Source organism: Brachionichthys hirsutus, unplaced genomic scaffold (assembly GCF_040956055.1).
Source record: "Brachionichthys hirsutus isolate HB-005 unplaced genomic scaffold, CSIRO-AGI_Bhir_v1 contig_1089, whole genome shotgun sequence".
In the NCBI taxonomy this organism is placed as follows: Eukaryota; Metazoa; Chordata; class Actinopteri; order Lophiiformes; family Brachionichthyidae; genus Brachionichthys; species Brachionichthys hirsutus.
This window is the reverse complement of record NW_027180365.1, coordinates 67,882-212,060: the sequence shown is the minus strand read 5'-3', so window position 1 is coordinate 212,060 and position 144,179 is coordinate 67,882. Positions and strand designations below refer to the sequence as shown.

At 39.5% G+C, this 144,179-nt stretch overlaps 1 protein-coding gene across 1 annotated transcript; it reads left to right on the top strand.

Annotated features, from left to right (window-relative positions):
• Positions 1–29,561: 29,561 nt before the first annotated feature.
• Positions 29,562–132,322, top strand: LOC137914107 (receptor tyrosine-protein kinase erbB-4-like). Its single transcript, XM_068757724.1, has 28 exons — positions 29,562–29,589; positions 29,893–30,044; positions 47,069–47,255; positions 64,694–64,825; positions 67,588–67,653; positions 72,166–72,284; positions 73,536–73,677; positions 74,460–74,573; positions 75,033–75,159; positions 75,430–75,503; positions 77,641–77,731; positions 78,083–78,282; positions 82,116–82,248; positions 85,693–85,786; positions 89,702–89,856; positions 92,090–92,134; positions 94,871–95,003; positions 97,277–97,399; positions 99,074–99,172; positions 102,041–102,226; positions 121,635–121,790; positions 122,811–122,886; positions 124,535–124,681; positions 126,080–126,177; positions 126,578–126,748; positions 130,286–130,541; positions 131,057–131,185; positions 131,664–132,322. Exons 1-28 carry the CDS (start codon positions 29,562–29,564, stop codon positions 132,320–132,322), a joined length of 4,092 nt encoding a protein of 1,363 aa, XP_068613825.1.
• The last annotated feature ends 11,857 nt before the right edge of the window (positions 132,323–144,179 follow it).

Sequence of the window (144,179 nt, the reverse complement as noted above, 5' to 3'; positions counted from 1 at the left end):
ACCAGATTGAAGCACAACTTCTTGTGGCTTGCCTGCCCTCCTTATTTGGGGGTGGCTTGACTTCCCGCACACAGACATGCTACCAAATGTGGCTGGCTGACTGATATTTTCAGCAAGCATCAAAATGCACCATAGCATGCAGAGCTTTGCTGTGTCTCTATGATGTCATGCGGCAGTAGGCTTGCTTTTTTTTTTTTTTTTTTTACATGCGTCTGCATTCATAAAAAGACAGTGTGAACACACTGATCTGAATGTTTGGGCACATTCATACACAGCACAGACTATGCATTGCATGTGTGAGTGTGTGCGCAGAACCCCGTGATTGATATTGCAGAGGCCAAGGTTGTTAATCGCCATGTTTTGCATTGCCACGAATACTCGCCTGCAGCCATCAAACATGATGTATGTTGATATAATACAGAAGAGAGATAACCCCCCCAATAGGGAGGTAGACAAGTGCAGTGACACTAATTTATTCATTTGTCCAACTTCCCTCTAATAACACGGCTTGGGGGTGAAGCTGTATTGTCTGCCCAAGATTTTCATACGCTACGGCACATTGAGATTACACATAGTATTAGAGAATAGAATAGAATAGACTTTGTTGTCATTGACAGCACAGTACAAGTACAGTATGGCAATGGAATTACGTTTGATGAGCGAACATCGGGCCGCCACAAGAATGGGAAATTTTATAGGCATTGACAAAAAAGCTTTCTAATACAGTTAAGGGCAGAGTAAACTGATGTTTACTGAAGGGACACTTAAAAGGCATGAGTGAAAAGAGAAAATGTGCGTTGTTTAAAAGAAGCTGCAGGCCCTTAGTCATTTCAACAGCTCTACAGAGAGCTGAATGCTGGAAATGAGCAGCTTTTTTGATGTGTGAGAATAAATGGATTGAGTACATGAATAAGTTTGTTTCTTCACACACCTGTCGGTTGTCTGAAAAGGAATGTGAAGTCCCCTTCTTTCTCTCTCTCTCTGTCATTCTGATGAACTCATTACCTTAATTAAAACAATCGTCCCAAATTGCAGTCCTCAGATTTGAGTATAAGTGGCTCCTGATTTGATGGGGGCCTGTTGCGGTTTGCCTTGGTGTGTTTTTGAATGCATTTATTAGTAGATTTAGTATTTTTTACAGTGTCCGAAAGTGGATGCTTGAAGATGTTTAAATCACAGGCAAATTAACATTTAAGTTTACAACATCTGATGACTGATTTGTGCCTTGTTTTAACTTTTTTTTAAAATTACCACCAGTGATCCAAAGCCTAGAAACATTTACTACCTTGTAAAATATGTAAATATCATTTATGATGGTTATTACACCTAATATATGCAAAGACTTTGGGTTGTGTCACATGTAGAGGGAGACTTGATGATTCTGTTATGCATCTGTGTGACTGAAGGCCAAGAGGTTACATAAAGCCAGACAAAGAGAGGGGCACCATGCTTAATCTGTGAACAGAGGGATTGAAATGAAAGCATTAGTATTCTTGTCAATTCATTTTCAAATGCATTAAACATAATTTATAATCTCTCTGTAATCCTATCTCTCTTCTGATCAGAAAGAGCAAACAAAGCTTAGCAAACTTCAGAACAATTCAGAATTCGGCTTTGCTCTGTTTTTGTGGATCAAGATGGCGTGCTGAATTACAGCAGTCTGAACATAAAATCCTGTTTTATTCAAGGTTGCTGAATGCAGCACTAAAGTTTCATCTTGTAGGTCAAGTGAGTGATCTGGAGATGGTGGGAGTTTGAAGATTTGAGATAAAACAATTCCCCTGTGTTGTCTGCCCTCATTTTCTTTTTTGCATCTCCATATTGATTTATTACTGATTGATGAAAGCTCTTCTGTCTCTTTCCTTATGAGGAAGGATTATATTGAGCACCATTGTCAATTTTCGTGGACTATTGATGTAGGAAAGTGTGAATCACAAATGCATAAGCTCACGCATTTATGGCTACATCACGTGCTTGCTAAAGGGTCTGCATCTGCATTGTCATGTGTTTTGTCATGCGTGGTTCTTTACTCATATTTATTTGCTACACTTTAAGTGTGGCGTTCATGCATTTCCCAGGTTTCCTAGTGCAGGGAGTGGTTGTGGATGCATGACTGTATTTCCAATGTGAAATGATGCTGACCTGCTAGATGGGAACAAGTTTGTGCAACACATAAGATAACATCCATACCTGAAGTGATAATTGAACTCTTGAGCCCTTTGGACACTGGGCTCAACTAAAAACATATGTCAGTTATTCTTCAGAAGATATTATAAGATGAGATATTACTCTACATGCATAATGTGTGTGTGTGTGTGTGTGTCCTCCTTTCCTGATTGAGCTGTTTTTCCACTTCAGCAAGTCCATGCATGCACCAACCAAAGATGTGTGTCTAAATGAGAGATGGGTTTTTACAAACTGTTTTGCCCCAAGCTGACAGTGCAGTTAAGTTTGAGAGAGAGAGAGAGAGAGAGATGTTGTGTTTACGTGTTATAATCACACTTGGCACCAGGCCAACGACTTTAATCTGTTCTCAGGACCTCATTCTTTCATCCGTCTGACTGCAAGTATATGTGTGTGTGAGGTGAAGTGAAAAACACTCCGGAATCTTAGCACATATAGACAGCCTTTGAATTAATCGATTAAATAAAAAGTTCTTCAGCAATTTTCCCTATCGGGTCCATCAATACATGTTACTGATATTTGTTTGGTGATGTAAGGAGAAAGGAAGGAACAGCACTTAGCTGAGGTGTACACAAAGAGGGAGGTGTTGGACTTTTTCAGAATAGTGCAGCACAGATGCTCCCAAACTCATGCGATTATTTTCAAATGAATTGACAATATTGGCATGCAAACACTTTTAAAAATAAAAATCTTGTTGGCCTGTTGCAGCTGCTACATTTCATGCAAATCCAGAGGCTTTCCAGCACCTCTAACATTGAGTGTCACATTTCCAGTCCCACAAGCAGAGCTGACCAGATAAGCAGACTGAAAGAGTCGTCAGTTCATTAAAAACATGTGGAATAACCACCTTCCTCTCTCTGATATTTCTCCAAACCGCCCTTGCTCCCTCTCCCTCTCTCACCCTGAGCCCCCACAAACATATTATCATCTACTGCTTTACTTTATAAATACTTTTTGCTGAAAACTGTCAAGTTGACTAGAATATCTGCTACCTAAGATAAATCGAAGATATATGATTTTTTTTTATCTTCAGTGTGTGTGTGTGTTTTTTTTTCCCTCCCACTTTCAAAAACATGCAACTTGGGTGAATTAGTTACTCCAAATTGTCCGTGGATATGCGTGTGAGTGGGTGTCTGTCTTTTTTGTGTGGCCTTGCAATGAACTGGCGACTTGTCCAGGGTGTACCCTGCCTTTCACCCGTAGTCAGCTAGGATAGGCTGCAGCATAACTCGTAACTGTTTGACTCATTGTGGTGAGTGAATAACAAAGGCTTCTACTCCACAAACTGTTTGACTCCTGCCCTCAAAACATGCACCTCTTTGGCCTCATTCAAAACGGCCCTAAAAATTCACCTTTCAGGGGCACAGAGATGGAGATAGTCATCACGACTCTCTCCGGATCAATTACCCCCCCCCCCCCCCCTCTTTTGTCCACCTACGACCTACGTTGTGCATACTATGTGTCTTTTTAATTTATTGTTATTTTATATCTGTGGTGTAATTTATTTTTATTTTATTGTTATTTTGCATCAATTGAGTAATTTAATATTGGTTTTATTGGTATTGTTACATGTAGATGATGTATGTACTAAGTACTTTCAACGGAAACAAGACCGCAATGGCTTTTTTGAAATGCTCCTCTTAAACAGGATGTTTGACTGTACTTGTACTCCAAAATTCTATCTAATAAATATATTCATCATTCAACTCTGGGCTGAAGACAAGGCAATCATAGTCATCTTGTCTTCATGAACGTGACGACGATGAAAACTTTACAGGATGCCACTCTTACCAAAATGAATTAAGATAGCTTAAATTTTATTTTGCTAATAACAGGTTACAGCTGGGAAACATTTGAAAACATCTCCAGCATTTGTGAACACCACACACCAGCACAGTCATGGAAAGGTCTTAATTTGTTGACAGTGTAGCACCTATTCACTGCCATCCAGACCCAAATGTACATACCTGGGCGATATTAGCAAGGGTGGAATGAGCTTGTTTATTGCTGTGCGTTTAGAGCACATAAATAGTGTTGGCAAGCCAATTCATTTGCTTATGAGTTTATGCGCTGCAGCCGTCTGACCTCAGAGTCAGAAAGAGTTAGAGTGCATTTAGAAAGCTGATGGCCTCCGAATTAGAATTAGTTTGCATCTATAAAAATGAATAGAGAGGGGAGTAAGTAGGACTCAGATGGACAACAGGAACAATTGTATTTGTGACCGGCTGCAAAGTCCCATCCCACAATACGCACATTTTAAATTAAAACACAGCTAGTATACCTCCAATTATCTCTACCTCAGAAGAGCTTTCAAACGAATATTTAATTGTGATACAAGTAAGATAATGGAGACATTGATTATCAAGCTGTTTTGTTGAGGATACATAAAACCCATTTAATCTTGATGCACTCGTGCATATATAAAATCACATAATATGAATATTAATATTACTGTCTCGCGCCAAACATTATTTGTCTTGGCACCAGGAGCTAGATTGGTGTGCTCACCAAACTGGTTTAAAATATAACTGGACAAGAGACAGCTGTGAGGAACCAAGCTAATTCTTAACGTGCTGGATCGGACAGATTTATCAAAAAAATAAACAACATTGTGAGAGGGCAACAGCTTTTTTGAATACTTAGAGCGTCACTGTCAATTCTGTGACGGTTCATAATTGTTGACAATGTTTCTACGGGCGTGTGATGGATTACCTGATTAGGATCCTTGGCAGCAGTATGATTCACAGATGGCAGATTCCCCCAATCCACGTCCTTCCATCTCAACTCACTGCTCAACCTCAGCTGAGCACACTCCAATAACCTCTCCAGGACCAAGACTGACCTCGTCCCCACTGCCTTCTCTGTCCGGTATACCTGCATTGGTTTTCGAATGTACATGCATTTCATCTGAGTCATGCTTTTTCAAGTTTTGACTGACTTTATTGCTTCATAGGCACCTAATTTGTTCATTCGCAAACTTATAATATTGAATGTGGGATTTTGCCAAGCGGTGATCCGTTCATATATTGACAACCAAAGCGCTAATAATGTCCCTTGACCTGTTTGCATTTGTTTTTCTGCTCGTCTGACACCCTGTTCCATCTTACTCCACACTCGTCATACTATAAACTGTATTTATGCCGTCCAGAAGTTAAAAGGGACATATTATGAAAAACGCATATACAAACTCATAATATTGTCCGTATTCATTCTGAAACGTCTATGCTACAGTGTGGATCATACAGTTTCTTCTCCCACATAAAATTAAACATTATACGAAATTGCTTTATTACTAATTAACCTGTTTTATGAAATAATTGACTGATTGATATTATTTAAGTTGTATTGTCCCATTGGAAGTTTGTTTTTGTGACATATATCATATTATATCACAGTCTCAGTGATGGTGTTTGCTTAAGATAACAAAAAACTTACAAAGCAAACCTATGGGATTTTTTTTTTTACATGATTCTTGTACACAAAAGGTTGGACACACTGTAATAGACATGTGAGGGCAGTAGTGGGCAGTTTAACAACCTCACAGAATAAGATCAAAATAGTAGTGCTGCAAATCTACATTAAGGGAACCTCTGCATCACGGATAAAACAGTCCAATGTTATTTGCTGTAGTTCTTTGTTCTGCTTGTATATGGAAATATACTGGGAATGTAATATCTATGCGCAAAGTGGAACTTTGAGGTCATTGTCTTCAGAAATGGTGCACTGCGAAATCTTTTTGCAAAATGCTGCTGTGTAAAGTAATGGCAAAACTGCAAGAAAATTGTGTGTGTGTGTGTGTGTGTGTGCAATCCGTGTATGACATTCTGTCTTTGTGGATTACTCTCTTTTTTTTCCAGCAGAGGGAGTTGGGAGTTGTAACCACATCCAGTCCATCATTAATACTGTCTCCTGCAAATGTACCATCATTCTTGACAAATCAGCAGGGCCCACCACATGGGACATTACAATCCCCGCCACACACCAGAGGTACACATGTACCATGAAGGAGAACACAAGTTTTCTCTCAGTGCAACGGTGGAGGCTTCGGTAGAGAAAGGCTCTGGGGTATTGGTGTGGGCTAAGTACTTGAAGAAAGAAAGTAGGACTGCTTTCTAATGCACAGCTAATCAACCTTTGATGTGTTCTCTCAACGTACCAACCCCAGTCTTCAGCCTGGAAATGCCTTGTTTGCTCATCCAATTAACTATGTCTTCGTTTTATCTCGCTTGAGAAATTGTGTGTTTCTATTTTTTTTTGTAATATAAAATGCAGCACTCTAGCTAGCAAGTGGCCTTCTCTCTTGTAAGAGAGGACATGGATAACAAAGAAACAGTTGCAGAGTCAATGCACTAATGGTTTTTACCTGTGTGTTTGTGTGTGTGTGTGTGTGCGTGTAAGTATTGCTGCCTCAACGCAAAAGAGTCTCGTCGCTCCAGTGGTTTGGAAAGTGCCTGTTATATTCAGTCCACAGAGCAATCGTGGGATGCAGATGGATTCGGCGCTTGTCATGTCTAAGACCCCCCCCCCCCCCCGCAAGTGCCCTTTGCAAATGGCACAGACAATGATGGGTAGAAGTGAAGTGCGGTTCCATCTCCATCTGCAAGCCTGACCAACCCAGGAACAAGTGTGTCAAGTGTTAAACTTATGGTGAAATGAGCTTTATAATCCAATGATATCTTGTCAGCTCAAATCTGCTTCTCTGGACATGCAGTGAAGTTTCTTTCACCAACGCCAGAGTAATAGTTAGAGGAAATATTGGGGTAGATATGCTCTGGTTCACAGAGCGGGAAATAAAGGGTTAATGCGTCAGGAGTAATAAATAAATGTACAGCACAAGATCTTATACATAAAACATCACAAAAAAATTCAAACACTTTCAAATGGGTTAGAAACAAATCACCCACTGAAGACTTAAATTTAGTCGCTCAAATACAATGTGTTTCATACACACTGCAACAATAAAGAACACAACCGCAGTAGTGCGTACTACGAAGAACAAACAGACCTACAGAGTGCGTCTGTTTCTTTATGCCCATAACGTTAACGTTCATACACTTCACACAAACATACAAACAAGCATATGCATACACAATTGCATGGCCTGGAAGGAGCTACACTCTCCATCTGCCATCATCGGCTTTTGAGTGGGTAGTCCGTGCATTTGTGTGTCTCATCTTCCTCCATTCCTCTTCTCTTACAAATCCTCCTGTGCATTCACACCCACTCACAACTCACTCTTTTCCACACTGGAGTTCCACCACTCCACCATTTTTGAAGGATGCAGTCTTTTTTTCTTCTTCTTAATATACTCACCTCCCCATGCCCCTCTCCCCTGTTCATATTTGCGTTGCCAGGATCGATCGCCAGGTTAATCCTAATATTGGTTGAGAGATGCTGACACTGTGGGCAAGCAACCAGTCCATTGATAACAGAAACATTTTCAATAACACACACACACACACACACAAATGCACATTAGAGTAGTGCTGCAGTTTGGAGACTGTGCCAAAAGCCTGCTTGTAAATGGGCCGTTTGGGATATTAATCATCCGGTGGTAGGTTTGTGTGTGAATCTTCTCACAGTTGAAGTTTCTTCATATTTTAGATTGCTGTGTTTTTGTTGTCTCTCTTTCTCTCTCTCGCTCTCTCTCTCTATATATATATATATATAAATTTAATCAGGCAAAAGCTGGGAGCCTTCATGGCTTTCTCAAAGCTAGCAATTCGTCAAAACCTCACTCACACAACTTGTTTTTTTACTATAGCAATATTCAAAATCACCCTGTGCCGTAGGTAGTACTAAGTCATTCCTTAAGACAGTATCCACTTGCCAATGCTTCATACATTATAGCTTATCTGTAGTCCTTTGTTCAGATTTTGTGTGCATGACAAAGACAAGAAAATAACCATGGGATATTTTTATTTCTGGCCTGGTGAAAACTTTATACATCTTCTGTCCTTCTCTGCTCTTTTTCCTTCTTTATTTCATCTGTTGGCTCCATAGAATTTATTTCTAGCAACCTGTCTAGTGCCTTTGTGAGCAACACGCAGGCTGAGGATAGGGAAAAAGCGAGAGGTGGAAGGCCCCATTTTTCCTTCAAGGAGGGTTTCACACTCTTCCCTCGAAGGAGACTTTTTGTGCTCACCCCTTTCAGGTATTGGACAAGAACAGAGAGAATATGTGGGCACAACTATATCAAGTTTGGTTTTGCTGGAGGATGTTGAGGAAATGGCTTGCCTTCAACCCACAGAACCAGTTTGCCAGCTGAAAACTTCAGTCAACTAAATGAAAACACACCTTGAAAAGCTTGGCCCCTGACACAAGAGAAGAATAACTGAGAGAGAATTGTCATGGTACATATAAAGGGATTTTTGTTCAGCTTCAGCTCAAAGTAGGCTTTATCGTCCTCTTTGAGCAAGCACTACCTTTAGGGGCACTGGTGTTTTTCCTCTGTCTAATACTCTTCTAACAAAATCATTTATCAGCTCCTATTTTCTTCTCTGAAATTTCGTGTTGACAACATCTTATAAACAGGATTTATGAATTTGTATAAAACAAGGCCATTAACTGACTACAAATGACTGTAGTTGTTAAATCATCTTTAGTACTATTTACCCAGATTTCAACTGGATCTGTTTCCTCAGGTATGAAAGCTAGAACTAGTGAATACGGGACGACACCTAGAACGAGAGAGCCTGAAAATACTGAGGAAACAGAGAAGATATTGTGGCAGAGAACTGTCCAGAGAGGCAGGAGTTAATTAGCTGAGATCTGTAACAGGTGCATCTCGTTCAGTTCAACAATGTCTCCGCAGCTGTGCAGGGGCAGAAATCAACCTGCGGCAAGAGTCACCACAGAAACCTTCGCAAATGTGGTTTTCAATGTTAAAATAAAAGAAAAAATGTCCTGACCTCATTCTGGATCAGACCCAGAAGACATTTTGCATGACAGAATATATCTTGTTAACAGACAGATAAACAAACCAATGAAGGTGAAAACATAACCTCCTCGGCGGACATAATAACATGAATGATGAAGATCTGTCAGAGAAAAGAGAGATTGAAAGGATGAAAGAGAGAGCACCAGGAAATGTGAGAAAAGTGTCCTTATATAATTTTGGAGGGCTCACAAATAATGAACGGCTATCATCGCATGATTTCTAAATTAACCTACAGTATATGGAATCCTGGAGACAGGCTTCTGGTCAGGTCATCTAGTCTAGAGAAAAGGAATGACATATATCATAACAATTAGTCCAAAACTGTGAATGAAGGTTGTGACATAGCTTGTCAGTTGGCAACTAATTATGTTTAGGAAGGAAGATACTTTCTTGATTTAATGTTCCAAAGTTATAATGGATGGTCTGAAGACCACATGATGTGAAGCACAACAATTTATATGAATGACCCTTTGATAAAAAAAAATATATATTAGAGATGGTCATTTTTTATTTAATTTGACAATTATAATGAATGTGCACAAGGCCAACTTTATACATACATTTTAATTTTGTTTCCAGTTTGTCATTGAGGAAGTTGACTGGTACAGAGAACTCAACTCCACACCAGCCTTGTGATTTGAACAGAGCCAGATGTTAGTCGGGTCTGATCTTGCTGATATGTCGCTCGTATAACACATCAAACGAGAAAAGTACTGAGAGCCCAGACCTTCACCGAGCAGCTCATTTCCCTCCTAATTGGATTTACACTATCCACATGGTGATCTGGATCATCACCAAATGGTTCTAAACTTTTCTTGGTATCTTTATACACCAACCATGAAAAGTAAAATTGAATCGCCGCTGATATCATCTGTGTGATATTTGTTACAATAATTACCTTGGGATTCAAATGTGTTCAAAAAAACTGACGGACATTTTTGTGTTAGTCAAAGATTTGTTGGCACGTAATTGTTTTTAAACATTTCCCTCAGTGTGTAGGTTAATAAACTCACTTAATAAAATTAAGGAAAGCTTCCTGCACTATTTCATTTCGGACAGTGCCAAGCTCCAATTAATTCACTTATTATTACGTTTGGTTTGACTTTGGTAACTGACTTCTTGGACCCTGCAGTGATGTTGGAAAGAGTCTGGTGATTATTTTAAAGTCACTGTGCTGAATTTTGGAATGGCGAAAGCTGCGATTGCCTCCATGTGTCACCTTCTGCTTTGGTTCAATGCCAGCATTGTGGTTTGACTTCCAATCGACTTCAGCCCCAGATGTTACCAGCTACATGCCTGGCATGTTTGTGAGTGCATGCAGCGTGGAACTGGATTTTGGCTGTGAATGTGGATGGAACATATGCATATGGGGAGATACTGGATATAAGCTCTCATGGAGCCTTTTTTTTTTTTTTTACATTTTACATGCTCTGCTTTTTTTTTGCCCTGAAAAAATGTAAAGTACTACAAAGGCGTATGATGGCACAATGTGAAATGAAATATCAGTGATCAGTCTTGAAAGGAAAAATAAATCACCTTGAAAGAGAATTATATTTCTTATGATCAGTGACAGTTTTAACAAACTAAATGTTGCGCACTTGGACACAATAACTGAATGTCCAGGCGGGCATGGGTGAATTTTATATACCTTTAATCCGATTATTTGTAAATATAAACTACGGTGTGGAGCTCGACGTGGCTGCGTCATGCAGCGGCTCTTCGTCTCATTCTCCCGTACACATCTCTACACATTGACACCCGCGTAACCTAAGGACCCCTAAAGCTGCCCTCATAACGCCTGCATGAGCCCTACTCATTTAACCATTGACAACGCACCAACAATATTATATATGCGTATGCATCGGAATATTTCACATTATACAACTGAACAATATTTCATACTGCAAAATAACTAAAACTTAAATATGAGAATTGGGGGGGGGGGGGGTCCGTTTCCATTACATACTAAACATCATGGGTCCCACATAAAGCACATCATGATAGCATATACTTTTCATTTGCACCCATGATCCAAATCTCACCATTCCACAAAATCTCAATTTTAAATAGCCATTCTATATGTGTATTTTATTTAAGATTTAGGATACTTTACTGGGGATATTGATGGCCAGTGGGGAAATTATTTTAATAATATGAATGAGAAAAGCATCCAGAGAGAGCAGACCTTCTCCAAGCAGCCCATTCCGCTCATAATTTGATGTACACCATCCACATGGTGATCTCGATCATTATTAAAATGTTCTAAATTGTTCTTGGTGTCTTTATACACCAACTATGAAAAGTAAAATTTAATTGGAGTTGATGTGTATTTTTAACTGATTTTTGAATCTGTAAATTGAGTTTTTAATGTTGAAATGTAATTATTTTTTTGAATTCAGTATATTCAGACAGTGTGTTGGAAATTGAAGAAACTCTTCATCAAATGCGATATGCGCATTTAACACAACCCAGCTGCATCCTACTAAACAATATAATTTACAAAAACAATACAATTTAGATGTACAATACAATTGTTTTGTCCAGAAGCAAAATAAGACCGCATGACCTTTGCCAGGATCTGCACACAGTTCTGTGCTCAGAATTTGTTGTGCTGTTGGTTAATGTAAATGGAAGGTGGCACATCTGTCAATAAAACAAACAAGTAATAAAGAAAAACCAATATGTCACCAGAACAAGTCATTACTTTTGAATTCTGCCAATTTTTTTACAGGATTACAAAGGGAATAAACAAACCAATTAATTAGAACTAATGGCAGACGCAAAATAAAATCTGTTGGAGAGTTTACTTTAGGACCTTCAAGGGTTACTGCGTAACAGTTTAAGTTGGATCCAGAAGCTGTCTCTATGTGTGTGTGTGTGGGTGGGTGTTTGAGGTTGTGATAAATAAACTAATAGAGGCGATCGGAGAGAGACCAGTTCCAGAAGGAAGAGTTGGTCTTGAGGAGATGGAGGCATTTGTCTTTAACAATCTTTCCTTTACAGGTTTACTCAAGCCATGCATGCAGTAATGTATTTTTGACTCCCATTGACTCTCCGCTGCATTTCATTCAGCACCCTACAATCCACCTTCATATCTTACTCGCTCTTTCTTTTTATTGCATCTCATCAGCCATGGGGAAACAGCCCAGCTGCTGCTGTGATGGCACTTACGTCCAATGCGGCCTGACAGATTCCAATTAAGTTGGAAAATGTAACGTATGAATATTAGAAAGTACTCTGACACAAACATCATCCCCGTCCTTTGTTGCATTATGCAGCTTGTCGTCGGGAGTCTCCGCTAGTCCTCCATTTCCATAATGTTTCTTTCTCTGCTCCCGTCTCTACCAATCTGCTATCTCTCTGGTGCCCCCCTCTCTCTCCCTTCTTAAGCTATTTGTTAAATGGTTGAAAATAGACTCTTATTTTGACCCCAGAATATAACTGTGTCAATCAATGCATCTCTATTTGGCTTCCCATTTACATCCCAGAACACGTGTGGATGGAGGAGTAAAGTGAATGCAGACATAGAGAATGCATAAATAAATGTAAACTATGTGTGATATCTCATCACACAGGGATGAATAGCGAGACATTGTAATTTCTTTTTTCATACAAAGATATTGTATTGTATGTCAGGGACTGAATTGGCAACCCCAACAACTGCCTGCACTGTGGTAGTTACATCAACACAGGGCCCTGAGGAGCAGCTTAGTTCTGACAGACTTCCGCTACCTCAGCAGTGAATTAGAACCTTCCTTTATGCTGCCACTTCCTGCAAGAATGTGTGTATGCATGTGAATATGTGTCCCGCTGTTAGCCATGAGCTGGCCTGCAGACAGTGTGTGTGACTTCATCCCAACTTGGCATCCCACTTTTCCTCAGATGGCATAGAGCGAAATTGCCAATTTTACAAGCGGTCTGTCTTCTCTGTAAATTGCTTTTTAAACATGGCTACCATTACTATAATGCTGGTAGTCACGAAAGCTGACATGGCACGCTTACATATTATTCTTTTTTATTTTAAAGTCGAAAGATCCAGTTCCTGTTATGCCATAAAACATCAAACCGTCTGTAAGTCCCATACGGAGCATCTTGTATCATATATGAGGAGAATGTCCAATGACAACTTTGTAGAGCCGCATGTGTAAACCTTCATGGGTGTGAAGTTGTTTCACATAGCAGTGCCACATTTGAATGCTATTTTTGTACAGGTGTATACAGTATATTCACTATAACGTGTCAAAAGTCTCTAGAGAAGCCATTTAGGGCTTAATGATATTGGTGAATCAAGACTTTGAAAAGGAAAATGGGTATTGCCGATATTACAGGCTAATAAGATGGCACATATGTATGTGATGTTAATGTAAAACAATAGCCAAAAACCTTTGTTGATGGAACATTAAATATGCGGATTTGCAATCAAAATAAAATTAGATTTTTTTCTTTCTTTTTTTTACTCCATTACAGGTGAGATTCTTTTTTCGTCAGCATCTGATGGCAACTATTATAGTCACTATTGCTCTATGTCTGAATTGCCTGTAGTTTCCATGGCCACTATCCTTGGCTTTCCCTCATAAAAGCAATAGGGGATGAAGTCAAGATGCAGTGACTGGGGCTGCAGGACAAGTTGGACAGCTTGGTTGCTAGTTGGAGAGCCAGTGACAGTGCCTCAAGTCAGAGCCTTGGCCAAGGACAGCCTTCCACACATCTCACATGCAGTGATAGCGTGTCTAACCGGGCCAGAAAAATCTGTGAGATAGTCAAAGTGGTGCAGACGCAAATCGCAAAATAGCAGTTTGTCATCTTCAAAAGCATTCCACACAGATATGGAGGAGAGGAGAGCTGAGCAGTTGGAGGAGAATTCTTTGTTGGCAACACATCCTCCCCTTCTGGCTAAAAGAACAATAGATTAGAGTGTGAATGTGTGTGTGCGTGTGTGTGTGTAAGCCTGTATACAGGGTTCATGCACTGTCCGTCACATCACTGCTTTTCAAGCAGCTTAAATGCACTTTTCTTAAATGATTCTCAAGTACTCTGAAACCATAGCACAAAATACATTTTAATGCTTCCGAATACTACAAGTAAAGAGATCTTCCTCCTCACAGCAGTGATATAAAGCTGCATTCAACTGTAATCTTTCCAAACCCAGCGTTATGTAAAGACCATCAAGCGCCAGACAGTGGAGACTGTTTTTTTTAAAGAGCCAAGTCGAGAGTTGCTGAACGAGTGTGATTACTGTACAGATCATTGTTTGTGCCTTTGTCTTGATTACCATAGGCAGTTCAATGGCATCCTGCTGCTTTCAGCTTTGGCTTTCCCAGGATACATTTATAATTCAAAGGCATTATGAACAGCTAATTTGTTTCATTTTCCTCTCATTCTATCACTGATTCTGACTCGGTTTGCTCTTTGTCTCTGTCGGACAGTCAATCATTTTCCCTTTACACGTGGTTCCGTTATTGTTCTGTCTCGCTCGCTTGAACATCAGTCAAAAGAAGGCTGGTCTGTACAGCGCAAGCAAGATGAATTAGCATTAACATATACAGGGGTTATACTGGATGGATGAGCTTCAGAATGAATATGCGTTCCTCTTCATAATGTTAGCTTCAACCAAAAGTTAACCTAAATCACATATTAACCTTTGCAATACATAAATATCCATGCCCGATACATAGTGTGTCTTTCAGTACTGTATAAACATCAATGCACAAGAAGCATCACTTCAAATCACACAGAGCCAGTTGAAATTCATTCATTAAAATGCATTAATTCATTTCCCTGCAATTTATCTAATTCTAACAATCCAGATGTTGACCAGTAACAAATGATTACAGATTGTTCACATGTATCCAAATGACACTCTGCAGTCATATCAGTACTGATTGGCTAACAAATGTCAATCGGCCATTATATAATGTTTTTAGTCATCTAATGCTGCTCGAATTTCACCATGAACAAATCACAAGGAACATCCTTTTTCAGCTATGGCTGTTACTAAACATGATGCACAGTACATAGTTGTAATAAAATGATTTATTGATATTTATAGATTACCGTTTTACATATTGCGGCCCTTTAAATGGTCAAGGAATGAATGGAAAAAAAATAAAAGGATGGTAAAATCGCGTATATTAGGAAGGGCATTGTCAGTTTATGGGAGCAATGGGGCTTTGCATTAACCCTTCTGAAGTAATACATTTTTGAAGATCTTAGTAGACCAGTCTTTATTTTTTAAGTTGGCTTCATCTTTTGCTTGAAAAATACATCAGTCAGAAAGATGAAGGAGAAGACCATCAGAGACATCAAAAAAATAGAGATTCATTGACCGATTTGCCTTTTTACACCCAGTTTTTACACAAACCCTCCAATGAGCCCACTTGTAATATAAACAAAGTGTTTCTTTCATTGATATGTTTCCTCTGAACACTCAAACAACCTGCTTCCCGACCCCATGACAGTTTACACTGTAATATAGTCAGCTTCATTTCGAAATAAGTTAAAATAAATTCCTTTTTGGTGGGTTTAAATCCCATTTGTGAATTAAGCTGTGGTCCATGAGATCAAGCTTCACTGCTAGGCAAAGGAAAATCAAAGCATGGCAGGAACAGTGAGGTTACACACAAATCTAATTAGCTGGAGACACAGGCAGTGCTAGGAGAGAGAGAGCTAACTTATCCATCAAGCTTTTATTTTGTTCTTTTTTTTATGACTGACTCCTCAGGCATTTTTTTGATTCCCTTAAACATGTTCCAAGATTATTGCATGTGGATAGTAAAAAACAAGCAAGAAAATTAAAACCAATTAGAGACCGATAAAGTTTTGTATGACAGAAGGTGGCGAGACAGGCGGTGTTAAACCAACCCAGCACTCATTCTACATGCAGCGTTGCCTGTCTGACCCCAGGCGGTTGCTCCTGATAGTTGAAGGCAAAGAAAGCTTTCAAGTGATCGGCCAAAAATAACAGTGGACACTTTCATTTTTGAACAAAATACAATGACAGATCATGCTTCATCATCCTTTATCATTTATAGTTTTGGTAAAATAACAAGTTTTACAGTAACAGGAATGTTATTTTCACTAAAAGCACTCTAAATTGGGATTGCTTTGAGACGACCAGCTCACCTGCTATGATGCAAAGCATGTAAGCAGTTGTGCAGGGATTTTTTCGAGTATCATTTTGTATTAGCCTGTAGGGTTCTGCTGCAGATAACAAACTCAACAATTTGCTTGTGAAATCTTGGAAGCTTTTTGGTTTGAAATTATATCTGTGGCAGTCTGTAAAATAAGGACAACAACAAAAAAAAAAAAAGTCTCATCCTCCTTGCAAAGGATATGCCACAGTTTTTTAATATCTTCTGCCCTGATGCCCAGGGGTATTGCAGAGGGGCGGAGGACCGGGGAAGTGTGTGTGTCGGGGGTGTTGTCGGTGCCGGGTGATGGGGCATTACTCTCGCGCCATTGACTTCATTACAGCCCCTCTCACATTTCCATCCCTCACCCTCTCTAAATGCCCTTGCCAGCCTCTAATTCACTTAATTCCTTGATTGTCAATTGTGACGGCATTCGGGCAGAAAGGTCAATACTTTTTTGTGGAGTTCACTTGAACTTTATAACACTGACTCACAAATGAGGTGGCTTCATCAAAGGCGAGGCCCGAAAAGATAAGAACACGATGCATTGCAATCAAACGCAAGCAGTTGGAGCCATTAAATTTTCAGCGTTCACACACTCACAGGCAGATTGTAAGAGAACACATAAAAGCGGTATGCCTCAGCACACGCAAGGATATGGAAAAACACCACAAATGCAGTCAGACACTTGATCCACACACCCGACTCTGTATCTTCCCTTCCCCTTTGATGAAATCGAGGTTGCCACGCCGTGACTGTAGACTGCAGATGCACGAACAAGTGTTTCCCCCTTGGGAGATGCGATCTAAATGGGAAAGCAACACGGCAGCTTTCCTTGGAACGGCCACATAATCAAGCACCGCACCAACAGTGACACACTACGACTTCTGTTCAGAAGGCTTTCCACTCTCTGTAACGCATGTATATTTTTTTAGATTTTCAGTTCAGTTTCTTGCCCTTTTTTTTAAGTGTTTTTTTTTTGTTTCCCTTTGTCGTGGTAACATAAAGCATTTTATGTTTCACCATATTTAGAAATGAAAAACATTTATTGAGCAAACCTTTTGAAGCCTATGAGGCTCAGGTGCAAAGTGTATATCAATGACACAAAAGTCTAGCATTTCACATAATCCGTTGCACGCCCTTGAGTCAATTCAATCTCTGCTGACTGCTTTGACCACAGGCGCTTTATTGAAGCATATCAACACAATCTGCTGGACTTTTATTGACTTATGTTAGATCTGGGGTTGTGGTGATGTGAGCTTCTCTTTCTGCTGTCCTATACATTTCCTATAAATTATGGACACAAAAAACTGTTGTATTTATTAATATTGATTAAAGGAGCTTCTGAATATACATGGCCATGTAATCACATTCTGGACCCATTTGGCATTCCACAGCACCCAGATAAAAAGCTTTTGTCAGCTGGTAAATTGGGTCTTGCTGTGTCATCTGTATATAAATCTGCAAACTGCTGTCTATAATGCAAGGATTTGATTTCCTCTATATTCAGAAAAGCTGTCACTTTGGCCGAATGCATGCACCACTTGAGCATCTTGTTGAGTTTGCAATGCAATATGTGTGTGTGGGCAGTGGTTGTGTGACAGACACAAAACAGACAAATGTGCATATCTGTTTGTCAGTAAGAGCAAGATGGAGAGTCAGAGACTGTATGCCGTGTGGTTGGTGTGCTTTTGTGTGTTTATATCTCTGTGTATGTGTGCTGAATATCTGTACTGTATTGACTCAGAAATGTGTGGCATCGGAGCTGCCAGTATTAGCTGTCATTTGGACAGATCATCCTAACTCAACACACACACACACACACATACACACACACACACGCACACACTACCGAGCCCCTGACAGTTTGGCTGGGCTGACTTGGCTGATTCATCTGACTGGTTTGGCTTCCCTTCACCCTCTTGTTTCTTCTCTCTCTTTTTTGTTCATCAATCTCATTTAATGAGTGAGCTCAACATGAGGGTTCTCCCCACCTGAGTTGAAAATCTATGCAATTGCGTTTATTTTTTACTTTAAATTTGCTGCAGTCTATTAGTTTGTCGATCAAATTTCTTATAGATGAGACCAGTTCGGCATTTCACAGCACAGAGACAATTGTCTCATCTACAGCCGCTTTTCCACTTTGCAGGTCACGGATCCACTGGAGCTATCCCAGCTCACTATGGGGGTGAGGTGGGGTACACCTCAGACGTGTCACCAGCCTTACTTATTAATGACAGTGTTTACAGCTAAATGCTATCATCAGTGTGTTCACAATAACAGAATTTTACACGGGAGTTTCAGTCGATGGTATTGTTGTCTGGGGCTTGTTTCCAATAAGTGTAGCTCTTGTTTTCATTCAAAAAATGACATTGTTCTATCTAAATATTGAAAAGATGTTTCAATTGATGGCGTTGCTAACTGAAACATCAGGTCATTAAGCTCAAGCCATTGTAATTCATTGACAGTCGACTCCTATTATATCCAACAAAGTTTAAGATTTAATGAAGTTCTCAGTCAAACCATAATTGCTTCTCTTGAGACAAAATGCTTTAAATGCAAAACACATTGCAGCTGTTCTTATGTATTATCTGTATAGATGCATTGGTTTTGGAGAGAAGGCTGTGAGCTCATTTCAGAATTAAGGCAGGCCTCCTCCTCTCCCAGCCCAGGTGCTATGTACCCGCTACTTCATTAGCCTGGTTCTGCAAACGGACGCGGATGGAAATAGGGTTCTTGAGCTTCATTCATTGTGACTTGTTGTTAATTAAAATCAAATTATGTGTCAGGAAGCATGACTTGTTCGTGCTGTAGTGCAGGTATTGCTCAACAAGCACGTTGTCTTGCATCAGTGCGTGTCTGAGTTTGTCCTACACAGTCTGCCAGGGCAGTTGTTCTCGTTGCGAGCATTCTGTGCACCTGATGGCTAAATTTTTCACAAAGTTTTCACGGAGATGCTGGTTTTTAGTCTCAGAACACTTTTCTCATTGACTGGTGTTTGTGATCACTTTGGTGGTTAGATTCAACAGATCGTGCCGGTAGATATTGCCGAATAAAATTCATTTTAACAATGACCCAATTTATGGGGATAATCTCAAAGTGCAGGCTTAAAAAAGAAATTGCAGTCCAATCCTTTGCTTTCTTGTGTTAACCTATTTATTTGTTTTAGTAGACAGTAATTAATTGGATATCGGCCTATTAGAATGACAAACAATATGCATTGAACACTATATCTTTGTCATCAATTACACTAAGATTCTATAAATAAAGGCAAAGGGTTGCACTTATCAATCCCATGTCAGCTATTGTCAGTCATCTATTTTTCATGTATTCCCTGCACTCCCATCTGTCCTTTCTTTTGTGTTTGTCTACCAATATTTATTGTCAGTTTATCATGGCTTAGCACGTAGTTAATGACTTTTACAAGAGACTGTCAATACTTAAACAACGTGCCTTTGTGATATTAGCACAATGATGATGATGCCAGATGACAATTTACAACAGGTCACAACTTAACACAAAGTAGAAACAAATCTGTTTTGTTCAAGCACATGCACACAGAGATATGTGTGTGCATGCTCACACACACTGTACCTTGAAATATCTTCTGGATTTTTTAAAAGCATTTGCCTTTGTCAAAGCATGAAAAACACACACACACAGACACTTTATCTAATCAATCACTTAGTTTGTTATTGTCACATTAACTGTCTTCAGCTGCACTTAAAGCTGCACATAAATGTTAATGCCTAAACTTCCAGCTGCCATTATTGAATAAGCAACCAGTGGCTTGTTAGAATCAATACTAATGTTATCACATTGCCCCAGGTGAGCAAGCTATAAAGACAAAATCAGGTGTGACAACATCTCCTTGATCATCAATAGAGTTGCCTCTCTTTCTTTCCACCGACTATTGACTGTTTCTGTGGGAGTGCACCGATATCTCTTGCTTGTTCTCTCTGAGTTGGATTGAATGTGCCCAGTGAGCAAAAGGCGATCAGAGGAAGTACATGAAAGATAGAGGATACAAAACTGGGAACTGGGAGAGGTATAAGTGAATTAAGTAGTCCAAAGGGTAGTAGATCTTAATAAGAGAAGAGTCTGAAGATCTGATAAAAGTATTAACAGCTTAAAGATCCAATCATAGACAAGTTCCACCGACGCAGACACCAAAAACCTTTGCGTAATCATTTTGCAGTGTAATGTGTGTTCGAACCTAAAACCATTCCCATGCTTGTAGACGAGTCATTGGAAACAATGGCGAAATAAAAAGAGTTGCAGTTTCACACTGCTGATGTTAAACAATGTAAGAGCAGCTGTCCTTTTTTATGATCATTACACTCAGATGGAGCTGTTGCTTCATGACACTTGTGCTGTAGATGAATCATTGCAGTCATAATCGGCAGTCACCATTATCATCTCACAGTGCTTTTCGTGTTTCAAAGTATGACAACGAATAATATAGAATAAGTTCAGGAAAAGCATTTGATGAAAAATTTTAAAAGGACAATAAAACACGTGGAAATATTTATCTGTGCACAGTCTTTTGTTGTTTTTTACAGATTTCACGCTGAATAGTGAATATTGTTTTGTCTTAATAATTGTTTAGTTAATACAAACCATGAATATGTGAGGTTTTCTGCAAACAGTTTAACGCCACATGTTTTTCATGCATTTCTCATTATTCCACAACCCAGTAATGTCTAACAGCAGAATCTGGCTTTGAAAAAAGGATAATTACAAATTAGACTTGCTTTGTTATTTTAAATAATAAAATATAGAAATAAATAACAACCACAGTATTTATATATTTATTCATATTTAACTCAAAATAAATGGAAATGTCCCCTCTTCTTTGTCACCTTTTATAACAATAGCTATCAGCCTTTGAAAGAGGGATATATTTATACTTTAAGTGGATCTGTGATGAGTTTTAAAATATTCATAAAGTTATGAAGGTCTTCTTACAACTGGGGGTATCTCCTGATAGCTTACAAACATGTTTATATATAATTATATATTGAGTGTTGGGGCAAATTACCTGTGAAATTCATAGCTGAGAGATGCAAAAGCATTTTAAAATCAATCAGCGCTCTAAATGCGTTGTAGTGTACATCTGCATCTTCTCCAGATGACACATTTATTTCCTCATCTGTCCTTGTACCTTGATATTCATGTCATGCCTTCAGAAAAGCCCTAACAGGAAATAATTGGGTCTTGTCAGCCAGCAGGAAAGTTAGACCATCAAAGATAATTGCATGCTAATGTTCAATAAGCCTTGTAAGTCGCTGCAGATAAGTGTGGCTGCCAAACAGCTTTGCCAAGGGAAAGCGCATCTAATCCCTTGGCTGTGGCCGGGGGGGAATGAATAGTAAGCTCCTTTGGCCATCAGCTTCCTGTGCGGTTCTAGAAACAATTACAACAACAACCCACAAGAGCAGAAGTAATGGACAACTGCGGAGAAACCCAGATGTCCAGTACAGTACATGCATTCTAACAAAGATGCATTTAGCTATACAAATGATTAAAAGTCATAGAGAAGGATGGGATTAGTTATACAAGTTCACTGGATGATTACGTTTCTGCAAAGGGAGCTCCTTGTTTCAGGTCTGCAATGATTCATCATGTTCACGAACCCACTCTGCTCTATCCTCTGTTTAGATGGTAGGATTGCATCTGTGTAATGGCTAATTAGAATATGACACAAAATAGACCAGGCTCGAAAAGCTGTAAAAATATAGCTCTTTGAAATTTTTACACAAGCAAGGTTCTGTCTATGGCCTGTTCCTCCCCGAGAATGGCTTTGATCCGGATCTGGATCCAAATTCTAGAATTTTTTAAAGGATTCTTTAACATTGCGAGATATGGCACTTTTTGACATTTTTCTTAATTTCTTCAAAACATATGGCGGTATGGATCTGAAAATCACACATAAGTACTCCTTAAAGGTCTATGACCATGACTAATTTCGTCCGGATCTGGATCACAATCCGGATCTGAGAGCTAATTTTCATTCTAAAATCTGCATTTTTCAGGAGTCCATCCTGACCTCAATTTTGGAGTTAGAGACTTCAAATTTGGTGTGCACACTCACAGTTCATTCTAGTTTCATATATGTTACTGTTGTAGTTGTATCTTTTCCCGTTCCGGAGCAGCAAGCTAGCGCAGGTTTGGCCCCTCTGATCCGCAAGCCCTGTTTACTGTCTCACAAGATCGAATAGTCTTTTGGAGGCGAGGGTCTGCGATCTCTGATTGTCTCGTGTTATTGACTTGCATTTCAGTCACCTCTTTGCTAAGAAAGTGACTATCAAGAAGCATCATTTATGTGAGTATTGAAGGAGTTCACACTTTCACAGAACTGTTTATCATTAACCGCTGTCATGAAGATGCTAAACAGTCATATCAGAGGGATATTAGAAATAAAGAGGTGATACGTATGTTGTCAAAGAAATATGTTTAATTATAAACCACAGCTGTGCATCTTGAGAAGTAAAGTGGTTTGACACTTTCTGATTAGATTGAATTTTCACTTCAAATAATGGCAAAAACAAAATGATACATTTAAATGTGATAATGCAAATGATTAATGCAATAATTCTTAAATTGAGGACCCAATTATCTCAGATGGATATGCATACTGTTGATACACACTGCTGGCTTGCTACTTTTTGCTTGACTGCTCTGTTCTAATAATATTATAATTGTTATACTTATTATATCTCATAATTAATACCATAAATATTATTAGTAGAAAAATAAACAAGGCATTAAATCTGTCAAACTGGAGTATTTTATTTTCACTGTCAGTATAGGTGAGTACAACAACAAATGTTCTACTAGTTAATAGATCATTTTAACCTATTCTTGATCATTATCTGATTGCGTATTTATTCTGTTTAATTCTAAAGAGTGATATCCAGTATATATCCAGTTTATTGAATACAGTTTAAACAGACAAAATGGCATTTTTATCCATAAAATAATATAAAGGTAACATATTGTTAAATCAGACACACAAATTATTTTAAGTAAACTATATTAAAAACCATAGAATCAAATATAATATGTGTATATTCAACCATTCAAAGCATTCCAACCCAGATACCTCTGGGTACTCTTTAAAATGGTCTGCTGAGGATTACTGGGTGTGTGACATGTTGGATTTCTGTGTTTCCCTAAGCTTTGCCTGCAAGTGATGCATCCTGGTACCTGGATTTGCTTCAAATAAATCACACAGAGAAGTTCAAATAGTCCAGGACATAAAGTGAGAAATGTGTGATGTTTTGACACACTGTGCAGAATTATGCATCTACTTTTAGTCCATATATATATATATATATATATATATATATACACAATATATGGCATGCCGTTCAGGAACTTATTATATATATATATCAAATGTGCTGGAATATATATATGAAAAGTCTGAGAATATGGACCGGACTCTGGAATATATATATGAAAAGTCTGAAAATATGGACCGAACTCTGGAATATATATTTTGATATATATATTCGGATATTTTCAAATATATATTCAGACGTTTTCATATATATATTCAGACATTTTCATATATATATTCAGACTTTTTTCGGTGCACGGGAATATATATACGAAAGCCGCGGTGTAGTGGTTAGGGTTCCGCACTCGCACCCCCGTTGCGCCTGTTCGGCTCCCGGTCGGGTAGCCAGATTGATCTTGTGTCATAAATGGAGTCAGCTCGAAATCTAGTGCAGGCAATCCTCAATGCGGAGGTAATGAACGCCCTGAAACAAACCCGCAAGGGCTTTTTTGAAACGCTCCTCTTAGACAGGATGTTTGACTGTATTTGTAATGTAATGCATGCTGTGGGTGTCTGTCTGACGCGCGACAAGTCACGTGATGGCTGGCGTGCCAACAGCTGTTCGTCACGCCCCCTCGCTGGCCAAACTGTTCTGACCTGATACGGCACTTGACAGGTCACGTGATGGGGTCGAAGCTGCCTGCCCCGGAACATGCATAGCGCCGTACAAAGCCAGAACGGCGCTATGAACGGGGTCGAAGCTGCCTGCCCCGGAACATGCATAGCGCCGTATAAAGCCAGAACGGCGCTATGAACGGGGTCGAAGCTGCCTGCCCCGGAACATGCATAGCGCCGTATAAAGCCAGAACGGCAGGCAGCTTCAACCCCGTTCATAGCGCCGTTCTGGCTTTATACGGCGCTATGCATGTTCCGGGGCAAGCAGCTTCGACCCCGTCACGTGACCTGTCAAGTGCCGTATCAGGCCAGAACAGTTTGGCCAGCGAGAGGCGTGACAACCTGCATTATAAATTTCATTATTGACTGTTGTGACAAGGGGTTGGTACCTCAGACATGACCAATGAGTAACAGTAATGAAATCAGACAATGAAATGCCACCAGCCGTGTCTTGTTGTCATCTTAATGTCTCGCATGTAAACATCCAGCCTGTCTGCTTGTCAGTGTGTTCCAGCGATTTAATGGAATAAATTATCTCACCAGGCTGACAGCTTCAGACATGTCTCTTGTATGTAACCTGCATTTATTTGAATACAGATGGCCTGACAGACTGAGCTAAAGAGTGAAAGATGATTGTGCTAAGGCATTCATTTTAGATGCCTGTTGGTTATTATCTTTGTAGAGTAATAGTCAGATGAAATTTATTAATCCGTTTTTTTTTTCATTCTCTTGATTGCTGTATGACTTCTTCAGAAATTTGAAACCTTGAAAGTCTGAAAAGTATTTGATAGGTGTGAGGATTAATAGCAATCCGCTGCACAATCATTTCACGTGCAAAAATAGGTATGCATGCACAGACATATGTACACTCAATCATATGCACACACACAGACAAACACACACATACAATCGTACCTTCCACTTGTGGAGAGCACCAGGTCTACAAGCCTGCTGAGAAATCATTTCCCAGGCAAGCGGATGAGGCAATTCCATCACAGCAAGGAGGAAAAAAGGCTTTTTTAATGGGGAAAAATGGGAGGCAGGGGAAGAGTTAGCAGTAGCAAGCAGGATAATTGATGGCAACTGTTTGGGTACAAGATTAAGATTCATGGGTAGGACCACATATGGGAGCTGGGGGAAACCGGTCTGCACTGGAGACATGAAAGATGAGGCAAAACGTTGACTGGGCCGGCTGGCTTAATTGATAGAGTGTCATACCACATGCGGCAGAAAAAAATAGAAAAGCATCAGAAAGGATTACACGAGATAGAATTCCTGCACCTTGGCCCGAATTATGAAGGACAGAGCTGGGGAAAATGGATGGAAAAAGAGAGAAGGAATGTGTTGGATGCTCATAGGCAAGAGGCAGGATGGCATGTGGGTTACTATCCCTCGACCGGCTGGCCACAACCTTGTGAGGAAAGGGTGCGTTACATTCTCCCACTATTCCACAACTACCCTTGAGGAGCCTTTCAGCAGTGTGCCTAGCCATCCCAGTGGAGCTTCTTAGTGGCCAACAAAAGAGGATATAGGCCTCAGTGCGCATCGAGTCTATGAATGTTATGTAAGGTGTTCATTGAGCCAAGTTCATTTTTATGGATACAGAAACCTATAGTGTAATTATATACAGTGAACACGAGGCCCTCTTTCAGTCAGCATGTGCCGCATGATGAAGCCAGAACTCCAATAGAGGACAGATGTATCACACAATGCCTTGTCTTGGGAGCAAATTGCAGCTTCATTTTGTTACATATGTGACCCACAGAACTGTGTGTGATTTCATATAATAGTTGCTATAGTTTATTATGTAAATGTAACTATAAACAAAAGAAGAATAGGACAATTGGGAGTAGAAGACAAGGGCCGCTGGACATTATGCTGTTTGTACTATTAACATATAAAGAACATAACCGTCTTTTGTAAGCAGAGGGCTTCTGGGATTGCAGGAGCAAAGGCAAATAGATAGAATACTTTTTTGGCCCTTGATAGCAACCGTAACCATCAACAGTGATAACAACAGACACATGCTCAGATATATTGTAGCAGCTTAGTTATTCATTGTCTGCATCTTCTTGGTTCCACACTCTCGTTCTGTTTTGTTTCCTGCAAGACCCTGCCCTTATATTTACAGCTGCAGTACTGATGAGCTGTTGGGTATGCCTGACATATTTAGAAGCTTATAACTGAAAGAGGGTGTGCGTCGGCTGATCTGTAATGCTCTTCAATACATAGATTCTAGTGGAATGTGTTTACAGACTTCAAACAGGGTGCTAGTGCATTTATTTCACTGGAGATAGAGGTACTTTCTCATGTTTTTCACAATTTTATTTATTTATTTATTTTGCATGAGACTTTTGGGAACTTGCTAGTGCTCACCAACATTACAAAATCTATTTTGATTGTTTTTTCTTCTTTTTCTTCTGGTGCAGAGGTCCTTGAAAATATGCAAGCACACAGCATGGATATACTCTATTATCACCTCGTAAATGTGGCTGCCACTATTTTAGCATGAGCCAAACTCTTAGGAAATAACCCAACTTTTAACTCCAGAAGCATTTCACTTTGTATTTTGACTGGCATTTTCTACATCCCATGTGATGATGGGGAGTGAGTGTTTTTTTCTGAAAACATCTGCCTGCTGCAGGAAAATGGTCTCATATCGACAGTGAGACTGAATTACACAGTAAATGTACTCATAACCTTGGAGCACTTTGAAATTTATAGGGTACGCAACCAGTGTCATTGGGTGACTGACTGTTGAAAACCCCACAAAGTGTTCTGCTGTGTGCACTACAATGAAGGTTAATTTATGGTGTGCTATAAAGAGACAATGGCAGTATTGTTGGTAGGTGACCACAGCTCAATGGGTAGCAACAATCCTGAATTACTTGGGCTGTGCAGTCATCACGGACACTCAACTAGCTCAATTGCTTCTGATGCTTATTAAACCGCTCAACAGATGGACAATAATCCCGGCAATGATTAGCATCAGAATCAGTGGCTTGAAACTCATACAAAGCCAGTAAAGCTCATCTGGGGGAAATTGGGGACAAATGCTCCTGACATAATTATTATTATTTTTTTGTGTGTCCACTGCCAGCCAGGAGATCAACTTCTACAAGGTTCCCCTGTTTATTCAAGGCACATTAGGAAAACTCGGCCATTGAAAGTGTTTACTTCTGGAAGTGACATTTGCAACTTAATTTAATTCTGTCAGTTACTGGCTATTGGGATGACCTTTTATTGGCTTCCTTGACCGGATGCCTATAAGCCTCATTGACATGCCAGCATTATAGCCATTCAATAATCACACGGGGCAGTATTGATGAAGTCAGTGTATGCACTACCTATGAAATGAATTGGCCAGGGAGTAGAAACACGGACATTTAGCTGAGCTGATGAGAGTGTTTGTGTTTGTCCATCCATCCATCCAGCCATGTATAAATTGTACCGGATGTGCATTTTCACCCAATCGGCCTATAATATTTTCATTAATTACACATATTGAAAAATTATTAATTAATTTGGTTCATTGCCATAATCCATCACTTCTGAGAGGACATTCCCCACAAACAAATCGAATCAATTTACTCACAGAGGCAAATACATTATACATACAGAACAGAGGCAGGGAATCACATTGACATTCTCTGTTGTAAGTGTTATGGGAGTGGTATCCATCAAACAGATGAGATAGATTCTCTTTTATAGAACAGCCATATGTTTTTAAACAATATAAAGATGCATTTGTCCTCTCAGTCTGTTCCTACATCCAAAACAGTTGATAGACTCTGTCCAATACAGCACGCCGCCCTGACTCTGCAGACCGCAGTAATATAAAGGGCAGAGCCTGCACTTTATACAACCTTCACTGTGAAATTCAGGCTCATATCTAACATATTGAGCATGGAGACAAATGGATTCGATCATGCAGCGAGAGTGAGGAAATACATCCTGAGGACTATTATTTACAACTAACCCACACAGCCACACATATCACCAGTGGCATCAGCAAGTTTTGCAGTAAACCTGCAACCATCCACACCTCCTGTATACACGCTGCACACAGCACAGATGGTTTTGTTGTGGTTCACTTGGCAGTCAGCATAATATTTGGCTCATGCAGAGCTGTATGATTTTCTAAAGTTTCATTAGGAATCACATATAAAAAAAATAAAAAATCACAAGAATACATAGATCCAGACATGTTTCGAAAATCTGCAGGTTCACTGAATGAATGCTTAAGGAGCCGAATGGGCATTAAAAAAAGTAAATTTCACCACTCATCACATGTCACAATGCACCTTTCTTCAGATCTGTGCCCTGCCCCAAGGGTGCAATAACAGTTTATTACACCTATCCTCACTTTATGACCCCCTATCCTCTGCCCTGCTCCCCTCAAGCCAACACTAACCATTATTGAAAACACCCAGGTCTGCCATTTATCATTCCTGAGCAGCAAGTTATGCTATGTGCAACCCAGCTAATCACCTCCAACGCATGCACGTGTTGTCCCAGCCACATTTGAATAGTTCCACTTATCTAATATCTGCCTGGGTGTAGAAGTGTTTAAACACAATCCCATTTGTCTTTACAGCCTGTGCTGCCCTGAGGCTAAACCGTCCTTCTTCCATATGTGTATGTGCTGTAATAGTGTGGAGTAAATGGGAACCAAAAAAAAAACCACAGCACCATGGCAGTACAAATGAATACAGATTATATTGCTTCAAAGGACTATATGAGAGCATCCTTGTCTTTAAGATGGGCACAACTGAGCAATGTTACAAAACTTTTAACATCTAATTGTGGCATATAGACCAAGTTGAGGTCAATGAAGTCCATCCATCCAGCCATCCATCAATCCATCTTCTTGTAGATGATACGACCTAAATTGTCTCGTCTACAGCCACTTATACGCCTGCTGGAGACTATCCTAGCTGATTATGGGCGAGAGGTTGGGTACACCACGGATCCGTCACCGGCACATTGTGGGGCCACACATGGACAGGCAACCACACATGCACACACTCACACCAATGGACAATTTAGAGTGATCAATTCAATGTCTTTGAATGGGGCGGAAACCAGAAAACACTTGCAGGCACGGGGAGAACATACAAACTCCACACTGATAGGCATCGAACTTGGGACCTTCTTGCTATGATGTGACAGCGCTACTCACTAGGCCACCGTGCTGCCCTTCAAAGAAGTCTCACTCAGAATTTCATCAAATGAAATGTCTGATTTGAAGTAATTTGGTGTCTTTCTAATTATGTGTGTGTGTGTGTGTGTGTGAATGATGTGTGTTCTTTCATGCTTGAGTGGGCAGCGACATCTGATTGGGCAGATGGCTAGTGTCATCACGGGGGCAAGGTGTATGATGGGTTGAATTGAGTCTGTTTAATTACACGTCAAGCGAGCAGCCCAGCTACCCACTAAAGCGCTTCCATGTGGTCCAGGTGCCCTGACTTTTGGCACAAAAATCTACCATATTCAAAATGTATCATAATACAGGGATCATCCCACATGCACCATTCGAAGACCACCAACAAAATGTGTTTTTGCTGGTTTTAAATCACCCCAAAAACATGAAAGATGTATTTTCTTTCTAAACCAAACACTGCTATATCTACAATGACTGCATTAACACCTCATTCCTCTTTTCCTCATTTCCCTAGTGTGCACTGGTACAGAGAACAAGCTAAGCACGCTATCGGACCTCGAGCAGCAGTACCGCACCCTGAGGAGGTACTACGAGAACTGCGAAGTTGTAATGGGGAACCTTGAGATCACAAGCATCGACCGCAGTCGGGACCTCACCTTCCTCAGAGTAAGGACAAAGCAATAGGGATGCTGATATTTGGTAGTGCATATATCTGGCAGTCTCATTGTACACAAGTGCGATATTTGTTTCATTGGTTTAGTGTACAAATATATTTCGGTGTAAATGTCTGTTCCACACATTTAGGATTTGTTTGATTAAAATAACACACCTAAATTGTTCTGGCGTGTGTCACCATTTCAAACCCCTGTAAAAGAATCAAAAGAAAATTGAAACAAACATTTTAAAGATTCACTTATCGTTATCTGTCATTAGAGTAAATTCTACATTGTCCTTATTTTCAGGACATTCTGGAACTTCCATAGAAACATCCACAATATGCGAACTTTGCACAAGAATCTATCTGAAATGAAATGAACAGTTCTGTGTACTTTGTCATCCATGTCTTTTCATTTGACCTTTTTAACCAGAGAATGCCCTTAGCTCAGACGCCTCTAAACCAATCACCACTCAAATTAGTATCCGCATAGCCAATGACAAGCAGCAAAGAAAGTCCCTCCAATCAAGGGTAATCAGACTTCGTCTTTCCAGGCTGTTCAACTGATTGGACTCTCATACCATTGATGACTAAACGCATAATAAGCAAAAATCCAAGCAACTTGATCAGATTAATCTCCCTTTGATGAAATGGAATTCTCAGGCAGAACAGGCAGTGCTTTGGGACTAACATCAACTTTTATCATGTAGAAAATATTCAGAGCATCATTCTTGTCCTACACTGAGCATAAAAACAAAACAATGCTGTTTTAGGAAGGAACAGATGTTGTCATTATTTGCATGATTTATAGCTGCGGTTGAATGTAATAAGTGATGAGAGGAGGCTGAGGTGAATGTTGCACAGATTTTGAGGCAGTACATGCTGTTTGTATGAGGGAGTTGCTTACTTACATTTTTTGGCTTGATTGACAGCTGCACACACATACCAACAGTGTCTCATGACAGCACTCAGTCCTCCAGGGATCCAGAGCAGTAATAGTGCAGTAATGAGAGGTCAGCAAGAGGCAAGATAAGTTGCTGTAGTGAAATCTGAAAAGGAAAAAAAAAGTGCTTTTTTGCAAAATCGGATGCTGTTGTTGACCTTTGTGGCCCTCCACTTCTCAGGAACATCACCCTCGACCATTCAAACTGCACTCTGCACTGCTAACACCATCCAACCACAATTGATTCCCATTTATCTTGGGTCTATTGGGCTCCCTTGGTGTTACACTAAAGTGCTGACTGCGCTAATGGGCGAGTATTGCTGTATGAATGTGCTGGGCTACAGAGAAGGCATTTCACATGGAGACAAGCTACTGTATGTTTTCATATTTTGCTCCTCATAGCAATAATTTTAAGTTAATATAAGGAAACAATTTTATTAAATCATTTAAAAAAATAATGGGCATCTCACATCTCACACACAATAGAATCAGAATAATCAGAATACTTTATTAATCCCAGAGGGAAAGTCCATCAGGAACAGTGCTCCACTCAACAAGACTATATAATAATAATAGCAAGGACCAACAAATCAAGATCTATCAAAGCAGCAAGATAAAATATTAGGTCATTCAGTCTTCTACATTGTGCAATCCTTGCAATAACCACTATGATTCAAAACTGAAATTAGATAGTAAGACCAGGGAGCATTAAGCTCCAGGAACTCAGATTAAAAGTACATAAATAAATAAATGAAAAAAAGGCAAGAGTGACGCAGTTCTGAATGCACAAGTGTTTGTTGTTTAACTGCACACAGCCAAATCCAAAAACCTTGAAACAACATTTAACAATATATCATCTGCACAAGATAATTTTACAAACTTGTTTTATTTATTTTGTGGGTTAAGGTTAAAAAGGTTATAATCATTCTATGTCTGCTTCTACATTACACCAACGCTCATTTACAAAAAGGCCCCCCATGGCGACAACTTGCCAGGCTATTCCACCTCTCTGAAGTTGTCAATTAACATAGGCTAATTAATAATGCTAATTAAGAACACAAGGTGCCAAACACCAGGGGAAAAAAGGCAGGGTGCAATGTATATTTTTAGGGGATATTATTATGTTTAAGATAAAACACATTAATAACATCCTTCCCTTGGGAGGAAAAACTTCACCTTGAAGTATTGAAATAGAAAAAAAAAAAAAAAAAACTATTGTGCAGCAGCTTACCATACCACCTGTCTCTGTGAGGTGATTGAAACTGATGCTTCTGCATTGGCTCCTTCTTTTCAAGATAGCCGATAGATTGATGGTTACCTCCCCCCCCAAAAGCCCCCAAACAGCTTTAGCAGTAAATAGAGTCCATCTTCCAAACTGCCTCCCCGACAGATGAATCAAAGCTCGCACTGTGATTAATAACTGCATTTCAGCAGTGAGGCGTTCAGTTCTCCACTCTTGTATGTGTTTGTTCTAGCCAACGGTCTTAGCAGACGGCTTTGCCAATGTCCAGTGTTGACATATTCAAGATTTACATCAGTCATATATTCGTGAACCCTTTGAATCTTATTTTCCTCAAATTATTAGAGTCTAATACAAAGAACATGCACGTGCATACTGAAGGCATGCACATCAAGGACATCTAGTTTTCTTCACTGGAACACAGACGCAGGCGAAGACACTCTGGCATCTTTCTTTTCCCTCATGTATATGTCTCCCATGCACCCATACGGAATATGTGATTATGAAATATTCATGTTTCCCTTTCCTCCCATCTTCCCAGAAGGGACACAGATTGTTTGTATTGCCATCATAACCATTAGTAAACATGCAACCTTCTCCTCAACTTTAATGCGGTGATCAGATTTTTTACCAGCTCAGTGCCAATACACTGGCTCACCACCTCCCCGTAGTTGTATATAAATTATAGAAATAGAATTTGCAAATAAGCATTTAAAAAAATCAGGAAAACACAGAAGAAGCTTCGGGCCCTGACACCTGTGTAATGTTTTCTAAAGTGGTGTATTGGACTAAAACGAATAAATAATTAATACAATATGTTAACAATGTGTTATTATTATTACTATTATTGATGTTGTTAATTGATTTATTGATGGATTGTATTGATCCTCAGAAGAAAGAAAGTTTATTCCCTGCATTTTACCCATCCCTGTGTTATTATGTACAATAAACAAAGGGAAGTTAGTATTCTAATAGTGTATCAGACAATTACATGCTACATAAATTGTACATATGGTATACCTCCAGATACTATTGCCTACACAAGAAAGTAGCATCTATTTCTGCATTCCATCTCCTTCCTCTGCCATCTTTCCTCCTTAAATTTTTTTTACTTGCAGTTTCGTCCCTAAGGCACCATCAGTGCCCTCCTCAGCTTCTTAATCGTTGATGTACTGTTAGTTGAGTTCAGATTACATTGGCCCGTTGCTCCTCAGCAAACTCCTTCAATATTAATGAAGACTGATGAAATGCTAGGGAGCCCTTGTCTTTCAGGCTGTCCTAGATTGGATTGACAATTGCAATTAGCGTCCCCTCAAATTCATTTCTATCAATTTAATTTGACATGAAGAAGGACCGTGGTTTGGAGGAAGCGAGACCAATACGAGAAATCATTCCCGAGGAAAAAGAATTGGGAGGAAAAATGGGGCGTCCGAGTTTGACCAAGAAGTAATTGGTAAAACAAGGTATAGTTTTAAGGTCCCATATTATATTTTTCCACAAGTTAACGCAGTTCTCAGGCACTTATATGAAATATCTATGCCAGTCTTTGGTCAAAATAGCAAACAGATGCTGCAGGTCAGCGTCCGTCATTACTGTCTCAAACAGCTCCGTCAGAAACGCGCTAAACCCGGAAGCAAAATGCGCTACCGTGGTAACCGTGAGGGCCGTTTTTGGCACAAAATATTTGTTTTTTTGCCAATTTTCGCCGGAACATTACCATAAAAAATAAACGTCATAATAATAAACTACTCTGCTCTTCTTCTTCGACTTGTGCAGTAGACAGGGAGAGCGTTTATGTGTGGAGGGAAGACAGAGGGAAGAGTGTCTCTACACACGCACGCACACACTCGCGCTGAGCGCAGCCTAGTGATCCCTGTAAACTTCATTTCTATGTGGTCTCCTGGACACACAACACATCAACCTTTCTCCTCATCATCATGTCCACCAGCTCTCTAGCTTTTCCCGTCATCGTCCCAACATTCAAAGTCCCTACTCTCAGTCCTAAACTCTTCCATTCCCTCTTCTCTCGTGCTGATGCACCCATTTTCCTCTTCTTCATCTCTGTCTTCGGCCCACAGTAATCTGATTTCCAGCAGCTTCCTGTTGGTCAACAATGCTGGTGGCGCTCGTTGTTAACCCTGGCCTCCTTAAAACATTTACTGACATTTTTACTTTTTCAGAGTATAACTTCCTGGCACGATAGATTGATAACTTACCACACTTACTAATACAAAAAGAAAAAAATTGCCGGCTTCCTTTTGTCTTTGCATCAACTCCCCTTTCCACGCCCATCCCCAGCTCTCCTTGTGCTAACTAGTCAGTGTTTGAAGAAAAAACTCATTAGGATTACATAGCCATTTAGCTAAGTGACAAAGGGTGTAATTGTACCATCCATCAATTGGATGTAATAACACACATGGAGGAGCTAAATGTTGATTAGACCCTCAGCCAATTTCACATGTTTTCTTTGGGGGGAAGGGGGGGATGCATAGCCAGAGGAGACTGGGTTAGTTGATGGGTTGTATGTGGCCTGGGGCAGTATGTTAGTTGGGGTCACTGACCCTTGCAAGTGAAATTAACTTGAAAACAGTGTCAAAGGCAAGCAATTTATCACTTTGTGTTCCAAGCTATAGCTTTTTTTTATTGCTCAACGCAGACATGCAATCATCATGTCACTGGGTGTTTCCATACTATTCTTATAGTCCTCGTTTTGCAGCACATAAGGAATTGTAAATTAATGTAAAATACGACTCCACGTTGACACAGACGATTGAGAACACAATCAACACTTTGATTTGTCATTTGCCTTTCAAGGCTGCTTCCTCCCAAAGGAGAACCGAACTGAGTCAGCTCTCTCTTGGGGGAAGTGCTGTCTCATTTCTGTTTATGAGGCCCTTAATTTCACTCAAGTCACAAATCACAATCTTTTTTCATCATCATCATCCTACATCAACTCTGCTGCTGCAATCATAGATCACAATCCATCTATAATGCAATACTACCTGTAATGACATGTTGAAGCCTAATGCACAGTGGAAGATATTTTACTTCTTTCTGTGATTGTTTCCTTTTATATTTTACTACTACTCTCCAGTATACCTCCCACTATAATTTGTTGGGTAATTTCTTCACTTATCTTTCGTGTGCTTATAATGTCATCATAATGTCAAATTCATATAGACTACACTCTTAATCCTGTAACATATTCCACAAACCACATACTTGCATACTGTTATTCTGCATGTCAGAATGTAATCACTGATTTCTTATCGCCAGAATAATACCTGAAACTAGTGTATTCTAGATGCATAAACTTGTTTGTCACGTTCACATATCCATAGAATATTAAATATTCCTCTCCCTCGGGTTTTCAATTTAGCACGAGTGAACAAATGTTGCTTAGATTTGTTTTAACAGCAGAAAGCCAGCTGGCGCTACTTCCATAGTTTGTGGGGAAAATAAGGCTGCATCATTATGATCGAACTAGAGACAGAGTCAACCATTACCAAACTTAATCTCTCCAAGAGAACTTAAAACAGGATATTCCTTTTTTTTTTTTTTTTTACTGCTGACTGTCTCTGTCTCTGATTGCAAAAAAAAGCCTCCTATTGAAGCACCAGATACAAATATGGTGGAGAGGAAGGAGGAGGAGGAAGTGCTCTTCTCGTTCTATTCAGAATGACTCCAATTATTCTTCCAAAGAGAATGACTTAATTGCTCGTTAAGTTGATAATATTGCTCCATGCTGATAATCACATCTCCTCACACTGACATATAGAGCAGACAAAGGGATTTAAAATTATATGGGAATGAGTGGCGAGAGTGTCTATGAAAGAGAAGAGGAACATAAAGAAACAGAACATTACCTAGATAATTTCAAAGAGTCTTTTAGTATAATTGCAGCTTTTAGCATGAAATGAATGCATTTTGACTGCCGTACGGTGCCAGCACCATCCTTGTGAGATGTCATGTCTTTATAGCGGTGACCAATGCTTAAATTACATCACATTTTGTTAAGCCCCAAGCACAGCTGCCTTGAAATTAAATACGGTGATGACCTTTTTGACATCTGCAGTATTTAGGTAATCTAAACAAAGAAATAAAAAAAGTAAAAGAGGCAGATGTAAAATCAAATGAGATAATAGTTAGCATTGTGTGTCGGGAACACAATGTCCAGTTGTGGATATTTCTGGATATCCCAGACATAGTCATTTGCAATTTTATTCCTTTAAAATTCGCCGCACCCTTTTCATCCACAGTGGGTGTATAATGATACTTTGTCATTTGTAAAAAGGCACAGCAGTTCTATCAAGCATTTGGGTTTTAAGGGGCCAAATGGGTGTCTGATTTGTGCTTTCCAAGATAAAAATAAAATAACTGTGCTTTTATCTGCTCATATACAGCCAAGGTGAAGCGTTTGCCTGTTATGTTAATGATGTGCCGGTGACGCTAGAAAATGGCATCATCAGAACTGGTGTAATGGTGCATGTTAGCCTGTGTAACACTGCTACCAGATCATACTAAATTGAAGTTGAGGTCAGCATCAGTGGTTACACAGTTGAGATGGATCCTGTTTCAACCACAATAACTGATTAAGTCCCCAAATTTGACAAGAGAAATGATTGTTCATGAGATTGATTCTCAAATACCTCCAGGTGTGGTAAGGCCCACACGTCAACAAATGATTCCTGTCACCACTTTAACCTCTCATTTTGAATGAGAAAATGTCTTTATAACAAAGTCTATTGTGGGTTCTAATACAGGAGATGTTTGTCTTTCAGCTCCCATCTTCCACCCCAATGTATCATTTATTAAAAATTGAACTTCCTAACATTCCTAGCCTTACAAAGACAAATAAGCACCTCTGTGGTATGTTTCTTTTATCTATTACATCTGAACAGGAAAACTTTACTTTTTAAAATATGTCCATCTTGTGTCAAGTATATATTTTTAAATAACAGATGTTTCACTGCACACATTTTGACATTTCATTGAAAAGAGCATAGCACATATTTTAAAGAGGGATACACATTATATTTAGTTAAGTATGTGGCAGGATGGACTGTGTGGATGCTGGCTAATCTTAAATACATGACTGCCATCAATAATATGAATGTTCAACCTGTGTTTTTCATGCTATGAGGAGTCTCAACTCAACTCAGTCTCAACTCTCTGCAGAGAATAAGACCCTTTGAATACAAGTCTTGAAAATGTGTTGGATAGATGTGTGATTATCAGTGTTGATTTGTGGTGGACTATCTGGTAAATCAGAGTTATCAGTATTGTAATACAGTGGAACCTCGGTTCTCGAAGAACTCAGTTTTCAAACAAAAAAATGGAGTTTAAAATGCCCCCGAAGTTGAACAGATTTTCTGAATTTGAACACACGAGAGGAGCCTAGGCAAACCGAAGAGATGGGAACACGAGTTGAGCCGAGGCGGACCGAAGACACGCGAACGAAGGCAGAGTCGACTTGAGTAGGATCAGTTTGAGTCGATCTGCCACCCAGTCATTTTATGGAGCGGCCTTCATTTGAAAGGAATAACCCCTCCCCCTTCTTTCTGTCCCTCCACCTCCCTCCCGACACCGCAGCCAAAGCAGGATGTAAATGCTGGAATTGTGTTATATTAAAGCAAACCCTGTGTTTTGCCTTTCCTCAGTGCCAGCATATTAGTCATGAACAGTGATGCATGATACTTCGTAGTCTGATGCTGCCTTTATCACTCTTTTTCAGATTCCTCCCTTGAACTTTCAGATTAAATTATTGGACTGTGAGATATGTTACGTATTCATTCATTTGTTTTAAAACATTCAGTCTGCAGATTTATACAATTTACAAAGTCAAAGCTGTTATTCAGACTAATGCGATTGAGGGTTTAGGATGTGTGTTCTGTACAGTATTTGTATTTGAAAATGTATTTTATTTACCTTGAAAGTGCCCTACAATTCACTGGTGGCTTGCAGGAATTCAAATGTGTATATATTGATGCTGAGTTCTCTCTGTTTCCGTTTGTGCCATTCTGTAATCCCATTTTCTATGTATTTTTTGTATGTATTTTTCATTTTCTATGAATGTGTACTATCATATGAGCAGTAATGTGGCGCAGTGGATAGCGCTGTTGCCTCACAGCAAGAAGGTTTTGGGTTGATGCCATCCTGTGCCGAGTATGCATGTTCTCTCCATGTCTGCCCGGGTTCTCTCCGGGTTCTCCGGTTTCCTCCCACCTCCCAAAGCATGCAATTTAGGTGAATTTGTTACACTAAATTGTCCGTAGGTGTGAGCGTGAACATGTGTGTTTGTGTTTGTCATTCATGTGGGCCCGTAGTGAACCTCGCCTTCTGCTTGTAGCCAGTTGAGATTGGCTCCAGCAGATCCGTGACCTGCGAGGCTGTAGACAAGATGACTGTGATCTTCCGGTTTACAAGAAAATGAATTGATAGATATCCCTGTACTTTTAATTTGCAGTTGAACCATAACAATGAGACAACATCACTCAATGGCTGTTTCCAATTTGGCAAGACATAGTTTTAATAATAACAAATGGGTTGAGAAGTAGATATATATTAATCTAAATAGCTGCTTTCAATGTTGTAACTGAATATTTCCTAAATTATGACCTTATAATGCTTCCATACCTATGAATGTTATACATCAGCCATTTTACTCAGCTACCTTCAATAGGTTGAGTTACCTTTGCACACCCTGTCTAGTAGGACAACAGCAAGACATTTTTGATTACGATTGTAACGCAAAGTAGCAGGAAGCATCAATTTCATCCTCCATTTGTCTTGTGCGTCATAAATCTTGACAGATATGAAGACAGATAGAAAAGGAAAGCACTAGAGTGGCATCCCTTCCCATGAGGAGAACTTGCAACTCCATCAGAGCACTAGTAATGAACGGACTGTGGGGAATTCTCCAAATGGATTAATTTGTAATTGATTCAGTGCATTAATTACCGGCGTGGTTATGCCTGTGTCATGGTTAATATTGTGCAGATCTGACAAGGCTGGGAGGCTCGTCTGCGTTGGGACTGTTTGGGTGATGGCAGCCATTATTCAATTATGCCTCACATATCGGCGACAAAGCAAGTCTTAATCCGAGAGTAATCACTTCCCCACGCTCTGCACAATGTGCCGATGTGTGGGAGGATGGTGTTGAGTTTGGAGTTAGACTTAGATCCATCTAGCTCAGAGTTATCTCCTTTATCAGAGCTGTGGGCCAAATCCCTTCTGTGTGTTTGGGAGTAAACGAGAAGTCTGCATTGCAATGAAAGTTTCTAAACGTTCTGTGATGAAACTTTACTCTAAGTCTTCGTTCCAGTTTCCATGTGTGATTCCAAAACTAGTTATCCAGTTTGTCTGTACTGATAAATGATGTGCACATAACATATTTTTGCATAGCAGCTGCTCTTCCACACACAGCAGATATCCCACAGCCATCACCCATATTTGGATTTGCTCCTCTCATCTATTTGTTTTTCTTTCATACTGAACATCATTACTTATATATATACTGTACATGCAACACTTCAGGTGGTACTTCAGGATGGCTGAAGTACCACCTTTTGTGATAGAGTCACTGTTTCCTCTGCACCACCATATAAAATTAAACATATCTCTGATGGCGGAGCTGGTAAGTGAATCAGTTTCTGATTAACAAACCAATTCTGTAAGTCTCCGAGACTACAGCATTATATATCTGCTTGGCTGTTTTGATTTTTGTCATTCTGCAAGCATCAATTTCCCAGTGTCAACATGCATCCATGTGATGATGTCACTTAAACATGCTGTAATAATATCATTTGTACCTGGAATATTGTAGGAATCGCAAAAAGCACAATACATGTAATATAACACTGGAAAAATGGAATCCAACTCCTGACGTTTTGTGATATACATGAAAATTCAGACAAACGTTACCACTGCTTTGCCCTCTGTGCATGGTTCCAAGATTATAGGATATAAGAAATGAAGGCACAAGGCCTTGTGGGTAAATATCTGTTAAAGGAACAAATACCTGAACAAATACGCAATTGTTGAGTATAATTGGAATGTAATAGATTCTCCCTTCGGCGATAACAACAATAAAACTATGCACCCAACTGATTTGTGTGCTGTGAGAGCAACACAGACACTTTCTCCACTAGATTAGCTCCATTCGGAATGGGACTCTAACATTGTTTTATTTTGTTTATCTCTCGCTTGTATGAAACTTTGATGCAAATTCAATTACAACAGGTCAGTAAATGGCTTAATTTGGCCTCTTTGAGTTTGCTGTTCTCCATGAAAGTATATTCTATACTCCACAGCGTTGAGAGCTGTCCACTTGACTCATTGCGTGTCCGTGTGTTCCACTTCTACTTACAAAACCATTAAAGGACCCACTCTCCTTTTTCCCTTTATCAACGTTAACTTCAACAGAAATCTGTTTCAGCCCTGAGCAAAGAGCGAAAAAGCTCTTTCCCTTACAGTTCATTAGATTTCTGCTTTAATGTAAGACAGCCATCCTACAACCATTATCTAAGTTTGAATCAAACACTAACAAAAACAACACAGACAGTCCTGAGACTACCAATACTTTGTTGTGTCCTTCAGTACATATTTCAGTGTGAAAAAACATTGGGGACCGTCATCGTCAGTGCCTGCTTCCGAGCAGGCGGGAATCTCTAGTGGTTTGATTTTATTTCATAAATGTCCATGAGCTTTCAGAAATTGTAGACAAAAACAGACACAATGAATCCAGAGCAGGATGGAAGATTCCCAATCATTATTGCAATTTGTAAGGAGCGATTTTTCCCTTTGTCTGCTTTCAAGTGATACACCAATGAACCTTTGGGAATGTTGTGCTGGTCTTAGCATGATTGAAGTAGAAGTCTAGTCAGTCACCTCAGGGAGCAGGGAGGTTTTCTTGTCTCACTGCAGTCCTGTGACTTCAGTCCTCTACTACTACCCCAGTGGGACTGTTAAGTGTTGCTGTGGGGGAGCCTTGGCCATGCTTAATGGCCCCAACAGCATTATTATCTGTTAAAGGTTGATGGGCCTCTTGACTCAATAAATTTAGGAGGACAGGAGGAGAAAAAGTAGTGCTGTGTTAAGGTGAGGTTTCACTTGGGGAATGTATGGATCTCCCTTTATTTATACACTGATTTGATCTGAAATATGTCCCTGTTTTAAAGTTTGGATGAGCATTACAGCAGGGTTCTGTAATGCTTTTAATGTTCTATGTATACCCTTTGCCTATTGTGTAAAAAGTAAATAATTTTACTTCAAATTATGCAGATGAGGCGCAACTAAATCTCTAATCTCTATACATTTAGTAAGAATTGAAAACCCAAATGATCAATTAGACCAAACCAGATAGCTAATGATTTAAACATCCGTTGCCCTTCTGCTGCTACACAAATTTGTCAAGGAAACAAAAAACAATATAGTCTATAAATAAATATGGAGTAGGATGTACATTTACAAAAGTGTGAGAGTTTGCATTTAATGAAAAAAAAATCTACTTCCAAGCATGCTTTGAAAATAATGCCCTCATTACAGCTTCTCTTGTCTCAGTAAAGTGATGGCCCCATAAAACCAGTATAAGAGAAAATGAGAAATAAGTAATGTGGCCTTATTCCGACCACAGAGGAAATCTCTGAAATTAAAGATAAAGGTCTTGCTCTCTCCACAGGGAACCAAAGAATCATTGTTCTGACCCACTTGACTGTCCCCTCTCTCTTTTTCTCTCCTATCTATCACACACACACAATAAAACATCTGGATACAGAGCATCAGTATCCAGCCTTTCGATTCGTTTTGGCAGCCAGACAATTGTGTTATTCCAAGATTTTGAAGTGTTCTGCTGGTACTGAAGTTGAAGACTTAATAATAAATAATAATAATAAAGACGAAATAATGTAATAACAAAAAGTGACCAAGACCATTCAAAGAACAAATTAAATCCACCCCAACCGTCACATGGGCAGAGCAATGTGCAGAGAGCACACAACATCAGGGAATACGCAGAGCGAGTAAAACGCATCCCATCCTAATGGAAACGGAAAGCCACTCTAGGTTGTGCAACACGTGTCTTTTCCAGTGGCAAGGTTGCATCAAGCTGTGAGAGTTGTAATAAAATACAACACATGACAGCATTACTAAATTCAATATACATTTTAAGGCTATACCTCAAATAGCACCCTCTCTGTTTGGACAGATTTTTCATTGAATACCAGTGTTGACGGTCACATTATTTTACTTGTCTACTTTGAACCATCTCCTGGATGGATTTAGACGCATAACATTATATATTAACTTCTCAAGCTCTTTTTCCTCCGATGACAAACTTCGATACTTGAGACTCATGCATGAGGCATTTTGTGTGTTTTGTCCACAACTATCTTTTCACACCACTCTGAACTTATATTATGTAGCTCGTATTTGACCATTTCTGTCAATGACGCATGCAACTTACAGGGCTTCCTGTCATCATGCTTGACAAGTCAACTGTCACACTGTTGCAAACAATGACACTCAGTTGTCAACTGAACACTATTGCCTTGGCATAAATGACATGCACACTTTAAACAGAGACCTCTCAAAGTCACCCATTCTCGGCAGTGTCATTATTGAGCGACAGCCAGCCCCAGGCTCAAACACATACAAAAAAAACCACACACGCTGTGATTTAAGTATTTGGCAGGTCGTTATTGTTTTGTTACATCTTGTGTTTGTTATATGCTTTTGTACTAGTCACTTAGTTCTATATGTATGTTTCATCTCACTGAACTTGTCAATATTGCTTTAGTATTTAAAGGAAACGTTCCTTTTGATTGTTTCATTGGAATCCTCGAGGACATCCTTGAGCAAAATGGTGCTCCGGAAAAACATCTGGCATTGACTCAGTGGAAACTAGGGAAGGACGTGGAATAGCAACAGAGAGGATTTAAACCTTTCATGTTAGTTGGAATCTTTTGGCTGTGTTACCATAGATGATGACAACAACAGCAACAACAATAAAATGCAATCTCACATCACAGTTTTGTTTTATAGCAGGCATGCCTGCATATTTGGGAGTATGAGAGGTGCCATGTAAGAAACAGAAGGAACAGGTTATTTCTTCATTCTTCAAAGACTGGTCATCAGAGTACGTGCGCACACACAGAGAGATAGAGAGAGAGGGAGCGAGAGAAAGAGCTCAAAATCAGATGTTTGAAGTTGCTCATATTCATATTATGCCAGAGGGATTGAGGTTGTGTTTTACAGGAGAGTTTGTGATTTCCCAGACTGGAGGCAGGGACTTCCTCAAAGCAAATAATGACACATGAGGGATTTTACTAAAAATCACTCCTCCAATCAATGCTGATATGATGACATTAAGTCTTATAGTCTTACTGAGGGATTGTTGCACCATGAATAGTCAGAATGGTGGGTTAACAGTCATTTATCAATGAATTAATTATTACAGAAACTTGCTTTCTGTAATAAAAAACTCAAGAAGATTTCCTGACTTCAACTTGTAGACACTATCTGGATTCGGTGTCTGCTTGCTGATGTGGATGTGGTCTCAGGCAAAGGATTTAGGCAAGTGATATGGAAATAGAGGATGAGGACTTAGTGATGCAATGCAGACCTTAAGCCTTCCAAGTGCACTCCTGTGTATCAGACTTCAATGACCACAGTCCCACGGAGCACGTCGGTATGCCTCAATATGCATGGAAATGAGAGGCAATCATACTAACGTGTGTTCAGTCTCTCCAAACTCTCTAATGGTGTCATTGCCCTTTCAGGTCTGCATCACCCCTCACAACAGTTCACCTTCATCCAGGTCTCCTTGCTCTCTCTCTCTCTCTCTGAGTGTCCATTTATTTAACTGCCACAGGTGTGATTTTAATTACGCCGTAAAATGTACGTAAACTAATTCCGATGCACTTCACTGAGCACCTCCTCCTGCTGTGTGCATTCACGTCTGTCCTACTCTACCCTAAATCCTCCCTCCTGGCCCACTTGGCTTCTTTTCTTTGAGAAGTTGAGGACTGAAGGACTTAATTTGAAAACGGTGCACGTCTCTGTGACTCAAGTGAGGGGTTTGTTTGACTGCCACACTTCCGTTCACAAACATCCCAGCCTGGGAAGGAGACAGGAGGGAGAAATATCTGTTAATCTAGTGAATCTGTCTCTTTTGTTCACTGTTATTGGGACTCTTGATGCATCAATCTCTTGTGGGACATGTGAGTTGTTTATGCAGGGCGCAGGTCCATGCGAGTTGGGGATTTTCAACACAATTCATCCCTCATGCATTGACACAGACGTCTCACTTCGCATTGCACATCGCAGCCATACGGAATAACCTTGTTGACTTGAGAAATAACCTTGATAATAAATGACGATACATTTAAAAAAGCATTAAAACCTGGTGTGATGAACATGCCCTTCATACCCGTGTCAAGATGGTCGATAAGCTATTTTTACTGGGAGAAATTCAGGACAACAATGTATTATGTTGTTATCTTTAGCAGTTAATTTACTGCTCTAATTGCAGTGTAAGTATATAGAGCAGGTCATGCAAATGACTCAGGAATATATTTAGCACAAGCATGCACACAAAATAAATGTGCTGCTGCATTGGCATATGTGCCAAGCTGACAAATGCTTCTCATTCGTGTAATTTGGACTGCTAGTTTAACAAATGTGTCAGTTTCACATTTTAGTGATCATTTTTAAAGGGAGTTGCGGATGTTAAAGCTCGCTTCATTTCAAGTGGCGACTTCCCTAAAGATAATCTTGGCCTGCGCCAGTTGGTGTTGGGATGGGGAGTGCTTGTTTTGTTGATCTGTATTTAATGAAAATGACCACACAGAGAAGGTTTGGCCATTAGTTCAGCAAGGGCCTGTAATCACTACAAGTTGTTTTCCCTTTTCCCCCCATCCCATTCATTATTGAACAAACAAACAGTTGGGAGAAAAAGCATGTGTACCTGCCATCTCCTTCTCCCCTTGTTTTATTTGTCTCTGCAGTGCTGCACTTTGGGGAGTATTGATTTGTTCACTTGAAGAAAAAAGAAAAAAAAAGAATTCCGAAATCATGCGAGTAGGGTAATAAACAATCATTAAAGAAATAATGAAAAGTAAAACATTGAATTTGTGCATTGAAATAATTGCCTGTTGTTGCTTATGTTCAGATTCAGAGCTGATTGGTTTTGCTACTGTGTGAGATCCCCCCCACCTTCACCACCATCTCCATTTGTTAGCAAGAAAAAGTACTTTGATTGCAGATAAGGAAGAAAATGTATGGCACATCCCCCCGAGTCAATGTCACTGAACTATGGATATTTGATTGTGTATCAGGATAAAACAGTAGCCCAATCATCCAGCAGGGTGAATTACTGATCTCAACACACCTCAGCTCTTGCTAATTCAAATCTTAACAGAGAGTAAATTATTCTGGCTGTGTGTCCACACTGATGGCACAACACAAAACATTACAACTGTATATGCATATAAATACATGCATAAATATGGCACAACAAGGACACACCATCTTCCATAACATTTTATATCTAGATAAAGCAGCTCACGTCATCCTCTTTACCAACTAGTTCTGAACTGGTAAACGCATGTGCACATTCACACCAAAGAAATCTCCCACCACTCAATCACATAAATACACAGAGACTCGCCAGACTCTGGCCCGTCTGTTTCTATTAATGGTAATCAGCAGGGTGACGATGACAGTGCTGTGACTGCGGCCTACTTACTGGTGGCTGATGGCCATGCTCTCCGACAGCTGTCAGATGCCATGGCTGCACTGCCAGGTCCTTCTTCGGGTCTTATTTCGGCTTACCACATTAGCCGCAACGACACTTCACACACAGACTTGTTGATTATCAGCATCAGCAGGCTGGCGTGGAAGCACTTTTCTGACCACCCGTCTGCTAATAACAGCCACCGTGATGGTGGATCAGAGAAAGAGGACACAGCCTGTCACTTTGATTCAAGCAACAGCAGCCTCAGTTTGGCGGCTCCTTGCCAGATCTCAATAGTTGTGGCACTCCAGCCTAAATGGCATCTAAAGTGTGAAGCAACGGCTGTCCTTGTGGTTCAGTCACCCCGGGCCAGACCCTTGACGCGAGTTCCGAACCCTGTGCCAAGATTTGCATTGAGGTTACACACCCAGGAGTGAGATCTCCTTGCTCAGATGTTGATGCTCAACTCACTGACATGAGTGCAGATGTGGAAAGTGACCTCGGAGATGGCGGCTGTCAATGATCTGATGTATTCCTAACTTCCTTTTCATTATGTTCATTTATTTTTCCTCAGCACTGCATTCTCCGTTCCTCACCTGCTTTCACTGAGTACTCGATTATAGAGGCAATTACTACACAATACATATTTATGTCTCACATATTTTAAGGCCTGAAGTTAGGCCGATTGTAAAACTGTGGGCTCTACCCTTTTTTTAATTTTAAGCTGAATATGAAGCACAAAAAAACACGTGTTTAAATTGATATGTTTCTGACATACAAAGTGCAATTAAAAGAATATTATTACTCCAATGTCCCTTGCAGTTTGTGAAAGCAGGGTATATGCATGTGATGTCACAGTAGGTAGCTTGCCATTACACTCATTACACTTACTGAGTAGCAGCGTTAATGTTCAGCTTTAATCTTGCAAATACATGGAAATAAAAACCACTTCAAACACGTGAAAGAGCTGTTGCGTGAGATACTGTACACATATATCTAAAAAGAATTCAAAGCTACATTCCTAAAGAGGGAAAACGTAAAGCTGCCCCAGGTTGCATGTTGTATACAGTGGTGCAATGTTGGCATGCATTACCATTTCTTTCTATATCTCTTCCCACAGTCTATCCGAGAAGTCACCGGCTATGTATTGGTAGCCTTGAACCAGTTTGACTATCTGCCTCTGGAGAACTTGAGGATCATCAGAGGAACTAAACTGTACGAGGACCGCTATTCCCTGGCAATCTTCCTCAACTACAGGCGTGATGGAAACTTTGGCCTGCGTCAACTGGGTCTGAAAAACCTCACAGGTGAATGGCTGAATTCATTTTTTGGTTGCTCTAATTTCCCAGCTCTGTGTATTCCTGTGAATATAATGAGTGCATTTTTCAAGTGTAAATCGAACGTAAAATCGATAGCCAACAACATGTAAGATTTTAATTACAGCTGAATACAGACTCTTACCTGAAACATGCTATACTTATGTCGTGATATTAGCTCGTTTCAAATCACCATCTTGCAATGAATCATTTTTAAAATGTCTTACATCTGAGATCAGCTGTGATCAGTCCTGCTGCGAGCCTTAACTATATTAATCAGTATTTGTGTTACTTTGCTAAGGATTGTCTACACTCAAGAACTTGCAAACCTACATTTTTTTTGGTCAGAAGCTAGAGATGTCTATACATGTGATTGCATAAAACTTGCCTACTAAATAAAAAAGTAAAATATAACCTATAAATCCAGTGTATAATATGTAGCCCACGGGATCTTTGTGCTACTAGGTTTCCTTCAGTCGTTCTGACCCTGAGGTCAGTGAGACATAAAGTTCTTGATTTGCACAAAAAAAGAACAAGAGCTTCTCCAGCACAAGGCTTAGTGGAGCATACCAGGGCGAGAGTCAGCACAATAAGTGTGCAATAGAAGTTCGAAGGTGTTATTTACTCATTTTGAAGTTAAATCCATCCTCACAAATTGTCTGATGGTTTTGAAATAGTGATAAAAATGTGTTTTGCTGATTAATATGATGTAAAATTGTTATCAGTAAGGGCTCGTCAGTTCTGTGTAGTACAATGATTAAAACATTGCTATTTTCTTATTTTTGTGCACTCCAGTGCAATCATAATGTAAATTACTTCCCTTATTATCTTTTACAGGTAGCACTAAGTGCCAGCCATGTCCCCGTTGAGGGGGAATGTCAGTAAAATGGGCTTTGAAATGATTTTTCCTGATCATTTCTCTAGGGGTATGAACTCACACTGCATTGAGGCTGGAATGGTGGCATACAGTATTGTACTCTGAAGTTTTGTCACAAAGTATCTGGAGCATTACAATAATGCATCAATATGCTGTCCATGAATGCATGTTGTATATACCTGTAAATTTGTTTACAAGAAAAGAAACAAAAAGATAATATGGTAGATTAAAACTAGAAAAGCACACAGTGCAGACCTCCGCCAAGCAGCTTGTTCCCCTTGTAATCGGATTTGCACCGTCCACATGGTGATCTGGATCATCATCAAAAGGTTGAAATGTAAAAATGCATCAGTTGATGTGCATTTTTAACTGATTTTTTAAATCTATTAATCGGGTTTTCAATGTTAAAATTCGATATTTTTTCCAGAACTCATTCTGGATCAGATCCAGAAGACATTTTACATGATAGTGCATATCGGACTCCTTTAGAAATTATGATTTTTGGTGAGTGAATTTAATGTATATATTACAATATATGATTTTTTTTTAAAAAGCCTAGCTATTATAAGTAAATGGGAAAATTTGGATTTATTTGTATCGCGACACTATCCACAATCTGGATTTGAGTCGGATGAAATTCAGTAGGAAGATAGAGGTCCCCACCCTACATGGATGTGGTTGATTATTGACCGATGTTTATGCGGCCAATAATCAACCGAGATATTGAGGAACACGGCCACGCGATGTGCTGGCGACGTGTCCGAGGTGTACCTGGCCTCTTGCTCATAGCAAGCTGGGATATGCTCCAGCAACTGCCGTGACCTGCAAAGCGGAAAAGCAGCTGTAGATGAGACGGATGGATGTTTTAATATCTTGCAGTTCATGTCAAGAAGACATTGATGTTTGTCAGGAAGCAGGGCACTGAACTTGTTTTCCTGCTGCTTTCAAGTTCTAAATAATTCAGTCATCTCTCATTGTTCTTCCCAACTGCTCCTTCTCTGTGATCCCCAGAGTCAAAGGAAACAACACATCCATCAGTGACTGCATGTGCAATGACATTATGTGCTTGTGCGTTATCATCCATGTTGCATTCGTACTTGCATGTTTCACGGTGCTAAGGGAATTTCATTTGTCCAGCACCACAAGTGTTTTTTTTTCCCCTTCCTCTCTTCTTTGTGGTGCCAAGTTCAACCCAATGCTGAGGGAGCCTGAGCTGGACTCTACAAAAGATGTTCTTTGATGTGCCATCTGTGGCCCAGAGCCATGAAGGAAAGGGGAATTCATGCACAACAGTCATAGCCTGAATCTGCTCTACTTATTTCTGCTTTATTTCAAAGTTTTATCCAAGTATTTCTTATTCCTACCAGCGAGTTGAATAGAGCATATTATTTTTAGAATACTTATTTTTATTTTTATCTTTTCCCAAATTTGGAAGTTTGGTAGTATAGCATATTAATTTCAGCCATTCCCGTGGGCCTTGGTAAAGAAGACTCGGCCCAGGACCCAAGTCAAGTTCAACTCTAGTTTGGTCTGGCTGTGGTATATGCAGTGCGGTGTAATTTATTTTAAAAGATACATTACTGATCCCCAGAGGGGAAATCCTACTCTGCATTTGACTCATCCCTTCAGAATAGCAGCCAGGCCTCATGTTTCCTGGGGAGAAACTTGGGGTTAAGTATCATGTTCAAATATACATTGTGCTGGTGCTTGAACCGCCTCGGCCACAGCCGTGCCCAAAATATGAATTTGTAAAGATCTAAAATAACAACTCCATAAGACAAGTGTCTTTCTATGAAGACACTTGTCTTAAAGACAGTATCACATTTGATTTTTGCACACATGATCCTTACTGTTTAACAAGCTCTTGCTCTGGAGCAAAACAAGTCAATTGTGTCCCTGTTTGTTCTGCTGCAAGGTGTCATCATTCTCCAGTATACTGCTGAGGCAGGGTTGAAGTCTGTTCCACCAGGATGGATCGACAAGTAGTGCAGATTCCTTCAATGTTTTTATTAAGTCTTAGACTGAACTTATCATTCATTTTAAAAGGGTTTGATACTGCTGCCATGCTGCTGTTCCTCTGACAGCAGCTCCCAGTAGAAGTGAGAAATAATTAATATAATCCATAAGCACATGTATAAGATGATAAAACGCATTAACTCCATAAGGGACAAATCGAGAAAAGGCACAGTAAAAGACCCATTCAGCACTGAAACCCACCCTCTTTTCTATTTGGGTTGAAATTGCCTTCGGATGAAATCAATTTGTTGTGAGTATATTGTGGCATTGCACTTATTGATTTCTCCGGTGCACTTTCTGTTGGCTGTGAATGCACTCTCTGGATTTGAAGGGACTGCAGGATTGGGTGGAGAAGATCGCTGGCTGAGCAGGGATAGGACTCCCTCTGATGCACCTTTCAATCAAGCTTAGCAAAGTTATCCTCATGAATATGAAATAATAGGCACACTGAATAAAATGTTGAGGATTGTGTGTGTCCACAAGTGAATAGGAGTGGAAAGGAAATGATAAGTCAACCATTGCTTAAGTGTGAAAACTTTAGTTAAATTATCTGACTCTTTATTTTGTTGGAACAAAATAGTTCTAATTTATGTGCCATTCGATGATCGTCCCTTCAAAATAGTACCTCTACATTTGGACCATTTTGAATGTGAACTTTTGAATGCTGCAAACGAAAGATTTGCAAGTTTGTATTTCTTCCTTTCAGGCAGCATACTTTCACATTATAATTACAGCCTGCCTTCCTGGCAAAATAATAACTGCCTCAATAAGGAGCACAGCACAGATGAGCTTTCCAATTTTAACCAATTGTACGCCCACACCCCACCCCATCCCTTCATTCTATCCAATATATTTTCCTTTTTTTTCAGATTTGTTTAGTGCTGTTGATTCATTTTATATCCACCCTACACTGTCCAAAACGGAGCATCCAATCTGAAGCCCCATCTGCTGAATGATCCGCTCTCGTCTCATGCATGCACACAAGCCTGTATTTTACGCCAAGACGTTATCCACTCTGTCATGGCCCATCTGCTCTCTCTTTGTCTATCCTATTTTCTGTCATTCTTCCATCTCTTTTTCCCCTCATTCATTGGCAGTGTGTCTGTCATCATATTCCAGCTCGCTGTCTTGATTTGCCACATTGATACCTTTTTTTACAAATTCATGCACTCAAGTATTTGTGCAATTCTGTACTGTATGTAACACGTACTAGCTGAGTCCTCCTCTTTTCACAAAAGCAAAATGCAAGTTTTACATGCTGTTTGTCAATGATTGTTTTCTCATCCACTGAATGCATCCTGATCAGCGGGATGGGGCAAGGTAAAAGAGACAATTTGAGCCAGTGTGTTTCCCCCAGACAAGGAACTGCTCGGAGACGGGCATTAAATTGTGGCCTCCTCTGATCCTTGGCTTCCATCCACTGTCGAACGACAGGGAAAAGAAAGAGCAGTTCTGCCACAGGAGGCTGGCGAGCCTGGTTCAGTGCACACCAGCAGAATTCAGCCAAGCCTATTGTCTGGGATCCCACAGACCTTAGATCTCCTTCAATTGTGTGTCTAATTGATTACTTCCCAAGCAATTACTCTGGCGTCACACTCAATATTTCACTGCTCCACGAAGGGTGCAAGAGGGACCGTCTTTCTGAAGGACGACTTTCATATTGTCACATTTGTGAGCCCCTAATGTGGATCACGGGATGGCACATGTTAAACTGAAGTCCGGAACGGGCCATTAGTGGTGGTTGGTGTAAATTGATTGCTGTGTAATACCACTGTGTGATAGCGATAGTGCGGCGGTAAGAGACAATGTTGGGTTTCTCGGCCAGGAGAACAACGTAGTTACATTTCTTTAAAAGTTTAAATGTTTTACACAACTATATTTGAACAAAGCTAGCAAAGAAAGAGACAGGGTGAGGTGCTCAGTCACCAGGGAGGAACTAGGAGTAGTTCCACATCTATTACGGAGGCCCCATGGACGCCTCCCTGGGGAGGTGTTCCGTGCATGTTCTACTGGAAGAAGACCACGAGGAAGACCTAGCTGGCCTGGTAACGTGGCTGGGGAGAGGTAAGTCAGGAGGTCCAGTTGAAATATGGAAGATCTGGAAGATTTCAACTGGATCTGTCTCCTCAGGTATTAAATATAGAACTGGGGAGTTAGGGATGGCACATAGAACGGGAGAGCCTGAACATACTGAGGAAACAGAGAGGATATTCTGACAGAGTACTGTCCAGAGAGTCAGGTCCAAAGAGATGAGATGTGTAAAAGTTGTGGCTCGTTCAGTTCAGCAATGCCTCCGCAGTTCAAAGCGGTGAATGCATTAGGATGAGCCGAGGAAGACTCTCATCTTTCATCAGATGAAATAAATACCCCGATTTGCATAAGCATGACCACATATGCATCAATACAAATTGACCTTCCAAACTGAGGCCCCTATTCACGCGTTTCGTTGTTTCAAGGGGCGCTTCTGCTGGGGTGTAAATGGAATTTTGGTGTGTTTGCAGTGTAAAAAGTGTAACATTTCAATGATAATAAAAGTGAATCTTAATCTTAAAGTGTTAAACCAGTAAACATCAGTGGCTGATTGTGATGTTGAATGTAGACAATATATTACTTTGGTCATATTTTATTTATAGATTTACAAATGTAACCTATGTAAGCTCTACTCAGCTAAGATTAAATATTTCTCAATGACCTTGTCATACGTGTTAATATTAGTTTTCAGGCCTCAATTAACCATTATTTCTGCAATGAATATAATACAACATGTGTAAAAAGAAAAAAAATAATAGCACCACTCCATTAATCTCTGAATTGTTTTCAATGAATCCACTTAAATGTTAGTTACTTTGAATATAAGTTATCTTTTTTTGTGACCCTAACACTCAACTCACAGCCAAGCACGTACACATACACTGATTGTGGAAACATTAACACAATGCACTACCTTTAGACAGACACAACATCATATGCATAAAAGCAAACAAATAAGGGATTGACAGTTTAATTTTTCATTGAGTGATACTTGTATTGTTCTTACTTACTACTTACCTACTTCTTTCTTACATGTAGCATTACAGATTCAAAACAAACAGTCATTCTGTGACTGCCATGTTGTGTTTCCATCACTGACTGTCTGTCAGTGTGGCTTTACCATAGCAGTGTGTGGCTGACAGTTCTTGACATGAGGCTCTTACTTTGATTTTGAAGGCCAGGCAATGTTTCAGACAGGTTTTTGATGTCAGTGATGCTTAGTGCTCTGCTCACCCAAGAAACAAAACAGAAGAAGCAAACACAATAAGAGGTTACTGACAGCTCCACAGATCTCAAAAACCACAGGAATATGTCACTTTCCATCAACTAAGTTATGAGACCCTGAATGCAGGATTTATAACTGTCATCAAAAATATATATATAAAAAAAAATTGAGGTTGGAGGTTGTGTCTCAGCTATGGTCTGTGAAGTACCCCTGCGGTCGATTCTGGGACCCCTCTTGTTCAATCTGGCCATGCTTTCTTTAGGCCAGTTGATGCACAGCAATAATGTCAGATCTATGTTTCACTGACTTTGGCACTGCATCGAACAGAGCAGTGTATGGATGAAAAAATGGAATGGTAGCTAGTATTATAAGATAGCTCATGCATTTACCTTGTTTGCCTCTCCTGGTGTAGCTGTATAAAATAAAATATAAGGCTAATGTTTAGGCTAATATTGAAGCTATAAAATGAAAATGTATGGCAATATTCAGACCTTTCTGACTGTTTCACATAGAAGGGTCTGAATGCATTACCGATTATTATGTGAAGAACGAGTGAATGTCGGTCAGTTTTCAACTTTTTTGGCTTCAACAAAAAGTATGAGATTTGAAGCAATAAGACATTTCACAAGCCATTCTGGTAACATAAATAGGGCACATATTCCGTCTCTAGTTGAGGGTGGAAACAGGTTTGACCTCCATTGCCTGTAGTATCGCTACTCTTTCCTTTATTTTGGCTTCTGGCAGCATTTTTTATTTCTTTATCTTGTAAGTTCGTTAGAATGTTTTGTTACCTAAAGGCCATGGCAAGGATTTAAACGTTTGCCTTTAAAGACCATCAATTGTCAATTTTGCTTGCCACAAAATATCAACTTGTAACAGCGATGTCATTAACCTCACAGAGGTGCATGTTCTCTGAATGCTCTGCAGTTTTGCTTTAAATGTACATATCAGGCACTGATGCACACCACATGTAAACACTGTTTCCATGAATTGAAAGTCATTGCCTATGCCGAGTAATTTAATGTCTTATGCTAATCTTGGATAAATAAGGCTTCAATGTGCTGTTGCCTTAACAAACCTGTCATGTACTGACTGAGATCAGCTTACTATGTGGCAAAACCAACATACTTGGTATGCTTGTGGTTAGACGCTCTCTCCTTTCAGGCTTTCCATCTTTTCCTCCCTTTCTTTTTGCCTTGCCTCCCCCCCTTTTTTCTTTTGCCCATGTCAGAGAAAGTAGTCCATTTTAATTCAACTGGTAGGCTGAACACACATCAGCCTTGATGAGCTAAGTGGCCCTCAGCAGCAGCGATTTAAGGTTTGTTTACTCTTTTTAACCACAGAGATGTTTTTCCACTGATACTCCTTTTCATCTCACCTTTTTGTCTTTTGTCTTTTGTTTGTTGCTCTTTCTTGCATACTTGTCTTCTCAAGGTATTAATATAATTTTCTCCTCCCTCCCTCCCTCCGCCGCCCTATGCATTAATCAGATTGCCAGGGATTTATCACAGTTAAAGTTGAAAGTAAAGAGCCTCCTCCCCAATCACAATTCTGTCATTATATATTTTTCTCTACCTTCTCATTTTTAACCAGATGCTTTGCCTTGCATGGGTTTAATTCCATAATCCCTAAATCTCAAGCCATTTTTTAAAATAAAATCTCATTTGACACAATTGTGTGAGGGATGGACCAAATTTAATCAGCAGTCTGTGAATGCAATTGTCTGGGAGCAGTAGAGGCGTCTGTTTGGGGGATGAGACCATGGCCAGTGCCCCATTTCATTACTTTAACTGAGCAAAGATCTAAACAGTTGTCCTTGTTGTTCAGGGAATGTTTTTTTTTTTTTTATTATTAAAACAGTGCATCAATTTTAAAGTTTTAAAAGTTCCATTGTGGTCAACGCTTTAATAGCTATGCTCTTTGCTCGACACAGTCAAAGGATTGGGAATGTGACACATGGCTGCTGCACTTCTGAATGAGTTGTGGTGAATTTAAGATGCTGTGAGGATTTAAACTGACGCATAGTTTAGCTTGATTAGTTGATTCCAAACACATATATATGCATGTGACCCATTCAAAAGCTCCTGACCATATTGTTTTCAGAGACAGCGAATTCCTAGGCCTCCATCTTTCTCATGAACTTCTCATAGAGCTCTTTTATGTCATTGAATTAAGGCAGTTGTTCTTTTCAGGTCAATAGTTAAACACATAAAAAGTGCAATTACATTTGAATGGGAACCACTTCACTTCACTTTGGGACTGCATTAAGGGCATTAAAATTACATGTCTTTCCAGTGGAATGTGCTCTATCCATTGACCTTAGAGGAGATGTGGCTTGTGATGCATGCCGTAGTAGATTTTGCACGATAGAACATTTTAAGAAGTTATAGTCTTTTAGGGTTAGGGTTAGCTAAATAAATTTTCGCTATAAAGATGAAATGAAAAGCAGCTTCTCCCTGCGATAATCTGGCGATTTATCCAGGGTGAACCCGGCCTCCGCTGGGATAGGCGCTGTAAATCTACGATCTGGATCTGGATAAGCGGCTGAAGATGAGACAATTAATGATGATCTCACCTGCAGGAAAATTAATGAATGAATGAACAAAAAGCAGTTAGAAACTCTTCAAATATGTACATGTTATTGCTCTTTAAATGAGTCCAGTCAATATATTTAGATTTGTTGCCATGTTATCCACACAAAAATTCCACAAGACAAAACTCAGGCATTGGAACACATCATCTTTTTTTATTTAATCCACACACAAACACACATGCAGGCACACGGATTCACTTGTGCTTTACATCAGGGATTTGCAAGCACTCCCTTGGCAACAGTGAGGACAGAAGGAAAGAGATGGATCCATGCAGCTGCAGCAGATGACGGATGGGAAAGGAGATCACCTATTTGTTGAGCAAAGACAGAGATTGGCTGTCCTTACGCCTCATGTCAGCAAGGGAGTCGGAGCACAGTGATTGACACAGAGCTTGTTTGGGAACAGGAGCGGTGATTGAAAATTTCGGAAATGTCCGTTAATGCTTGTTATTAATTGTTATGCTTGTTGTATAACATGATTTTCAGTACAAGTGTCAATGGTACATGAGAGGTTGCAGTCTAGAGAGGGTAGTCAAGCAGTTTGATTCACTAATTTAACTCGAAAATCTTTTGTTCTTTCTTGGTGCATGCTAGAACGTGAGTAAGAGAGTGTGGCGTTTATGTGCTATTTTCATTCTAGCTTTTTGTATGTTTATTCACATTCAGTTTAATATAGTTTAATCACAGTAAAACAGTCGTTTTTAGTGGGTTTAAGGGAGCAGGGCGAGATCTGGTCGCCCAAAGGGACAACATGTCCGTGAGAACTGGTATCAATGTTGACACAATGCATATTGAGAAAAGAGCCTCAGTTTATAGTTTTACGGATGTTAAAAAGTTAGATGTTTCATTAGTCCAGGAAACACACATGCAGGAATGTATGTCGATATATTGTACTTGAGGAGGGAAAAAAGGACACTTGCTCGTCATACTGAATTCAATTGAATTCAGCCATTTCAGAAAAAAATAAATAATATAGCTTGTGGTGTGCAAAAGATATGATGTGTTCTGTTATCAATGAGAAGCTTGTGTTTGATCGTTGGTTTGTTTAGTTTATGTGTACTTGATTAATTTATCATTGTCTCCATTATTTATTTATGTTTAGTGTGAATCTTTTTTCCATTTTTCTATTATTTTCCTTTTCTATTTTTATGAGTGAGATTAATATTGTTGGAATATGTGATCTCGTTCTCGTTTCAGTTCTATTTATTGTTTATTGTAAATGACATGTATGAAAATGTAGTTTTATTTTGCGACTGTTTTGTGCACTTTATGTTTACTTCCTGTTTCCTGTTTCCGGTTTACGACAGTTTGTAAAGTAAATCTGGCGGGAGCTCTCTCTCTCTGATGACGCTTTGTCTATGGATGTACGTGATGTTCCCGTAGATGCGAAGAGAGCTATAATAAAGTAATTACGGACGAAAAGCCTTTCTTTATTCCTGCGCAAACATGGGAGAAGAGAACCAAATCGCAACAGGTTATGGGCCCAGACAACGAACGACAGGAGGAAGATGGCAACGGTTAGTTTTCGACGGAGACGAAAATAATTACGAACTTTGGGAAGTGAAGTTTCTCGGACACATGAGGCTTGAAGGTTTGAAGGATACGATACTTTCAACCGCCGAACCCGACCCAGAAAGGAATGCAGAATGCTACGCAGAGCTAATTCAGTTCCTCGACGACAAAAGCCTGTCATTAGTAATGAGGGAAGCGGCAGATGACGGGAGGAAAGCACTCAACATCCTGCGGGATCATTACGCCAGTCAGGGTAAGCCCAGAGTGATTTCCCTCTACAACGAACTGTGTTCTCTCAAAAAGGAGCCTGATGAAACTATAACGGAGTATATTATCAGGGCAGAAAAGGCAGTCACCGCTTTAAGAAACACGAAGCAAGTAATAAGTGACGAGCTGATGATCGCTATGGTTATGAAGGGGCTTCCAGAGCCATACAAGCCCTTCGTCATTCACGTAACACAGAGCAGTGAAGAAATCACGTTTATTCAGTTCAAGAGTAAACTGAGAAGCTATGAAGAGACCGAAAAGTTCGACAGCAAACCAAGATCGGACAATGTAATGAAAGTGGATATGTCCACGGTGACGTGCTACGGATGTGGCAACCGTGGTCACATGGCGAAAGACTGCCGCCAGAAATCAGTAGCTAAATGGTGCAACTATCACAGAAGCACAACCCACAACGATGAGACCTGCAGAAGAAGATCCAAGCCCAAAGATGATTCAGTAAAACAAACAACCGAAATAGAAGACGGACAGGAGGAAGATAAACACACTTATGCCTTCAAGGTTGGGCCTGGAATCATCAAAGAAAATGGACTGATGATAGACTGTGGCGCGACATCCCACATCATCACACAAAAAGACAAATTCACAAGGTTCAACGAACATTTCAACCCAAACAAGCATTACATGGAGCTTGCTGATGGAACCAGGAGAAACAACGTGGCCCTAAGAAGAGGGGACGCAGAAGTATTCCTCCAGGACAGTGAAGGAAAACCTGTCCCGGTAACGTTGAGGAATGCCTTATTCATCCCATCATATCCTCAGGACTTCATCTCTGTGAAGGCAGCCACAGCTGATGGAGCCAGCGTGATATTCAAAGAAGGACAAAACAGACTCATAACCAGAGACGGGACAGTTTTCATCATAGAGGAGCACGAGAGACTCTACTACATAAGAACGGTAAATAACCAACTCTATGATGATGCAATAAATGACATAATGTCCAGAGATAAAGTAAACTTAACCTGTGATGTTAAAACATGGCATGAGATTTTGGGACACTGCAATGTCCAAGATGTATTAAAATTGCCTAACCTGGTAGATGGTATGACGATCACGGGGAAGAACAAGGTGGACTGTAATGTATGCACAGAAGGGAAATTTAGCAAAAGCAGAAATAGGCAAGCTGATGCAAAAGCTGGTGCCCCCCTTGAAATGGTACACACAGACCTGTCAGGTCCGATTGACCCCGCAGGCCAAGACGGGCACAAGTATGTAATATCATTTACAGATGATTATTCGAGCGCAGTGTTTGTCTATTTTCTCAAATACAAGAGTGAGGCTACGTTTGCGACAGAGAAGTTCCTTGCTGACAGCGCAGTGTATGGTCGTGTAAAATGCATCAGATCAGACAACGGCACTGAATACACAGGAAATGCGTTTCAGTCCCTTCTAAGGGAAAGGGGTATAAAGCATGAAACATCATCACCATACTCTCCCCATCAAAATGGGACAGCAGAGAGACAATGGAGGACCCTTTTTGAAATGGGAAGGTGTTTGTTGATACAAAAAGGGTTACCAAAAGCTCTATGGCCTTATGCAGTCCAGAATGCTGCCCATATTCGAAACAGATGCTATAATGAAAGGCTCACAAATACTCCTTACTTCATGCTGACAGGGAGAAGGCCTAATCTTTCAAAGATGTGGGTGTTTGGGACTGAGTGTTATGCATACAAGCATGACAGCAAGAAATTAGATCCTAGATGTGAGAGAGGAATATTTGTGGGGTACAGTAGAAACAGTCCTGCATACCTGGTCTACGATCCAACCACAAGAAAGGTGTCCAAACATCGACAGGTGAAGTTCATCAAAAAGGGCGGAGTAGAGCAGCAGACACAGACTGATGATTATGAGTCAGAAACCCAGAAAAATGAAAGAACAACATACACAGATGAACACAGTATTCCACAAAGTGAAACTAAAACAGACAAACAGCTGCATGATGAGGGTGTTGATGCAGATGTGTCACAAAATGGAGCAGCATCAGAAAATGTCCAAAAGAAAAATGAGAACAGTCCAGACATGAAAGACAGATTTAATCAAACCAGCCGCTATCCTCGACGAGAAAAGGTTGCCCCAAAATATTTAGAGGATTTTGAAACAGATTTTGTTGAAAATGATGAACATAATGCGACTGTTGATTATTGTTTCAGAACTCTGTGTGGGATCCCACAGACATACAGTGAAGCATTGAAGTCACCTGAGGCGCCCGGATGGGAATGTGCCATGAGGGAAGAGATCACCTCACTTAAACAGAATGACACATTCGAACTGACAACTTTACCTGAAGGTAGAAAAGCAGTAGGAGGAAAATGGGTCTATACCCGTAAAGAAAATGCTAAAAGAGAAGAAATATTCAAAGCAAGATATGTAGCCAAAGGTTACAGTCAAACAGAAGGCATCGACTATCACGAAACATTTGCTCCAACAGCCAGCATCACATCAGTACGGGCACTGATGCAGATAGCTGTACAAAACAACCTTATCGTCCATCAGATGGATGTAAAGACAGCATATTTACATGCTCCGATAAACAAAGAGATCTATGTGGAACAGCCAGAGGGGTTTGAACATTTCTCAGAGACAGGAGAAAAGCTTGTGTGCAGACTAAAGAAGTCCCTCTACGGCCTAAAACAATCAGGAAGGAATTGGTATAAACTTCTAAATGATCATCTAGAAGAGAGTGACTTTGTCAGAAATCTTTCTGATCATTGTGTCTATAGAAAACAAGTTGAAAACGACACAATCATTGTAATAATTTGGGTGGATGATCTCATCATTGCAGCAAGCAGCAATGATGTACTTGACAAATTGAAAGAAAGAATGAAGGCAAAATTCAATATGAAAGACCTTGGAAAAATTTCATATTTCTTGGGCATACATTTTGAGCAAGATGGGGATAAAATTAAGATGAACCAGAAAAAGTACATTCTAAAAATGTTGGAAAGATTTGGAATGTCAGAATGTAAACCAAGATCTACTCCATGTGAGCAAAAAGTGGAGAGCATTCCTGACACTGATGAATGTAACCAAAGTGAACCTGCTAATCCCACAGATTACCGCGAGATTGTCGGCAGTCTGATTTATGCAATGACCTGCACCAGACCTGACATCAGTTGGATTGTAAGCAAACTATCACAGACCCTGGCAAGGCCAAACATGGAGAACTTAGTGGCTGCAAAACATGTTCTGAGATATTTAAAGGGAACACAAGACTATGAGCTGAGTTTCAGGAAAAGTGAGGAGGGGTTGAACCTGATAGCTTTCAGTGATTCAGATTGGGCATCATCGGTAGAAGACAGACGGAGCACTTCTGGGTATTGTTTCAGTCTAACAAAACAAGGCCCAGCAATTTCGTGGAAGACAAGGAAGCAGCCGACAGTGGCTCTGTCATCATGTGAGGCCGAATATATCGGCCTCGCCACCACTGTTCAGGAAAACATGTATTTGTCACAACTGCTGAATGGTATGGATAACAGAGAGTACGCATGTACAACTACCTATGGAGACAATCAGGGGGCCATAGCATTGAGTAAAAACCCTGTAAACAGACAAAGGTCGAAACACATTGATGTGAAGTATCACTTCATTCGTGAAGCAATCAGTCAGGGAAAGGTCAACCTTATCTACTGTCCATCTGAGGATATGGTTGCAGATATCCTGACAAAACCCACACCAAGGAGTAAAATTGAAAAATTCAAGAGCTGGTTCTTTGGAAATTAAAGCATTTCAGATCATGAGATCAAGTGGGGGTGTTGGAATATGTGATCTCGTTCTTGTTTCAGTTCTATTTATTGTTTATTGTAAATGACATGTATGAAAATGTAGTTTTATTTTGCGACTGTTTTGTGCACTTTATGTTTACTTCCTGTTTCCTGTTTCCGGTTTACGACAGTTTGTAAAGTAAATCTGGCGGGAGCTCTCTCTCTCTGATGACGCTTTGTCTATGGATGTACGTGATGTTCCCGTAGATGCGAAGAGAGCTATAATAAAGTAATTACGGACGAAAAGCCTTTCTTTATTCCTGCGCAAACATGGGAGAAGAGAACCAAATCGCAACAAATATGTTATGTAAATGTTATGTAATTATCTGGCATATCAAAAGCTACCTGTGTGGTTCCATGGTGCTTTACGGTGACGGGATTAACTTTATGGTTTCTTAACTTTACCTGCACAACGTCTTGTTTTTCAGTGCAGCTAATGTTCAGCTGCAGTGTAGTGTTAACATTCCCCCACCATATTTCTATAACTCTTATATGTTAGAGTGCAATTTAATACTGCTAGTAACAAGATCAAGCTAATGGATCGTTTAAGTTGTGCCCACGGCATGCATAAAAAGTGGGTACCTCATTAATACCAGACCTGAACCATGTGTTTGAGGCTATATGTGGATGTCCGCTTTATTTGTGTCAACTGGAAATGTCCACTCACCTTATAATTTGTCATTTCTGCTATCATGCGTTTCGAGTGGAGCCCAGCGACAGCAGTAGTCCGCCCCTGACACAGTGCTTTAAAGGATGGTCTACACCCAAGCATTTAGCCTCTTTGACCCAGAATGTCTCCTCATCTTCCCACAGAATTTCTCCCCTCTGTTCCTCTGAGCTGATAACAGCACTGAGCTGAAATATTGGAGTCAATAACACAGTGCAGTGGAGACAAAAGAAATAATCCCTTGTTTCCCATTGCAAGAGAAGAGACAAAACACTCCTGTCTCTGTGAATGAATGCCTGTCAATTGACTGTTTTGAGCATCTATCGGAGTCTCTTGATGCCCTTCTGTCTTTGTAACTGCTGTCCAGCTGATTGCATTTGCTCTCATTTATCGTGATGGTATATTTGCTTCCATATTTATTTATATATGCCTCCAGTGGTAGACAATACCACTGTGAATGGCTGTTTATTCTCTCTTTTATGTATCGATGGTAGTTATTGAATATACAGAAGAATTCGCAGTCTTGGGAATATTTCACAATTCTGTCGTGCAACTGCGTAACACGTCAACGATTAATTACAGTGACTCTGTTGTCCTACATATTTCTTCATTAAACAATCCACACAACACTTATTAATTATTCTTGCACAAATGTAATGTGTTTGTTTTTTTCTTATCATTGCTTTGCTATTTGCCTCCCAGTCTTAATCAAACTTTTCCCCACACTGCAATAAAGAAAAAATAATTACAAGTTCTTGTCATCAAAATAATTGCCCGCATACATTTGTTCTGCCTCCATGAATTTCTGATTGTTTTCATCCAACGGTCATGCCTGATACTGAAGGTTGGTGATTTTGAAAACACATTATTTTTTTAACCAAAGCTTGGAGTTTCTCTTGGGATAAATTGGGGTTGTGAGAGGTTGTTGGGAAGCAAGAGATATGTGAACAATCTAATGAAGACATTATCTCTACCCAGTAAATCAACTACAGGATTTAACCATTGAGCTCCCCCTGGCCATCAAGTGCACACCCACCAAATGTGCAAGCCAAGCATTTGCTTGTAATGAAAGAAAGGCCTGCATGTGTTTCACATGTTATTGTATTCCGCAATATATGTTTATTCATTATTCGCAGCTTTGTGACAGATGCATTGGGAAATATGTAACTGTCCTGGGCAAAGCGGAAGCAAGGAGCCTATTAAACTGTTATTCAGCTTCTTGAACATTGTTATGTCACAATGATGCAATTTACATTGATTCATCCCTTCACACATTCATTTATTTATTGTTTGTGGTAAATTTTGCACATTAATGAACATTTCCAAAGCCGATTTGAGGAGTGGACGAATACATTTTGGATATGTTGACTCCGACACCAGCCAGTACTTATGTGAATGCTTGCTTACCTAAGGGCTCAGATACCCCACTGATGTTTTTGCCCTAATGACTGCTTTGTTTTGCCTTTTGGTTCATCCGTTGCCCTACTTAACCAGCAGTGTCCAATTGTACAAGTAATTTGAATTTGAGAGCGATATCCGTCCTGTGGTGAGAGATGTGATTAATTTATCTTCCCATTTCCCACTGTAAATGCAAAAAGGTAGAGGGTAAACTGAGATTGAGGGATGGGGGCTTGTGTACCAGGTAATAACACCACTCTGCATCAACCAAGGAATAGCATTTAATCAGACCTTTGTGGGATGATGTTGTATTTGGGTGTTTTTGAGTGGTGCTGGCAGACGACTTTGTGTGTTGTGTGTCTCATATGTTTTAGTCCTGTGTCAATAATCTGTTTGTAGAGAGATTAAAAAAACACACAAACTCTGTAAACAACGCAAATCTGCTACTTGGCTGCACTTTGCTTTTTATTTACTGTCATAGGTTTCTCAATACTTTTCACTGCCTTCCTTCCATCCATCCATCTTCTTCCGCTTATCCCGGGCCGGGTCAATGGAATGACAGTCATTGGTTTGACAAGGCCATGGCTATCATGATGAGGATTGAGGAGATACATATTTTGGGAGTTTTTTTTCATCAAGGTGATGAGATGGAAAATTCCAAGCATGTCAGCGCTGCTGACCCTTGCTGGCACTTAAATGTCATTTGGAATTTGTGTTGCAATGGGTTCTGACATATAATTGATTATGTCTGCTGAAAGTACGAGAAGACAAGTTACGGTAAAAAGAAATGGGAGGAGATCAGAGGTTGTAATAGCAGTTGGTCATGGTTTTGTCTTGACTGCACACAAGACAGAAGCATCAGACGATGTTTGTGTCTCAAGAGGGCATGTGCTGGTACATTTTGGTCTTTATTTAGTAAAATTATAGGAAAAGCTGGCACTGCAAAAAAATCCTGGAAGGCAGGATTTCCATATTGGGAGCTTCCTCCATGCAGAACCAGTTAATTCAGAGAGCTTTGTGTACATCTAAAACTGTGTTCTGTGCTCTCTCTCTCTTTTCCACAGAGATCCTGAGTGGAGGTGTGTATGTTGACCAGAACAAGTTCCTTTGTCATGCAGACACAATCCACTGGCAAGACATTGTCAAAAACCCACGGATCCATCCTTTGGTGGTGCCAACCAATAGCAGCGTCTCTTGTAAGTAGTCTGGCAAGCTCAAATGAAGAAGATGAAATTTGATCTGACTTGACTGTTATTTACAGCAACGTTTTTTTTCCAGAGATCTCTACTTTTGCACTGTACTTTCACATTAATATGCATGGAATCTGGATGGTAAATCATAACCAAAACCAAAGCAGCACTGAGAGTTAGTTGTATTTTATTTTTTGCATTATCAGACTTGGTAAAGAGGAGTTAAACCGTTGCTTCTAGAGCCACAAATGATTTTAGGCAACTTCTTCCACACTCTTTATTATGAGGTATTTAAAATGATGAAACATATTTAATTTTTTAAGCTTGGAGTTTTTCAGTGAATTAAAGCAGCATTAAGCCACCTCTTCTGACCGCCTCTGAACAGTCACTGACCCCAACTGTACCCTCTTGCCTTTGCGATGAATTTAGTGCTCAAGCACTCAGACATTTAAATCTGTTTTAAATCTGTTTGTTTTTAAGCTGTCCCCATGGCGTTTTTTCACAAACAAAAAGTGACATCATAAAATATGTGATCATTATGGCGCTGAATAAAATGGATTGCCTCTGCATATGTCCTTGGATTTGTGCTCACAGCACTAGCCAAAGCCTTCACATGCAGATTAACAGCCCCGATCATTGATATTCTGCTCAAACACCCTCCTTTCTACAGCCCTGTTAGCCCTGGATCAGCCCTTACTCCTATGAAAGTCCTATTCTCTGCCAGAAGATCAAATATATCCAAATCTATAATCCACAATTGAGAGCATAATTGCCATGTCATTCTTTTGGGAGACAGACGCTTCATGTTGTTATTACTTCTGTTGACTACTGTTCTTTAAATTTATATTTTGCCACATGCCAGCCATGGCATGGCAGCATTCCTGACATTTTAACCTTCAGGTGCTGTTTTAGGGAAGCTGTAAAAGGTTATGGTGCAAGAAGAAGGCTGGAACAGATTTATTCGAGCCCACTGAGAATTTATAAGTGGATACATTTAGGACCTTGGACACTAAATGAAAAGTTTTTAGTTTGACTTCCCAAGCTACAAAGCTCAGAAGAGAAATATATATATATATATATTTAAAGCAGCACAGGTTCTGCACACTTGCAGCATCAGACAACCACTTTATGTCTGGCTGATATTTGTGTTGTCTTTTTTCCACTTAAATTCCAGGTTTTTAAACTCTATTTTGAAAGTGTTGTCTCAGTGCTAGTTTTATAAGAACAGGCTTGGGAAACAGAAATAAAGAGGCAGAGACTAAAGAATGACAGAGACATGAATAGTGATTCAGAAATAAAGAACCTCCCAGGACTGATGAATCAATGAGAGATTGATTGAGGATGAAAAAGGTGAAACGTGAAGTAGAGATCGGTACAGCTGGAGAAGACCTCATCTGCCCTTATCTTCTCTCACATCCCTTTTAGTCAATTACTACTTAGTTAATAAAGCCCTATTGGACAAGGTGCCTACAATGGTACTAGCTCAGGGGTGGGCAAACATTTTGACTCGCGGGCCACAATGGGTTCTAAAATTTGTGTGAACTGATATAAATGACAAGTAAAAGTTATTACAAAAGTCATTTGGCCTTTTACAGGTAACATTACAGGGAAAAAAATGAATTTCATTGTGTGTTTGCAGTGTAAAAACGGTAAAACATAATGACAATAAAAAGCAAATCTTAAAAAGGTAAAATTAATGAGGTTTAATTATAATAACATTTTATTATATAATTTGGACAAATTCAGCGGGCCGGATTATAAAGCCCAAGGGGCCACACATGGCCCCCGGGCCGTAGTTTGCCCATGCCTGTACTAGCTGAAGCTCAGTGGGTATGATGCTGCTTTGATGCAAGTAGAAAATGTTCATTCAAGAAGTCTTCTATTCTACATGCTTGTTGGCCTGTATTTTTTATTATTAATATTATTTATATCATGCTGTCATTCACTCCTCCAATGCATTTTCAGTATAGTTCCTGCTGTTCTTGGCTTGTCAATTGAGCTATTAGAAGTTCCTATCAGCTGGTTACATTTGTCAAACAGCAAAGAGACAGGCTGACACCATTAGCCTATCATCTTGTTTCTGTCTACTTAAATATAATTCCCTCCTTATCTTCCATACATTCATGCCATTGTTATTCATGCCCTCCTCCTCCTCCTCCTCCTCCTCCTCCTCATCCATTGCTGCCCAGTCCTTGCAGATTAACCAACTCCATCATTTTATCAGTCTCAGCAGACCCATCACCCACCACCAGTGTCTGGATCTGATGAGGGGATTTATCTCACCGCTGCTACGCGCAGATGCCCCTTTATCACAAAATCTTCCTGTACTGTTTAAGCATCTAAGAAATCCTGACAAGATTTAATCATCACATATCATCTGTTGTAATCAACCATGATCTTTACTCCATCCACTTGTCTCTCGTGATTGAACTGCTTTTAACTCAACTTGATTTGCACAGATATGATTTGGATGGACTGGCATACAAGACGACTTGTGCCAAACGTATTTACATTTTTCTGACATGACTTTCGAGTACTAGTCAAGGTACATGCTGTGGTGTAGCAAGGATCACTATTATTTTTTGCATAGTAATAATAATACCTGGGGAAAAACATTTTACGAAACATTATAATCGAGGTGAAAATAACCCGTCAACATGTAATTAGACTGGTAAAGTATTTAAATTGAATAAATGCATAAACCTATCATCATAAATACTATTATTATTTTATTCTGGTAATTTATTGTCTTGTGATCTTGTGCACAGGTCAAAGATGCCATCGTTCCTGTAACGGTCGTTGCTGGGGACCCAAAGAGGACCAGTGTCAAAGCTGTAAGTATATTGGTGACATTAGCTTGCGATATCAATCAATACATTTTAGTTGCTTGTTCTCAATGGCACCAAGTACAAATTAGAATTTGAATATTTCTATTTTCAGTACATTTCCTCCATAATATAATTATCATTATTAGTACTTAGTAGTTTAAAACTTTCAGATCTCTGTTTCATTCATTATTTTATGTCGAATATATCCACCCCACAGGTTTGTGTTTGTGTACACAGGTGTGTACAGGTTTTGCAAGTAGACAATAGGTCAGTTTAGGTAATGAGAATTATGAAGTTGTGTTTTATGAATATAAACCCTTATTTTTCCGAGCATTCTTTTCAATATTTTCCACCCTGTGAAAAAAGTTTTAACTGATCTGTACTCACAGTTTTCCATTCCCATCACCTCTGTGGATTGCCTTAAGCTTTGGGAAAGTAAAATAAATCAAAAAACTCTTTGACGTGTGACGCTAACTGCAGCAGTTTTTTACTTTTGCTCTTTGTACTTTAACCAAGCTTGTTTTTTTGTACCATAAACGGGGCCTGTTTTCACAGCAGGAAATGGACATACTGTGTTTGATCTCATGTATAATAGTTGTGTAGATACCATCAACTCAAGGCATGCACACACATAACGAACATGTCAACATTTAACAATATCCCTTGACATCCAAAACATATAACACAAAACCTCCTGCAGGGACTTGCCACCCTTCATACAAGCTGGTAGCAGCTGAAAAAAGATGAGAATGATGCGGGACTGAAGCCATCTGGAAATGAAAGCTCCGGGTTTTTTCCTCCCCTTCCATCATCATCTGTAGGCTCTCAAACTTTCTGTCAGTGTTTCTCACACACACATGCACGCAGACAGGCACGCACATACACACACGTGCACATGCGCCCACACAGTAAATCAATGAGGTTTAAGAGCTGCAGGCTGCAGACTATCCCATGGTGGTCTTAAAGTCAGAAATAAAAACTAATACTTTCAGTTTTTCTACTTGAGGTCCCAATGGATCTGACTTCTATTAACACTTAAGCAATGTCTTTGAAAACAACACACAATTAAAAAATCATACGAACAATCTGATACTGTTTTGTTTAAGGATTGGTTGGGTTTTGGCAAAGAATTGACTAATGTTTTTTGTGGCAACGGTTACGAGAAGAAACTAGTCAATTTCAGTTCGGAACAAAAAGTCAGGGCTTCGGGAAAAATGATGAAGAATATAATACAAAATTGAAAATAATGGGCTGGCGATGTTGGGAAGGTTGCTCTCTTTAAACTTAGCTAGATCACCATGGTTACCATGATCACCATGTCAGTCTGCCCCAGGGCAGCTGTGGCTAGTAGCTTACCACCACCAAGTATGGTGTGAATGAGTAATGCACAATGTGAAGCGTCTTTGGGTGCCCAGAAAAGCGCTATATAAAATCAAGCATTATTATTATTATTATTATGTTACTTCTAATCACCACCTAGCCTGGCTCACAGGAGTTTGTGTTCAGAGTTTCAGATTGAGTCGCTGTCCTTTGTCATAATTGTTATCCTACAATTGATATCGATTTCTCAGATTAGATAATGTGATGCAAACTTACTGAACCATACAGTAACAACAACATAATAACAATAATAAAGCCTATGTGATTACAGCAGAGTAACACAAGGTGCATGCATTCTTCATATGCATTAAATTGGTTATTACTTATTGATTGATTTTTCCCCCCTAATTTGCTTCAGATAATAGCACTTTTTACCCAACATATCATCTCAGCTTTAAAATAATATTGCACATTCACATTCACTTCTAAATTATTAATATTTTATATCTGAACCTTACTGAACAAATTTTGCAGCAGTGTCTTTGAGAAAATATATCAAACTTGTGAATTGTTTAAAAAAAATAAAACTGTAATTGTTAGCTTTATTATAGATGCGTAATGTATAAAGCATAATCTTCTATACGGCCTTATTGTAACTTTTACTTTACCCCAAAATGTCCGTTGTTAGGATGACCAATGATTGTATTTAATATCGGGACACAGTCCATCATACAGAAGTTAAACCATAAATAGCCTAACTTCAGAATGTTAGGATGTTATGTCATGGCAAACATACATTGCATTTATTACTGAAACTTGTGAGGCTAACTATGAATACAGAGAAGTACACACACACACACACATTTTTTTTTCCTTTTTTGCCATTTAATAAATCTGTTTTTCTCTCCTCCCTTTCCAATTCCTCTGCACTGCCTCTGCCATCAATGTTCTCCTCTATTTCCATCACTCTGTGCAGGGACCACTTCCTACCCTGACATGTCTCTTCCTATTTGTTCTGCGGTTGCGATCTCATTAAGATAATGAGGAAAGAACTGTTTGACCTAGACCTGTTACCGACAACTAGTCCCCAATAAGCTCTGGCCTTGTCTGTCCCCTTCCTTTTAGTTGATATCCCACTCCACCTTTACCATCTTCATCCATATGTGGATGTCATGATTCATCCGTCCTCTGGATTTTTCATGGGATTTTATGATTTAGTCTGTAGAAATGTATGGAATGAATGGGTGTGAACATGTCAAATGAAAAACGACTTCCAAGATGTTTCCTATGACATTGTCATGAATAATCTCTCCATCTCAAAATCAACAACAAATGGAGATGTTTGGCGTCAGCAACTCAGGGAGAAGGGAACACACTCAAGAAGAAAAAATAAAACTCTGCCCGTGTCCTGGCATTTCAAATCACTGCTATTGGATGGTGCCACCGGAAGAAAACTACTTTGTAGAAGTAAAGGAAGAATAAATCTGAAGTGGAGTTTGAGGACAGATTTGAAATATACAAGCATTGCTGATGGTGGCGTTGCATATTAGAATGTTTTTTTTATGCCTCTTGTGTGTGAAATGTTACACCTTCAGCAAGCAAATTTAGAAATTGTGTCAAGCCCATTACGAGCCCAAAGAAATGTCATTATCATACCAAACCAATTAATGGCCGGCTCGGGCGGGTTTCCTTTGTGGTGGACCCTTCGTTTAATTTGCCTCTGAATCCATCATTACTAGATAAACTGAAAGGCTTAAAAAGCACCTCTTGTGCTGTGCTCTGGTGCACCTAACTTGCCCAGTTCGGGGCATTTGGCTTGCAGCCGCTTTTCCTGCAGCATCAACACCTGCAGCTCTAACCGGCATGCAAATAGAGCCCATCCCGGAAATAAGTGCCGCTAGGCTGAGTTGCTCCCTGGAATCACCTGTGCTCAGCTTCCTCCCTTCCAGCTCACACATCTCCCTCATCCTTGTCAGGCACAGGTGCAGCTACTTATTCTAATTAGCTTCTGCAGCAGCTCCCCTCTGCGACCAGAGGCTCTCTGTTACAAGATAACTGCACATCAAAACACCCCACAGGATTACAAGGCAGCTCACCACAGGTTTCTGATAATTTTATGATGGACATTTGTGTTGCGACAGTTAAACAAACCATCTGTCAACCCGAATACGAGCCTCTTGTCTATTCGATAAGTCTATTGAGGGAGCCCAGGACAGTTTGCAAACGTTTCAAAATCATATGTTTAGTCTCTTGTGAAGAGTATCAGCTTGATCTTAAAATTGGAGACAAATTTTAATGATACTAAACCCCTCCTACATCTGATTCCACAGTTTCATGCAGTTTGTAACAATCCAAATCATAAGCACTAGAGTCAACAAGTCTATGGTGTTGGTGTTGAGGAAGACGATACAACGGACAGTGCGAAGTGGAGAACTTTGATTTCACTTGCTGTGGCATAATGAGTAATAATTATTTATGAGGTTATTTGAGAAAATGTAAAAAAAAAAATCACATTTAGCTGGCAAAAGTGCTAGAAGACCGAGAAATTGTGGTTTCAGTATTTTATGAGATGGATTCCTTCTGTGTTTATCAGTTTTTTTTCTTCTGAAAATGGATTTCTAAAGCCACATGATCTGCAGCATTCCATCACGTCTTGGCAAGGTCATTTTTTGTTTTTTGAGTGTTTTTTGAGTAAAGTAGGTTATTTCATTTTAGTGCAAGCGTTGTTAATGGTAGCCACTGATGGTACGTGTGTATGATGTGCCCTGTGGCTGGCATTGATCAGAGGGATAGTAACTTGTCACCATGCCTACAGGGAACCACTACACAGATTAAAACACATGCACATACAAATACAACAGTGCAGTAGACATTCACACAGTAATATTGGGTTATATTGGCAAGCAAGGAACACATACATATTACTGCATTACACACATTATTGTTACATCTCCATCAAATGCAGCTCAGAAGAAACCCTCAGAGGAGCATGCAAGGAGGCAGAACTATAATGGAGGACATAGAGGTGGAAGAGACGCTTCAGTGTCAACTGGACTTGGAAGACATACATGCAAATGCACTTTCCCACACTTTTTAGTTTCTATTCACTGTAAAAATTTCAGCAAGGAGTGCATGATGGTTTTTTCGTTGTATTAAGTATTTATTGTCTGTCCTGTTTCTGTACCTGTCACTCCACAGTAACTAAGACAGTGTGTGCTGAGCAGTGTGACGGCCGTTGCTTTGGTCCCTATGTTAGTGACTGCTGCCATCGTGAGTGTGCAGGTGGCTGCTATGGACCAAAGGACACAGACTGCTTTGTAAGTCGCCACACACTCTCACACGCACACACACACACACACACACACGCACACACACACACAGACAGGGGTTTAAACCAGTTTTTAACATGGTAATATACAAATCAGGGAACCATTTCCATAATGTGGCCTACTTTATTATTTTATTATATATATATATATATATATTTATATAAACTGACACATATTACTTGTACCTTTGAACTTAATTTCATTTAAAGTACATTTGTAAGAATATTTATTTTATCCAGAATAATGTTTTTGGTGAATTGCCACTAATATTGCAAATAGCATAGCATGCCATTGTGTGCCTTTGCTAAATTCCGTTTTCATTTCACCACTCCCTCTTCTATCTTGGCTCTTTGCCATGTTCCTTATCAGTTTTATTTTCACCCCCCCGCCTGTTAAATGTGTTTTTACATTTGTAATTCAGAGTTCATCTCTTACGGAGCTCCTCTGTCTGCATTTGGACAGGCAAGCTCTTCCTCATTAGATTTATATTTATTTTTTTACTTATCAGGATTCCTCACCCTTCATTTTAGTATATTAGATTATGAACAAATGGAGATCATTCATGTGACATCACAATAGGTGGAATTTGCTGACCTAAATGAAAACGGAGAACGCTCATGATTTACGGCAACATTATGGTTCACCTTGAACAGCAAGGAAACTCAGGGAATTGATTGCTTTGGCTTATTTTTTGGTTCAAACCTCTATATTAGCTCTATATTATTTGGCCAATATTGTGATTCCTAAATTAATATGGGAATGGCTATTGTTGCCGTTTGAGCTGATGGCACCTTTGACAGTTTAGTCAGAACAGAAAGACACAAAATGGTACAAACCATTTAAAAAAATGATAAAGCACTGGTGCTTTTTTGCTGTCCAAATAAATTCAACAAGAATTGCAGTGGAATATTTCTAAGACCAAGACAAGCCAAATGGTGTGATAAACAAGGTTCATGATGTCATCGCTTGTCCTCTCTCCATACAGAACTGTAAACATTAATCTGGCTCCTGCATTTCTACAATACTGTCCACATACATTTCGAATAGCCACGGTTGACCTAGTCACCCTAGACCTAGTTAGTTACATAAATTAATCCCATCTTGATCTCCAACAAAATAACATAGAAGATCATTTAAAAATATATATATATATGTCCAATTTTGCGGTGTCGCCTGTTAAAGGTTGCAATGTCAGTCTTACCACTCAGTTTCACTGAGGGACTGTGTGTTTGTGTGCAGGCCTGCACCAACTTCAATGACAGTGGGGCATGTGTGACCCAGTGCCCCCAGCCATTTGTCTACAACCCCACCACTTTCCAACTGGAGCACAACCCGAGAGCAAAGTACACCTATGGAGCCTTCTGTGTCAAGAAATGTCCACGTAAGCCCAACCATGTGTATTGGAGGATAAGGGTTTGTCTATTAAATGCAGTATTTCATCATTGATACTGTAACCGATATATCACATGTGAGACCCAGAGGTCTTGAGTTCTGTAAGCAAAGAGGAAATTCAAAGGTATATTTAATTTGTGAATGAAGAAAGTCATTCATTGGTTTGGTTGGAAGGAGATCTGTTCAGGGGAGGTAAAAATCTCGAGCCATTTAATAAATTGTATAGACAGTAAGCAATCAAGCCAGGCAGCTTACACCAAAACCACTTGAAAAAATGGAGAAATGTTTCCATAGCAACCGCTCTCTGTGCTTTCCACTCTGTCTCAGGCATTTCTGTAAAATATAGATGAGTGTGGTGATAGTGAGTTACATTCTAGCGTTACATATTCTGACATATTCTTTTACGTAACAAACGTAAAAGGTGTATGTGTAGAAGCGTCAGGTTGAGCGGAGTGAGCAAACGAACAGCACAGAGTGAAAGTGAAAGAGCAGTGAGCAGAGGGCGATGTTAGTAGTGAGCGTCAATTTAGCTGTAAATTCAAATTTCAAGACTTGGTATGCTTGTTTGTCCCTCAAACAAGTTGATAAGGCAATCCAAAATTGATTCAACCAGCCAGTGGCTGCTGATACTAAATCCATAAGTGATTAAGCCTGACTTTTAATGTTATTTTACGTAAATTTCGAAAGGAGGTACCACTTGCTATATTTTATGTTCCCGTGTGACACACAGTAGCCATCTGTACTTGACATTCACCATAAACCATTTTGCAGATAACCTTGTGGTGGATCATAGCTCCTGTGTGAGAGCATGCCCCAGCAACAAGATGGAGGTGGAGGAGAAGCGCATTAAGATGTGCATTCCTTGTACTGACATCTGTCCAAAAGGTACAACTCAAATATATGCTAATTAAAGTCATTATTAAACATATAGAATTTATCAATGTGATTATTTGGCCATTTATAAGGCTGTTAAATCTGGTCAGTATTGGTAATCCATTACTATCAATATAGGCATGTTTGTAATTAAGATGCATGTCAAACACAGGAGAATTAAAGCATAACTAATATTGGGTGCTTATTTTTTATTTTCTGAATTAATTTATTTTTTTGGGGGGGGGGGGGGGGGGGTGGAAGGGAGGCGGATGGGTGGTTTTTTGCGGAACATTAAAAATTCTGCTAACAGGAAAATGGGCCGAGCAGCTGGATCATCCATGGAGTTTCAATTTACAAAAACATGCTTTGTTTGCAGATGCTGATACTTTAGAATACTGTGCAGAATCTATTCTGGAATGTTTAATTAGACTAAACAAATATGGTATGAATACATGGTTTTGTGTGTTCCAGCTTGTGATGGCATTGGTACTGACAGCCTGCAGACGGCTCAGACGGTAGATTCCAACAACATTGATACGTTTGTCAACTGCACCAAGATCAATGGCAACTTAGTTTTCCTCATCACAGGCATCAAAGGGTGAGAGCTGAGAAAAATGCATTTACTATTATGATGATATGAACACAAAGGAAACATATATATTACACCTGAATAGAAATTCAAATTGAATGTGGGTAAAGATTCACAAGTAACAAGATAGAAAGAAAGAAACAAAACAGAGTGCCATTGCAAGCATTACAGCTAAATTTAATTGCCATATCTATGTCCGAGTGGAGACAATTGCATCCATACATATAATACAGATGTTGAGATCTGTCTGTTTCTGATTCTCTCATTTATGAATTGCAGAGATGTCTATCACAACATTAAAGCTTTGGACCCAGAAAAACTCAACGTGTTCCACACTGTTCGCGAGATCACAGGTGGGCAAAAAGAACTCTCCTAGCATGCATCCTTGCAGAAACACACCAATGAATATACAAGCACTTCCATATATAGTGTTCATATATGTTATTGTTTTCTGTGTACATATCTGTATTACTTGAATTCACTCCACCCATCCTCCCCGAGACTGTCCACACCATGGCCAGACATTTCAGCAGAAGATGAATATCACATGAGTCTTTCAATCTCCTCTCGTCTCTCTGCTACTCTTCCCTTGGGGAGTCCCCTGCCTCAGTCTCAGAGCCCCAGCTCTCCCTTCATGCTCTATGAAGAAAAGATCCAAGGCATGTGGTCCACATCGTTAATCCTCTAGCTCCTGTATGCTTCCGCCACTTCTGAGCCGCATGTACATTGTCATATTTTAAGCCCAGACGTTTGACAGTGCCATCATAAAGAAACCTCGCACCTCGGATGTGACAGTCCCTAATGAAACGGGAAAAGTATTACTGTTAAAATAAATATATATTTAAAATATATTTTTTGATTAACATATGTTTTTATCAGAATGTTCTTGACCTGCCACTAACAGTTCCTCATTATAGTAGAACAACATTATTGTCAAAATTCACTATTCTATTGTCTAAGTGCACTTTGAAAGCATTGCGTTTCACTGATATGAATGTAAATTAAGATTAAGACAAAAAATGCCGAGCCTGATTTAGTTATCTAACTGATGACTTTCTTTTGTTTGTTTGTTGTCTTTTCTTACTTGCTCTTGGTCAGTGAGTTTGGGTAAAGATAATAGGAGCAATCCATTGGCCAATGAAAATACGGACAGACAGCTCAGTTTGTCATCTCTCTGATCTGTCAAGAGAACATGACTTTCAGCAGAGGACGCCAACCTTCTGTGACCTAAAGGTCACTGCAGCATTGTAGACTGTCAGCATCCAGCATGTCAACACTCCGATTTATTTTTCTTTCTTTCAAGGTGTGAGGAAGTGAGTGGAGATTGAGAAACCTGTGCACCATTTTTGTGCTTTTCTTTTCCCAATGTCATTCACATTGCAGTTTACTATAGTTTAATCACCGTCACCCTTGTTAATTTGTGGTGGGTTTTAGGGTGCAGGGACGGATCTGGCTGCCCATCAAGCTGGCACTAACTGTCAGCTGCTCCTTGGAGGAGTGCAGTTTCGTGGTGGGAGAGAAGGTTGCGTACGGCAGTATAAAATCAGCCTCCCGTATGAACAGTGTGGTGGTGAACTTTCTGGATAGCGTTGAGAAGGTGAACCAGGTGGTTGAGAGCGGTGTAGCATCCCCACCCAGGTGAACCCGACCAAATAAGTTGTCATTTCCAACGCCCCACCGTTTATCAGCAACGGCGTCCTGGAGAATCAACAACATTTCATCTTAATATCTTATCATGACTCCTCTTACCCACACTCATTTTTATTTTTTCAATGACTTCATCCAGCTGTTTTTTTTTCTGTTATCTGGGGGATTGTGGACCCTACCATTTCTCCACTAAATATTTGATATTCCTGAATCCATTATTGAAAATCCTAAATGAGCCGCAGCCATCTTCTCAGCGCATGCATTTATTCTTCTAAATGATGGAGCAGTGCGGGAACGGAGAAAGGAAATGCAGAAATGTTGATATACTACACTTTGTGCTTCATAACTGGCACCAAAACCCTGGAACTTGTTTGTATGATTCATGTGGACTAATCCGGGCGGCTCGGTGGCGCAGTGGTAAGCACTGTTGCCTCACAGCGAGATGGTCGCAGGTTCGTCTCTGACCTGTGGCCATTCTGTGAACAGTTTGCATGTTCTCCCCGTCCCTGCGTGGGTTCTCTACGGGTTCTCCGGCTTCCTCCCACCACCAAAAACATGCAGCTCGGGTGGATTGGTTACACTAAATTGTCCGTAGGTGTGAGTGTGTGTGTGTGGCTGATTGTATGTCTCTGTGTTGCCCTGCAATGAACTGGCGGCTTGTCCAGGGTGTCCCCTGCCTCTCGCCCATTGACTGCTGGGATTGGCTCCAGCTTGGCCCGCGACCCGATAACGGATTAAGCGGTTGGGACAATGAATGAATGAATGTGGACTAATCCAGTTGTCATTCTATCCTGTTGTGTTAACTGTGATAGACTCATTTTGAACTTTTTGTTTGGCATTTAGGCTTCCTGAACATCCAGTCTTGGCCTAACAACATGACAGACTTAAGTGTTTTCTCCAATCTGGCAACTATTGGGGGGAGAGCGCTGTACAGGTAAAAATCTGACATCAGTTTTCTCTTCTTTTATGCCTTTGTTGACATGTTTTTTACATTTGAAAGTTATATGTCAGGCATTAAAACAATGAGAAATCAGTGGCTGGGTAGTGTGTTTCTTTAGCACATCTGCGTGAACAAAACAAAGCAAGAATTAGCATTAAGACAATCTCTGTCTATTTAACTGTGAACACAGCCTCTTCCTACTGTTAATTACAATTTACAGTAACATAATTTACAAGTTTAACTATAGTATTAATCCATCTTCTTGGCTTCTCTTATTTCTTCTTTTCTTCATCTCCCCCTCCTTCCAATCTGGCCATCTTTGCCCTCACCCATTGCTCCCAACAGTGGGATCTCCCTGCTGGTGTTAAAGCAGCAGGGCATCTCATCTCTCCAGCTCCAGTCCCTGAAAGAGATCAGTGCTGGGAATGTTCACATCGCAGAGAACAGCCAGCTTTGCTACCACAGCACCGTCAACTGGACAAGCCTGTTTCGCACTGGGAACCAGAAAGCTCTCATTCGCAACAATCGAAGCCCACAAAAGTGCTGTAAGTTGATGCATCTTAGGTAAACAGTTTGACCTGCTTTGCTGTGTGATAGTGTCAATATCTCATTTAACTGCAATTCTGACAGATTTGGAATCATTTCAACATTTGTGGGGTGGTAGTGGCTCAGTGGGTTGGGCTTTGGGCTGGGAAGTGGAGAAGTCCACCGGTTTGAGTCTCAGCACAGACAAAAATGAGGAATGTGTGCTGGTGGCTGGAGAGGGGCCAGTTTTACCATTGGAGCACTGCTGAGGTGCCCTTGAGCAAAGCACCGCCCCCCCAATTGCTCCAGGTGGGCCAGTCATGGTGGCACCTTCACCCTATGCCCTCTCTGCATGCTCTGGGGCCCTATGCATATGCATGATGTGTGATTGTTTCAAGGGGCCCTTGGTAAATGGAATTTCATTGCATGTAAAAAGTGTGTACATTTACAATGAAAATAAAAGCTAATCTTGGCTCTTCATAAATTTAAAATATTGAGTTGTCAATACCTTTGGTGAGGATCGTTACAATACAGCTACGGTCAGATAGAGTTTACTATCAGAGTAATTTATGAATTTGAGGGAATATATCTGAAAGAAAATCTCACCCTATTATGTTTTTTTAAGTTATCTAGATTTATTTAGTTATTTAGTACTTAATTTGTAGTTAAATACCAATTTTGTTTCTTATATAGTAAATGATCGTGTATTTGCAACAATGTTTAATTTTAGACATATCAATTGACAGAAGACCGATCAGCTTTGTCCTCCTATTTAAATTGGAGTCAACGCGGCAAATTCCATTTTAACTGTGATTTGTCTATTTCATTGTTCGGTATCACTTAGGACCGTTGAGTATTTCTTTCTCGATAGTATTGATTGCTATGACAAAATCATGTTCTAATTTGTAAATAGGTTACAGATAATAGCAAAAGAGTTTCTGACATGACAATTTTAGACTACCGGTAAATTATAATTTTGAATGATGATCTGATGCAGTTCAGACTTCAGAGCCAACAGGATTATTTTGAAGGATTTCTTTTTTTTTTTTTTGGAACTGCAGTCCTCCATATTACAAGTTTAAGTACAATAATATCACACTTTTATGATGATCTCTATATGAGCTTACTAATTTCTAAAGATTGTCAAAAATAATAACTCTTATACTAAATAACCAAGAGTCATTGACGGAAGACAAGATATGGCTACGAGAAAATATGAACATTTAGGAAGTGATGATTCAATTACTTTTTATTATATCCATTACATAAGTGTTGGGACATGATACATTAATAAACCTGTAGTTGTTTTATGGTCAGCATGTTTTCACTGTTCAAGTGCTTCTTTCGCCCGAGCAGTTCCTTACTGGTCATTCTCGAGTGACTTTGAATAATTGGTTAGACTCAGGAATCACACACCGTTCTCCTTGACATGCCTCTGTGTGTGTGCATCACAGTGTGCATGTGTGTCTACACTTGACTGAGCCTAGCAGGGTCTGACAAAGGTCAAGTCTCACACACTTGGAGGAGAGACAAGGCAGGGAATAAAAACTCTGCATGTGTCCATTTTCTTTCCTCTGTATGTGTTTGGGCACGCATGTATATAGACTTGTGGTGATGTAGAAATGGCACGAGGTAATGAGAAGAACCTGACACCAAGAGAACCACCACAGTAGGACCTTTTGCAAGCTGCACTGATTGTATAATTTGTCAATAATTCTGCTCTGTATTACAAACATACGGTAGATATGACTATAATTACTGCAAATGACATTCAGGAAGAACTGATGGAAGCAGAAGCATTTCAGCAAAAGAATGATATAAACACATTTTGTCCTTTACCATTAGTGCAGTCCATTTAATTAATGGTGGCAAAGAGGCTCTGATGAATGTAGCAATCCATTAGAATAGCCAGTGGATCTCACAAGGACTCCATACTTTGGAAGTGTTCCTGACATTTGTTTGATTTACATCATTTATTTATTTTCATTTATTTTTAATCTATTCCTTTTGAGGTGTTCCAAAAGATTTCTCAAGGATCTAGTAATACTAAAAAACAGGAATTATTAATAAAATACACAAAATGAATTGTGTTGTCCATGTTGCACAGGAACAAGGATAATTTCCCCTTCTGCACTCTTAAGCTTTTTTCAATGCTTGCCCTTCATTGCTTTCAATGCTGCCTTTGATAAAGAAAGAAATTCAGGAAGCAACAGTCCTGCTTTCAAAACACTTTAATATGTTATCCAACAAGAACACTTCTCCAACAGACCACTATTTCATTTAATTTCATCTATTGGTTTGTTTCGTTAATTTAACTTCATTACATTTAATCATTTTTAGCACATATTCATTCATTCTTTCTTTGTTTCTTTCTCTATTTGATTCTTTCTTTTCTTCATTCCTCCTTATCCACACAGTCATCTTGTGGGATTCAGAAAGGTAGCTGACACCTGGCACCCCATGGGGTTTTGTTTCCCAGCCACGTCAGAAACATCTGAAGTTGGTATCTTTTTGATGTAGAAAGTGTTGTATAGCTTAAAAAAAAGAGCCACCCAACTCCTCTTCTGTTTATTTCTCCTTTATTTATTTCTTCACACCCTTCCTGTTTTCATCTTTCCTTCTGTGTGGTCAATTTACCCGAGGCACCAGAAACCCAACAGAGGTGGTTCTCTCTCTCGTGATAGGCAATACTTTCATCCTGTTCCTTCAAAAGAGCACTGGATTTCTGTTTTCTCCATGTATCTGCATCCTTATGTGTGAATATTTAAGCATTTTGACAGTGAAGCATAGCCTCTGGCTTACATGTGGCCAGAACCTTGAATTCAGCAGGTATTTTATAACCAAGCCAAGAAAAGAGAAGATGAGATAAGAGACTGTTTTAAAATCCATCATTACAAGGGGAAAGAACATCAAATGTAGATGCCGTGATAAAAGTTCCAAATGTATCTGCAGTGCTGTCACCCTGTTAAAGTCGTTTTGTCACTGTAATACTCTCATATGTAGCCATCTTTGTAGAGTTGAGAGGGATAAAATAACGAGTGAGAGATGACAGAAGCAGACGCAAGAGAAGAGTGGAACTAAGTAGATGTAATGGCTTGAAACTGTTGGTACTATATGAGGAACAGTGAAACAGAAAGAGAGCTTACATCAAACAGATTGTTCACTCTGAGTGGCCTTGGAGAAATGGGTAATTTTTGCCTTTGACTGAATGCAATCAGAGTGGATCAAGAGCATGGAAATAAAAAGTAGGTTTTACTATGGCAGTAAATGACTATCCTAAACATCAACCACATATGTGAGAATTACAGTATTCATCAGCTGCTATGTGCGAGCCCTTAAAGGTTGTGTTTATTATTTTATTGAATTCGGTGAAGAAAATGCATTTCCAGGTCAGATTTTCCTGGCTTCTCGTCGGTAGCTGTAGATCAACGAGCTGGCGTGTCTGTCTCCGCACTTTCTGGATCTTACGTACCAATGCTTTTTTTGTAGTTAGCTCAGCATTTTTATACTGAAGGAACAGCTTGATGTCTGCCTTGCCTCAATTAGTTGAACCGCTGTTTTGCAAAGTTGTCTCATCAAGAGGGCACCTTTTATAGACTACAACAAAAATAACAGCTGGTGTGTGTAGGTGGAGAAATTTATTGGACAAATTAGCCCACACAAATTGCATGTGCCGTAGCATCCAGTCCTGTCTCCTCTTATAAGCAATGGGCCAATTTTGGATTGATTTATGGCTGACTAATTCGGAGTAAATTAGGGTTTATATTCTGCATCTGCGCTGAGTTGTCGAAGCAGAACTGCATCCTGCTTGACTACAATTGTGTGACCTTAATAGCTTTCATTTTGTCTGTAGCTAAGGAGCACATGGTGTGCGACCCACTGTGTTCGGATGCAGGATGTTGGGGTCCAGGCCCAGACCAGTGCTTGTCCTGCAAATACTTCAGCCGTGGACGAACCTGCGTGGATATCTGCAATCTTTATGAAGGGTAAGCTACTTGTGCATTCACATATGCATTCATATATAAGCACTGCCTTCCTTCGTCATTATGACTGGTAGATTACATAATGCTAGTTGGACGTATGTACATACGTGTCTGGAGGTCTTTTAACATTCTTGATGGATGGATGGAGTCAGTTTTCTTCATGTACATTTTTGTAGAGAATGCAACATTTCCTACCAGTGGAAAAGTGATCCACTTCAAACAGGCAATCACAATTCAACGTTAAAAAAAATCTGAGATTGTATGACAAATGTATATTTTTAATCAACTAATTTATGTTGTTCAATGTTACTGTAGCCGTAGGTAGACTTGATTTGCTGTGGGATGAGATAAAACATCCTATATCCATTCAAACCAGCAGACATACATATAATACGTATACAACCGGTAAAATCATCTAGCCCCAGTAACCAAGATGTCATAAAAACGTTTGCTGACCACAATAATAAGGAAGAGCAACAACACAAGAGATTATGATTAAAATTAAACCTGATAAAAAGATGAAGGATTCAAATGTTTTATTTTGCTGCCTTCTTCCTGAGAAAATATTAACCAAAGATTATATTTATCATTGCATTATATCTGATTTTTATTTTATTAATTTTGCATTCTCCAAAAGTTGAAGTAAATAAAAGTTAATTTATTAAATTAAATTAAATTTCAATCACTCAAGTGCTATTTTTTTCAGATTTTTTTCTTTTTTCTTGGTAATCACGAGAACATGAAAACTCCCTTCTCTGGATCGTCTTGAAATTAAGCAGGACACTGAAACGTCATCCATGTTTGCGTGGAAGTCACAGACCGTTCTGCCCCCTGTGCTGCAATTAATTTCTTGAAAATAGAACATGACCAAAACCTGACAATTCGCAGTGTGGCTTTGTAGGGCAGCAGAGTTTGACAAGATAGCACAATTTCTCATCACTTGCTGAGTGCAATTGTTGTGTCAGGCTAACCACCATTATCCCTAATTTGGAAAGCAAATAGAAAAAGCAAAATCATCCCTTTTCAAGAGGAATGAAATATTTAATACAATTGTCAATGACATCCAATTTCACAGCTAACTGCATTCCTACAATGTTTATTTTCACCATCCTTGTTTGAACAGCTCAATGTGGGTAGGTCAGGGACAAAGACTTCCTCGTCTCGGCAAAGTAAATACCCACAATTCCAATAAAGCCCTAAAATCAAAATAATCAAACACAGATAATGAGGGCCGATATGGCCCCTTCATTGTCTGATTTTCATTCACTTACTTCGTTTCAATCCCTTTCTTTAACTATAAAACAGGTTTGATGAGCAAAGTTTAGCATTCTTGGCACTGAAACTGGATTAAGGCTTTTCCTTCTAAAACCCAAAATTTACATGCCTCATCTCAAGCAATTATCTGTTTTAAGCCCGAGCTTAAAGTAATTCCTGATTTTTCAAGTAGGGCTCACCATCATACACTCTTATACAACAATGTGAAGGTTACCAATGCAGCAAAGATCAAACTGATTCCTTTATTAAGTGTTTGACAGAACCCCTGCAGGAATAGTTTCAGGAGCATGCAGCATCAGGATAACATGATCAAATCAAGGACAAATACACTAAGATGTATCAACTCATCGCTTTAAGCTATGAAGACGAGTGGTTGAATTATTAAGTAATCTTCATCTGTTGGTGAAAGACCACTTTCTTTGGAAAATATTAAAGATCCGAGGGATGAAATTAATTAAATACATATGTCAATATTATATTGACGTATGTGTTTGTATATACTATAATATTATTAACAATATTATAGTTTGGGTTTTTTTTCCTGCAGAACTTCTGGAGAACTGACTTTAAGGTCAGAGTCTCAATTTGATATTTGCTGACTGTATTAAGGAGGTATGAGGAAGACCAGAAGAGGCTGTTCGGGCAGGGGGGCTAGGCGTGTCACTGCGTGTCACAGTCACTGCTTGCGCACGGGGCCACGCCCTGCCTACCTGTCCACCTGCACATCCATACCATCCACTTTGGCAAGTTTACCACAATGAGCACATCACCTACCAAAATATAGGCCTTTAAATACATATATATGGGCAGCATGGTGGCGCAGGGGTAAGCGCTGTTGCCTCACAGCAAGAAGGTCCCAGGTTCGAATACGACTTGCGGCCTTTCTGCGAGGAGTTTGCATGTTCTCCCCTTGTCTGCGTGGGTTCTCCGGCTTCCTCCGACTACCAGAAACATGCAACTTAGGTGAATTGGTTACACTAAATTGCCCATAGATATGTGTGCATGACTGATTGCTTGCTTGTCTATGTGTGGCCCTGCGATGAACTGGCGGCTTGTCCGGGGTGTACCCCAACTCTCGCCCGCTGGCTGCTCGGACAGTTCTCCAGCACAACCAGTAACGGATTAATTGGTTCAGAAGATGAATGAAGGAATTGTATCCTCCTGAGACCCAGCCAGTTAGCATGTCCTCTGTAGTAGACATTTGTCCATTGCAGATGACATGCTAACTGGCGGGCTGGGTCCCAGGAGGATATATATATACACATGCTGTCTGAGATGTTCCACACCATCTTTATTCATATATATTTTCTTTCAATGTATAAAAAGAAGGAACGAGTATTTTTTTTCACAAGAAAAGAAAATATAATTCTATGTGTAATCTCAGTCGTTCATGTTAACCTGTAGTTGACTTCTCAATGTTTATTTAAAATCATCAAGGCGATTTTTGACCTTACTGTTCAAAATGTCATATTTTTCTCACAACAGAGAAAGCACAGAACATTAGAACAATGCAGAGCAAACCACAACAGCCCATAAGTCTTAAGTGTCAGTGATATCGTCCAGCTATGCTGCAGCTCGCATGCAGACAAAGCCTGATTCCCCTGCCTGGAAGGTTTTGTGAAGACCAGACGAAGCGTAATTAATACTTATTTAATTTAGATCCCACTGGGATCTTTTGCTAAGATTCAAACTTCTGGTGTTCCTATGCTGACAAAAAGAGAATGACTCAAAATATATCCTCCTTGTCCTGTGGTGACAGGCAAAATTTCAACTCAGCCTCTTTGTGATCAAATGTCACGGACTCTTCAATGCAATTGTGGGGTTCTGGGCTTATAAGGGAAATACAAAAATTGAACAAGGTAACGGATCCAATTAATTTTCAAATATGCTGCATCTCTCTGTGTCTGTAACGTCCTTCTCTGTGATGGCATTGACTTCCGTGATCTAAACCCGACATCGACAATTAAAATGATGCAGCCACTCTTTGTATTCTTTTATGGCCATAACTTAAGGAAAAAATGTTGCAAGGCGAATTAATCCAAGATGTTAATCTTCTTGAAGGTCTTTTAAGGATGAATATACTGTATAATCCACCTGTAGTCAGCTAATGTCTCTCATCACTTTCTTTTCCCTCCCATTTTAAAATCTTCCTCCATCCATTTCATTCTTCAGGGATATCCGAGAGTATGCCAATGAGTCGGTGTGTGTGGAGTGTGACGGCCAATGTGAACAAGCAGAGGATGACTCTTTGACCTGCCACGGTCTGGTAAGCTTGTTCGTGTGCAACAGTTAGAAAATATGTTTAAGTAAAGTATACACTATTCTCCCACACAATTAAAACAAATTACAACAAAACAAGTCAGTATCGTCATATTACAGCCCTTTGGGTACCAAAATATCACCAAAATATCCTTCCAGAAAATGGTTTCAAAATAAGATGGATTACCATGTAAAAATGGCTTAACAACAAACAGTTCCTCTGAAAACACTGATGATACAGCCCCACTTCATCTTATTCACTATTTCAGTTCTGATCCAATAATACACAATACACAGTGTACAGGTACAAAACTAAAAGCAATGGTGGATTTTCAGTTTTTATTGCTTGCTAATGCCCTTTTTGAATATGCAGATTGTCTGTACCATTACCATGAACAGAGGAAACACATTAGTTAAATTAGTGTGTGCTCACAATAACCTGCTGCTAACAAAATCCTGTAGCTGTGAAAGCACAATCTGTAGTGTTAATTTTGGAAAAAATACACTGCCAACTACTGACCTGGCATGAATACTGCAATGATTTCAACAGGGGTTTTGTTTGGTTTCTGTGTGCAGCAGTATCATTTCTAAAGCATTTTCCCATATTTTCGACAAAACCATGTTAATGAGGCCATTAAATTAATTTATGTTTCAGCTTTCATGCAAGATGTTTCCTTAGTTTTAGCAGAGTGATCAGGAGTTCCATGTATTTACTTGTTAGGTCACTAATAATAATAATACTGCATTGATTTTATGTAGCGCTTTTCAAGGCACCCAAAGATGCTTTACACATTGTGCATTATTCATTCACTCCATGCTTGGTGGTCTAATATCCTTAGAGGTATCAAGGTCATGTGTGCTGTTGACCAGTTGTCAGGGTTGTTAAGGTCAAATGTGGCTCTTTAATTTACTCAACCATAACAAGGGTCATTGGGATCACATGACTGGAGTGGAGTGGAGGGGTTTTTGATATTGGATAAGCACTGGCGGCAAAGAAAATATAGCATCATTTCATTGAAAAAGATAAAAAGTGAAAACAGAAAGTTTCTGACCTTCATCTCCATCTGCCTATTTGCTGCTCTACACCCACAGCCACATAAGGCCATTGACCCTTCTTTTAAAATAGTATCTTGCTGTTTGATAGAAGGGGATGACTTGCGACAGATACAAGCCAGAGGGTGACTCTGCTGATTTTAATGTTGCATCAAATCATGTCAGATAGTTTGCTCGATATAGTTTAGAAAGTGAGCATTTTGGTGTGAGAAGCAAAGGCTTTATTTATTTATTTATTTTTGCAAAACCATTAAAGTTAATTGATTGTTTGGTATCAGACTCTTGAAGCTTTTTATTAGTCATGGCTGACAATCTCGAACTACTGCCGTGTAACTACATTTGACAATGTAGGTGGTGAAGACTGGTGATGTTTCCTTACACAGTTTGTCCACTACTTATTGACCTTAACTTAATAATGGAGTGGCCATGTACACCCTCTTATTACAGATTGCATTCGGAATTATTTCAATTGTCACCACCACATGCTATTTAGGTGAATGCATTACTTCAAATTGTCCGGACTGTACGAGCATGTGCAAGAGTATCCATCTGTCTCTGTGTGGCCCCGCGATGCGCCGACAACTCATCCGAGGTGTACCCCACCCCTCGCCCATAGCAAGCTGGGCGTGACCTGCAAAGCGGAAAAGCGGCTGTTGATGAGATGATTGTCTCGTCTACAAGAAAATGGAGGGATCGATGGTTGGATAATTATAAAATAGGGAGTGAATGGACTCACAGTAAGGTTTTGGATTGTATTGTATTAACTGCTTTAGGTTTAAGATGATTATTTCTGGTCACTCAACATCTGTTCAAGAGATGTGACGAGAACGTAAAATTGGTATTCCTTGCATTTCCTCCTGTTTTTTAGTTTGGAGCCAGATTAATCAATATTTCTTGCATGGAATTAATTTTTCATGTTGCCTTATAAATGTCCTGTATTGTAGACACAATTGCAGACATATAATATCATTGTATATCCACTGTGCAATGACAATAAAGGCTTTCTATTCTACATAGACTGAAGCACAACATGATATTTTTTTTAAAAGAAATTCATGTCAACCTGCATGAGTGACGTTACGATCTTTGAGACCAATGAATTGGAGCTACCGTATTCATTTAGGCAGATATAGTGGCAGGGTGTGATGGATCTGTCAGTTCATTATGTCAAAGTAATATAAATTATACATATTTCCTGATGTACCTGATCATGCCTTGACAAGCTTGTTATTTGGCTGCCTGTTGAAAGTCTTGAATATGAAAATAAGAATGTAGATTGATTGCCAACCTTCTGCAGATGAAAGTGTGGCTTATGCATAACAGAGGGAGAAATACGACAGAGAAAGAATACAGTCGTACACTTAGTTGTCACAAAACTAGCTCACTTATAATGTATAGGAGAAAGCTTTGGTTGTAACAGCACACACACACATACACACACAAACACACATGAATCACTGCGTATGGTAGGGCACTTAAAGATCCAGGCTCATCCCAACGTGAAGCTGACAAGAGCAGCGGGAGTTTTAGTTTGCATAATTAGAGTGAGGTGAATCCATGTTCACACACTCAAGCTACAAAGGACGTATGCACGCTCACACACACAGACACACACAGACGCGAAACCAATCCCAAGCACTAGTTCTGATTTTGGATGAAGTTCTCACATACACTTTCCAGAATATCTGGTAGTTACCTGCATTTGCTATAATCTGTTTGCCCTAATGACCCATTGTTTACAGAAAAACAATGTTGCGTGTCTTTCTCACCTACGTCCCTCACGCGTAAAGCGTCTGTTAGTGTTTCATTTTTCTTGCTCGCGTGCGATTTGGATATTCATGTAAGTGGATATGTGACATTTGATTTAATTTCAATGTGCTTAGCTTATGCACGACTGTGTGCTTTGTTTGCCAATGATATGTTCTTCAGGCCCATTGATGATGGGAAAGCTGTCTGGGAGAGCTTTTCGTCTCTCTTCCTCTCCTCTCTTACCTTCTCCCTCGCCTATATTAGCTCCATAAATCCTGTTCTAGGCGGATTGTTATGGTCATTGTGTGTGCTGTGAGCGATGGTTATTATCTGCCTTCTCTGCTCACACTGCTTTATGCATCTAGTCTTCTCTCTCCCTCCCTCTCTCTTATTCATAGTATATATCACTTGCTCTCACTGCTTCTGCCTTTTGCCGCCTTTCTGCATCCATATCGGACGTCTCCCTTCCTTCACTCCCCCTTATTACTCGATAATACTTATTTTTCCTCATCTCTTCTTTCACTCTGTTCACCTTCTGTCTTTTACTCCTTGTTATCTCTATTTCACACTCATCTTTTACTGCAACACAGATGCAAGAGCAACAACTTTATCTATAAAGCTGCTAAGAGACCAGCACTCGACCGGTAATTGATGAAGTAACGTACCAATCCATCAGTCTACATTGCAAACAGAGGCTCCTGCAGACATATCATCCTTCAGATTTGTGAAAGGACAGATTTGTCCTTTATACCCAACGTCACGATGCCAGGTAGAGCTGCATTATAGCCTCCACAGGAAGTTTTGAATCAAAACTTGAGGCGAAACTTTACAAACAGCTGCACGATCTGTCCCGAAAAACCTGAACGCACCTGTAATATCCACCAGTCATGAGAAAAATCTTATAGGCAGTGGTAACCGTCTGCCCTTGTCAATTTATCATTAGAGATTTAGTGCAATGTTAAAAGAGCAGGGCTGTTGCCACAGACCATGATCATTATTATGACTGTCAGTTACTTGCCTTTCTAAATGGCAACTTCTCTAATGGTTACACAGAAGCTGTTTTCTACAGAACTATTTTTGAAAAGTAAAATAAACTTGAATGTGCTTTCACTTTCCTCAGGGCCCAGAGCACTGTGTAAAATGCCTCCATTTCAAGGATGGTCCTAATTGTGTGGAAACGTGTCCCGATGGCCTGCAAGGTGCCAACAGTTTCATCTTCAAGTATGCAGAGGCCAACAATGAATGCCATCCCTGCCATGCAAACTGTACCCAGGGGTAAGTACAGTCAGGACAATGACTGTTCATTAAGTGTGGAGAAAAAGTCCAAGCAAGACATTTCCCATCATTATCTTAAAAATCATGAAATCACTTATTTCTACTGTGAGTCATTTTACCAGAAAAAAACAGAAGGAAATGTAACATTCATATAAAACCTGTACTGTCAGCACTGGCATGAGGTGAACTCTAATCTAAACCAGACATCAGATCAATTCCTTAATAAGGAACTTGGAAAATATGGCCAGCATTTTAATGCAGCTCATTTTCTTGGTGTAGGCTTTAGCTATAGCTTCCATTAGCCCAAATACTATGTAACAGGTGGTCCCATAACTGAATTTATTGTTACATGGCGAATCACCACTGAGCCTGAATGCAGTCTCAGATACCAGCTAAAGCCAGTTTGATGACGGGGGACACAGTATGAATCTGATTTACAGTGACAAGGACAATGACTCCGAGGATGAAAAGACACTGCAGGCTGGGACTAGACTAGACAGAGGTGAAATGGCACCGAAGAGAGATTCTGGAATCAGTTGCAGCTGAAAATGACTACGTGGGGATGGAATATGTTCACACTCTCAAATCACAAGAGTCTTGTTGAGTTCATTCAAGTCTCCTTTGAAGTGTGTTATATGATGGCTTGAAAAAGCATTTAAGCTGGAACTGGTAACAGAGAATATTGTATGGCATCTGGTTGTTTTTCCAAAGAAGGAATTGTGTGTAATAATGTACTTGTTCTTGACACTTGTTCTTTCGTTTGTTTATTCATGATTAGACTGAGTGCTAAGGAAAGTGGGGCACCTGATTTGAATGAACCTAACAAATCAGTCAGGGCTAACGTAGCTCTGAAAATGTCTCTCATTCAATACAGAGTCTGGTAGTCAAAATATCCACTCGTTAAAGAGCCCCAGATCTTGAACGCTGATCACTCTCATAGTAGAGAGATGAGTGATCCCACTTTGGAACAAACATCTAAAACCCACAAAAAGGTAAAACACTTTCCGTGAACAACAGTCACATTGACTGGCGAATAATTGATTAAATCCTGAAGTAGCAACTAAACAATATAATGTGTGACAAGGCTACACAACTGCATTCTATAAGTGGACATCTCACTTACCAAGTAAGTGAGAAGGGAAGCAATGTAAAATTCCAATGTTAACAGAAATTAAGTACTACTTTAACTAAAAGTGAGGATCTGGTGTGGCAGAAAACGAGTACACAAAAATAAAACCCACACAATCTGCCCTGGAGAACCCAACAATCAGATAAAATGTCAATTAGCTAATCAAACCAAACTAAACAGAGCTAAGTAATGTAAAATGCAATATATAATATCTAATGTACCATTATGGAAACGCATTTGCTAATGTCTCATGAACGAAATACAATGACTAATATATTTTCAAGGAAATACAATGACTGACTGATATACTGTTAATGAAACACAATGAAAACCTTACTAACAAGTGCCTTGATGCATGTTAACAGTTTCACAAACTCCGACTCCAGTCCACAAATAACTAAAAAGTTAACTTTAGAATAAGAACCATGGTGACGGCGGTCAGCATTTGCATCACTGTCCCAAAGTTCACCGGTTTTCCCCACTTTTTTTTAAGTGTAGATCAGCTGTCACCTGATGGGACTGGAAGCAGTCTTCTGCCCAGGGGTCATTGCAGGACCCTTTGGCAGAATCTCAGCAAGAGCAGAGATGACTTCACAGTAACACATACATGGTTGATCAAGTAGGAAATTAAACAGTAAACCTGCTTTATTGATACCTGATGAATCTAGTAGTAGTCCAAAATGTCCCACCAGAAGCCCTGGGCTTTAAGAAGCCTCTCTCCTGCGGTCGAGAGTGGCTGGGCTGGGAAGAGCTGTTCAACCGTTCTTTCATCACATCTTGTTGATCATGTTAAAGTTGTAGACAAGAGAGGAGCAACTCATTTATACAATGTGGCCTTTTTCAAGTCACCAAGCCTTGTATAAATGAGATTGAGAATTGCACAGGTAGTTTGTGAAAGAAAGTTGAACGAGCATCATCTTGCAAGGACCAGGTGCAAGGACCACATGACGAACGCAGTCTTTGGCTTAAAAGGGCTTCATTAAAACCATCACTTGCTGCATGCATCTTTTAAACAGACGACAAGGTCTTATCTTTCTCAGATAGCAATGACTAAATAGGAATTTAGTTTTGATCAGTTGTTCTGTATTTCCATCCTTACTGTAGGTGCATCGGGCCGAGACTGCAAGACTGCATTGGTTGGATGGACAGGTACTGCAATTTATCTTTATACACACAAACACGTAACAACAGTAAGTAAGCTGTATGATTAATGACTACCTTTAGTGCTGAAATCTCTGCCAGTGTCTTTGATGTGTGTGGGTGCATGTGGTCAAAAGAGAGAAAGAGAGAAAGAACAAGCAATTTGCGTGGTTCGTGATAAAATGGTAGCACTTAAGATAGAGGTAAGGCAAAATGTCACAATTTAGAGCAAATTAATTACCTGCCAGAAACAATTTGACATCAAATGCCACTGATAATTATTGTGCTGTGTGTGTTTGGTTTTTTTTGGAGATCGCACTAAAAGAAAAGGAATAGACAAAGTGAGCACCCGACACTGATACTGTAGATCTGCACATCTCCAGTACAGTGACATAACAAAAAAGAATAAAGCATGCAAATCATCCAGAGTTTATCAGGAGTGTGGGGCTAGCTACAGTAACACGGATGGACCCACTCTTTAGTGGACCCAAATATTTAGTAAGCATTCACTGATCAATATTTAGTGGCAGGACAATGAATACCGATGGAGGTACCGAGAATTTCAAAGATACATATCATGCCTTCTGAATAACTTCCAAGAGCTCAACTTTCACTTCTGAAATAGTCTTTCAGATACTGCCAACAGGATGAAGGGGCTGCAGTCAAAGGGGTAATATAGCTATCAGCTGACCCGGCAAATAGATCAGTCATTATCAGATCTCAGATAGCTGTGGCGGGGATGCAGCAAGAGACGCATGGATAAACCCAGGCTTAGCTGCCTTCTCTGAAGTGTCATACATCTTACAAATCTCTTACCTGTCAGAGGCGTTGCTTGACCAAAAAGGCCTTTTCAGAAATATGTGATTACACTATGCCTTCAAAGGCCATCATTCCTCCTGACATTATCATACACCTTATGCAGGGATGGCCTGGATATCTGATTAAACTGGATTAATTACCTCCTGCCACTTATGTAATAAGTAGTCTGCTGAACCTGACAATACCTTATCTAACCCGTTCCATTTTGGCAGTGATTGAATCCATGCAATTCAAAAATATCAGTGCTCCCTGATATTATCATCCAATCTCGATTTGCTTCATGCTCAAGCCTTTTTCAATCCTGATGTGTGTAATGATGGGGAAACATTGAATTGAATTTGGTTTAATGCATCACCGGTCACACACAACGGTGGCTTTCAGGGTGCTCTTCAGAACTGTGTGTCTTGAGCTTGTTCTTAGTATACCTTTGTTCCACCTGATCACTCAGATAATGTCAGTCGGAGAGAGCATCTACATGAAGCATGTATTAGCCATCAGTGGGCCGTGATGCTTCAGTGACATCAGGTCATGCAGCACATCATTGATGGTCATTCTTTCTGGCTGATGCGTCATTTTTATTTTATTTTTTTCTCCATTGGCCTTTCTTGCCTGAATTAATGAACAGTAATGATACTTGATTAAGCAGTGATTGTACCGCAGCAGTTAAATAATATGAGGAGGACTTTCATCTGGGTCACAAAATTAATGTCAAACGAGAGATGGGGTATATAGATTGTACAAACAGAATGACTTCCTTAATGTTTGGTGCCAGTAGCATAATTTCATTATATGTTATTACTGTTTTGTTTTATTTAAAGTCTGGCAAAGTTGCGGTGACCTGATATTGTCTCTAGTTAGTCCATTACAGTCACACATTGCAATCACTAAAAATAGTGTCGCATACACTTTCCATGAAGCCAACTGAGAAAATATTTTATGGAGTGGAGCCTTCCAAAATGTGATATACTTCCCTGAAAGCCTGACCAAATGAGGTTATTTTCATTTCCACAAAAAAAGGACTAAGAGACGTGGGTTTATATGCTGCAAACCCAACTCTTTTCTTCCTTCATTTCTGAACTAACTATGGACCGCTGAGGGAGAATATCAGGGAAATTATTGAGGAGTCTTTTCTCTTTTCTTTTTTTCAAATGACAGTGACAGTGGCGCTAATAATTCACTTTGATGGTTATTTTCTTGTTTATGACCTCAGCCTATATTTTACTGAGATGACATGGATGAAAACGTGATATCAAATGAAGTTTAATAGAAAAACAAAGAATAAAGGTGAAGGTTTTTTAAAGGATGACCCACAAGTATATTCTTTTTTTTTTTACTTAATTGCTGTTGCCTCACAGCAAGAAGGTCACAGGTTCGAATCAGACGTGCGGTCTTTTCTGTGAGGAGTTTGCATGTTCTCCCCGTGTCTGCGTGAGTTCTCTCCGGGTTTTCCGGCTTCCTCCCACCAGCAAAAACATGCAACTTAGGTGAATTGGTTACACTAAATTGTCCATAGGTGTGTGTGTGTGCGTGTGAATGAGTGTCTGTCTTTGTGTGGGCCTGCGATGAACTGGCGGCTTATCCAGGGTGTACCCCGCCTCTCGCCCGTTGACTGCTGGGATCGGGTCCAGCATGATCCGCGACCCGGTACTGGACAAAATCGGTCAGGAAGATGAATAAATGAATGGATGAATGAATGGATAAACATTATGCCAACTTCTATCTGTTTATTGTCATCCTCCCTACACCTAACCAAATTATGTGACTACCCTTATGTAACCTACTTAACTTGTTTGCCCTGACCCTACCGCCTGTCAGCTTTCTCTCATCCCAGGATGACAGAAAAAAAAGCTTTAATGCTTGCATACTCTCTTTTCTTCATCTACTTATTTTCCTCCTTCTTTGCCCCCTCTGCTTTCTTGTCTTCAGAACCCCTCTGATCGCAGCAGGGGTAATCGGTGGCCTCTTCATGGTGGTGATCATGGTCCTCAGCATAGCGGTGTCTGTGCGCCGGAAGAATATTAAGAAGAAGAGAGCCCTCCGTCGCTTCCTGGAAACAGAGGTGAGCCTGTTGCACTGACAGATAATGCTGTAAGACCAAAGGTAGTCTGAGTCAACTCAGTTTTAAGAAATCTAGCTGCAGCTTATGCACTTCGGACCTTTACTGTTGTATCATGTCAACCAAATAACCTTATCGTAGCAGATAATTAGCTCAAAAGAGTGGAGTGGTGAAATTAGAAAAATGTGATGCATCTATTTGAGATTTTAATCTTTTCTGTCTATAAGAAGACCACCTAAATGTATCTAAGTGTTTGAAGAGAACAAGATCAAAAGACATGAAATGGCTGACGATGTTAATGTATCTATGATCATGTTGTTTTCTGCATGCTATGGTGCTCACAGTGCAGAATAAAAGAAAGAAACTCGAAACAGACAGTATGTCTTCAGATGGAACTTCTTCAGAAGCGCAGAGATGGAGATATTTTCATTAACTGAGGCTCAGATGTTGACTTTGCCATATTGCACAGGAGAGGACACTTACGGTCTCACGAGGTAAGAGACGGTGGCATTAGAAGAGGTGAACTCACTCTTCCTCTTGTGTTAAAACAAGAAGAGCACATCCTGACACTTCCATAGTGAGAATCGGGCCTGCTTTCATTGCTCTATGGCTCTTCAGCGCTCACAAGTATCAGTAAAGTGTATTTGCTGATAGGTTGTATAATGCAAAAAGCAGCTGTGCTATGACTTATTACACTTGTATTCACGCATGGCAAACACTTACGAAGCAATTTCAATTACTTAATTAGGATGATGCCTCCAGTCATTTATCTAAAGACAGAATATGCTGCAAACTAGAAGGATGTAAAATGGTGTTAGTGTATATTATGCATATATAATGTATTGATTATGTCAAGTTGGATGTGAAGTTCCAGATTCATGCAGGTATTTATTAAATGGAATTTGTTCAATTGAATTTCATGTTCCGTGAATGTCTTTCTGATGAAGTAAGTGACTGCACATTTTCAGCACTTTTGTTCCCCCCACAAGGACAGCGGAAGGATGCTACAGTCTGATGAATGGGCTATTAACTTTTTTCCTGCGTGAAATTGTCATTAATATGTCAGCCTTTGAGAATGCTATAGTGGTTGACGTCTCCAAATGTTATTGTCAGCTGCACTTCCAAAGCTTATTTAATGTGATGTAACCCGAACCCTAACCCTAACCTTTCAGAACATAATATGATACGATATTATTCATGCAACGAATGTGGTGCGTTCCTACAGTCTGTATAGAGATTTATTGAGCATGTGGTCAATGGGCTGGTTTTCAGCTTTTACCTGTGGAGTGAACAGCAGACAGCTCCCGTAAGCTACACTGTGACTGCTGCAGAGCCTCAGCTTCAGCACCACTACTGCTGGACAGCTCCCTGCATGATGGAATAGTATCAAGCAGTGCCGACTCTATGGATGGATAATTTTGAGACTTTATTGTGTCGTGTGTGTTTGTGTTTGGCTCCCTCCCCTCCCATTTCTACCCTGTAGAGGCTGATTTATTATTCTCTTTGAATGAAGAATGACTCTTTTTAATCAAACGGTAACCACAAGCCAGAGGGACAGAAGTTCCCGACCACAGCCAGACTGATTTACACTCTCTCTCCCTCTCTGTGTCTTCCTCCCTCAACCCTCCTTCTCTATTTCCGCTCTCTCTAACTCTCCTTATATTGCTCTCTTCTCTCTAGTGCATTTGCATCCTTGTGCCAATTCAGCTCCTCACTTTTCTGTCCCTGCCTAGTGTTTGTCGTTTCTGCCACAGTTCCTCTCCCAATCCACATTTTCCTCCGTCCCTCCCCTCATATAATGTTTTTCCCTCTTCTGCTATTAAATCTGCTCGTTCCTCCACTTGAGCCATAATGAGACAACAAAAGTGTCAACTCCTTTTCAGGCTCACAATTATCTACCACCCACCGCCTCCGTATTTCGCTCTTTCTCAACTGTCTCTTTACTTTAATGCCATTTCTCATCTGTGATATTGAAATGGTAAAGACACTCCAAGCTTTGTATTTGTTATTTTTGGGAAAATCTCCTCCTGATCCCACTTTCACATGACGTACTGAGCAGTTGCAAATTAAGACAAGTTATAGTCAACCAAATTCCATGACAGGGTTAAAAGTAAATGTAACTTTAATTCCATAAAGTAAACATTGATTTGAAATATATTGTAATATTATTGTCTATGTGTTTATGTGTGTGGCGAAAACAATTATCTTCAGTGTAACAAAACTACATAAAACACTAATGCCCGGGTGACTTCTTTGTCATCTGCATGTGTCCTTAGCTGGTGGAACCTCTAACACCCAGTGGGACAGCACCCAATCAGGCCCAACTTCGCATCCTGAAGGAGACGGAACTCAAACGGGTCAAGATCCTTGGTTCTGGGGCCTTTGGAACCGTCTACAAGGTAAAGCAGTAACTGTTTTATTGTGTTTCAATTTGTCCCTGACCAAACTAATTCAAATGCTAAATTAATTTGTGTGTGACGACCAGATTTTAATGTCCTTAATGAAAGAGAATGGGATGGAAGGCTAGAGGCAGGATGAAAAGAATCAGTAACAGCACTGAAACCCTTGGGGTTATATTGAACTGAAGGGTTGTGAGGTCATCACCGGTATGATGAGTTTGAGAAAGAGAATAACACAGCTGGAATCAGAAAGTCTCTATATAAATACATTTGGTCGTTTGGGGATCAATCCAGCGACATTATTCTGTGTGTTAGCGGTATGTTTGCAGTTTCAGAGTAACTTCTTGTACATTCCCCTGGTAAATCCTCAATCACCTCCAGGCCTGAAAGAATATGTAGTCCATTAAGAATTTGATGGATGCCCGACAGAGCCCAAACAGTCTCCCTGGAGACCAGGGGACAATGGAGAGGTACCGGAACCTCTCTCTCACTGGATCATTCCAGAAATAAAATGCAATTGATTGGTTCAGAGATCATCCATCAGAATATTATCAGAGCCTTCGTTGCATGATGTTATTCCGGGGACAACACAGAAGACACAGCTAATGCTGAGTGTCAGCATTCAGATTGTAATGAAGTTTTTCCTCACCGTTTCCTTGAGTTTCACCTGTCTGTTATGGGAAGTGCTGATTTGTACGTCAGGGAAACTGAGGGTAATTTAAGCAGTACTTTATTTATAGTAAAATTATTCACAGCGAAATTATAAGAGTACTTCAATGTTTCCCCCTCTGAATTGGCCAGATATTTAGGACAAATTTAGGTTTATTGCAAAAACTTACTTGTAAGGTTATGACTTTGATGTAGTTTAGCTCACACAGCCGTGGGAATGAATGCATAAGAGCTTCCTTCCATCACAGCGTATTTTTGTCGGCACATACATTATAGTAGTATTCTGGAATTCACCAGTGTAGTTAAAAGGATTTAAAGCATATTTTGGAAATTTGGAGGATATCTGTTATAAAAGTTCAGGTCAAAAGGGAAATTTCTGAATGTGGTAAAACAGGTAAGAAATAATGCAGTAATACAAAAGTCCTGAAAAAAAACTATTCTGCACTAAGAAATTAATGTCATATATTAAGAACCATCAAGGCAGTTCATTTAAAAAGCAAACAGAAAAAAACGATTCAGTCTGCTGAGTAATAATCATCAACACAAACAGGAAGATGGTGTTTTCCAAGAACGCATTGCATTGAAGTTACAATCGCTGTCTTAGACTGTGTCACTGGAAATTAAGCTACATCAGGATCAAACAAAGATACAGCAGATTTGGAAAAACATGCCTCCTCTTTTTCAGCACTTAGACTACTTTAGTAGCTGGAGATTTACGCTAATACCACCTGAAATTATGTTCTTCAAAATGATTAAGTAGTTTTGAGGAGAAAAATAACCTTTAATTATGCAGCATGTACAACACCCTCATTCTGGCAATGAGATTGTGAAAGACGGATATTAAGAAAGCTTGGAAAATCAAATACAAGAAACATATTCAATGAAGATGGACTGTCAAATTGTAATAAGTACCGGTACTCTTTTACATAAATGTTGTTGTTGTTGTTTTGTGCCACACCATGCAGTATAATGAGATATCATCTGTTTGTATGTTTGTTTCTGTAGGGGATTTGGGTCCCAGAAGGAGAAAAGGTGAAGATTCCTGTAGCCATTAAAATCCTAAATGAGGCCCCAGGACCCAAGGCGAACGTAGAATTCATGGACGTGAGTATTCTAGAAACTGGAACTTAAAAACATAAACAGAGTTGTTTTGGGTTTTTTCCTCCGTTGTCTGTCTTTTTGATAAGTCCCGACAATAGTTTTAAAGGAATTTGCTTTTTGTCATATAAAAGTGTTCCAGGCTTTGCTTGTTCAGGTCTGTCTGAATACAATGTTCATCAATCGATCACCATGTCATGTCTGGGCTGTGATGTAAACTTTGAGCGTGTGGAAACCAGTTCTCAGTCATATTTCAAAGAAAGCACAAACTACTCATCATCTCCCCTGGTGAAATGAAGCTAATTAAAAGTACTTTTTAAGCACTAGGGGCCCATAAGGCCTATGCGCACACACACATACACACACATCATGCCACATGTTCCAAGTACAGTGGACAAGGAACCATTTATAAAGTATTCCCAGCTCAGCTCATTTCAAAAGGAAAAGGCAAAAAAAGAAAAATCGCAATTATCCCTATGATGATGAAATACAGATGAAATAACCCCCATCAACACTCACACAGACGCGCACACCCACACACACACACACACACACCCACACTGAAAGCAACCCAGTTGCAGTCATGTTTTTCTTATAGTTTGACAGTATGAGGCAAAGAGCTTTGGATGGTTATTCATTTTTTTGTATCACTGATCAATATCTTGCATCAATTTCATTTAAATTATCCATGTGTTTTGGGGGCTTGATAATCAGACAACAAGATATCAGAAATGAAAGGAAAACGTATAAGAAGTAGATGATGCCAGGTATTGTATAGAGAGGCACTGACATACTAAAACAAAATATTTACTGCTAGATAAGCAAACAAAACGTATGCATTTACATGCAGTGTATTTCCCACTGTGTCTGTGTGTGCATTTGTATGCGTGAGAGATAAGTTGAGTCATGTATTTGTGACTGAGGGTTCAGTCTCTATGTGGACAAGTAGAGATTTCCATTAGAATTGTTGCTCTTTTTTCAAGTATAGAAGCAGTGTGTACAAATCAGATTGCATTACTGATGGAAATCTGTTTTATAACTGAAAACATCATTGGGAGGGTGAGGAAGCGGTGAGGTAAGCTAAAACTAAAATGAATGATGCATGTGGCTTTTGCACAAATGCAGGGAACAGTAGTTAATGTTTGTTTTTCCTCCATATACATAGTTTCTTTTTCACCTTATTTGCCACTGCCACCTTACTTTACACAGTCCCAGTGTCACAACCATTGATTGTTGAGCAACTTGAGGGTCAGGCATTAGGGAACATCAGTAGTCACAGAAGAAACCATTCACATCCTGACTGGGAAAAGGCTGGTGACCTTTTGTTTTGTCGTTTTTAAGGTAAGGCTTAGGCCTTACCTTAAAAACAACATTGAAAATGTAACAAGACGTCAATGCTGCATCACGCAAGATCAGCATCAAGCGTGTGTTTGTGTCTGCATTTAATCAGAATCTCTGCTACAAGCAAACTGCATGTTATTCCTTCTCAAGGCTCTTTTCCGCTGAAGCAGGATAAACCCGTGTGGCCTGTCCTTGGAACTGCAATGACATTTTCCCTTATGAATGAAACAGAGTGCGTTGTGTTCTTTTCATTGGTGTTTTCATTAATGCGGTACGTTTGAGTCAGAGAAACAAATTGCAAATATCTATTCAAGTGATGGAAAACACTCAAACTTTAAAAATAAATTCATGAGAGAGGTGGAACATATTCATATTTTTTTATTTATTTTTGCTCTTCGTGAAGACCTGAACCTGCAGGACAATATCTGTGTCAAAGTAAAGACACGATTCAGCAGCGGGCCGCTAGCACAGCCCAGCGCCTCGCATATTTACCAATCATCCTCAATGTGCTGCAATCACTGGACATCTTCAACACACGAGCAGCTGTCCGTTAAAGCAAGTGCTGTGCTAAATGAGACTCGTACATTATCTGTCGCTGCCAAATACATCCGCACACACACTTGCATCCGAGTGTGTGTTCACATGTCTGAGTTGCATAGATAAATAAACATGTCTTTGTTTATCTTCATCATTTAAATAATAATTTGTACATTTGTGTATGCAACAGTCCCTTTCCAAACTTCTAATTTATTGCATAATAAACAGAATACACTACACGCTAAATACATGACTTTCTCTTTTGTACATACATTTTGATCAAACTTCCAGAAACATTCCAGAGACACTGGCATCCAGCTGTCTGTTCTCGGTACATTTACTACCTTTTAGCTTGCTACTAAAGACTCTTTGTGCCGTTGAAGTCTTGTGAAGTGTTGACACTTTGATGTCGCGGTTGTTCCAGACGGAGTGGAACCTTGCTGCTCACTTCAAGTGAAATCTCAGCCTGAAACAGAATAAGTCTTTTGACTGTGTGGCCTTTGGCAGCTCAGTCTACACTTGTAAACATGATGGACACTGTTGCCAGTGTGTGGAGTCTTTATTAATTTGCTATGCCATTTCTCTTGTGACACTAAAAAGCCTACCTGATTATCAGTTGCAGCACAAAATGCATTGTGAATGTGATGCCTGCATGTAGACAGGCAGCATTTTCTAGTGCAGGAAATGAAATAGAACCAGCAGTTATTTAAATGTGTTATTTATTTTGAACCAAGAACTCATTTTTTTGAACGGGCATCATTATATCTGTCAATAAACATATGTGATAACATGATCCCAAGAGTCTATGTATAGACCTTGAACCAAATAATGACCTTATAATATCACACTGGTACCTATTAGAAGATAAATACAGGACAGCTTTATTCTCACAGAGTTGGCCAACGACTGGAATGTGTCAGAACACCATTTGAAACGTCATCATCCATTATTCACTCTTTTCAAACACATGCTTGAGTGTTTTTCTGTCTCACTCAGGAGGCCCTTATCATGGCTAGTGTGGAGCACCCCCACTTGGTCCGCCTGCTGGGCGTCTGCCTCAGTCCCACCATCCAGCTGGTCACACAACTGATGCCCCACGGGTGCCTGCTCGACTATGTGCACGAGCACAAGGACAACATTGGATCCCAACTGTTGCTCAATTGGTGTGTCCAAATTGCCAAGGTAAGGATGGAAAATGTTACTAGTCAGTTCTTCCACCTGCTGTGTCTTGGTTGGTTTGATGATGGTTTCTCAGGTGGTTTGGTGGGTTCTGAATGACACTAATGAGCACAATAATTGTTTTATTTTTACAAATTACACAAGTTTTATCTTATTGACATTTTACACATTCAGATTATCTCATCATCTTCTCTTTTTTAGAAATGAAAGCATTCTATTGTCATTTTCACTATACCTATATATCTCTCCCATAATATTTTTTTTGTGATGTTGCTAATTCCCATGCACTCATTCTCTTTGAGATAAAATAGATTTGCTTTAGGATTTATGCCCATAAAACAACCTATCCACTCTTATGCCCTTTTATAATTTGTATGGTGCTCCTGAAGTAAATAATTTAAATGATGATGATGATGAATATATTTATTAGATAGAATGTTAGAGTACAAGTACAGTCACACAGTAGCATGTATTACAGTACAAATAACGTCAAACATCCTGTCTAAGAGGAGCATTTCAAAAAAGCCCTTGCGGGCTTGTTTCCGTTGAAAGTCCTTCGTACATAAATCCTTGCTTGACTTTGGTGTGTGAAGTGCTGAACATGGGATCTCAATGTTTCAGAATGAGAATGTGTTGTGATATATTTAAAAATAGTTTTCTTAAATATAGATGACAGTACATGATAATGACATCTAACCTTGCCTGAGCATTGTAAGTTTCACACATTTTTATTGCGTTATTTATTATTAAACACATGGCAGTATATTGCTCGATTTCAAGGCGTACTGTTAGGAGACTGGAACAATTTCTAGAGGAGAAGGAAAATCTAAATGATTGACTTATAAAGTGAAGAGATCTACATTGAAAATGGCTCAGAAATCACAGAATATTTAATATCTTGGACAAGTATTTATTTTTGCTATTTTTGAAGAAAGCAGTACTCCACCGAGTTGCTATGGGAAAATATTAAATTAAACCATCAATTAAACATTGGTGCATGGTTGCAATCATAGAACGTGGTGGGTTTTATTTTATTTTACCAGAGGCAAACAGCGCATGCATTAAGCCTTGCCACACTGACAAACTTCCCATGCTGTGTAACACAAATACTTTCTTGGTATGGAATTAATTGCACAAATTACTTGGTGGAAAAAGGATGTAAATTGGATACATATACATAAATAAATATGAGCCTGCAGCGATCACTTGTCAAGATGGAGGGATGTATAATTCATAAAGGGATAGCTATATATTATTTATCACAGTTAAGTCTCAAGCATACATTGTTCAGTGTTTTAATGAATTGGCTTAAACTCAGGGACTCAAAAAACCACCAGAGACCCAATCATTGGTTCTTACACAAACACACAATGCATTCATCTTAATCATGCCAGCAAAGTGAATTGGGTCATCAGCATCATCAACATTCCCGACTGTAGTGTTCATAATAAACTACACTTGAATCAAATATCTATCATGTAGATAGTTTTCACTCTTGTTTAAAGGGACCCTCCCTCACAGACTTGCAGGGCTCCACTCTCAAGCAAAGTCCCTATGGCCCATATTATCAATAATACAGTGATACGCTATGAGAGTCACACTAATAAGGGGATTCGTTACAGCTAATGCGAATGCAGAGCTGCAAAACCACAGAATGCTGCTTTTTCTTTTCTTTCTTGGGACAGATTTTTCTCATCCTGTTTTATCTTCCCCCCCATAAATATATACGACATCACTTTCTCCTCATTATATCTGCTTGCATTCTAAATCTCCTCCAGTGACCACCTTTTTGCTTCTCTGTATATCAAGTATGTTGCTCATTCAGTTCATTATGTGGACATCATCTCAGATGCAAGCGTCTTCAATTAACTGTTCAATTCATTCAATATTGTATCAGCAGTTTGATCCCATTTTATTGCAAAGTGCAGTTGTGCTGCTATTGTAAAGTTTACGATTTGTGTTATGTCCCCAAAGATCTTTCAAGACAAGCAGTTTTTATTGACTTATTTTGAGTGATAACTTTGTGCTAGTGTCACAGACCAAGGCAGATAAGAACCCAGACACACAACAGTAGAAGGGAAATCCAATAGCTGAGCTTTATTCTCCTAAACCGGGTTGTCAGCCCAAAACAGAAGACAAGACCAGATAGGGGCAGGCAATGAGACAGTTCCAGAGATCGGGCAGAGTTCACAAACAACCGGGTAACCAGAACAGACGGGCAGACAGAGCCAAATGGGCAGGCAAACAGGCGACATCATGAAACAGGCAGAGCAGTTGCTACAGTTTGCAAGAAAATGGGATCAAATGAATCTGGATCAGGATCGGGATTTAGTGTGCTGGAATGGACTCACAACAATCTGGTAAGTGTGCGTTGTCTGAGCTGAGTATATGTAGAGTCCGGGCTGAGGACAGATTAGCTGCAGGTGAGTTTAGGAGCACAGCTGACCTGAATGAGCTGATTGCAGGAGGAGGATCTGGAAGACATGAGAAGTGAGTGCATGGAAAATTTACAATTTGTTATATAACTATTTTGTTTATGTGCAAGTCGAAAAAGTTCAAAGTCTGCCTTAAAAATAATGAGACAATGAAAAAAACAAAATCAAATATATTTGCATTTCCACATATTAGTTAAAGTGAAATAGAAATACATAAAATAATTCATTCTTAATTCAAATTATGAGCATTGCAAGCTCATAATTCGGAGTGATAAATTCACATAAATGTGATGTTTTGAGAGGAGGGAGGAAACCGGGGAACACGGAGACAAGTCAGGCAGACATGGGGTGAACATAGAAAATCTGCACAGAAAGGAATCAAACCCAGAACCTTCTTGCTGTGAGGCGACAGCACTACCCACTGTGCCACAATGCCACAGAACACAACAGAATGACTAAAATGAAATAAAGCCAATAAAGCAATATTTGATGACTGCATGCCATGACCAAAGACACTGGGTTTATAAACCCAATTTTCATTCCATTTTAAATTCATATCATCAGTTGCTCTGTTACATGATGACAGAGTTCTTAGTTTCTTGCCCCTCTTCCTCATATTATATTTCTCATTTCATCAAGCTTTCTTTTAATCTTTCCAAAAACGGTGGCTAACCCCCAAAATTCACTTTATGCTCTTCTCTTCTTTCAAGCATTTACTGCTTCAAACACATCTTGAGGAGACATTTTATCACACACCGGATCCTAAAAGTGGAAAAGCTTATTCATGCTTTTAATAACTCTGGCATGGATATCCCCCGTGAGATAAAAATGCAGAAATATTCTTTTTTTTTCTTTTTCATTATGCTTAAATTCAGAATGGCAATATGTGAGTGGAAATGGAATTGGAAATACGTTTAATCCCTCAAGGATCTAATTTCTATTTATCAGTGTGTAATCAAAGCTTCTATTTTCACAATTTTTAATGAAACTGAATAATAATCACAGGAGCCCCTTTTAAAACGTTAAACTCCTCTACTGGGTGAATCCTCCCAGGAGACACAGCAATTACTTCTGAAACAATAATTCAGAATTTGTACCACACAGACACAGTTCTGTCTTTGTCAGAAGTTGAAGCTGCTATCGTGTTTATCTTTTTCACTCAAATCATTGAAATCTCTGTTAATTCTGAAACACACTATTCCACTTCCAAAACCGTTCACCTGCTCTTCAACCTGTATTCCTCTTGGTCTCTATAAGACTAAAGCTTTGAGTAATTTAGCCATTCCCCTGTTTGTTTTCTGTCTATTGACATTGTCTTCCTATAAAGTTAACAGTATTTCTTAAGGAAACCCTCTATTAGTTCCTGTTAGGTGTGATGCTGTGTGTGTACATCTTGCCCATTCTAAATGGCTGAGAGAACAAATGTGTTCTTAACTTTCTTTTTTTTCTCTTCATTTAAATACGCAAAAAATGTAATTAGGTGAAATTAAATTAAGCTGTTATTTTTTTCAACTTAACCAAGACGGTAGTGTGATACTTCAACATCCATCAGTCAAAAAGGATCACAGCTCCTTTATGCGAAAAAGAGTCAATTGTAGTGCTTCACCTATTTCCCTTATGCCAAACCCAACCTGAAAGAGAAGTTAGTCAAGATCAATTTGGAGGGATTACATACCTCATCTTGAAAAACAAATTATTTTCCTGACTAGAGCTTTGGGAGTTTGGTCTGGAGAAAGCAGATGTGTATTTTGGATACTTTGCTTAGACAGAGCCGGAGTAACTTGGTTCATCAGTGGCATAAGAATGAATGCATGTTATAAGTGTAACGGCATTGTTTTACCTGACAATGGTTGATTTCATTAAGGAAATATATATGAAGAACATTGCATTTATGGTGATACTTGGTCACCCTGAAAGGCCTATTAATGCGTTAAGGCAGCAGAAAGATAGATGGTCGCTACAAAGGACAGAAGGATGCACAATGACTAAAAGGCCTGTACTGACTCAGCTGCCATCTTGTCAATCCAAAACACACACAAGCAAGGTAATAGGAACACCTGCTCGCCCTTTCTTTTACAGTCTTTCTGACACACACACACACACACACACACATCAAAAGTAGTGGCACAGTTTTAACAGCTTCTGTCTGAGTGGAGACAGATGTGGCCAGGTAGGGTAGTGGGGGAAATGGATGACTGCAGGCAACCAACACAATGGATGAGACTGGCTGCTCAGGGAGACAGGTCTACACCAGTGAGTGTCTTGCATGCACACACCTACCCACACACCTACACACCCAGGACACCATGCCTTCCAAAAAGCAAGCAGACACTGTTTGAAATACAAAGTAAGTAAACTGTCTCGTACTATTTACCTCACCTTTTCTCTTTATCACCACTGAACTGCATGTGTTCTCACTACTCCTTAACCTTTTCGCTAGCATAAGCACACACTTATCTGTTAGTTAATTTCGAGCCAGTGCTGTTTATTTCTTTCTGTTTCAGAGCTCGGTACAGAACAGGTTCACTCTTTCATTTTGCATTCATTTCCCAAGGGTAATCGATTTACCACCACTCCCACCTCTGCAAGCTGAGACCTGTTTCTCTTTGTGCACTGACCTGTGTGTAGACACAGGTTTGCTCAACAAGTCTATTGACATTACATTTGAGAACGGTATCAGAATGAGTCAAGAGCCTGCAGAGGCAGAGGAGAAAGGTTAGTACGCTTTAAAAACAATTAACCAATTTGCACTGTTGGAATTGTTATTGATTGCTTTGAGTGTCTTTGCAGTGTTGAGATTACAAAGGAATGAATGTGGCTTTAAAAGGTGACTTTAATTCTTTTTCTATTGGTGGGCATTTGTGTGTGTGTGTGTGTGTGTGTCTTTTCTGCAGAACACAGAAACTTTACATCTATTTTACAGTTTGCAATCAAATACATAAATGCAGGCACAATTTGTGTCATTTTTTATGATAGCGGATGAGTCTATGGATTTTGTTTCTCACCTAATAAAACCCATTTCAGTTTAGTCACTTATTGAGTCGAGTCAACATTGTGCAAAATATGTTCTTGTTGTTTAAGTATTTAAGTTCTTGATAAAAGTCCTGGAGGTGGTTTGAGATGTGGGTGGCTAATGTGAATTGGTGTACTTTGTATATTTACTATAATTGTCTCCATCCAGAGATTTGATAGTGGAAGCACGAGAATGTACATAATTTACACCCTCAAAGTCTGTAATAGACATACATTTTAATGAAACAGTTGTGTGGTACGCCTTTGTTAATACTTTTGAAGCAGGATCAGCAACTATCCGCCACAGATCCAGTAGAATCCAATGCATTTAATGCCTTTGTGAATCAATAAAATGGGTGACTTGATTCTGTTTATGTGCTCTAGCAGTCACTCCTCTTAGTGCTGCTCCAAGCGGTAGCACACATCTTCAGACTCCTTGAGTTGATACAATATGGAGATTTCTCTCTTGGGTTGTGCAACCTTCTGACCCAGACAGACCAAACCCTCCAATGGAGATATAAGTGGATCACTGAGTTTGTGGTTCAGATGTTGAAGCTCCATTGACTGCAATGTTCCCAAAAATTCCAAAGTGATCCATAATCCCGGATCTCTTATGGATCATCATCTGAGTGGTTTCCTCAGTTCCTGGTATTTCAGTTTGGGACATTTTACCTTTCTTGACCTTGTGGTCAAGAAACACATTGAGTCACTAAAGTCACATATTTACTGTTGAATCTTTCAGCAAGGCACAAAATGAAGAAAAGAGTGAAGAAAAACAGTGGCGGAAACTCAAATGCAGTTCTTGTCTTTGCCACCAGCCACGATTCCCATGTTTTGCTTCATGAGGATAATTTTAAAGAAATGGTGAAGGATGGTTTATATTTTATTTTCCTTGGTGTTTTGATATGTCTTCAGTGTCTGCATAATTCACTACCTCCACTTTGAAAACTTTTAATTGGACCTTTCAATCGAAAGAAAAAATGGAAACATATTCAAACGCTTGATGTGTGCTGCGTGTGGGTGGCTGTTACGACTTTAAAATGCTTTTTTTAAGGTTTTGATCAACAAGAGTGGTGAAGCCAAAAAATTCAAAAGCAATATCGCAAAACCAAATCAAAGCAGAAATATGTGGCTGGCTAGGGTCCGCAATAAAATATAAATAAATACCTGTTATTTGGGTCAACTGAGACCCACAGGAAATTCTACTGTGTTCTGTGTGTGTTACGGTGCTCAGCAGCAATGAAATCATTTTTGTAGAGTTTGAAGTTGAAAGAAAACCACTAGGAAGCACTTTCCCGGCCTCATCCTGGAATTCCTGTTCAATTTCAGAACTGCCGGGGCCGCAACAGATCAATCATAGATCACAGTTAATGCCTCCCATTATGGCATCTGGTGATTACTCTCTTATTACCCCACTAATTATCACTACCATCATTATTATCATTTCTCAATTACAGTTCATTACACCAGGTCCAATAGAAGATAACACAATGGTCAAAGTGGCAGTTATTCCACATATTGATTGGTGAGCTTTTCACATTTTTTTCATTTCTTACTGCAGCAATCTGCATGTTTAGAGTGTTTACAGACCACTTCACCAGTTAACTCCCCACACACTCACCCACACACACATATCAGTAAGGATGGAAAGAAACAAGAAGAAAATGTAACAGTGAATGAAGCATATGGCTCATTGGTCATCAAGTGATCTGTGTGGAAAAAAATAGCATAAACACAAGTATTTAGAAGTTTGAGAAAACTGCCGACAAATATGTTTACACCAAGGATGATTGCCTCGCTCTGTTTAAACCTTTTCTTTTTTAAAAACATACAGGCATTTATGTGTAATCGTCCGAGCCAACACATTAGGATACTCCGGCTAAACCACAATCTGCTTCCGAATCTGTTACTTTCAGAAAATTGATAATGCATTTTCTTTGAAAAACTCGGCTCAGACGTAGTGTGCGGGTTCTTTGGTGCAAATTTGCACTTCTTCGACTGCCAGCCTTTAAAAGCTGCGACCTGATTAAACTGTTTCAGGGCTTCATTTCAGGCATCAAACACTGTAATCAGAGCCTCAAGCTTTTCCAAAGTCTCGTATGAATGATGTTTTACGACTCCCAGGCTGCTTAAAAATAAAGAAATGTACAGATTTTAGGACTCATCCTTCGGGCAAAATTTCAGATCATATCACGCACAGATGTTTACTTGAGAGGTGTCTTCGCAGTGTGTTTCAACACACCCACCCGTATGCAAACATCTTGAGGCAATCTCTACACACTAATCACCAAATAGGGCTGCCTCTCCCATGTCTGAATGGTGAAGAAATTAGAATAATCTCACCTTGTAAATAGCGGCTGTCTGTTCTCAGTCATCAACATTTGTCCGCAGCTGCCTCATAACCATGTTTGTCGTATGCCAGACTCACAAGCTGCACCAATGTGATTAAGGACAGAGAGAATGTCAAGTCATGCTGCTGCTGGACGGACATTGTTACTCTTTAGAGATGTTGAGTTTTCATGAATCAAGAGAAATGCTCTTAAGGTTAAACCAACAACCATGCATTTTGAGCGATAATGCATTAAGCTTTGAAATGGTTTCACGAGACACAGGGTCATGCACTGCGGAGGAACACAACCACATTCACTTCAACTGAATATCTCTGTAATTTAATCTTAATTACTTACAGGACCAAACTTTGAACACACCTGAGTTATTGCTTATGACAGCGAGTCCACTTCTGCTTGGATATGATAATTCTATGACTATGCTAAGTGCAAATTCAGACATGATTAATTAATTACCTTGTTCACAAGACTGAAATTACAACAACTCATGTTGATTGGAGTCGTTTTAAATAGAGTGTATCCATCTGAAGGGCATCTTTCATTCATCCTAACACAGACCAGTTACTTTGTGGTTTTATTTTGTTCACTTTCTGCTCCCACATGGACTAGTTTTTCCACCTTCACCACTAAATAAAAACAGATATCACTAAAATAATCTTACTCTGCCTTCAGTGTCTCATCCTAGATACATTTAGTGTGTCCTTCATCTTTAGATGTGAAGTGCAAAGGAAAGTACAGCACATGGGAGTGAGTCAACAACGAAGAGGAAAGAAAATGACAGAACAGGGTATTTCAATGGCAGGAATTTCCCAAAATACATTCCAATGACGGAAGTGCTAAGAAAAGATGTCAACCAAATATTGAATGACTTCAGATGTGCGTTGCCGTCATTGTAATGTTTGTGCAAAGGGAAGCAGACAGCCTCAGTCTTTCTCACAATGTTTGCTTTTTTGCAGCATTGAATCTAAAATACTTTCACACATTCTGTCACAACTGTAAAGAGCAGCGAAGCAATAAAGAGATGCTGCCATGCTGGCCGCACAGTCCTTCTGTGTATTGTCTATAGATAGATTGTACTTCCTGCTCCGTGCTTATTCACCACAGTCACATGTTTCCATTGTTGTACAAACTGTATGACAATGGAATACCTTTGAATGTAATATAATATAATAGATCAGCACCTTGCAAACCAGTTAGTTTCATATGTTTTATTTAATGCCTTTAATTGTAAGCAAAACAGTTACTTATCAACTGTGCGTAATTGCTTTGACATTGTCAAGCATCACACCAAGCATAACGAGCAACATTTTTAGAACACTCCTTTAGAATAAATAGTTTTTCATCATTTATATATATATATATATATATACATTTCAAATGCCACCTGTATTCCTTATTATAGCCTTTAGTGTGTTATTGTGTAACCACTTCAGTAGATATAGGGTTAATCTCTGTTTTAATTAGCGAGCTCTACTCCGTCTGTTGTGATTTACTGTTTGCAGCAAATTACTGTAATTGAAGATGACTCGAATGAACCGCGTCTGTGCCAGAGATCTGATCATGTGGCTGCAGCCTTTTGGCTGCTTATTGAGGCCGGCCAGTCATATGTTCCATCAAGGCGCTTGGAGAATGGCATCATTGGTGGGTTTATTAATTGGCAAGGAGGAAATTCTGTCAGACTGAAAAAGAGAATAGCAAGACAGAGATGAATATCAGTAGATTACACCGTGCCAAGTACATTAACACGTCCATCTGGTGTATCATGCTTCTGCCACAGCCACTCACCCTATTGGCCCATGTTGTCCTCATCGCTGGGTTTGACTCGGATCATCCACGACAAGGTCATGTTGTTGTCCTGAGTTATAAATCTGACACCTGATCCCAAAGTGCCCTGTGGGAGCCTGGTGCACCAGCATGCTGGCATGGTAATGGTACTCATTGTAGCAGTAAACTAACAGAAAGATCTAATAAATATATTCCTCATGATCATCAAGACTTTATTACACCATGTAGGTCACAAATAAATCCGTACAAAAAGTATCACCTTTCTTTTTTCCCGGTGCTTTTCTCTGTGTTTGACTATTTCATCACTGGATGTGTTTGTATTGCAAAGATGCATGTGTGTGTGTTTGTGTTTGCTGCAGAGTTGGCAAACCATGCAGTCCCATAGCCAGCTTCTATTTAGGTTGATGACAACCAATTGTGCAATATACTACAGTAACTGCACAGAGAGGTGTTGTAACAAATAGATAGTTTGTATTTATTATTAACAAGTTTTGCTTTTGCATTTTCATGCTATTAATGCTCCCAGCATATGACTGAGATCTCATTAGATAGATATCATTCTCACTCTGTTGCCATACCCTTAATTTATTCAACATCAACGTACATAAACATATCTACATACATTTTATTTTGTGGGTCCTCAGAACATCGCCATCATTAAGACACTGAAACCGCATTGGACCCAAATTGCTGATACTGTGCTTTCATACCCAATGTTAGGATCACTAAAATTTCACAATTCTTTTAAATAAAATATATAAATGAAAGAGATGTTAATGTCATATAAATGTAAATTAAATTATACTGGAAAATATTTTAAAAAATGCCTATTTCCCATGCAGGTGGAACTGTTCTGTCGAAACAAACGCGTTTTATAATGGAAATAGAACGTTTTTTGAGTTGATACTGACTGAAGCCCAAATTGAAGAAAAACACAAGAAATTAATTTTCTTATGTTGCTAATTTCATTTCAGAATTTGAAAGACTGCTCTTTTTCATAAATCCATGAACCACATGAGTCACTGAGTAAGAAAAACCTTTTCTTCTTGCAAGGGTCTGTTTAGGAGTAATTATAATTATTGTGTGAGTACAAATGTGAGCTGACATTGCTTTCTAGCTGTATATCTTCAAGGCACACAGCATTGCTGCTTCCTTTAAGGTGAAACAATATTAATCTCTTCTGTTCTTCAGAGGGAAAGGAGTCGTCAAAGTAATCTAAGTAGCTTTCTAATTCCCTGGAAGCCAAATATGTCTCTTAAGATATCAAGCATGCAGTGAAATTCTAACTGACATGGTGTTATTCATGCACAAAGCTCCTTCTATCATGAGATTGTCTTCAAATTCACAGCAACCATTTTCTTTGCACAAATAGCCGAAAGTCACCTCCTTACTACTACTACTGTACTTTCGGCTTGTGAGGAGTCGCCACAGCAAATCGATCTTCTCCAACACCAGCCACTCTCATGTCCTCCCTCACTACGTAACCAACCTGGCCACTCCAAAGGAGAACCTCAGCATCTTCATCTCCTCCACTTCTAGATCCGCCTCCTGTCTTTTCCTCAGAGCCACTGTCTCTCAGCCGTCCATCATGGCTGGCCTCACCACTGTCTTGTAGACCTTTCCTTTCATCCTTGCTGACACTCCTGTCACAGAGCACACCTGATACTTCCCTCCACCCGTTCCAGCCTGCCTGCACACGAGTCTTCACTTCCTCCATCACTCTGCACTATTAACTCTAGGTACGGTACTTGAAGTCATCTCCCTTCTTTATGTCTATTACTAAGTTTAAATCCTTGCCATTATGAATTCCTGAGATTCTTTATGTTGAAGTCAAAAGTCACTATTTGCACCAACAACATATATACATTTTACATAGAATTCTTGCCCAAAGCAGCATCTGCTTTATTTGCATTGCCATTGTTCTGCCTTTCTCCGTCTGCCTCAGCATTCCTCTTTGCCGCTCCCTCTGTGGGTGGTGAGGTCAAAGGACATTCTTTATGCATTAATTCATGAGCGGCAAAGGCTTCAAAAATATTAGCCAACTCTTAGCTTTCTCTCAAGCAATGGCCACAGGATACTTCCCTCTCATATACTGTGTTGACTCTGGGTTTTACTTCATTATGTTGCACATACTTATATTAGATTTAGAGCGAAGGCAAACATTTATTTCCATTATTCAAAACAGAAAGTAAACGCTTGACCTGTGCAAAGGAGAATAAATGTACCTCATAGCCAAAATGCATGAATCCATAAAAGATGTGCTCGCCCTGAGACTGTATGTATTTCTCTCGTAAATTAATGTCGGAACTATCATGAAATGAGGTCACTACCCTCTCAGCTGTCACAGTGACAGCTACAGGAAAGTCAGGTAGATATACTCACAGGCCCACATAGGAAGACAAGCAACCACTCATATCCTATTAATCTCTAAGCATTGTCCTTAAATTATTGTTAGTAGCTGAAGCTTCACTTAGTAGTCAGAGAATTTACTCCAGGATGTGCGAGTGAATAGCTCTGAATAATAAGAATAACGAGGATAGGTGCTCGGGCCTAATGAAATATTGTCCTAAAGTATTAAGGTATAATGCCTTTAATTTGTCTTGAATGAATTAAAGGCCCAGTATTTAGGATTTAGTCCAGGGGTGGGCAAACTTTTTGACTCGCGGGCCACAATATGTTCTAAAATTTGACAGAGGGGCCGGACCAAGAACAGATGGATGGAGTATTTGTGTGAGCTAATATAAATGACACATGAAAGCTATTGCATTAAAGGATTTGGCCTTTTACAGGTAGCATTACAGGGAAAAGGTCAAATGAATGAGGTTTAATTATAATACAATTTTATTTAATGATATAATTTGGACAAGTTTGGCGGGCCGGATTAAAAAGACCAACGGGCCGCATATGGCCCCCGGGCCTGGGTTTGCCCATACCTGATTTAGTCGCATCAAGTATTAAAGTTGCAGATCAGGGCATTCTGGAACCGCTGGTCTCAACGTCCCCCTACCGTGGCATCAACATGAAAGACTCTCTACAGAGCCACTGTTTATTTAGGTTTATTAGTTCTGAGCTACTTAAGAAGCTTTGCAATACAACACTCAGTGGAAAAGGACAGGATCCCTTTGTGGAGAAAAAGGCTCATTCCATGGTATATAAAAAAACACAAAACATCTTAGTTTTCGGTGATTATACACTCATGAAACATAATGAACATTAGATTCCCTCCGTGCTCGTAAAGCCGACACGCTGGACCTTTACCCTTCTTCATAATGTGATTCTCATGCAGTAAGAAAATTCTGAGGTTATGAGAGAATAATTGAAAGTAGCATTCTCCCATCCATTGCATGATTATTAGCTGCTGTATACCATTAATGTAGAATGTTTATTTAAAGGGAAAAAAACACATTCGAATAGTCCCAAAATGAGATTGTTTCAACATCTTTTTCATTGTAAATTAAAGATTTAAATATTTTGTTCAATGTTTGATCCAGATAGAGAAACAGTTGTCATGAAATAAATCCACCTGGGTGCAGGCGCATCGTTTTGATTTAAATTTCTTTACACAAAACTTGATCTTCCACAAATGCATAAACATTATCTTATTGTTACTGGGAGTGATTTAACACAGACCGGTTTCTTGGAGTCAGTATCTTGAAGTTCTTGTCTTAGAGAAAGCCATGCCTGTTGCGGGCCCCAAACTGGCGTTGGCTTGCAAGCTCACGTGGCCCTCCTCATGAAGTCTGGGCTGGCACCCTACTGAAGTGTCTGGGATCTAATTGGCCAAATCCAAAAGGTCATTGAGGCCAAACAGGAAATAAACTGTCCCAAAATGACCAAAACCAAAAATGCGTTTTGCTGCAAAAGACTAAATAAAAAATAAAAGTGCTCCACAAGCAAAGAAATTCTCATTACGGCAGTAGCAGTTACAATATTCAGATATATCTGTCAGAGGCCAACAAATCATTTGACTTGAGACAAAAGGTACAAAGGATTGGTATGAATTATTCTCAAGACAAGTTCTAAGTAAAAAGGGAGAGGGAGTAAAAATACTTTGAATGTTGTCATATAATTATTAACCAGATTATTATTTCATTACTTTCTGATCATGAATGCTTTGAGGGTTAGATTGTTTGTGCGAGTGTGTTCACATGTGAGGGGCTAGCTATTCGCTATGCTCTAGGTACCGCAGGAGAATCAGCATTAGCCATTCATCAGAGAGAATAAATGTATAAAGACAAGGTTTCCCCTTACGCACTGCTAGCGCAGTCTGAAATTGTTCATATTCAAGCTGCATTGATGTCATTTTGTAAATTAATTCTGACATGGGAGCTCCAAATGAAATGAAAGCCCACTGCTTCCATCATTATTGTGTTATTCCCCCCCCCCTTAGCCTCTCCTCCACATTGGTCTAATTTGTTTCACTTCATTCCTTAAACAGTTATTCACCTTCTCCGAGAAACTGAGATCCTTTTATATCCGGATCATACATTAAACATGTGCCACATCAAGCAGATGCTGCGCTGGTGTCACAGACCTCCAATAAAATTGCGTTGTTATTCGCAATATAACACCAAATAGACTGTCACCAAACATCTTGTGCCCTCCAGAAATACAGACTTCTCAGTTCAAATCAGCCGAAGTGGCTGAACAGAAAATACATTTAAAAAACAGATCAGATGAGTCATGCACTCTTACTGTTAGTCATCAAATGTTCAGAATAGAATTACTCTCATTCACAGACTCATACCCCACACATGAGAGATGTAGTATGGTGTTTCACAATGGCGGACATTGGATAATCAAAGTACATTGTACTGCCATTTTTGTGCACTTTCTGGAATGACAAATTGTAAATGTTAATTGAGAGATTCTTGAAAAAATTCAATCAGTGGGGACACCATTTTGGTAAAGATAATTACAAGTTCATTAGCGCAGGTGAAAATCACTGAGGCTCCTTCGTCAGATTGTGATTGAAGATACTTTTCATAAATATTACCAGTGGCGACTGATAACTCTGCTGAGACTGATGAATGATGAAGTTGGCTAATCTGCACAGACTGGTTGGGGATTGGGAGGTACAATAACAGAATGAGTGAACTGGACTTGCAGATAATTTAAGAAGACAGAATGAGGCGTGTCACTGTTCATGAGATAAATGTGGCCAGTTGATGAGAGCAGCTGTTACCTGAATTGACAGTCTTAGACAATGGCTAAAGGAAATTTAGATAAAGCATGTGTGACTGATGTGAATGATGAAATGAAAAAACTCAAATTGGGGGGGAAAAAAAGATGAAACGGATGTAAATATCTGATCTGGATTTGTTTTCCAGAGTACAGTGAACTACAGTGTTTAGATATTGAAAATGATTGTTCATCACCTCCTCACCACTGAAAATTACTCAGACTAAAAATGACAAAGCAGCAGTATCAACATGGATTAAACAAACATGTGGTGTGTAATTAGACTTGAACTTCAGAGTCACTGATCCCATTCAGGCTAAGGTAATTGCATTCACACGAAAAAAAGTACAGGATAATACTTTAGAAAGTATCAACCAATTCTCTCCAATTAGGTAAATCAGTTTTTCTCAAACTATTGGGAAAGCATCACATTTGCCTCAGATCAGGTACCGATAATATACTTGTGCATATTAGGTGGATAAAGGTCACATTTATGAAGACATGTATGAACAAACACTGGTAGTTAAGCTTGCCGAATGTTATTCACATGCCATTATACAGGGATAATCTATTATACTCTGAGGTTTCTCTTCCCAGAAAGCAGTTTCCAAATTGATGGCAACATGAAAAAGAAAATGTGTTCACCTTATTGACAAACAATTCTCTATTCCCAAGCAATCTAATAAATGAACTGTTTCTTGTGGGATTCTCGCTGATGAAAAGAAATGTTTATCACCCTGAAGAAAGAGAACACACAGGCCGTTTACAGAGCCTCTGTCGGATGTTCAATCTCATTAGAAGCGTTTGCTCATGAATAACATTGAATCACAATGAAGCGCTTGATTATAGATTTCTGCGTGTCTGTGTGTGTGTGTGTGTTGCTGGTTTGTGTTGAGCGCTTCCTCAGTGTACCAGCGTGAATATGTGGGTCTGTCATGCCAAAATAAACAAGAGTGCAAAGTGCCACTCGGTGAAAAATGGGAACTACATTTTCTCACTATTTTCCTGTTGATGTAATAGTCCCAGAAACCCCCCCCCCCCGCCCCACACACACACACACACACACAAAATAAATACAGAAATAAAACACAACATCCCTGTCCACTCAGACTTTTGTCCATAAGCCTTTGTCAAATATTTGTAAACAACCATGACGACAACCATGTATTCGCCTGCAATTGGATATAATATAAAGCCTCTCTTATGTTTCTCTCATCTTTCACATTCTCTCCTTGGATTACTTTCATGTGCAAAATCTTCATGTATGGAGTTTTGGGCGCAGGCCTAATCTCTACTGATTGGAAAGCATTCTATGTCCGGAGGAGTGATCATAGTGCAATAAGGCCCGTGGATCTTTCTCCAGAGGCAGGTTTACCTGAAATACAACTCCTACAATTGGCATGTCCCTGGCTGTCAAATGGAGATTCACTTCGATTACAGACCTCTGGCAGCGAGTCGTTCTCCTCATGTCCACATGGGAGGCCAGGAAATGAGAGCAGCAACTGAGTAAAAAAAAAGACTTTTCCTCAGACCCGTCTGCAGCTATTTCCCACTATGCACACCTCCTACTCTCATTTGCATCATGCTGGCAAATTAAAATCCACAGGTTGCCAAGCCATCCATTCTCTTCCAGTTAAATTGTCTTGAAAATTGAAGTGATTACTATTAAAATATATATATATAAATAAGATTCTATCACACACCTGACTGCGGCTTATACACACTTAGGCTTGAGGATTTATGAGCTGTGTTAATTGTTGTGTTAATTTGAGAATACAGTATATTGGTTCTTTTTATTAGTGCATACAACAGTACCAGGTGTTTTTATGTTTATTAACAGATTTCCCATTTCACAAGTTGGCAGCAACATTTAGCAACTGAGCTAACAGTTTATTTTGAGAGGCCAGCAATACAGGCAAGCAAGTTGTTAAAATTCAGCCTAAAAAAGTCTTTTTTTTTACTCAGTTGCTCTCATATCCTGGCCTCCCATGTGGACATGAGGAGAACATTATCTTATGCACGAACAGTATTAAGTGCACTTTGCCTGTGTTTTTTCTGATTTCATAGAAGAAATTAGCCCCGTCATGTTCTGGCGATGTGTCCTGGGTGTACCCAACCTCTGGTCCCCAGTCAGCTGGGATAGGCTCCAGCAACACCCGTCACCCGCAAGACTGATCAAGCAGCTACAGACGAGATGATTGAGGTCTTCTTGTCTACAAGATGATGGATGGATGGATGGATGTTACATTTAAAGCACAATGATGTCTGAAATTATGCAAAAAGAACTCATATGTAACATGCATGCTGCGAAACAAATAGCATTCATGAAACAAAATCAAAACAAGCAAAGGCAAAGAAGTTGTTACCTTCAATAAAGTGTTTTCACTGCTGCACATCTTCTAATCTATCAATGTCATAACATGAACAGAAGAACTAATGAAACTGCCAAATTTAGCTTCCTGTCTAAAATCTCAAAACCTCATTGACATATTGTAACAAGGCCTTTGTCCACCCATCCATCCATCAGGCAGGCATGTCAACTATTATGTCAGGCTCAGTAATGAAGCAGAATGAAAAAGCAACTCAGTCTCATTATCAGGATCAAACTTATCCGGCATCCAGACGAAACATCCTGTCAGTGGGGAGGCCATGACAGCGTCAGAATTAGGAAGTTGGGGAGTAGGTGAGTGTTTAAGGAAATAAAAAATATATACTGATTAGGGGAATATAAAATACTTTATTCTCAATATATATATGAAAATGTCTGAATATATATATGAAAATGTCTGAATATATATATGAAAACGTCTGAATATATATTTGAAAATATCCGAATATATATATCAAAATATATATTCCAGAGTTCGGTCCATATTCTCAGACTTTTCATAGTTTGGTCCATATTCTCAGACTTTTCGTATATATATTCCAGAGTTCGGTCCATATTCTCAGACTTTTTGTATATATATTCCAGAGTTCGGTCCATATGCTCAGACTTTTCATAGTTCGGTCCATATTCTCAGACTTTTCATATATATATTCCAGAGTTCGGTCCATATTCTCAGACTTTTCATATATATATTCCAGAGTTTGGTCCATATTCTCAGACTTTTCATATATATATTCCAGCACTTTTGATATATATATATAATAAGTTCCTGAACGGCATGCCATAACATACGTTCCTCTGAGAATATAAAAGTAGAATTTGAGATTTTTTTTAATTTATTTTAATAGATCTATATTGAGTCTTGTCTCAAGTCTGAACTTTATTTGCCCCCGTCTGCTTTCAAACATTTTGTTTAATCTAAAAATTGATATGTTTTATGTTCTTTTTTAACACCCCTCGACCCAATTACACAGATACACTAGTAAACAGACACACTACATACTTATCCAGCATCATTCAGGCTAACTGAGTAATCTTTCTTCTACTCTATCTCTCCTGTTTCAGCCTTCTGGCATGTCCCCTCCCCTCCCCTCAAACACACACACCTACACACGCACAGACACACACACACACACACACACGCTGCTGCATCTTCATGTCTGTTTGAGTTTATATAGCTATTCGTTGAAAGTACTTGTCCTCTCCAGGGAGGGAGCAAAATGAGGCTGTGTGATTATAGCCTTACAAATCTAATCTTACCTCTTAGACTACCTCCATTCAACCCGTTCACTTGTCCTCTCACCTCCTCCACTCCCTTTCTTCATTTCCAGCCTATTCAAACTAAATCCAATTAGATTTTTGTTAAAAATAAGGCCTTGTATTTCTGTGCTCTAGCTTCTTCAAATGAACACAGTTATTGATTGTCCAATTTGAAAAGGTTTACCATTCCACCCTTATTTCTTTCTCTTTAAATGCAATTTTCTCTCAAATTAGGTTGACTGTTACATTGAGGACCCGCAGGTTGTGCAAAAGGAATATATGTGTTACAAGATGCACTGTTCAAAACGTCCAACACAATTGTGCAGATGTTTTAGTTTCAGCCTAATGGCTTAGTCGACCATTTTTTAGATGGTTTTTATAACAACGTCACATATACTTAATATATACAGTACTTACTTGAAATATTCACATTTGATTTCATCATTTGCATTCTCAAAAGAAAACTCAAGAGCATCTTTACTGACAAACAATCAAACAATGAAAACATTGCTTTGTTTGTAAATCAAGAAATGTATGTGTTTGTAATTAGTTAATTTCCTGTGATTCTGTCGTACGTACATAACATTATAAATGTATGAAATCAAATTAAATATACGGGTCATATCAGGTTCTGTCCCAAATTTATCAGGGTTCTTGCTCATGGATGCTGCTGTTACTGCGCTGCCAGATATTTGGCATCAAGCAGGTCTATTCCTAAGTCTCCTTGTTAAATGGTGTGCATTATAATTGCAACAATAACAATATGGAGGTAATGATAATGGTGTGAATAATTGCAGAAATCTTTAAAGGGGTCTTGATGGTGATTACAATGATGATGATGATGATGATGATGAAGACAGATGGTGATGTCACGTTGGAGTCACACTGGCATGTTTGCTGGTTCCTGTGTAGCGCTGCACTCTTAATCAGGTTTTAAACAAGAATGCTGTGCGTTTTCTGTCAACAGAAAAGAACAGCTTTGTGTTTGTTTGTTCTTGCAGGGGATGATGTATCTGGAGGAGCGCAGGCTGGTTCACAGGGACCTGGCAGCCAGGAATGTCTTGGTCAAATCTCCCAACCACATCAAGATCACTGACTTCGGGCTGGCTCGCCTGTTAGACGTTAACGAGAAGGAGTATAATGCTGATGGAGGAAAGGTGAATCCTGTCACCATGCCACACGTAATTTACACATCAGACAAACACCTGATTGTCCACATGTGAATAGTTATTTTAAAGTGGACTTGAATTGCACATGTAGAAACAAGCTAAGCTAACCAGCTGCTGCTGCTTGTAAACTATGTATTAATTTGTGCATGCAATGAGTGAATTCCTACTTTGATTATCTGTCATTTGATGCGTTTGTTTTTCTGGGCTTATTGAGATGAAATGTTGAATTACTATTTTGGGCCATGCATTGACGTATTGTAAAAGACAACAACAGACATTAACATTAATTAGGGTTTTATATCTTGAGGGAGGAACTTAGGCCATAACAAAAGGGACTTTTACTGCAGTCAGTGAGACACTATTCTGCTCTATTGGACCATATTTATTTACTTTTGGGGGATGGAGCTCTCTAAATCCTATAAACGTAGTAAACAAATATGTCCTTGGAGCTCTGTGTACATGGGCTTGTGGCCTCTATAAATCTTTGTTCATCCATTCTGTCTTTTATATTTTGTTTGCAAACCCTTTCCTCTCAGGAAAACCTAGTTTATCCCCTCTTGCCCACCCTTCTAGTATGTCCATCATGGTTTGTGTCAACGCTGAGCATTCTGGTATTATCCCCTCCACTGAGAATAAGACAGACACACTCTAATCTTCAACATCCCCACCCCTCAGCCCCCATCACTGCGATCAATGGAATTGGCCTTCAAATCTAATCACAGTGTTAAGCTGTGTCTCAGACCATCCTGCCATTTGTCTCATCGTATTCCAGTATAGCTGGAGCCTTGTGTGTGCGTGTGTGTATGTGGGTGGGTTTGAGTGTGTGTCTGTTTTCTCTTCCAAACTTAAAATTTGTATTCCTTCCTTCCGTTGCATCTCTCTTTTGTATTACATGGTCTATAGTGTCCTTGAATGACAGCATCTCACCAGGAGATAACCCAAGTTATTGTGACCCAAAACGTTTGATGTCATGTGTGTGACAGTGACATGCTATGCTCTACCTGGCAGATGCCCATTAAGTGGATGGCTCTGGAGTGCATCCATTACAGGAAGTTTACTCATCAGAGTGACGTTTGGAGTTATGGTAAGCTTCGTACAAATTAAATGCATATTTTTTTTTCCCCAACTGCCAATGAATTACCATAGTATATATACAGATTTCATCTGTCATCATCCTGAAGATCGCACTAACATTGTATCGGTATGTCCGTCCATATTTTGTGTAAGAATTATCACATTTGATAATGTTTGAAAACCTTTTCCTATTTGGCCTGTAGTTAAATTAACCTTGTCTTTTTTGTGGACTTATGATGTCCAAACTTGCTCCAGTCTTTTTTGTGTGAAACTCAGCCATGCATATCTCTACTGCAGCGATCAAACTGGAAGATTTCTCAATGGTACCGAGAAAGCGGTTTTATCTTCTTCTTTTGCTGGTCATCCATGAAATATGGAAAATGATTTTACGCTTGTTTGTATATCATTTCTTTGTGGGTTGTCCTCTCAGTCATTTTTAGTCAAATAGAGGCTGAGTATTCTTCATCATATTATCTCTGCTGTGATTTATACTGCTTAGATCCCTTTATCATTGCGTTATTTCATTTATTATTTTGATGTAATTTTCTCTTGAGTTCTCTTTTGAAAGTTTTCAAGTAGAGTAACACAAGGAAGTTGTTTTTTTGGTCTTTGTTTATTCAATATTTACCATAATGACTGGCTCTGCTGTCATGACTATCAAGGCACAGAGTCTGTTCAGTTTGTCAGTGTGGAGCATCTTGCGCAAGAGAACACTGAATCAAACAGTCAGAATATGTAGATGCAGGTAGAAATAATGAAAATACTTGTATATTTAATCAGGTACAGTGTACCTTAAATGTCAATGTAGATGTATAGATATTCAATGTCAATGTATAGATTGAGTGGAGGGTTTTTGCACGCCAACAGCGCATGTGTTGATTTGAACTCCTTGATCGTGCGGCAAACTGTGATCTATTCCTTAGAATATTGAGATATTGAATCAGTCCTCTCAGGCATCCACATTGAAATGTAAATCCCAAAGTAACTCGTGATATTTTAATTGCTAAAATGCAAGTAACAATTGTACGATAGAATATATCAGCGACTTTTAAGTTTTAGAAAGGATTTCCAAAAAAAATATGCAAGACAGGTCATATCAAAGAGAATAATGTGTGTTTGATTAAAAGTCTGAGTACGGTTTGGTGCGCCCATGTCCCTCGTGAGCGTCAATGGCCGCGGGCTATTAAACTTCTATCTTATGGTGAGCATTTACTCTGTCACTCATTAGTGCTGGCATGATTAAAGCTGATGAGTGTTGAAAGTTCAGATTTTTGATGACTTTCAAGACTGATTATTTCTTTTGTCCTCTGTTCCCTTGCATTCTCCTTCTGCCTTCATTCTTTATGTCCTTCCTTCTTCCCTACTTGTCTCTTCATCTCATTCCCTCTGATGTGCCTCGCTTTATCACCTCCTTATATGTCCTCTGTCTAATGTTAATGTTGTTTTCTCTTCACTCTTGAACAAAATCTAACGTTTTTCACCTTTTAAATTGTTCAACTATTTCTCTTGTCATTTGTTTTCTGTCTTTTTAATCCTCTCACTGTACAACCTACTCTTTCCATCTCTTGAATCTCCCCTGATGCCTCTTCTCTTATCCTCTGATGTAATCTCCTCTCTTCACTTTATCTCTCTTCCTCCTTCCCGTTTCTTATTTTTAGGGGTAACCATTTGGGAGATAATGACCTTCGGAGGGAAACCGTATGATGGAATTTCAACGAGAGAAATCCCAGACCTGCTTGAGAAAGGGGAGCGTCTCCCTCAGCCACCTGTCTGCACCATTGATGTCTATATGGTCATGGTTAAATGTATGTATAGACACTCAACAAAAACCCCATCTAATAATGTACATTTTGGCTATTTTCTTGGTTAAATCATTAAATCAGTCTCTGAAATTCCCAACAAATATTGACCTGAAAAATATTTACTGCAGAGCTATGAAGGATTAAAATGTATTGTACATAAGTTCAAGATTTTGTCTCCATCCACTTCAAATGGATTTTGAAGGCTAAGAGAGGGCAAACAGCTTTCTCATTGAAACAGGCAAAAAATAATAATAAGTGGATTTTCAAAATAGCACAGCAGAGTCCATGTGGTGTTATTGGATCAGATGTATAAGATATATAAAATATATATTTTTGTCGATTCATCTGAACAATCCATCCACAGTATGATAATGTGAATGCCACAGAATGATCTGTTGGTTGAAAATCCATTGAAACTAACAAAGATTAAGAGACCCACATATCACATGTGTCCCTCACTGCGCGGTCACTGCTGTCATGCTGTCAGGCAGGGGGTCACAGGGCGGGGGGGGGGGGGTTGTGACCTCTTACCACTACTGCCAGGACAAGGACTTGGTGCCAGCTCCACCCAGGACTTGTCCTCTAGTCTCACAGCCTCTGGGCCTCTGTCACCTTGGCTTCAGGTAACAGCCTGAGCCTGTGCCAACCTGGCAAGCAGATGCACGCACACACACACACACAGCCTGTTATCTGTCTTTGTCTTTGCAGTACTACACATGCAGAATACAATCACACAATGACTGAAACACTAGTAGAAATGAACTATAACTAAAATTACTTTTAGCCTTATTGGCATTGCTGTAGATGAAAAGATAATCATTTTCCCATTTGAAATCTTGCATAGCCATATGTGTAAAACAACATATCTGTCTTTCAGTCCCATCTCTTATTTCCCTGAATGTGTTGATGGGCTGTACCCAGGCCCACATCAGATTGCTTTGGTATCATAGCTTTGTGTTCAATGGGATATTGTCACAGGACAGAATTATGCCATATGTCCATATAGGGATATAATGATGTTTATTTTTGGACTGGAGAAAGTGATGACAATAAATAGAGCATCACTAAAATCCTGTAATTCATTTGAATTGGACAAGTAATGCAAAATACAACAGAACAAAAAATATATATTCTATCTAAATATGAAATAAATCAATGAAGGCCTAACAAGTTGAAAAGGAGATTGGGCATGTCTAAATGGCACATTCTTTTACACACTGTAGCCACATTTGCCTGTAAATTTTATGTACTAATTATGAATGTTTTACGCAAGTAGCACAAAAAAACAACCTGACATGAATGAAAGTTTGAAAAAAATCCTGTGTGTCTACATGCTTGTTATTATCAATATTAATTTGGAGCCGGCTATTGATCGTGTTCTAACACAAACACATTCTTCAGGCTGGATGATTGATGCAGACAGTCGACCGAAATTCAAGGAGCTGGCCGCAGAGTTCATTCGGATGGCTCGTGATCCGCAAAGATTCCTGGTTATCCAGGTAGGTAATAAGATGTAGGGTACAGATTACACGTCTGTAAGATGGTTTGATTGTTGTTTTTGTTGTTCGCTGTTGTTGTTTTGTTTCTTCCATGTTTGCTTAAAAAGCAGAATCTGTAAGATGCGTTAAAAGTGAAGGCTGTCCTCTTTATGCTTTATTTTGCCTAACTAATATATTGCCAGTTTCTACAGCATTTGGATATATATGGGTGATCCACACTGACATATATATTCTCTATGCAAGTCATATTAATAATTTACATTTATATGAACTACTTCTGCTATATTCCGTTTGCTGCTTTTGATGCAAGACATTTAAAACTGATTAGTTACACAACTTTAATCTCCTGAATTAGCACTACAAATGACTGGACCTACACATGCTGTTCATCCTATCTCAGGGTGATGACCGCATGACGCTGCCGAGCCCCAACGACAGCAAGTTTTTCCAGAGCATCTTGAATGAGGAGGAGTTGGAGGACCTGATGGATGCTGACGAGTACCTGGTGCCTCAGTCCTTCAACATCCCACCGCTGGCATACAATCCCCGCACATGCATGGACCCCAGCAAGGTTAATTTCTTCCCGTTTTTATTCCTTATATTAAAGCAATAGAACCATCTAACGACCTGTCAGTGTAAGTGATGGGCACAAATTTTAAGATATTTATCTGAATCCAGCAGGAAGGTCAAATGAGCATCTTCAAGAGCTGCAGCATTATGTTGTGTTTCCCTGGAAAATATTTCCACCTAAATCATCTATCTTTTTGAGCTTTCAATGGCCAACATGTACAGAGAGAAATTAATCCATGACAGTGTTTATGGACACCCAAGTGTTGATTCAGGAGAAAAAATGTTTGGGGGGATAGGTACGTTTAAATTAGAATGTTGAGTATATCAAATGCGGGGGAACAAAGACAAATTGTTCTCCATTATTATATCCGTGGGCTGCTTTGTTGACTTGGATGTCAGGAGGGAACTGTCAGTTTTATTGGTTCTTATAGATGTTATGCTGTAAATGTATCTATGGAGACATCAGATAAAATATTCATATAAGCAGTTTTACAGTAGCTCTGTTGAAATCAAGACATTTTCAGACAAGCCAAAGCACATGCACAGGAAAAGAGCAGATCCTTTAGTGTAGTCTCGGATTATAGTAGGATCATATAGGTTACTAAAAGGCAGCAAGTTTCTATCACTGAGTAATTGCATTACAATTTGTAATAATTAGAAGGCTTCAAAAGTATCTGATAGGATTTTGTAAATGCACTGAACACTCATTTTCAAGTATTCAAAAATCATCAAGTGTATTTTGTGCCTCTGCATTCAGTGTTTTTTTATTTAGATGCCGTTGACCTACTTTTCGTGCCTTATGATAAGTTCATTTGTTTAATTTACTTGTGTTTGAGGATTCTGTCAGAATATGTTTCAAATTAAAAAATATATATAATATTATATAAAGTGCTGATAATGCTAATGATGCCTAGGATTATTATTAAATAGTAATACGTACAGTATAGTAATAAGTAGTAATAAGTAATAATTACAATGTATAATATAAACTATATATTGTATTGTATTGTATCATCATTTCTTGATGTAATATTCAACCTGGAAAAGAAGGTTTTGTAAATTTCATTAGATTTATTTTATTTTCAATTATATTGTCATTACGCATCACAAGGCTGTGAAGTGAAATGCACACTCTTCTGATAAATAATTATCTATTATACTGTATATCACAAAAAATAACTTTTCAAACGTGCATTGAGGAAGATGAGTACAGGAAACTCAGTAATAAGTCTGGTGGCATGGCAGCGGATGCCTCAGAGTCGTTTGCCATGTGGCAGCAGGGTGAACAGTCGGTGGCTCAGGCGTTTGTTGTCTCTTAGACGTTTGGCTTCAGACACGTCGTCTCACTGATTTCACAGATGCTCAGACGGGCAGCAATGATGTTGGGTGGTTTTAATCACCTGCTGTAAAGCCTTCCTGTGCTGGGCCATGCATGAGCCATGCCAGTTTGTGATATTTCCTGTCAACATATTTTCTGTTGCTCCCCTCCAAGAGTTAATTAGAACTTGGCACAGATATTTGGCCATCTTGGGTTTCCTTCAGAAGAATTTAACATTTGTTCTTTCATATTACCATTTATTTCTCAGTGTCACAGCAGGGTGATTGAGCTGTGATGGAAAGGAGGCAATATTAAGTCAAAGTCGTTATTCATATAAATCAGGGGGTCTCTAAAGTGATGTGGGAATGAGTTTTCTCAGCATGTTCTGCAGGACTCTCCTGTTCAAGGACAAACACTCTCACAGCTTCCTTACTGTCACTCTCATCTTTCTCTTCCTCTATGGTTTCCCTTTTTCTTTTGCCATTGTGAAACTACAATAATTGCCTTCTTCAAAATTGCGGTTTACAGCCAGACTCCCCCAGTTATTCAACTGTTTATTATTATCTTTTATTTATCTTTGGACTTACACACATCACAAAAGCAGTCACACAGCCAGGCGACACAACCAGATTGTAGCCAATGGCCCTCTTTGTTCAAATCAGGCTGCACACGCCTGCTGACTGCCAGTGAGAAAAATGACTCATTTTACAAATACATGTTGTGCATTACGGGAGATTAAAAATGATTTATTTACATACATTTTCCAAAGTTGTTATCCATTTGTTTTTACTTTCTTATTGGGGTACGTTCAGAATGAATGCAAACGATTGGAATGGACTCAAATATTGCGGCCAACAAAATGCATTACTTACAAATAAATGCTATCTTAACAAGCAAGATGTTATAATTAGTATGCATTCTCGTGCAATTACAGAATTTCCATGATATGCAAATGTAACAACAACCAAAACACGGAGGACGTTCGTTTGCTCCTGCTGATATTGAGATACATTGAAATGTACAATGATGCTTTACTCTATTAATATTATGTAGTGATGTTTTTCTTCCACTACAGCGCTTCAATAATGCCCTGTGGAAATGGGCATTATTGATTTCATAATGGCCCGCGAACCGACGACGGAATAAGCGGTTGGCAAATGAATGAATGAATGAATTATTTCATAATGGCCGTCACGAGCAAGATCTTGACAATATAATGTCACCATAACACTGGCAGTTTAGTGAAATCATTTCAAACTTAACTTTAAGACACTTTATTGTGTTAGTGGTGCTATTTTCCCTTTAATACTTGAGACAGGGGAGATGGAGGACATATAAATGAGGACAGAGAGAGACGGTGATTTAATTATTATAGTTATAGGGGACGGAAAACACAACATGAGCTCTGAAGCTTTGACTAAGACCCTCCAAACTTTAAGTGATGCTGATAGCCTGTCCATCACTTCAAGAATAAGCACACCTCTTAAAGGTGTACTTAAATTGAATAATAATCATGGGCATTATAAATTTATATTTAATGCTGCTGGTCAGAATTGGAATGCGAGTCTGCAGTCAGAAAAGCAGACACTTTTTGCAACTTTTGAACATGTGCCCGATAAGTAAATAAAATAAAATAAAATGCATACCTTTTACGGACAGACAAGAAAAAAAGTAAACGAAGTGAAGTAAAATGAATCAAATTGAAGTGAAATGAGGAACAGAGAATGGTAAAGAAACATATGCTGATACAAATTCAGAATAAAGCACATGGCAGGTTCTAACAAAAGCCGTTTTCCTTTTGAGCACGGCAGGTCTGATTTGGCTACTCTGAGACCTTGGAGCCTTTTAATTGAAGTCGTTGTAATTAAACTGTCCTTGGCTGGCATGCTGCCATGTCATTGTTTGGTGCTGCAGTTTGTCTCCCCTGCCTTTTACATTTAGATATTACAGAGCAACAGAAGAACTTCACTTGTTTATTTTTTGAGGCACATTTTAGAACTGCTTTTTTTTATTATCTAAATGTTCTCAATTAGATGTATTTAATTGGTAATTAAACATTTCACTTGGAAATCAAGTCACCTGCTTTCAGTGCCAGTCAAGTCTTGATAACAAGCACATCACTGTTCTTCAATAACCAGCAACATTCTATTTATCTCCATTTGTATTTGTTTTATTTAGCGTGCCCCTCGGTTTTCACTCTCTTTCTGTCCTTCTGCTCAGAGCCAATTTGGCTACCAGGACACCAGCTTGCCTGTAAGCATGGAGGACATACTGGTGACTCTCCCCAGAGGTGTCTCTGTTCCACCTGTGTCCAGAGGCTGCCTCCCGACACAAGACCTGGCTTCAGGGGGGCAGATTGGTGGCGGATTTGCCCGAAGCAACCAGGACAACCCTCGCTGCAACGGCACCCTGAGGAAACAGGTTTCCCCAAGGTCGAGCGCCCTCGTGGCGTGCTCGGCTCTCGCTGCTGGACAAGGTACAAGAAAGGCATTTTAAAAATGAACTCTCATTGAAAAACATTTGTATCCATTTTCCTTTCCCTACACAATTAGTTTCCGAAGCCTCGGCAGTGAAATACAAGTGGAAAAAAACGTAATAATAAGCCTTCAAAAATTCTGAAATAACTTTTACACAAATCAAATGTTTACAAAAATTGATCAAAGGACGCAAACGTCCACAGAGAAGGGAATATATGGTTTCCTTGCAGGCTCTTTTCTCATCACTATTGCACTGTGACAGTCAATCAGTCTCCAGACAAAAAGGATGAGCTCGATTCTAGCAACGGTGTCAACAAACCGAGCCACATATAACATCTCATGCGACAGGTGGGACACAGCAGGAGTTGTGACTTGCACGTCTTTCAGCCCCACTGAAAGAATTTATATAATTCCCCTATATTCCTCCTTTAAATATTTTTTTTTCAGAAATTAAGTACTGATGCTGTATGTACAATGTTTAACATGTTCATTTTCCGTTCTTCTTGTTCCCAAGGCGGGGATGAGGATAGCAGTGGACAGCGTTACAGTGCCGATCCAACTGTCCTTTTGGCAGAAAGAGGAACAAAAGGAGAAACGGACCAGGATGGCTATGTGGCTGCCATGAGGGACAAGAAAAATTCAGGTAACTTTGATAGATTCAGAAGTAGTGAAATATATCCTTATGACCACCTGATGTTTAAATGCAATTCTAGTAATACCCGAAGAGTTTGCATTTATATATTATTATATTATATTTGATATGTCAGGTGCTTTTTTTTATAAAAATCTTTTCCTTCTTTTTGTCTTTTTTTTTCTAACTTGTCTGCATTTGTGCTCGAACATGACAACATCCATGGTGTCAGTCATTGTTGGAGTTTTATGCTATTTAGTGTTATTGTGATCGTGACTGTCACCCGCCCTCTTGGCAGACTAGCCCATTATGTTTTATTCAGTCCTATTTCCTACTTTACACCATCGAGGGTTGTGCTGACCCAAAGGGCCACTGAAATGTAGCCCCCATAATGTATAAGCATTATTTAACTATCATAATGAATTCAAGTGCCTGCAGCAGCAATAAAGGCCTGACTGATCTCATTATCCTGTTTTTTGTTTTATTTCAGACTATCTCAACCCTGTAGAGGAAAATCCCTTCGTCACACGCCGTAGAAATGGTGACGCCCATGCAGTGATCGATGGAGCAGGTTGCCACACCCTCCACCTGGCTGGAGCCACCGCTGCGCCAAAGAGGAAGTCCGTTCATGTGGATGACGAGTGCATCAATGAGCCGCTATATCTGAATACCTTCCTCAACCCTGGGGACAAAAACGGATTGGCTGGTACAATCTCTGGGTCCTCTACCACCCAATCTGTACCGCAGACAGTCAACCCATCAACATCAAGCCACGTGGTCTCGTCCTCTGGATACGTGATGGCGCCCGGCCACGTCTCCCACCAATCATACCCATCACACACTCTGCATCCGGGACATTCGGGACACGCTCTGCACTCAGGAATCACTAGTGGCTCCATCATGTTTGATAAGAAAGGAAAGAAGGCTAATTTTGACAATCCTGAGTACTGGCAGCACAGTCTACCCCCCAAGTCTTCAATGCACAACCCTGAGTACCTGCAAGACTGCAGTACACGTTTCTTCTACCGGCAGAATGGACGCATTCGCCCTGCTGTGGCTGAAAACCAGGAGTACTTATCTGAGGCTGCTATGAAAGCCGGCAACGTGTTGCCACCTCCTCCATACAGACAGAGGAACACTGTAGTGTAGTGACCCACCTGTAGCACAATGGAGGGATGACTAGATGGATAAGTGGGGAGATGAATGGACTTTGAATAGTCCCCTCATTTCTATACCATTCTCCTCCACCTGGGTTCTCCTTGTACTGTTCCTGAACACGTCTCTGCTCTGTCTGATTGCAAGACTTTTATTCTCACCCCAAGGCTCTGCTCTTTTGTGGCACGACTACCATAGTGGCAGCCTCACTCAACATTCAAGGGAACTTTTTTTCAGCTCTGTCTTTTTCCCTGATTCCCAACAGCAATTGGACGTGTTTGTTTGAGGTTGGTTCTGGACTAGAGTAGACTATTCTGCCACCTTTAGAGCCAAACAGGCACAAATGCAAAATGAAATTAAATGTTTAGCCAGATAAAAAGGAGGAACAACAGAAGTTAGCACAAAGACAAGAGAATCATCATGTCCTTCGTTGCTATTATTTATCCAACCATGAAATGAAATTCACAATGTGCTTTTAGCGCAAACACACACAGCCCACAGCTGAATGAACACATTTCAGTCACACACTGCTATCGATTGTGTGCACTGTTAGCTGATACATGCACTTAAAGTCGTGGCATGGTTAAAGCAAACCTACAATCATGCTAAAGAACTTAGACGTGGTTTGCATGTCTTCCCACACACTTTGACTTTCGGATGATGCTGTACAAGTAAAGGCATTGAAAACATTGTAAACTGTGCTTTTAACATGCCTGCAGTCCTGACACATGAACTACAACCATACGTTCATTCATAAGTCCGCACATGCACATATTGATAGACAGGTATGCTGGAGAGGAAAATTTGGTGAAAAGCACTGAATGACAATGGGAGCCAGTAGAACAGCATCATAACGCTGTCAACAGGAAGGTAGTTTCAATGAAAGTTGCACTATCACCAAAAAGCTGGTGAAAAGCATCCCACGGTGTAAAAGGTTGACCAGTTAAAAGAAAAGAAAATGTCCCACAGCTCTGTCCTCCTTTAATCCACACCAATATAGATGAAGAGCCAGCAAACAATCCACTTCGTTTACCTTGATAAGATTGCTGTAAACTGTGTAGTGACTGACAAATGATGTGATGTAGGAAAAATATACAATTTCAGAATTTGAATCTGCAGTTGTTTTTCAGATATCTGTTTACTTAAAGAAAAAACAGCACAGACACCCGTCATTAAAAGAGCACTGTTGATATGACAACGAAGTTAACCCAGCAGAGCTGTAAATATGTCAATTACATGTCATTACTGTACAGATACAAATCTGCTTCGAGGCTCCGTGGACCAAAACTGAGTCTGGAATGACATGAAAATACATCCAAAGACAAGGATAAAATATTGTTGCACCTCTCACACCTCAGCGTCTAAACTGTTTAGGTCATGATGACAAAAGATTCACTTTGCCCACCGAGTCACGACTGCAGGGTTGTGTCAAAGGACGGACGGTCAAACCATCTAAGACTGCCTGCAGCATAGTTTTACTACTGAGCACCATCAATACGATCAGCACGATCATCTTTTTATTGGGGTTTGATATTATCGGTCAGGCGTCACAAATGATTGCAGAATGAATTGATGGGAAGTTCTCATACTCAGTACTCGCCAGATGCCACAGTAATCTCTGACGGACGTTGCCAGCATCTGTCGTCAAGTGACTTAAAATTTAGACTGGGCTTGATAATGTAACAGCACTTACAGCTCTGACGCAGCCAAATTATTTTGCTGTTATTCTCGCGCATAGCAGTAAGAAATTTTCATCTCAAAATAATGCCACTCTAATTTTCTTCCACCACACTGCAGCTGCGTCTTATGTGTTTGATTAATTATTATTTTTTATGAAAGAATATCATTACAGCAAAATGCGGAATCCAACAGAATGTGACGATAGAGGATATAAACATGTTTCATTCATGGACAGGGTTTTGAATCAGTTAGACCAAACATTGATTATGTAAGCTGCAAAAAATGAAAAAGAATTTTCACAAAACAACTCAATTCATCTAACTCCTTTTCCCCCCTTCGAAGCCTGCAGCTCCTTTTCCGATTACCGGTACATACAAGTCAAGTACAGGTCATGCAGGTCAGAAATGCAGCATGTAGTGACCAATTGCCAGATGTTCCCATCTATTAGGACATTTTTTTAAATTTCAAATGTACAATGTTGTGTTATGAGACAATATTGGAGCTTTTATTTAATTTTATCTATACATATACCTGCAGATTAGATTTTACTTTTTGTCACTCACCCTGAGGAAGATAATAATTCTAATATCATGAAATTCTCAGACCGACTGAAGCCTGTGATTTCATCACTGGTGACAAACCAATACACAACCATTGTTACACATCTTTGCAACTCTATATTGAAAACACCAGGCAGAGGGAATCGTCGGCTGAGCAGTGCTGATGATTTACTGTCCAAAACACAGATGTTGCCCTCGAACAGTGTTTTCTCCCCTCTCGGATTTTATGGGGAATAATAATCATTGCAGTTGAGCTCCAGCTGAGGCACAAGTTATCACATCATTATGTATGTCAAAGCTACTGAAATAAAACTACAATGGAGGACAGATGCCATGGTAACATATTAGATATCCTGCCAAAGCAAAAAATAATGTGAATTTCATAAGTGGGATGGTAGATTTATATTGACAAAAGGTCATTGAGTAGTCTTTTACTAACTGGATGAAGCTGCGCTGGATCTGTTTTGCCACACTACTATTTTCATATCCATGTTATCCGTATACATGCAAGTTATTTCCTTGTGTACATGTATGCAATGACAGTATGTTTTTAGAATGGGAAGTTGGTTTTGTGCTTCTGTTTTTACCATCACTCATAATGTATTAGGTGCTTTGTGTATAGACTACTGTATATGGCTGTGTTTGAGTGCAATGACAGCAGTGAAGAGTCACCCAAAGGCTTCGTAATGGACCTCTATGGAAAAATAGAGCCAATCTTCTGGAGGCGAAAACCTGCCGGTGCTCTCAGCCGGCAAGCATCACAAGGGGCTTTTAGCTTTTTGAATGTGATTTCATCCCCTATCCCTTGTTGCTCTGTGGGGAAATCATGATGCCTAACATCTCACCCTGTGCACCAGCTGAGAAACACTGCAAATCTAAGGTATTAGCATTCCAGAAATGTTACCCGACCAATGCATCAATGTTACAAAGCATAGCAGGGGGGAAAGCTCCAAGTGCACCATAAGTGGTGGTAGAGGAGGCCAAAGTCGATTGCCGTTGTTTCCTCCTCCTCGGATTCAACTGTATAACTGTAGGATGTAGCTAACACTGTTCTGTTGACGAAGCAGTGGAAACTCAAAATCCACGTGTGGAATGGATATAAACAAATAATTCAACATTTGATCTGGAAAAGAAAGATTGTGGTCAAATGTTAACTGGAGTTATGTCAATATCCATGAGTACAGCAATTATTACCGTATACAATAAAATAGATATTATTCTCAATGTTGGCTTTAGCAAGTTTACCCTCATGGTAACACTCCTTTTTCACTTTGGGCATCCTCTTTTGTTTTAGATTTTAATGTACTTTAAATGTATTACGTGAAGGTTTTATCTTTTGTTTTTTATATGCATTATTTTTCTTCTCATTGTTATTTTGGCAACAGAGTTTTTGTGATGTGGTTTGACAACTTTATCATATTTTTTTGCATCAATGTTCTCTAAACAAGTTACAGCAAGTCATAGCATCTCCCAATTCAGGGACTTGAGAAGTTCATCTATTTATGTAAATGCCAACATGTAGAGAATGACCTGGAGTTAGAGGGAAAACGGCCAAATAAGATTTATGAACATGTTTGGGCTGCAAGGCAAAGCAAAAGTGGATTGATTCTTGAAATTTGAAATGGAAGTCCTTAATAAATACATAGATAAATGTGGATCAGTCCCTGAACTGAGTCAGTATTTCTCGTGCTCCCTCTAACTCGCCTAAGCTTTTATTTTCCTTCTCTAATTGCAAGGACTTTTGTCAGTGTCTTTGATGTCAAGCTGCTTGAACAGGATATGTAATATTTCAAAGAGATTCATTATTGACTGACTGATACAGTTATTCAAAGGAAACCCATAAAGCACCTGAAAACTTTTCCATCATTGTTGCCATATCAAACTCTGATTTTACACTGATCAATATATGTGTATTCTACCATTCCATGTTAACAGGGGTAGAGGACAGTGGTTGAATAAGCACAGTTTACAATGTATTGAATTAATGGTTGAACTGTAAAATGAAATTAATAGTTGTCCTTTAGCCAAATTACATTCAGCCAATGTTTGGGTCACTCAGTTTTACCAGTTAAAAAATGAATTTTAAAAAAGTGGAAAGTATTTTTATAGGTAGTTAAAAAGGTGGTCACGTCTATCTGTAAATAAGTCAATGATCCTTCTATTTCCTGCTGATGTTATTTGTCCTTGCATCACTGCATTTTTAATGCTCTACTGTATCTTTATTTTTCCTTTGAAGAGTATCCTTTCTTTATGTATAAATATCTATACAGTATATATACATACATATATATATATATATATATTCTGTAAATGTAATTTTAAGAGTGAGCTCCGATTTTGAAAACGCTTGCAGGGTCTTTCGTCATTCCCAACCCATCATTTCCTCTGTGATTGTTTGATTGTATTTTCAGCACAACTTGGTGGATTTTGTGTTTTGACCTCTGCTCTTGCTAATTTTGAAGGAGTGAACCTTTCTTTTTTTTTTTTTACTGGGTGTATTATACCTCCACTACCCGCTACACTTCCCTCAGTATTATCCACCTCTCGTGACTTTTTAAAAAGTTTTTCTACAATTGAACTGCTCTTGCAATACTGTTGAATATTGAATATTGTATCCCCATTTTCTCTCGGTAGTTTCTTAACCGATGTTATTAATCCACCGGTGCCACTTTACTCCCCGAGTTTTAAGGACCTATGATATTTCTTTGACTAGTTTATTTCCATTTGCACTGAACTCAGTCGATGTTTACTTTCAGATGATATTCAGCTTGTCAACCAGTCGGGGCAATACTGATTGAACTGTATGTAGCAATAGCATGTCACAGCTTCTAGCGTGACAAAATGAAAGACAGTTAACATGAGCTGGACTGATCATTTAAATAACTGAGCCAACTAGAGCTTTTTTCAGGATTTCTTTTTTTAGACTGGGACTTAAATATTGACTATTCCAGAAGCCCATGTTAAGAAGAGTTCATATTTCCATCTAACAAGATCATTCGCAGACTTTTTGGAAGTTCGGAGTGGCACCAAAAGTGTTGTGTCAAACTCTTATTTGGCATTGCAGGTATATTTTGGATAAGTTGACCATGAACATAAATTAAGATATCAATCACAACTTGAGTTGTTAATGCAGGACGCCAACAATGCAATTTGGGGTTTTGTGCTGTTTTCTCACAATGCTTTAGACTGTATTTCATTTACAAAAAGATGTCCTCATTTGTGTGTATTGGCTCACACTGAATTGGCACAGGAAGGCTTGGTTTGGATTGACACAAATTATTTTGGTGCCAATCTCCAGCACTCACTTTTAGTAAAGGGGACAGTTTTGAAAAAGTCCACGTATCTGTTAAAAAGTACACTAAAGATTGAAAGTGTATTCGATCATAAAAACTGATGATTATTAATCATTGCTTTGTATCGCCTCGTTAGAATAAGTCTTATAGATCGTACCCTGGCACATATTACCAGTGGTAATCCTTTGTCCTCACTGGTTAATTGGCACATTTAAGTATGTATGCCCACTGTTTTGTTACATGAAACTGTCAAAACTATATTTTTAATTCAATATGAATAAAGATCAGTCAATATTTAAGTTGGCGTGTGTTTATTTTAACTTAACATGTTAGTCTTAAATAATAAATGTGGGCTATTGCTTAAAAAAAAGAACAACAACAACCCCAGCAATGCCTCGCTCATGATCCTCACTGAGGCAGCACAGGACCAAAGTGAGTAGCAGTCCCGGGTTCTATTCCGCCTGGTGTCTTTCTGTGTTAGTTTGCTCTTTCTGTCTGGCTGTGTGAGGTGTTTCAGCGTTTTCCACCTCCTTCCCACCTTAAACTTAGGTAAATTGGACACGCTAAATTTATCTGATGTTGATAAATTATTCATTCATGTTCATATTTCTTTTTTCGAAAATAGCTGCCGTGAGAAATCCAAAATAATCACGCATCACTGTTTATTTCAAAAAGACTCGCTTCAGTGAGGTCATCCATCTGTAATCCTGCACACGTCTTTATATCAAATGTCAGCTACGGCTCTTCTGTAGTTTAGACAGACACATGGGAGTGTTGTGTAGCCTGAAGCCATAGCATGGCATCGTCATTCTGCCCAGGAGACAGCATGCTATCTGTCTCTCACCATTCAGCAAATTATACCTTAAGGTTAGGAAGGACTCGGTATGAAGTAGTTTCCCACCAAATCTGGCTTTTCATAATGCGTAAAATGTACCGGTGCACACTTCTACGCTTGTTTGAAATTCACACCGGAACACCGATAATAAAGTGTCATAACTTCTGACGCTTGTGCATGATAGATGCATCTCCTTTTCAGCTGATGACATTTTATTGCATTATCATGGGAAATCCAATAACGGCATCGGCATCTTGGAGCCTTTTGCCCCGTACAAAGTCAAATCGCTTGCTTTAAGTCGGTAATAGAGTGTGAGCGAGCCAATCTGTCAGCGCTCACTCTCACACGCCAACCCTTTGACAAAGTGTATGGATTTTTACCTGATATGAAGGATGATCGGCACTGTTGAATGCAAATGACCCTTAATGTCACCGGATAAGTTGATTCACAGATGCTTCTCGGCAAATAAAAGTGAAGACCGTATTGGACAGTGCATCAGTCTTCACCACAACATCTGTGGAGCACTGCAAAATGACTTGACTGGCTACATGTTTCCATCTGCAGCTATTTTAAACTTATTAGGACACAGGTTTAAGAGTTGGCTGCTTGTCAAAAAAAAAAAAATCCTGCAGGATTCTATCTGGTGTAATGCAAGAACTGCTTCCTGCCACATGGGCCGGGTCAGAGCCATGACGTCACATTGTCAGTGTGAAAAGTGTTCAATATGAAACATATTTACAACCTATACACAAAAGAGTCTGGAATGAAGGAGGATCGAGGATATATTTGGCTGGCTGGATCACCGGGCCCAGGTGAGCAGTCAGCTGTCGTTCAAGCACCGCCCAGCAATTTACCTGTTAGAGATGTCAAAGAGGATGAACAACAACAACGGGCTAAAGGCCGTCACACAACTGTCACAAAAAACTACCTGTCATCTTCATTGTAGACATCATTTTAAGTCAATTGCATCCTCTCACCTGATACACCTGTAGTTACATCAATCTTAATGACAGAAGACTGGAGCAGCTCACAACTCTCTGACACCGCTCCATTTCTCCCGCTGCCTTGGCATTGCCATCTCTTTTTCTCAGAGAGCCAGCGGTGAGGGCGGCTGCCTCTAAATCCCAGCATGTTGGCAGCTTCTGATTGAATGGACTATACAAAGCCCTCTAAGCAGTGTTGCTATCCCCCTTGAGAGCTTTCATTATGGAACAGCATATTGGATTCTCTTTGCGGGCTGTCTGTCTCTGGAGGCTAAGATCTCTCTAGGAATGTACACACACAAACGCACACACCATTATTATATTAGAGAACATGTAGACAACCCAGGGATAAATTCTGTCTCATTCTTGGGTAATCTGCTTCCTTATAATCCAAACAAATGCACACAGCCTTATGTATTGTATTTCACTTCGCCTCGTCTGTAGGTGGTTGTGGTGGCTTGGTCCAGCCCCACGGCAGAAAGAGCCAGAGTGACGGGCGGAGGCCGTGGATAACAGCATGGACTCAACCATCCGCACATCGGACCCGGGGGGGACAACACGTTTGGACAACACGCGCTTCCTAGGTGTGGCCATATGTTTGTCGCTGTGACTTTCTCCGAGTTATGTTTGTTTTCTTGTGAGCACGTCAAGTGCTGGATTCTCAAGGCTGATTTATTTTGGGAATGTTGGGAATGTTGATTGGGTCATGCCTCCTGCTTATTACGTGGGTTACTCCACCCCTACTTAAGGAGTTGTTTGGGTTTCACGGGTCTTCTTGTGACTCTGACCTCATTAAAGGAGAACAGTCACACCTTTTCAAACACCCTCGTCCTTGCCTTCCTGCAAGGGTCCACGACAATCATTCTCATAGAACATCTTAACAGCATGCAGATCCTGTGAACATGGCAGCTCCACAACACGAGGTTTCCACAACGGCAAAGGTTTGGGTAAAACTGCACAAAGTGGACACAAGAGGAAAACCTTGGCTTTTATTAGTTTAGAAAACGGTGATGATGATGAAGTTCAATCTGACTCCAGACCAATCAACACCCTAAAAAGCTTCAATGGGATTCAGAGCAACTCATTTAATGAAAGCAAGTTGATCAGTTCTTAAATGAATGGACTTTATCAGCTAAGCAGACTCCGAATGTCTTCCATTATGCACCGTAATTTATAAATCCTGATGCCTCCAAATCCTAATCCAGAGTCCAGTTATTGCTGGACTCTGGATTAGGTTATGTTTTTGCCAGCATTTGTTTGTCTGTCCGTCCGTCTGTTAGCAAGAGAACTCATAATGTTCTGGACGGATCTTGATGTGATTTCCAGGAAATGTTTCCTGGATTATGGATCAGTTTGAAACTTTTAGTAACATTGCGGTCAGTGTCAGGAAAAACAAATGTACATTTTAACATTGAAAAAATTTGAAGGATTCAAAAATCTGTTAAAAATAATCTGATTCACTTTTACTTTTCATGGTTGGTGTATAAAGACCAATTTATAACCTTTTGGGGATGCTCCAGATCACCATGGAGACGGTGTAAATGTAATTATCAGGGGAATGAGCTGCTCGGCGGAGGTCTGCGTCAGAGATTTTCACAAAGCAATTTTGTTTTTGGACACTTTCAATAATATCTCTTATCAGGTTCTGCTTTTGCTGACCTTTAACAAGACGCTGTGGAGCTAGTAGTGGGAAAACGGATTTGTTGTAACTTCAAAAGCTACGGATCCAGATCCAGAAGAATCCACCGTTACTGGAAGTGTGCTTTTAGTGAATAACTTCTAAACTAACAATTATATCAATGCGAATCCAATCGCTAAAGTTCTGTTTTCATGGTTAAGGAATCTAAAAATATAGATAAAATAAATGTCAGGCCATTATTCTGGCGGTAAATCACAATATGGGGAGACTGATTGAATAGGGTTCTTAAAAATCATTTTTTACAAGTTAATAAACTTTGTTGTTTAAACAAAACCCTGGAGGTACAGTCAGTTAGTTTGTCTTTCTTTCGAATGACACGTTGTTTTTCTTCCTTTGATGGTGAAATCAGTACACAGCAGGGTTATTATAGTTAACGAAAACTAACGAAAAAACGAAAACTAGAATTGAAAAAACATTTTCGTTAACTGAACTAAATAAAAACTAAAATTAAAAGAGAAAACTAAAACTAACTAAAACGGTATTGTCCGTTCACAAAACTAACTAAAACTAATAAAAATTAAAGACACTAATCCCTTTGTTTTCGTCTATATCGATTTTGAAATTGATTTATTTTGCTCGGAGTTACGCGTGCTGGCGGCTCCGTCCGGCTGTTCCCGTCACTGCTCGTTGAGACTCGGGTTGGTGACGTCACTACCGACGGAAGCCGGCAGGAAACGCCAAGCGCTCCAGCCCCATGTGGGATGTGTTTATTACGACGGAGAGAAACAAGAAAGCTAACTGCGAGATTGTAGCACGTTAGCAGCTATGCTGCGGACTGTTATATATAAAATATTATATATTGTTATATATAAAATATAAATTATTTTATGTTATCTTTTGTTGAGTTGTATTATTTTATTATTTTTTAATCCTGCGTCTGACAAATAACACAAAGTATGAAAAACTAAAACTAATAAAAACTAAATTAAACGAATAAAAACAAAACTAAAACTAATAAAAACTAACAAATCCACTCTAAAAACTAACTAAAACTAACTGAATTAGAGAAAACAAATTCAAAACTAACTAAAACTAAACTATAATTAAAAATCCAAAACTATTATAACCCTGGTACACAGCATCCACATTCAGAACCACTTCAGGCAGGCATGTACGTACCCCTTAGATCTTACTATTCATTCCTTGCTGGCAAAATAATAATCAACTTGGAATTCCTTTGCCGTGTATCTTTAAGAGGTTGTATGGCGTCCAGGCAAAGACGGTCCAACGACAGTTTACAATGAATGTAGGTCTAATGTACAGCGTGGGAGAGTGATACAAGTTGACTGGCAACAAAAAACAACCTCAGTTGCACTAAACCTCTGTTGAGTGTTAGTGATGTACTGTTTTTTTTTAACATCAAAATAACAGTGCATACTCAGTGTGCACCAGTATATGTTTCTACTCGGTATTAATACTGCTAAAGAAATGTAATGTTGCAATCTGAATATCATCTTAAACTCTTGTGAGAGAGGGTTTCCATCGTCTCTCGCTCTAATTCCAAACATCCCAAACATTTGCTCTCGTGTTAATACGGCTGCTACAACCAGTTGTTAGGCCTGTTAGTCCAACGTAAGAGATAACGTTACGCAGGGCAGCAAACTATTTCAACTTAACCTTTGTAACTGTGAGGACAACAGTTTGACTTTTTGTTTAGTCTTTTTATTACACTATATAAGCATGATTTCTCCCACTCTATCTGCTCTCACAGGGCTGGCAGTGCAGACAATGCTCTCAGCTTTTGGCTTGCACTCGCCCTAAACAAGAAATAATAAATGGCTGTAAATAAACAGTAAACAAACATGGACAAAAAAATGGGCTGATAATCAATTTATACTTAAAAATATATTTATTCTGCATCAGGATTCTCAGAGAGATAGAGAGAGAGAGAGAGAGGGGGGGGGGGGGGGAGAGCAGGAGCAGACAAAAACAAAATGTAACATCTCAGCTGCTGAACAAGATACTGCTAAAGAGCTGCTATATAAAACTACAAATGCGAATGCTAGCGATGTGGACATCAGTGTTGAGGGTCCAGGTTCTGCAGCACCACGGACAGAAGGACCTGCAGACAGAGAGACAGAAAGAGGGACAGACATACTATCAGTGTAATCCTCCTCACCAGCACCAGTATCAATGTTGTCTCACGCTCGTACGAGGATTACACTGAAAGTGGGTCAGACAGACATCTGTCCCTCTTTCTGTCTCTCTGTCTGCTGGTCCTTCTGTCCGCGGTGCTGCAGAACCTGGACCTGTACCCCTCAACACTGATGTCCACATCGCTAGCATTAGCATTTGTAGTTTTATACAGCAGCTCTTTAGCAGTATCTTGTTCAGCAGCCTCTATGTTATGTTTCTGTAGGGTTTCACCAAACCCTCTTCCGGTTCTTTGTTCTCCTTAGTGGGTGCGTGTCAATGAGGAGAATGTGGGTTCAGATCAGCTAGTTCAGATTTATCAGCGCTGGATTCCAACATAGCTCTCGTGCCCGCGCTTCGAGTCCGGCCTTCCCCCCCTGAAGGCCGAACTTTGCCCCAGCCAATCTAAGCCCATGTTTATCTGTGTTGTGAGACGTTCATTGGAAATCAGTCATAACAACACCAAACTAAATGTGATGCCCTCCCTGTTGTGATGTTGGCGTAATCACGTTGTGGAATCACATCTAATATGGAAATACCCTACAATTTTGTTTTTGTCTGCTCCTGCTCGCTCCCCCTCCAACCCCCTCCCTCTCCCTCTCACTCTCCCCCCCCCCCTCTCCATCCCTCCCTCTCTCTCCTTCTCAACCCAGCCGATTACTGGGTCT

Coding starts and splice junctions, on each gene's coding strand:
- LOC137914107 (XM_068757724.1), top strand. CDS start 29,562: ATGGCTAGTGTCATCACGGGGGCAAGGT. Junction 75,160..75,429: donor CTCATCACAGGCATCAAAGG/GTGAGAGCTGAG, acceptor TATGAATTGCAG/AGATGTCTATCACAACATTA. Junction 97,400..99,073: donor CCTTTGGAACCGTCTACAAG/GTAAAGCAGTAA, acceptor TTGTTTCTGTAG/GGGATTTGGGTCCCAGAAGG.